The 144,179-nt window shown below is 43.2% G+C and overlaps 2 protein-coding genes across 8 annotated transcripts in view; one reads left to right on the top strand and one right to left on the bottom strand.

The window, feature by feature from the left end:
* Nucleotides 1-14,151: 14,151 nt before the first annotated feature.
* Nucleotides 14,152-64,771, top strand: PCBP2 (poly(rC) binding protein 2). Of its 6 annotated transcripts, none has more exons than XM_075851855.1 (13): nucleotides 14,154-14,864; nucleotides 36,371-36,514; nucleotides 38,883-38,939; nucleotides 45,496-45,612; nucleotides 46,473-46,604; nucleotides 46,756-46,884; nucleotides 47,915-47,989; nucleotides 51,071-51,172; nucleotides 52,004-52,045; nucleotides 52,371-52,446; nucleotides 55,582-55,637; nucleotides 57,797-57,966; nucleotides 62,345-62,994. In XM_075851855.1, exons 2-13 carry the CDS (start codon nucleotides 36,446-36,448, stop codon nucleotides 62,709-62,711), a joined length of 1,392 nt encoding a protein of 463 aa, XP_075707970.1. In that variant the 5' UTR covers nucleotides 14,154-14,864; nucleotides 36,371-36,445; the 3' UTR covers nucleotides 62,712-62,994. The 6 variants fall into 6 exon arrangements, with proteins under 6 accessions (XP_075707972.1, XP_075707973.1, XP_075707970.1 ...); XM_075851859.1 differs by lacking the exon at nucleotides 62,345-62,994 and adding an exon at nucleotides 64,351-64,771 and having other exon boundaries at nucleotides 14,162-14,864; XM_075851856.1 differs by lacking the exon at nucleotides 14,154-14,864 and adding an exon at nucleotides 30,776-30,797.
* A 53,049-nt stretch (nucleotides 64,772-117,820) lies between these two features.
* The window catches only part of MAP3K12 (mitogen-activated protein kinase kinase kinase 12), a 110,212-nt gene continuing 83,853 nt past the window's right edge, over nucleotides 117,821-144,179 (bottom strand). For both annotated transcript variants that reach the window (XM_075851861.1, XM_075851862.1), the window contains exons 6-14: nucleotides 138,663-138,821; nucleotides 138,158-138,266; nucleotides 134,660-134,769; nucleotides 134,082-134,198; nucleotides 127,062-127,187; nucleotides 126,513-126,945; nucleotides 124,407-124,477; nucleotides 123,373-123,646; nucleotides 117,821-119,336 (exon numbers count right to left, since the gene is read on the bottom strand). In XM_075851861.1, coding sequence (XP_075707976.1) covers nucleotides 119,262-119,336; nucleotides 123,373-123,646; nucleotides 124,407-124,477; nucleotides 126,513-126,945; nucleotides 127,062-127,187; nucleotides 134,082-134,198; nucleotides 134,660-134,769; nucleotides 138,158-138,266; nucleotides 138,663-138,821 — 1,474 coding nt within the window. In that variant the 3' untranslated portion in view covers nucleotides 117,821-119,261. The remainder of the gene's footprint in view (nucleotides 119,337-123,372; nucleotides 123,647-124,406; nucleotides 124,478-126,512; nucleotides 126,946-127,061; nucleotides 127,188-134,081; nucleotides 134,199-134,659; nucleotides 134,770-138,157; nucleotides 138,267-138,662; nucleotides 138,822-144,179) is intronic.

The following is a 144,179-nucleotide window of genomic DNA, read 5'->3' on the forward strand; positions in this document are numbered from 1 at the left end:
CCTCTGATCACATCTGCCTTTTCCCCTTTCAGTCCTGGGGTCCGGTATTAGCGCTGCACTCTGCAGTACTATTCTTTTTTTTTTTTTATCATTCTTTATTTTTATTTTCCATTTGAAAATTGAACAGCAAACAAGGTGCACATGACATGTATACATAATAACAGCACAAATATATTTTTTCCCGGACAAACCACGCAAGGCACTGTCAGGAAACACAACAACAAACAAAGAAACATCATAACTGACGTCTTATTCAAAATGTGATACAATATAGTATAATATTAGCATTCAGAAATACAAGCCCAACAGGACTACATTGTACTGTAGGACATCTCTATAATGGAATAGAAAAGGATGGGGTAAGAAGGGACGGGAGGGGGGAGGTAAATAAGGGTGCAAAAGATAAAGGAACATGATGGATAGGGATGAGGGGTAGGGAGGGGGGGGGGGTAAGGCAAGAAGTAGCAATGACTAATGATAGGATCCAAGTCTCCACGCCAGTCAGATTTCCTAAGCCAGCTAAGCGATAAACCTCTTCTTGAGAATATAAAAGAAGGCGGTGACTATATAACAAATAGATGCGGGGGAAGAGGCTTGAAACTGCACCCAAGGCGACCATACGCTAATAAATTTGTCATGGGTTCTGTTGGCCCAACTAGATAGTTCTTCAAACCTGTAGATTTGAGCCAAGTTTGCACAGAGGGCGGGTGTGTCTGCAGCCAATAGAGAGGGATTAAGGTTTTGGCTGTAGCAGTTAAATGTGTGGTCAGGTTGTTTTTGGACGGTGTAAAGGACTTGGAATGTTTGGAAAGAGCAATCATATCAAAAGACAAATCCAAAACCATGTTAGTGATCTGTCTAATCATGTGACCCACTTGGGTCCAAAAATGAGAGATACCCGGACAGGACCACCAAATGTGTGTGTACGTGCCTGTGGCGGAGTTACATCTCCAGCAAACTTTAGCATCAGACATGTTAGGAGTAAATAAGAACTCAGGATTTCTGTACCACCTAGAGAGAAGTTTATGGCTATGTTCACACGGGGTCTTTTGCCGAGTTTTTTGACGCGGAAACCGCGTCGCAAAACTCGGCAGAAACGGCCCGAGAACGCCTCCCATTGATTTCAATGGGAGGCGTCGGCGTCTTTTTCCCGCGAGCAGTAAAACTGCCTCGCGGGAAAAAGAAGCGACATGCCCTATCTTCGGGCGCTTCCGCCTCCGACCTCCCATTGACTTCAATGGGAGGCAGGAGAAAGCGTGTTTTATGCCCGCGGCGCTCAATGGCCGCGGGCGAAAAACGGCGCGATAATTGCTATTCACACGGAGTATTTTGGGGGAGGAATATCTGCCTCAAAATTCCGTTTGGAGCTTTGAGGCAGATATTCCTCCCCCAAAATACTCCGTGTGAACATAGCCTATAATGGTTTTCCCGGAGACGTACACAGGTAGAGAAGCCATGTGAATGTTTGAGAATGAATTTTGATTCAAATTCTGAAAAAGACACGCCCATTTCACTTTCCAATGCGGAAAGAAAGCCTGGCTTGAGAGATGAGGATCCCACCATAAAATTACCATATAAATACGAAATCTTCCTTGTGGTAGGGTTCTTAGCCAACAACACCCTCTCTAAGGCCTCATGCACACGAACGTATTTTTGACCTCCCGTAAATACTGGCGTAAATACGGGTCCTTGGTCACACGTATTCGACCCGTATTGCACCAGTATTTACGGACCCGTGCCCGTAAATACGGGTCCAGTGTCACCCGTATTCCACCCGTATTTACGGGCACGTTTTCACTGAAAAATTACACTGCAGTAATCGGCAGCCCTTCTCTCTATCAGTGCAGGATAGAGAAGGTACAGCCCTTTCCGCAGAAAAAGTAAAAGAAATTCATACTTACCCGGCCGTTGTCTTGGTGACGCGTCCTTCTCTTGACATCTAGTCCGACCTCCGTGGATGACGCGGCAGTCCATGTGACCGCTGCAGCCTGTGATTGGCCTGTGATTGGCTGCAGCGGTCACATGGGCTGAAACGTCATCCCAGGAGGCCGGACTGGAGGAAGAAGCAGGGAGTTCTGGGTAAGTATGAACGTCTTTTTTTTTTTTACAGGTTGCTCTATATTGTGATCGGAAGTCACTGTCCAGGGTGCTGAAACAGTTACTGCCGATCATTTAACTCTTTCAGCACCCTGGACAGTGACTATCCACTGACGTCGCCTAGCAACGCTCCCGTAATTACGGGTGCACACAGGTAGTCACCCGTAATTACGGGAGCCCCATAGACTTCTATGGGCCTGCCCGTGCTGTAATTACGGCCTGAAATAGGACATGTTCTATATTTTTCAACGGCACGGGCACCTTCCCGTAAGCATACGGGGAGGTACCCGTGGCCAATAGAAGTCCATGGGCCCATAAAAACGTGCCGTAATTACGGCCGTTTTTACGTTCGTGTGCATGGGGCCTCAGTCAGTTATCTCCCTAACAGACGGATAAATCCTAAAATACTGGGAGCAAACCCTTTTAAATTGGATATAGTGCAGGAATGTGAGGGAGAGCCCTGGCAAGAGGTTACGAAAATTAAGTTCATCAGGGACCAAGTGAGTATGTAGAACAGAGTATAAATTGAGAGCATCCCATATGTCCGGGTACTCCTTTGTGTCCATGCCTAAGAGTTCAGGAAGGAGTCCCAGTGGGAGATATAGGGAGGGAAAGGGCATTAAGATAGGGCCCAAGGAATGACAGACTTCACAAAGTCCCCTTGACATGGGGTCAAAAGAAGGATTCCTGAATATTTTCAGGTCATGTAACCACAGTATCTCATGAAAGGAATTGACTCAAAAGGACTTCGCAATATTTGTTGCGAGTGGATCTCTACAGGGCCTGACCAAATCCAACCATCTATTGACCTGGATAGCCTTACAATACAAGGACATTTCCGGTAAGCCTAAGACGCCTGACGTTTTTCGTTTCATCAAAAGAAAGTGTGAAAGTCAGGACTTCCTGTGACACCATATAAACAAATCCCTCGTAGTGATTTAAAAAGGATTTGGAGAGGCCTATGGGAACCATTTGTAACAGATACAGAACCTTGGGGACCACATACGTTTTAAGCAAAGCAATCCTCCCCATCCAAGACATAAGTGGAATATCATATTCCTTAAGTCATTTAGTAATATTGGAAAGTAGGGGTGCATAATTGAGATTGAATAATTCTGAGCATTTATTTGACAGGCGGATACCTACATACTTAATGTTGTTTCTTGACCGTAGAAACGGGGATGTGGATTGCAGCATGGACAAAACATTTTGGGGGAGGGTTATATTTAACACCTTAAATTGAGCCCCATCAGAGTGTTAGTGTAAAGGATCTGCCAGACACAACTTCTGTGTCGACGCCCATAGTTAATCAGTCTGCACCTGCTTCTATGTCTGTGAGACTGACTCCATCTTCCACCACCCAGGATGGCAGGCTTAGGAGTGGGAGAGCCTATCACAGCCTGGCCAGACGGAGCTAGCTCCCGCCCTCTGTCTATTTATACCTGCCTTTCCTGTTCCTCCTTGCTTGTGATTCTTCTCTGTTGGTTTCCTGGCCCTGCTGCAGCTTCTTGAACTACTGATCCTCTGCTTGTGATTGACCTTGGCTTTACTGACCACTCTTCTGCTCTGCGTTTTTGTACCTCGCTCATCTCCTGGTTTGACTCGGCTCGTTCACTTCGCTTGTTGCTCAGGGTGTCCCCGTGGGCAGCTTCCCCATTTCCCTGGCTTCTTTGTACCCTTGTCTGTTTGTCTGTCGTGCACCTATTGAGTGTAGGGACTGCCGCCCAGTTGTACCCCGTCGCCTAGGGCGGGTCGTTGCAAGTAGGCAGGAACTGAGTGGCGGGTAGATTAGGGCTCACCTGTCTGTCTCCCTACCCCGACATTACATAATCACAAGCCCATATACCTAGTCTACCCTGGTCCCTGACACTACTATGGACCCCCTTGAGACCCTGGCTCAGCAAATGCAGGGCCTCTACCTACAGGTTCAGGCCCTGGCTCAGAGGGACAACCAGCCTGATGCTACCCTGGTAGTGCCCCTCATCTCACCTCTTGAACCCCACCTCAAGTTGCCCGACCGGTTCTCAGGGGACCGGAAGACCTTTTTCTCCTTTCGGGAAAGTTGTAGGCGCTCTATTTTCGCTTAAAGCCCCACTCCTCTTGTTCTGAGAGCCAGCGGGTGGGTATAATTATGTCCCGGCTCCAGGACGGTCCCCAAGAATGGGCCTTCTCCTTGGCTCCTGATGCCCCTGAACTTTCCTCCGTTGATCTTTTCTTTTCTGCTCTCGGGCTCATTTATGACGAGACTGACAAGACTGCCTTTGCCGAGAGTCAGCTGGTGACCTGTTGAGGAGTATTGTTCTGACTTTAGGAAGTGGTGCGTAGCTTCTGGGTGGAATGACCCTGCCTTAAGGTGCCAGTTTAGATTGGGTCTGTCGAACGCCCTGAAAGACCTGCTAGTTAGCTATCCCTCTTCTGACTCCCTAGATCAGGTTATGGCTTTAGCGGTACGACTTGACCGACGTCTCAGGGAACGACAACTTGAACGTGTTTGTGTTTTCTCCTCTGACTCCCCCATGATGCCTCCCGAGGTTCCGTTACTTCATTCTTCCACGGAAGACTTGGAGGTACCTATGCAACTCGGGGCCTCCGTGTCCCCCCAACAACGTAGAGAGTTCCGCAGGAAGAATGGTCTCTGCTTCTACTGTGGGGATGACAAGCATCAAGTGAACAACTGTCCTAGGTGTAAGAAGAAGCAGCCGGAAGGACTTCCGCGCCTAAGTGACCATCGGGGAGGTCACTTGGGGGCACAGGTATTTCCCGTAAATATGAAACGTAATAAAATCTTGCTTCCCTTTCAGGTCTCTTTTGGTGGTAGGTCTGCTACCGGCAGTGCCTTCGTGGATTCAGGGTCTTCCGCTAATATTAGGTCTGTGGAATTTGCTATGTCTCTAGCTATGCCATTAATTGATTTGCCTAAACCTGTCCCGGTAGTGTGTATCGACTCCACTCCTCTTGCTAATGGTTATTTTACATAGCATACCCGTTTTTGAACTCCTTGTTGGCTCCATGCATTTGGAGCAGTGCTCTGTACTGGTGATGCAGGGATTATCGTCCGATTTGGTTTCAGGCCTTCCCTGGTTGCAGTTGCATAATCCCACGTTTGACTGGAATACTGGGGATCTTACCAAATGGGGTAATGAATGCATGACGTCATGTTTTTCTGTTAATTCTATTTCTCTCCCTGAGGAGGTGAACACTCTACCTGAGTTTGTTCAGGACTTCGCTGATGTTTTCTCTAAAGAGGCCTCCGAAGTGTTACCACCTCATAGAGAATACGATTGTGCAATTGATTTGGTACCAGGAGCTAAGCTCCCTAAGGGTAGGATATTTAATCTCTCGTGTCCCGAACGTGAAGCCATGAGAGTGTATATCCAGGAATGCCTGGCCAAGGGTTACATTCGCCCCTCTACTTCTCCGGTAGGTGCTGGCTTCTTCTTCGTAGGGAAGAAGGATGGTGGTCTTAGGCCATGCATTGACTACCGAAACTTGAATAAGGTTACTGTAAGGAACCAGTATCCCCTTCCTTTGATTCCTGATTTCTTCAATCAGGTTCAGGGGGCCCAATGGTTCTCTAAGTTTGATCTACGGGGGGCTTATAACCTTATCCGCATCAAAGAGGGGGATGAGTGGAAGACTGCGTTTAACACGCCCGAAGGTCATTTCGAATACCTCGTCATGCCCTTTGGGTTGTGTAATGCTCCCGCGGTCTTCCAGAATTATGAGATTTTAAGAGACTACCTGGGGGTATTTCTTGTAGTGTACCTTGATGACATACTTGTGTTTTCCAAGGACTGGTCCTCCCACATTGAGCATGCCAGGAAGTTGCTCCAGGCCCTTCGGGAAAACAAACTGTTTGCTAAGACCGAAAAATGTGTGTTTGGGGTGCAGGAGATACCGTTTTTGGGTCAAATCCTCACTCCTCATGAATTCCGCATGGACCCAGCCAAGGTCCAGGCTGTGGCGGAATGGGTCCAACCTGCCTCCCTGAAGGCGTTACAGTGCTTCCTGGGGTTCGCGAATTATTACAGGAGATTTATTGCTAACTTCTCGGTCATCGCTAAGCCTCTTACGGATCTCACTCGCAAAGGTGCTGATCTCCTCCACTGGCCTCCTGAGGCTGTCCAGGCTTTTGAGGTCCTTAAGAAGTGCTTTATCTCGGCCCCAGTGCTGGTTCAGCCCAACCAAATGGAGCCATTTATCGTGGAGGTTGACGCGTCCGAGGTGGGAGTGGGGGCTGTCTTGTCCCAGGGTACCAGGTCCCTCACCCATCTCCGCCCCTGTGCCTACTTCTCCAGGAAGTTTTCGCCCACTGAGAGTAACTATGATATTGGCAACCGCGAACTCTTAGCCATTAAATGGGCATTTGAAGAGTGGCGCCACTTCCTGGAGGGGGCTAGGCACCTGGTAACGGTCCTTACCGACCACAAGAATCTGGTTTTCCTAGAATCTGCCCGGAGGCTAAACCCGAGACAAGCTCGATGGACGTTATTTTTTACCAGATTCAACTTTTTGGTCATCTATAGGGCTGGGTCTAAAAATATTAAGGCTCATGCACTGTCGCGTAGCTTCATGGCCAGCCCTCCTTCGGAGGAAGATCCTGCTTGTGTTTTGCCTCCAGGTATAATAGTTTCCTCTATTGATTCTGATTTAGTCTCTGAAATTGCGGCTGATCAAGGTTCAGCTCCCGGGAACCTTCCTGAGAACAAGCTGTTTGTTCCCCTGCAATTCCGGCTAAGGGTACTTAGGGAAAATCATGATTCTGCACTATCTGGCCATCCAGGCATCCTGGGTACCAAGCAACTCATTGCCAGAAACTATTGGTGGCCTGCGTTGCTCAAAGACGTTAAGGCCTACGTCGCCGCTTGTGAAGTTTGTGCTAGGTCCAAGACTCCCAGGTCCCGACCAGCGGGCTTACTATGTTCTTTGCCCATTCCCCAGAGACCTTGGACCCATATCTCCATGGATTTCATCACCGATTTGCCTCCATCTCAAGGCAAGTCGGTGGTGTGGGTTGTAGTAGACCGCTTCAGTAAGATGTGCCACTTTGTGCCCCTCAAGAAACTACCCAATGCTAAGACGTTAGCTACCTTGTTTGTCAAACACATCCTGCGTCTCCATGGGGTCCCTGTCAATATTGTTTCTGACAGAGGGGTACAATTTGTTTTTGTTTTGGAGAGCCTTCTGTAAAAAGTTGGAGATTGATCTGTCCTTCTCCTCTGCCTTCCATCCTGAAACTAATGGCCAAACTGAGAGGACTAACCAGTCTCTAGAACAATATTTAAGGTGTTTTATCTCTGACTGTCAATATGATTGGGTCTCATTCATTCCCCTCGCCGAATTTTCCCTTAATAACCGGGTCAGTAACTCGTCAGGGGTCTCCCCCTTTTTCTGTAATTTTGGGTTTAATCCACGGTTCTCCTCCGTTTCACCTGGTAGTTCCAACAATCCCGAGGTAGATGTCGTTCATCGGGAACTGTGCACAGTCTGGGCCCAGGTTCAGAAGAACCTAGAGGCGTCCCAGAGCATACAAAAGACTCAGGCAGATAGAAGACGTTCTGCTAACCCCTTGTTTGTGGTCGGGGATCTGGTGTGGCTATCGTCAAAAAATTTGTGCCTTAAAGTCCCGTCCAAGAAGTTTGCTCCCCGGTTTATAGGGCCATACAAGGTCATTGAAGTCTTTAACCCTGTCTCCTTCCGACTGGAGTTGCCCCCGTCTTTTCGAGTACACAACGTGTTTCATGCCTCCCTCCTTAAACACTGCTCCCCGTCCTTGGCTCCCTCGAGGAAACCTCCGGTCCCTGTTCTCACCCCTGAGGGGGTAGAATTCGAGGTGGCCAAGATTGTGGACAGCAGGATGGTCCAAGGCTCCCTCCAGTACCTGGTCCATTGGAGGGGATACGGGCCTGAGGAGAGGACTTGGGTACCTGCACGGGATGTTCACGCTGGGGTATTGCCCAGGAGGATCCACCTTCGTTTCCCCAATAAAACAGGTCCACCTAGAAAGGGTCCGGTGGCCCCTCATAAAAGGGGGGGTACTGTAAAGGATCTGCCAGACACAACTGTGTCGACGCCCATAGTTAATCAGTCTGCACCTGCTTCTATGTCTGTGAGACTGACTCCATCTTCCACCACCCAGGATGGCAGGCTTAAGAGTGGAGAGCCTATCACAGCCTGGCCAGACGGAGCTAGCTCCCGCCCTCTGTCTATTTATATCTGCCTTGCCTGTTCCTCCTTTGCTTGTGATTCTTCTCTGCTGGTTTCCTGACCCTTCTGCAGCTTCTTGAACTACTGATCCTCTACTTGTGATTGACCTTGGCTTTACTGACCACTCTTCTGCTCTGCGTTTTTGTACCTCGCTCATCTCCTGGTTTGACTCGGCTCATTCACTTCGCTTGTTGCTCACGGTGTCCCCGTGGGCAGCTTCCCCATTTCCCTGGCTTCTTTGTACCCTTGTCTGTTTGTCTGTCGTGCACCTATTGAGTGTAGGGACCGTCGCCCAGTTGTACCCCGTCGCCTAGGGCGGGTCGTTGCAAGTAGGCAGGGACTGAGTGGCGGGTAGATTAGGGCTCACCTGTCTGTCTCCCTACCCCGACATTATAGTTAGTGACCAGGAAGAGAAGATCGTCAGCAAAGGCTGTGACTTGTAGTGTCGCCGTGCCCATTGACATACCCTCCACCTCTGGGTCCTGTCTCACAGCTTGGAGAAGCGTCTCAACCACTAAAACAAACAGGGAGGATGTTAGGGGGCACCCCTGTCTCGTCTCATTTGAGATCTCAAACACTGTCCGTTAACCTTTAGTCGTGGATGTGTCTGCGCATGGCGGATCATGACCGCCTCAACAAAGACCAATGGTATGTTATATTTAACCAAAGTGGCTCTCATGAATGACCAATCAACTCTATCAAAGGCCTTTTCGGCATCAATACTTAATAGGATTAGAGGTGTGTTTGTCATATGCGCGTTTTGAAATCTCGGAAGATCTTAATGGTGTTATCCTTTCCCTCTCGGCCAGGAACAAACCCCGACTGCTCACTATTGAGAAGATGAGGCATCAACGGCCTTAACCTAGCGGCCAGAAATTTGGCCCATATTTTAAGGTCAAGATTGAACAGCGAAATCGGCCTGTAGCCGCCACAGAGCGGAGAATCTTTTCCTTCTTTGGCAATGAGTACCACATGTGCTTCCTGTGTCTGTCTAGGCAATCTACCTCCCTGCAATAAAGTATTGCACATCTGTTTAAGGTGGGGCAGAAGAACATCTTGAAACTTCTTATAATATAGCAGCGGAAGGCTGTTAGGACCTGGACTTTTACCAGGGGGAAACTAGCCAGCACATCTTGTAATTCTTGCAACGAGACAGGTGCCACCAGTAATGCATCGGATTCAGTCTATGGACAGGAGGTCAAGAGGGGAGAGAAAGAGTTTGGTCGCTTCAGAGTCTTTCAAGTTGTAAAGTTTAGAATAAAAACTCTGAAATAACCGAGCAATATGCTTGGTGGCGGAGTGAATGGTGCTGTGCTCATCTTTAATGGAGACAATATGAGATCTCTCTTTTTTAATCAAACAGGACATAAATTTGCCACCCTTGTTACCATGCGAATATAGTTTATGTCGGAAGTATAAGTAATTCTTTGCTGCTTTAGCATCCAAGAACTCCCTCAGAGAGGTTCTCAACCTAGAGAGGTCACCTTGGATCAGGAGGGACGCAGATTGCTTATGATACGTTCCAATGAGGCAATTTGTGCCAAAATGGAATCTATCTCCAATTGCTTGTCCTTCCTACATTTAGGATACCCCTAATGTAGGACTTGTGTGCTTCCAATATCATAGGGTGGTTAGTGTTACCTATAGAGTTGATTTCAAAGAAGGTCTGAAGGTGTTGTGTGAGGTGAGCACAATCACTTTCCTTATATAGAAGAGTCTCATTTAGTCTCCACCTCCACTCTCTCGAGGGAAACGACAACAGCGACACAGTGACTGAGGAAGGAGCATGATCAGATATCGTTATACTCCCTATCATAGCATTCTTAGTACATGGCAGCAGGTGAGAAGACACAAAAAGATAGTCCAGTCTCTGGTGCGAGAGATGGCGAGGGGAGTAAAAGGTAAAGTCTTTTGTGTCAGGAAAGTGGGATCTCCACACATCGTGTAGGCCCAGGTCTTGGAGCCTGGCATGTAATCTACTGAGATCCCTTTGTGCGATGCTTGACTTCCTGGAGGAGGAATCAAGAAAGGGATTCAAAACAACATTAAAATCACCCCCCAGGATAATCTGACCCTCAGCAAAAAGCTTCAGATCATCTAGAACCTTAAGGAGCCAGGGTACCTGATGAGAATTCGGGGCCTATATGTTTGCCAAAGTCTAGGTGCTGGAGGCAATCTAAAAAGAGGACTCTACCTTCCGCGTCAGTGTGTCGCTGTCGAAGCTGAAAGGGAAAAGACTCATGAATCACAGTTGCATCTCCTTTAGAAGCCGAGGTTGGGTGACAGCTATGATACCACTGGACCGAGTGGCGACCGGGGATCCGGGGAACTTTATCCAGTTTAAAGTGCATTTCTTACAGGAAAGAAATCTGGGAGTGCAATTGTTTCAAAAGTAGGAAAATATGATGCCGTTTATAAATTGCAACATCCGCCATAAGAGCAACAGAGGAGGGAAAGGAAAAGAAAGAAAAAAGTAGGATAGGGGGGGTGGGGTGGGGACTAAAAGAGGTAGGAAAAGCAAGTAGGGGGAAGGTTACAGCGTACAATGAACCCTGAATAAGACTGTAAAAGCGAAGGGGGACTATAGTATTATTCACTGAACGTGTAGCCACGTAAAAGAAGACTTTACACAAAACTACAGTGGTAGCAAAAGACAGTCAGCAGCACGTGTGACTGTTGGTGTGGAAAAAAACAAAAAAAGTGGGGGGTTAGATGTGTATCCTGATCGGGAACGCACGTGCTTTGCAACCCTAACCAATCGGTATACACCAAGATTAATCTCCTATATAAAGGTCATAGTGCATATTGCAACAAAGGTACATATACTCTAGGAAGACTTACATGAAGCAAAATACTTAAACATAATAAGAAACGAGGATCACAATATTCAGACTAACTGCCGAGTCAGAGTAGTTACCTGTAGAGATAGCCCCCATGCTCTAACCATCAATAAAACACTCAAATCACAACTTGGTGAGAGAGCAAAAGGTACCAAATACAAGGTAAAAAGCAATAGACAGTGAGCAGAAGAAAAACAGGGCACCCCTTCAACTCACGACTCAGCAGGTCCTAAATGTCCGAAGGCGGAACGGTCTAGTCCCATCAAGGAAAAGAGTAGCTCAACCGCCATTCAATGAGCCTCCGTAGGAACTTTAACCGGGGTCTTCTTCCCATTCGGCGATCTGGGTTTCATTGCCAACTGCCATGGTGAAGAGGCACGCAGAGAAGGTAAGAAGTCCTTCATCTGGGACGGCATCCATGACGGGACCTCACTGAGTTGTAAATCCAGAAGGGGCCAGGCCCTTTCAAGATTTACAGGCGTGTGTATGTGGAGCCGTTTACCTTCCTTTAACACCGCTATGCCAAAGGGATACAGCCAGGAATATTGCAGATCATGCGACCTAAGGAGGTCCAGTAAGGGTCTCATGTGACGTCTTTTGGCTAAGGTAGAGGGTGCGATATCTTGAAAGAAGGCGAAAACTGCATCGCCATATCTCACCTCACCCCGTTCTCTGGCCGCTTGTAAAATCTGTGCCGTGTCCACAAATGAGAGGAGACCGCAGATGACATCTCGAGGCGGCTCGTTGTTTCTGGGTTTGGGTCTGAGGGTTCTATGAATCCATTCCACTACAATGACAGCTGCCCTACCCGGATTAAGAAAGTCAACAAAAATCTCACCCGCCACTTTCCTAAGGGCATCAGGTGCCCAGGATTCCGGCAAACCTTTGATGCGAATGTTGCGTCTGCGGCTTCTGTTTTCCTGATCTTTAATGAGAACCAGGGCTTTGTTCATCTCCTCAGTATGTTGTTCCACTTGGACGGCTAGAGCTCTTGAAAATTGGATCACCTCCAAGCACGAGGATTCCAGGTCCTCGACCCTGTGTCCTATCTGTTTAACCTCGGTTTTTATATCTGCAAGTTCTGTCTGCACCGCAGCGCCTGCATCAACGTCTTCCGAAGGAAAGACTTAGTGATCTGAGCTGACGAGGTCTCGCTGTGATCTGCTGTGCTGCCCACATCGGAGTCCTCTGCAGTGTCTGTATTTCCAGCGGCCTCCGCCGCCATCTTAAGCTCTCTGGCGGGAGAATGTGCATTCCTCTTGTTCCAATATTTTGGTAAGTCCGACTGTTTTTTTCCTAATTTGGGAGTGCCAGGCTGGTCACTCCCTCTGTCTTTGCCAGTTTTAACCATCTTGGTCCGCAAAAAATCAGCTAAAAGGGCTACAAGAAGCACAGCTACGACGGAGCTACAGGCTCAAGCGTCCATTTCACTCAGCGGTCAGGCTCCGCTCCTGCAGTACTATTGCTGACATGAAAAAAAAACTGGTACTCCAACAGAAACCAGATGGACCATTTTAGGTTATATTCACGTGGCAGATTTCTTGTAGAAATTTCTGCGACTAAAAAAAACATTTTATACATGTGCAGCTTAGGACTGGATTTCTGCTAGCTCTATTCAGTTGACATTTCAACAACAGATCTGCCGCGTGCGAATATGTCCTTATAAGGCTCTGTTCACATCTGCGTTGGGGTCCTGTTCGGACGTTCCGTCGGATGTTTCCATCAGATCGGGATCCTGAGCAGACAAACTGAGGTTTCCGTCTCAATCACCATTGATTTCAATGGTGACTGAGCCTTTACCCATGATTTCCGTTTGCCACTTTTGTGCACCGGACCCAACGTTTTTCCGGATGCAATAGCGTAGTCGACTAGATAGTGCCACACACAGGTCTCCGTAGATAGTGCCACACACATACTTGTAGTGAGTAACAAACATCCCGCTTGTAGATAGTGCCAAACTCCTTCGTTTGTAGATCACAGCCCCCCTGAAGATAGAACCCAGGTGCCACCCAAACAAATAAAAAAACCTTATACTCACGTAGCCCCGTTCCCGTGAAGAACAGAGCTCCACAGCCTATGAGGTATGACAGTATTCTTGCTTAGGCTGGCGCCATCCAGTCATTGCGCCAACCTGCACAGGGATCCTGCCCCTGCGTCTTATAGGCTGCAGGCCTATAGCGAGCTCCCTACTCTGCCATAGTATTCAATTGTATCGGAGTCCTGAGGACGCAGATACAATTCAATATGGCAGTTGCTAGTTACAGGGACACGTCCAGGACAGTAATTTGACGGGATTGTCTCTGTAAATTGGGGACAGTCCCAGCAAATTCGGGATTGTTGGAAACGATTAAATTCTGGTATCGGGTCAACCATAGTAGGGACACAACCTATTGAAAAGGGGAATAGTATCATCTGGTTGTTGATTCATTCATACATTTCTAGGAGGAACAACAGAGTAATAAAGTAGAATTCCACGAAAAGATGCTCCGGCAGTGTTATTTCACGTAGTCACTAAAACAGACATGTAGGCTGCATAATGTTAAAACATTTTTTTGTAAATCACGGTTTAAATTCCACATGGTTCTCTGGTTCCCCCGCCACATCTTGTTGATGGACATGTTGTGAACGGGATGGTCAGGTCAGGGACAAGTAGGCCATATTGACATCTCCACAGCAAAATTCATGTGTTACCACATATGTGATCCCAGTACTGGCGTCATAAGAACCGCACAGAATTTAAATGGTTAATATATTACAAATGGCCCCTATTGTAATGAATCAGAAGAAAGTTCTTCTCTGTCTTGATTGAATGTAAAGTCTTCTGTGGTCAGACACTGGCAGGAACTACATAATGTAATGTGACAGACAAGAGGTAAGCACGCAGAACAGACCACAATGAGAACTCAACTGTCATCACGAGGTAAAGCGCAACCCCTTAATGCGGCGGCCATCTTGGACCGTTCGCTACCACGCCCACTTGGACGCCGGAAATGCCCTCTCAGCCATTTTATCTCCGTCTCATCTGTGCCCAGGCACAGCCATCTTAGGCATCCATTGAATCAAAACAAAATAACACAACCGTTGGATTATTACTCACTAAAACCGCTGAGCTATACGCGTCACCACTCCAAAAAAAACTAGCCGTTTCCATGAGCGGCAGCATGTGACAACTAATTTAATAAGACGTCATGCGACGGCTCCATATTAGTACTCGCCGAAAAGGGGTGTACCAGTATGGCGCCAACGGGCCCTCCCTACTTATAGCAGTAAGAAAAGACGTGGCCAACGGCATGTTTGAACCAAGGCGGCAGTGAAGACGCGCAATCACATTCCAAATCCCGGAAACCGTAGTAGCCGAGATTTAGTCATTTACTCTCGTCAACGCCCCCTGGCGGCCATTACTGACAGGCGCTTTTTCCGGCTTCCGGTGAGGGCGGGTTGATAGCTGCCCGCGCCTCCTCTCCCCCTCCCAGACCAGCAGAGGCAGCAGCAGAAGCCGCAGCTCCCGCCAGCCCCTCCCGCCGTCGCCATTCCTCGCCCGCCCGGCTCTCTCCTTCCCTCCCTCCCCGGGGCCCCTCGCCTCCGGATCGTTCCTTCCTCCCCATTCCTCCCTTGTTTTTCCTCCCTTGTTTTTCCTCCCCCCTCTCTTCCCTTCCCCGTTCTCTGTCCCGCACATCCCGTCTTCTCGGCGGTTACCTCTCGTCGTGTGTAACTCGGAAGGTAAGCACAACTGCGGGGTGAGTGCTTGGGCTTTGTTATTGAGCTGACTAGGCCGTGACTTATTGTAGTTGCCGCACCATGTGAGGCGGCCGCACTTATCATGGCCGTCTCCTATTAACCCCCTCTCTCCCAGTAACATGTGACTGGCCTGCTCCTGTATCTCCATATGGTCGGCAGGGCCGTAGTGACATGCACCATTCATCCAGCGTCATAGACATGAGCAGCATGCACGCCACTACTGCCGTCATCCCCCTCATGCCCCCCATGTCTTGTGTAGGCCTGGTCCTCCTGGTGTCTCCTGCTGTGCAGTGTCGCAGCTCGGTATCGTGGCTTGTGTATAACACAATGATAGGGATTCTGTACAGTAAGTCATGGACGCTGCTGTATCTATTTTTTTTTTTTTTCTGTAGAAATGTTTGGGGGTGTGACTTTTTTTTTTTTTTTTTATAGCCGTGCCATATTCCCCAATGGGTGAGCAGTATGTGTGGGGATATAGTGCATGCTGGCCTGGCATTACACACTGGCAGTGCTGCTTTCACACTGTAAGCGGTGTGCAGTTTTCTAAAGTCAGGTGTGCTGTGCCAGGTCGGTACTTTCGCCAATGCCACACTAATTCAGAATTTGTTTTCAGTCACATCCAGAATGTCGTCTTAATTTGACCTCCAGTGTGTCAATGATGCTGTCTGCAGCTTTCACTATAAGTAGGCTTACTTATCCTGGTAGACCTGCCCTAGATATGCCAGTCTGGTTGGCGCAGGCCACTTGGGGGCTGTGACGGTGCTGCTTGTGCTTGACACTGCTGTGAGTGAAAGAGCAGAAAACATGAATAAATGGGCTGCATTTGGAGACTTCATCCCTTTAGTGATAAGTCATCTGGAGGACTTCCCAATTAGCATAATGACATTAGTAAATCTCTTAATTCGTGCCGTCCTGTGAGGCATTTGTGTAAACTGCAGCGCTGCAATGTGGATAAAATGTAAAAATCAATATTGGATATTTCAAGAACTTCACGTGGACTCTTATTGTTGTGGATTGCAGCTTTTCAGTCGTAACCTTTATAGTGACCTACATAAGTCAGCGTGGAAGCCGTTGTGCAAGGCATTGACAGAGGTGACTGGTTTCTACAATACTTTAGAGGCTGTCACCACATTATAAGTGCGCGATCTCCTGATCCTGTAAAGTAGAGAACAGTGGTTTTTATTTTGAAAAATTATAATTTTTGAGCAAGTTATGAAACATTTTCGCTTTATGCTAATTCGTTTCTTAGTCGACCTCTGGGCGTTTAACTTTGGTCAGCGTCCTACAGTCCTCATTACAACGCCCACTTGGTCAATCAGCCTCATACACTTCTCTCCATTCATGTCCATCTGTATTCACAGCACAGCGTGATCTCGTGAGATTACGCTGTGAGTAAGTCCCACAGAAACTTTACCGAAGTGTCGGAGTGTGAATAGTCGTCGCGTCCTGGCTGGAGGTGATGTCTATTCACTCAAGACACGTCTGTAAAGTTAATGTGGGTATATGTGACAGCACAGCGTGATCTCGCGAGATCACGCTGTGCTGGGCATACAAATGGAGAGAAGTGTATGGGGCTGATTGGTCAGCGTCATACACTCCTCTTTACAACGCCCACTTGGTCAAAAGTTAAATAACGCCCAGTCGGGCATTAAGAAACTAATTAGCAGAAATCTAAAATTGTTCGTAACTCGCTCAAATTTGTTTTTAAAAATAAAAACCACTCATCTACATTACAGCGCTGATCAGATTATGTAGGAGATAGGGCACTTATAATCTGGTGTCAGAGCCTCTTTAAAATGACCATCTTCTGTGTTTGAACATCTTCACAAATGCAAAGATCTGTCTCCAGAGACCTCCTTGAGAACAGGTGCTGAAGTGTCGTGTGCCATATGTTTAGGTGTCTTGGGGCATGGACTAGTTGGGCTGCAGCCATTTCTTCTCCATGCACCTGGCAGGCATCCAGTGTTCACTTGTCGTCCTATATCTGGCCCTTGTTCTATACTGGATACATAAAGGCTGGAATGCATTACTGACATGGTAAATTTGTGCTTCCAGTGAAGTTGTTTTTGTGCAGACTTGGCATAGTGAAGTTTATAGCTTGTCTTGCAATGAGGTATGGAGGGCAGCTGCTTGTTGGCAGCTGAAATTTTCTGCATGTGTTTCTAATGTGGCGGATTATTTGCAATAAATTCAAGACTATTCGTGAATCTTGACAGCTGAAATATACTAACTGCCAAAGTACATGAGCCATGAATGGTTGTTTGCTCCTTTTGACCTTAGGTAGGTCTTAAACTGTCCATAGACATTAGTGGACTACTGTTCAGCTACAGACATTTCTAACAAGTATCACCCTGAAACACCAAGTAATCCAGCACGATTGATCGAACTTCAAATAGATTGTCGTGTGGTATTTTGGACTAAAGAACGTGACCAGTCCATCGCTAATGGTTGGACAGATGAAGGCCTGGGCTACACTTGAGACTTTTTATAGCGCAACTGATTTTAATTATTGAGCAGTGCAAAGGAACACCTAGCTGCATACAGTCTTGTCAACCATATCTGTCACTCAATAGTTAAAATCAATCAGTAGCACTACAGTCCAGGCCGCCTGCCACAATGAAAATGCAATTTGTCCTTTTTATCTGGGTCAATCTATTGATTCTAAATAGACAATAGATCTGATTGATATCTGGAATATAAATATGCATTTCCTTGTTAGAATTTTTCATCTGACATCTAGCTGTGATAGTCACAAGTGGGGGGGGGGGGGGGGGTCTTTTGCCTGACTACTTTTTTTGTTTTAAGGAATCTTTGATTTAGCCAAGGTGGGAACATAATTTATTTATTTTTCACTTTAAGGCTGGGTTCACAGTTTTTTTCTACGCAGAAACCACGCCGCAAAACTCACCAGAAACCGCCCAAAAATGCCTCCCATTGATTTCAATGGGAGGCGGAGGCGGTTTTCTCCCGCGAGCCGTAAAACTGGTTCGCCGGAGAAAGGGACATGTGCTATCTTTGCGCGGTTAATCCTCTGACCTCCCAATGGGAGGCAGAGAAAGCTTGTTTTGCGGCGCTCAATGGCCGCGGGTGAAAAACACAGCGAATATCGGCGTGCAGGCAGAGGAAAATCTGCCTCAAACTTCCAAACTGAATTTTGAGGCAGATTTTCCACCTGCAAAAAAACTGTGTGAACCCAGCCTAAGGCCTCATGCACACGACCGTGTTTTTGCGTCCGCAATTCAACCGCAAATCCACGGGTTAATTGCGGACTCATTCATTTCTATGTGGCCATACCCACTATCCGTGTTTTCACGGCTCTCCGCATGTCCGCAAATCCGTGCCGCAGAAACTCCGGACATGTCTTATTATGGGCCGCAAATGCGGTGCGGACATGCCAATAGAAGTCAATGGGCCCGTGGAAATTGCGGATACACCTCCGTGTGTCATCCGCAGTTTTGCGGAAGTGTTGCTAGGCGACGACCGGGAATGAGTTCTGTCGTCATCATGTTTTACCTAGGCTTTTTTTTTTTCATCCGCATTTTGCGGATTACATACGGATGAACTGCGGAGGACATACGGATGAACTGCGGATGACATTTCACGGAACACGGTCCTGGAATTTGCGGACCAGAAAAACACTACGGTCGTGTGCATGAGGCCTAAATGTGTTGAAACCCTCATTCAAACTATAGCATGCATTTGGTGCTTTTCCGTCCACATAAAAAACATCTTGAAATGTTTTAGTTTTTACACAACCACTACAGCAGTCGCCATAAGCGATTTTCTGCACACTTGTTAACGTTGCTGTATATACAGGCGCAAGATGAAAAAGATCATTAGATGTGGGGGAGATAATGACAACTCTATTGTATTACTGGAAGCCTAGGTAAGGTAGGCTAGTAACACTATACACACAGATAAGGGTCGGTTCACATCAGCGTTCGCTTTCCGTTCAGGGGTTCCGTCAGAGCTTTCAGTCGACAGCGCTATTGATTCAGTCGAAAAAAAGGGATACCTCCCGGAACGGTGACAAACGGAAAACATTAGCAAGTTTTCTGTTACCATTGATGCCAATGGTGATGCAAACAGAAGCTAAGGTTTCCGTTTGACTTTCCGTTGCGGGGTTCCACAATGGAAACCTGTGATGGAACCCCTGAACAGAAAGCGTACGCTGATGTGAACCGGCCCTAATATGCATGTCCCCTGGGGAAGGGGCCATACTCAATCATTTTGTGGCTAGTGTAAAAAATCAGATTTGTCAGTTGACTTCCATTCATTTCACCTGCCATAAAGCGCACACCACTTGCTGTACCAACAACAACCATACAGGACAGAAGTGTCTCCAATATGGCTGCCCCAGGAAAGGTTTTATAAAGAAATGGCTACAACATTAAGAAAACACCATTTATCTGTGTGTAAATCGAATGAAACTAAAATTAACCCCTTCGGGGCTAAGCCATTTTTTTATTTTTCGTTTTTCACTCCCTGCATTCCAAGAGACATAACTTTATTTATTTTTCCATCAATAGTGGTGTGAGGGCTTATTTTTTGCAGGAGGAGTTTTAGTTTCTTTTGGTACCATTTATAGTTCTATATAATGTACTGGGGAACTGAGAAAATTATTTGCGTTCTGAAGTTGGATCAAACTGCGATTCCTCAATGGTTTTTTGGGTTTCGTATTTACGGCTTTCATCGTGCGTTCAAAACGACATCTTATCTTTATTCTGTGGCTCAATACGATCTCTAGCTACTTTTAATTAAAAAACAAGTTGTCGCCACATTCTGAGAGCCATAACTTTATTTTTTCATCGACTGAGCGGTGTGAGGGCTTATTTTTTGTGGGGCGAGCTGTAATTTTTTGGTACGTGGAACTATTTGATCGCTTTTTATGATTTTTTTTTTTTTTTGAGAGCTAAGTTGACCAATAAACAGCGGTTTACATTTTTTATGGCGTTCATCGTGCGTATTAATGCTATATTGTTATAGTTCAGACTTTTATGGACGCAATGATACCAGTTTTGTTTACTTATTTATTTTTTACATCACTTTAGGGGGAAAATGGGAAGGTTTTTTTTTAATTTTTATTACTAGAACTTTTTTTTAACAGGCAGTGTGAAGGCATCCCTGGGGGCCTTCATTAGGCCGCTGGGCTGCCATAAGTAGTCCCGTCCCCCCATCTCCCGTCCCCCCCCCCCTCATCTGGGTGCGCGAAGTGGTTAAGTGTTGGGGGTTGGTTTGTTTTTTGCCCCCCTCACTTGTAAATGTAATATAGTGACTTTCCGTTGCTGTATTTCACAGGTTGCCGTTTCGGCCCGATGAGGTCTTTTTTTTTTTTTTTTTTTTTTTAACTCCCTATATCCTACAGTGTCTGCTGTAGGGACTAGAAGTCAGGCTCTAAGTGGAAGTCTCTGAAAGCCTTGATGTGAGTCTCCTACATTTGCATTGAGACCGACCTACGGTTTCTACAGTAGGCGCCGTAGGATTTGATCAGTACAGATCACACGACTTGTGAAAAATGGAGTGCCTATAAATCTGTATTATGTATTGTTTTCTGATCAGACTCGCTGTCCAGATGTAGTAGAAATCTGCAGCAAAATTGACATTCGTTACGTGGGAATTTTTGCTGCGGATTTCACCCTATCTTTTCCACACAAGAATGAGCATGATATCGATTTGGAAATGCGTATCATGATCTGATTTTCCTGCAGATTTTTTGTGCCTTTGATGTGGATTTGAGTACTCCCTCCACCTGTAAAGTACTGAGAACTGCTGCTGCTGTGCAGTGCAGAATCCTTGCTGAAAAGCTGCTGTGTGGACTCTGCCTAAGTGTTTTCGTATAGTAACCATGCGTCTGTTTCCTCCATGTTGACTTTGCGCTTGTTCAGTGTAATCGTTTTCGTGGACGTTAATTCAGCAGAACAGGTGGTATACAACAACTTGCGTATAGTGACAGGTCTAGTGTCTGAGGTTTCCCACGGCCCTGGCAGATATCATTGGAATGCTCCCAGTGTTAAAGGAGAACTCTAACCATTACATAAATAGCAATTCAAAATGTTCTCATAATGGTATTCACAATGGCTCCCGAAATAGAGCTTTGTATTAAACTATGTATAAGAGTGCTGTCAGTATGTGTTAGGTTTTCTCAGTCGAGGGGGACACGTACATGGTCCAGGAAGATCCCATGGGTCTAGTAGCCAATATGCTTCGAGCTTTGCTGCTGGTACCTACATTGTTTTCATGAATAAAGACACTTAAGAGTACATTATCAGTCTGTCATAGTCTTGTTGTATTAGGCGCTTATAGGAAAGGACTTAGACTGTGTACTCATGGGGTTTATGCTCTAGTTTGTATATTTATTTTCACTGATTTGCTAGCAAAATCCGTGATATGGGAACGTTTTGGGTTCTGTAAAGTTCACAGGGTATTTTCTTATCCTGTGTGTTGACCTGGCAGTGTATAGGTCAGTAGTCTGCAGCTGGCTTGAGTGGAGTAAACTACTTCTGTTCCTGACAGGGCCACATTACATACAGTAGTCACCATGTAACTGTTACTGAATCAAAGAAGTTACAGCTCTAGTTTATACACAAAGCTCTATCTTTATCAGGTTTCATAGAGCTTTTTGTTCATTTACCCCATTACTGTACGGCTGTGCAGAGAACAAAGCTGCTACTGTTTTTTCATAGTCAGCAGCATTTTCAGAGAATTTAATCTGCTACTGCATAGTCTGAACATTCTGACCTCAGAATTCTGTTTTGTAGTTCCGGCATTGTGCTTTCATAAGACTCATTCATTATGTAACGGTATGAGATGTCTACTGATGGTAGGGAGCTCCTCGTTCCCTTACATTTCAGTCTGGTACTTGCCGGCTGTTGTGCCAGTCTACTTTTACAAGCACTTTGGTTGCTTCTCTTTCATATTTGGTTGAAATATAAAAATATTTTGCTTGTGCACTTTTGTATGTGTTCTGATCACAAAATGCATAGCATAGACCTAGTCCTTTCCATCCCAGGAGGAGCTTGCCTTGTGTACCCATGTTGAGTTTTGTTGGATGCACGCTCAGCTCTTTCGTTGCAAAGTTTTAGGACAATATTCACACTTTTGACATGTACAAATAAAACCTAAATTAAAAATACCTCTACCATCCTTTCACAAATTTTGAAAAATTAAAATCCCACCCAGCACTCAACACACATGGGTACCTTCATGCAATTTTGCAAAAAAGGTACGTTTCGTAACCGATGCATAAAAATTCTTCATTGCTAAAGGTCTAACACAAGCAGAAACTTGGCTGAACACAACCTAAAAATGAATTGATGCTGCCCAGAGTTCATACATGCTGCCGGTCTACATGCGCATATGTTCAGTCATTAACTGAAGAGACCGCTATTCTCTGCATTCTAGTTGCCAGTAAATGTTTGCGTTGACAAGTGTTTTGATTAGGTGCATGGAGTGATTAACCCATTAGTGACTGCCAATACACCTTTTCGCGGCCCCTAACAGGCTTCTGATGGATATGCCTTTTCACAGCGCTCAATCCGAATAAAACCACGACGTCGGGAGCAGTAAAAGCTCTCCACTATCGGAGGTAGCAGAGAGCTTGGAGCAGCGCTGCTCGAGCAGGTGCATCAGTCTGCCCATTTAACCCCTTAGATGCGGGCCCCCCCATCAGCGCGCACACCCACTATGCAATCAAAGATGGTTTCTTTGGCAGCCGGTGGGCCTAACTAATTTTTTTTTAAAAACTCCAAGCACTCCTTTTAGATGAAATATGCAAAAGGTGATATATTTGAATAAGGTAATATTTTGAGAAAAATAAAGTAACATTTCGGCCACAGTCCAGTCTATCAAACTATTGCCGCTGGCAAAAAATACAACTTGTCTTGCAAAAAACAAGCCATTATACAGCTATGTCGACGCAAAGCTAAGTTATAGCTCTTTGAATGCGACTATGGAAAAACGTAAAAAATAGCTTGCTCATTAAGGCCTAAAATAGGCACACAAGGGGTTAATGTGCAACTGCCCATTTCATCCCTTCAGTAGAAGCAAATCAGCCCATCGTGACCATTGGAGAGCACGTCCTCTGGTTGACAAGTGGGTGATGGCATGAACAAAGTTCTTGTATCACACAGTAATACAGTGACCCCTGGCATCATAAAGGGGGAGGGATGACCATAAGGCTGGCCATACACTTTAGGTTGCGGTTGACTGAATGATCTGTATTAGTAAAGTTTCTGAAGCTGTTTAAGAGAACTCAATGGTGGGATTTATCAACCTTCCTATGACAGTTTTCTAGTGTACAAAAGCAAGTTGAAAATGTTCACTTTTGGGCAATTTACACTGCCTTCGCTACATTTAGGAAAAGGGCGTTGCAAAAGTCTCGTGCTGACGCATTCCGACCAATTTTTATTTATGACAGAAGATTGCCGTGAATTATAGTTCTGGGATCGATTTCAATGTGGGGTGTAACAAGGTGGTAGTGGCCTTGAATGCCCCCCCCCCCCTTTGCAATCGTACAAAAAAAATAAAATACTAAAAGGATCATCGCTCTTCTCCTGTCAGTCAGGCTGCAACTCATCCAATGTACTGATGCCGGACAGGCCTTGTGATCACCGAATGTGCTGCTTCACATCGTGTCCTAATGCTGCCAGGCATCAGTACCTGAGAGCTTGAGGGGATCTAGTGGGGAGAAGCGGTAAGGAGAGTATATTTTTTACATTATTTAATATCTATTGGAGCAGTGGCAGGTGCACGGCCCGCTGAAAGATGGCACATTTATTAAGAGGCATTCACCTTTTAATGTCTTACTCCAGTGGAGCAGAAAGTTAAGACTGGCATATGAAATGCCAGTATTAGAAAATCTACCCCATCGTGTTTAATTTTGAGCTGATTTTCGACCGGAATGGCTGCTGCCGAATGCAGTTGTGAAAGTCCATCCTACTCTCCTGTGGCATCGCCATAGCGATACGTCCCGGTTCCTCATGTCCGGTCTCCATGCAGCTGGATACCTGTGATGCTCTGTCCCTTGTGATCGCTGCAGCAGTAACATGGGATGCAGCAATTAGGGCTTGTCTAAACTGTTAAAGGGAATGTCGCTAGAATTTTTTTTAGATAAAGTTAGTATATAAATGATTACACATTGTTCTAATTTTTTCACAAGTCAGGAAATATTATAAATTAAATTCTAATTTATAACATTTCCATGTGCTGGTCACTAGAGGGAGCAATTCCCAAAATTGCAGCATTGGCATGTGGTAAAGCAACCTCATTGCTTTATGCTGCAAAATTGGAGAAGACACACTCGCTCTAGCGTCCTCAAACAATCCCCCCTCCTTTATCCTGGCTAGTGCCAGGAGAAAGGAAGGGGTTTAATGTTGAAACCTCCTATACTGTTTGCCGCTATTTTTTGAGCAAATGCACAGTGTAGGAGGATTAGATGGTGGTAATCATGCAGTATAAGACGAACATACACACACCACATACACAAACATAACTTACCTGCTCCTGCCGTCGCCTCCGGCTGCTGCCTCCTCTCCTAGTCTGAACATATGGCCGGGAGCCGCGACCGGAAGTAGTCGCCTTACTGTCCGGCCGCGGCTTCCGGTCCACATGAAAATGGCGCCGGATGTCGCTCTGCCGAAGACCTTCATTTTGGTCTGTGGGAGCGGCGCATGCGCCGTTCCCACACAGACGGCGTCGTACGCTGTAGTAAATGGAACGGCTGGCGTTCGCATTCTCTATGGGGATGTATGTGCCGTATTCCATCTCTGTATGTGTCGTTAATCGACACATACAGAGATGGAAAAAAATGGCAGCCCCCATAGAGAAGTAAAAAGAGAAAATAAAAAAGTACAACACAAAAAACACATAAATAAAATTTATTTTAATGACATATAAAAAAAAAAAATTTCGTGACACATTCCCTTTAAGGAAACCTTTTATGAATAAGACACTGCTATATTAACCACTATTACTAGCATGACCTGCCAATGAAAAAAGGTACCACTAAGGCACCATGCGCACGACCGTGCTCGTAATTACGAGAATGGCCGGCCACGTGCAGCCGGCCGTTATTCCGAGCCGTGATCCCATTATAAAGCAGAGTAGCACGGCCCGTAAAAGAAAAAAATAGAACATGTTCTAACTTTTTCAACGGCACGGGCACCTTCCCGTGAGAAAACGGGAAGGTACCCGTGGCCAACAGAAGTCTATGGGTCCGTTATTTCGGGTCGTAATTACGACCTGTAATAACGGGTGTTTTTACGGTCGTGTTCATGAGGCCTAAAAAAAGTCATTGCTTAACCCCTTAATGACCGCCGATTAGCCTTTTCACAGCGGTCATTAGTGGGCTTTATTCTGATGCAATAGCCGTTTCACGGCGCTGCATCAGGATAAATAAACAGAGCAGGGAGCCGTTAAATCTCCCTGCTCACCCGTTTAACCCCTCAGATGCGGCGCTAAATAGCGTGCGCCGCATCTGATTGGTTTTGGAGAGGGAGGGAGCTCCCTCTCACCCCACTGACACTCGGCGATAAGATCGTCGAGTGTCTGTCTTCTATGGCAGCCGGGGGGCCTTATAAAGGCCCCCAGGTCTGTCTGTAGTGAATGCCAGCTTGGTCATGCCGGAGGCATGTCCTAGCAGATGCCTGTCCGTTTTAAACGGACAGGCAGTAATACACTGCAATACAAAAGTATTGCAGTGTATTATAAAAGCGATTTGGAGGATCGCATAGTGAAGTTCCCAGAGTAGGACAAGTAAAAAAAGAAAAACCCACTTTTTCCCCTTACAAAATGCATTACTATTAAAAAAATACAAAATAAAGCAAAGTTAAACATATTTAGTATCGCCACGTCTGTAACGACCCCCGACTAAAGCGATTACATTATTTAACCCACATGGTGAACGCTGTAAAAAATAATATAAAAAAACATCTAAAAATTGCTGTTTTCTGTGAATCCTGAAAAGTGATAGTGATCAAATAGTCGCATCTACTCCAAAATGGTACCAATAAAAACTACAAGTCCCGCTAAAAACAAGCCCTCATACAACTGCATCGGTGGAACAATAAAAAAAAGTTATGGGTCTTCAAGTATGGAGACACAAAAACAAATAATTGTTTTAAAGTGTTTTTACGGTGTAAGTAGTAAAACATACAATCTATACAAATTTGGTATCGTTGCAATCGTAACAACCAACTGAATAAAGTTATTGTGTTATTTATACCACATGGTACACGGCGTAGATTTAGGACGCAAAAAAGAGGGGAGAAATTTCAGGTCCCCCCCCCCCCCCGAGAAAGTTAATCAATAAATTCTATGTACCCCAAAAAAAATGCAACTTGTCCCGCAAAAAATAAGACCTTTATACAGCTCCGTCAACGCAAAAATAAAAAAGTTATAGCTCTTCGAATGTGACGATGGAAAACGTAAAAAATAGCTTGGTCATTAGAGCCCAGAATGCAGGCAGGGGGAAGGGGTTAAAGGACCAGTGTCACGGAATATATATTTTTTTAGATCAATTTGACTTTAGTGTGTGTTTAAACATTTTTTTTATTTATTTGTGTGTTTGTGTTTTACTTTGTTTTATTTTTTCACTTTTTCTTCCCTATGGGGGCTGCCATTTTTTTTCCCATTTCTGTATGTGTCGATTAACGACACATACAGACATGGAATACGGCACATACAGTCCCATAGTGAATGCGAACGAGGCCCGTTCCATCCACTATGCTGTACGCCATCTGTGTGGGAACGGCGCATGCGCCGCTCCCACACAGTCAAAGTTGAACTGTGCGACGTCCGGCGCCATTTTCCTGTGGACCGGAAGTCGCGGCCGGACAGTAAGATTACTACTTCCGGTCGCGGCTTCCGGACTTGTGCACTTGGAGCGGCGGTAGCGGACGGAGCGGCGGCAGGAGCAGGTAAGTTATTTCTATGTATGTTTTAGTGTGTGTTTACTAGTGTATGTTAACCTACTACACTGTGTGTTGGCTCAAAAATGGCGACACACCGTGTAGGAGGTTTGACCGTTCAATCCCCTCGTTTCTCCTGGCACTAGCCAGGATAAAGGAGGGGGGGATTCTGAGAGCTCACTAGAGTTTTCGCAAATTTTGCCGCATAAAGCAATTGGTTGCTTTACCACATGCAATGCTGCAATTTTGGGAATTGCTCCCTCTAGTGACCAGCGTCTCGTGAAAAAAATAAATAAAATTAGAACAATGTCTAATCACCACCTATACACTAACTGTTTAACTAAAAAAAAAAAAAATGATGTTTTTCTAGCGACACATTACCTTTAATTGACCTTTCTTCTTTGCCTTAAAGAGGCTCTGTCACCAGATTTTGCAGCCCCTATCTGCTATTGCATGTGATCGGCGCTGCAATGTAGATTACAGTAACGTTTTTATTTTTTAAAAACGAGCATTTTTGGCCAAGTTATGATCATTTTTGTAGTTATGCAACTGAGGCTTGCAAAAGTCCAAGTGGGCGTGTATTATGTGCGTACATCGGGGCGTTTTTAATACTTTTACTAGCTGGCCGTTCTGATGAGAAGTATCATCCACTTCTCTTCAGAACGCCCAGCTTCTGGCAGTGCAGACACAGCGTGTTCTCGAGAGATCACGCTGTGTCGTCACTCACAGGTCCTGCATCGTGTCAGACGAGCTGGGACACATCGGCACCAGAGGCTACAGATGATTCTGCAACAGCATCGGCGTTTGCAGGTAAGTAGCTACATCGACTTACCTGCTAACGCCGATGCTGCTGCAGAATCAACTGAAGCCTCTGGTGCCGATGTGTCCGACACGATGCAGGACCTGTGAGTGACGTCACAGATCTGCACTGCCAGAAGCTGGGCGTTCTGAAGAGAAGTGGATGATACTTCTCGTCAGAGCGCCCAGCTAGTAAAAGTATTAAAAACGCCCAGATGTACGCACATAATACACGCCCAGATGTACGCACATAATACACGCCCAGATGTACGCACATAATACACGCCCACTTGGACTTATACTTTTAAACACACCCACTTGGACTTTTGCAAGCCTCATTTGCATAACTACAAAAATGGTCATAACTTGGCCAAAAATGCTCGTTTTTTAAAAATAAAAACGTTACTCTTATCTACATTGCAGCGCCGATCTGCTGCAATAGCAGATAGGGGCTGCAAAATCTGGTGACAGAGCCTCTTTAAATATGCCTTTAAAGAGGCTCTGTCACCAGATTTTGCAGCCCCTATCTGCTATTGCAGCAGATCGGCGCTGCAATGTAGATTACAGTAACGTTTTTATTTTTAAAAAACGAGCATTTTTGGCCAAGTTATGACCATTTTCGTATTTATGCAAATGAGGCTTGCAAAAGTACAACTGGGCGTGTTGAAAAGTAAAAGTACAACTGGGCGTGTATTATGTGCGTACATCGGGGCGTGTTTACGACTTTTACTAGCTGGGCGTTGTGTATAGAAGTGTCATCCACTTCTCTTCACAACGCCCAGCTTCTGGCAGTGCAGATCTGTGACGTCACTCACAGGTCCTGCATCGTGTCGGCACCAGAGGCTACAGATGATTCTGCAGCAGCATCGGCGTTTGCAGGTAAGTCGATGTAGCTACTTACCTGCAAATGCTGATGCTGCTGCAGAATCAAGTGTAGCCTCTGGTGCCGACACGATGCAGGACCTGTGAGTGACGTCACAGTGCTGCACTGCCAGAAGCTGGGCGTTGTGAAGAGAAGCGGATGACACTTCTATACACAACGCCCAGCTAGTAAAAGTAGTAAACACGCCCCGATGTACGCACATAATACACGCCCAGTTGTACTTTTACTTTTCAACACGCCCAGTTGTACTTTTGCAAGCCTCATTTGCATAAATACGAAAATGGCCATAACTTGGCCAAAAATGCTCGTTTTTTAAAAATAAAAACGTTACTGTAATCTACATTGCAGCGCCTATCTGCTGCAATAGCAGATAGGGGCTGCAAAATCTGGTGACAGAGCCTCTTTAATGGAAATGTGTGTTTAATTTTTTGCAAATTAACCCCTTCCCCCTGCTGGCATTCTGGGCCCTAATGTCCAAGCCATTTTTTAGATTTTTCCATTGTCGCATTCGAAGAGCTGTAACTTTTTTATTTTTGCGTCGGCATAGCTGTATAAGGTCTTGTTTTTTGCGGGACGACTTGCAGTTTTTATTGGTACCATTTGAGAGTAGATGCGACTTTTTGATCACTTTCTATCACATTTTTTTTAAGTCAGGATTAACAGAAAACAGCAATTTTTCCATTGTTTTCAATTTTATTTTTTACGGCGTTCACCGTGCAGGTTAAATAACGTAACAGCTTTATAGTCGGGGTCGTTACGGATGCGGCGATACCAAATATGTGTAACTTTTTTGCTTTATTGTATTTTTTTTTAATAGTAAAGCATTTTGTAAGGGGAAAAGCTGGGTTTTTAATTTTTTTTTTTTTTCACTTTTTTTTTTAATTAACTTTATTAAACTTTTTTTACTAGTCCCACTAGGGGACTTCACTATCCTCCGATCGCTATTATAATACACTGCAATACTTTTGTATTGCAGTGTATTACTGCCTGTCCGTTTAAAACGGACAGGCATCTGCTAGGTCATGCCTGCGGCATGATCTAGCAGGCATTCGCTGCAGGCAGACCTGGGGGTCTTTATTAGACCCCCCGACTGCCATAGAAGACACAGACACTCGGCGATTTTATCGCCGGGTGTCAGTGAGATGAGGGAGCTCCCTCCCTCTCTCCAAAACCATTCAGATGCGGTGCTCGCTATTGTGCACCGCATCTGAGGGGTTAAACAGGTGAGATCGATACTAATATCGATCTCACCCGGCAGAGCAGGGACGCTCCCAGCCCTCAGCTGCTTCTGGCAGCGGAGAGCAGGGAGATTTCACGGCTCCCTGCTCTGTTTACTTTATTCTACAGCAGCGACGTAGTTTGGCGGCGCTCTAGAATAAAGCCCACTAATGACCGCCGTAAAAAGACGTATCGGCGGTCATTAAGGGGTTAAACCATATAGTGAAACATTGTTTTTCTTATCTGTTTTCTGACTTGTAGGTTATTTTATTGTTTTCCTATTTTCTGTACATGATTATGGAGATCAATCTTACCGTATCAGCTACTCTACTCCGTTAACTGCCTCCAGCAATTTACAGCGGCCACATGGACCATAGGAACCAATAGTTTGGAGCTGATCAATTTAATTTCTATAAAAGTGTTCTAGACATGCTCTGTGACCTGTGGCTAGTGCCAGTAGAAGGAGGGGGTTGAATCTTCAAACCTCCTACACTGTGTGCCGCCATTTTCTGAGCGAATGCACGGTGTAGGAGGATTAGATACAGTTCTAATCAGACCGTATAACACGAACATAATACACCTCACATACACAAACATAACTTACCTGCTCTTGCCGCCTCCGCTCCTATTCCTTGCGTCTTCTCTTCCTTGAACATATGGCTGGAAGCCGCGGCCGGAAGTCGTCATCTGACTGTCCGGCAGCAGATTCCGGTCCACATGAAAATGGCGCCCGATTTCGCTATAACTTCGTTTTGGTCTGTGTGGGAGCATGTGCCGTTCCCACACAGACGGCGTACACTGCAGTGAATGGAACGGCTCCCATTCGCATTCTCTATGGGGTTGTATGTGCCGTATTACATCTCTGTGTGTCGTTAATCGACACATACAGAGATGGGGGAAAAAAATGGCAGCCCTCATAGAGAAGTAAGAGAAAAAAAAAAAGTAGAACACTAATAAATAAAATTTATTTTAATATCACACTAAAAGCAATATTATAAAAAAAAAAAAACAAAAAAAAAAATCATTACACCTTCCCTTTCAGAAGTGATCTCTACAGAACAGGGAGTCTTTTGTGAGGCTCAGTGGCCAGAGGGAAAACTTCAAGGATAGGTAATGACCTAAACAATGGGGTCACCAAAAATTCTTAATGTGTAACATAGAAACTTGGTTTTGTCACATTTCCTCTTTAACCCCTTCCCGACATGCGCCGTACATGTACGGCGCTGTCGGGAGGTGCTTCCCGCAAAGCGCCGTACATGTACGGCGCAGTGATTGTGCGGGCTCAGAAGCAGAGCCGGCACCATCACCGCGGGGTGACAGCTGTATTATACAGCTGGCACCCTCCTGTAACTGCCAGCACCGGAGCTACTCTCCGATCCGGCAGATTAACCCCTCAGATGCTGCGCTCAATAGAGGGGTTTTCACCCGATCGGCAACCCAGTGATGCAATCGCTGGGTTGCTGTGGCAATCGGACGCCAGAAAATGGCGTCCGAGTCTGCCTTGTACGGGAGCAGATGAGGACCCGCCTTCGGCGTGTCCTCATAGGCTTGCTGTCAGTGAATAACTGACAGCGCTAATACACTGCACTACGTATGTAGTGCAGTGTATTAGAATAGCGATCGGGGCATCAGGCCCTCATGTCCCCTAGTGGGACAAGTCAGAAAAGTAAAAAAAAGTTAATAAAAATGTGGTAAAACAATAAAAACACACACATTTCAAATAAAAATAAAGCTAAACTGACTTTTTTCCCATAGTAAGTCTTTTATTATGGGAAAAACCGTAAAAATTAAAAAAACTATACATAATTGGTATCGCCGCGTCCGTAACGACCCAAACTACAAAACTATTATGTAATTTATCCCGCACGGTAAACGCCGTAAAAAAAAAACATGAAAAACAACGCCAGAATCTTTGTTTTTAGGTCACGTCTCCTTCCAAAAAATGCTATAAAAAGTGATCAAAAAGTCACATTTACTCCAAAATTGTACCAATAAAAACGGCAATGCGTCCCGCAAAAAATAATCCCTGACAGCGCTTTGTGCACGCAAAAATAATAACGTTATGTGTCTTAGAATATGGCGACACAGAAAACAAATGATTTTATAAAAAAAGTGATTTTATTGTGCAAAAGCCGCAATACATAAAAAAAACTATATAAATTTGGTATCGCCGTAATCGTATCGACCCGCAGAATAAAGCTAACATGTAATTTAGGGCGCACTGTGGATGCCGATAAAAAAAACCAATAAAAAACGATTCCAGAATTGCTTGTTTTTGGTAATTTCCTTTACCAAAAAATGAAATAAAAAGTGATCAAAAAGTCGTATGTGTTCTAAAATGGTACCAATAAAATCTACAGCCCGTCTCGCAAAAAACAAGCCCGCACACCGCTCAATCTACTGAAAAATAAAAAAGGTACGGCACTAGTAATGCGGTGATGAAAAACATCTCAATGCGCAGGCCGGAGGGGAACATTCCTTCAGTTTCAGGTCCCTAGTATTTAGGAACTAGGAAAGGGAAGGGACATCGCACATCCGCTGGAAGCGAGGGTGCCCGTATTATACCAGCGCAAAACTTTCCCAGTAATATTTCCCAAACTACGAAGGAGAAAGTCCCCAAAAGGTGCAGAGCGTTACAGAAGGGGGATAAGAAAGAAAACCGTTTATCAGTGTGACGCCGGCCTGCGCATAACGGATCGCTTCACATCGTAACACACATCTATGGATAATTGTATTATTTACCCCATTATTATACCCTCTTATTATGCCCTGATGTACCCGCACAGATTACATATACCCTGATGTTCTCCGCACAGATTACATATACCCTGATGTTCTCCGCACAGATTACATATACCCTGATGTTCTCCGCACAGATTACATATACCCTGATGTACTCCGCACAGATTACATATACTCTCATGTACTCCGCACAGATTACATATACTCTGATGTACTCCGCACAGATTACATATACCCTGATGTACTCCACACAGATTACGTATGCCACCACATTATAAACGGAAATACCAGCAAAACTCAAACAAAACTACCAAGCAAAATCCATGCTCAAAATGGCGGTCTATTCCTTCTTAGCCCTACAGTGTGCCCAAACAGCAATTTATGGCCACAAGTAAGGCATTACCATACCCGGGAGAACCCGCTTAACAATTTATGGGGTAACATTCTCCAGGGGCACAACATCTTGTGTGGTGAATGGGCAGATCAGTGGAAAAATTGCAATTTTCACTTTGCACCATCCACTGCGTATTCATTTCTGAAAAACACCTGTGGAGTCTAAATTCTCACTACATCCCTTGATAAATGCCTTTAGGGGTGTAGTTTCTAAAACGGGGTCACTTTTGTTTGGTACATCAGGGGTTTTGCAAATGCAACATGGCGTCCGCAAACCATTCCAGCAAAATCTACGCTCCAAACGATAAATACCGCTCCTTTTCTTCTGAATGCTCCCATATATGTCAACAGCTGATTATAACCACATATGGGGTGTTACCGTACTCGGGAGAAATTACTTTACAAATGTTGGGGTGCTTTTTCTTCTCTATTCCTTGTAAAAATGAAAAATGTTGATCTAAAACGACATCTTGTTGGAAAAAAAAATTATTTTTCATTTTCATGGCTTAATTCAGCAAAAAACCTTTGGGATCAAAATTTTCACTATACCCCTAGATGATTCCTCAGGGGGTGCAGTTTCCCAAATGGAGTCAATTTTGGGGTGTTTCCACTGTACTAGTACTACAGGGGCTCAGCAAATGTGACATGGCGCCCAGACACTATCCAAAATCCAAATGGTGCTAGTTCCATTCTGAGCCCTACCGTGTGTCCAAACAGCCGTTTATGACCACATGTGGGGTATTGTTTTACTCGGGAGAAGTTGCTTTACTAATTTTATGGTGCTTTTTCTCCTTCAGTCCTTGTGGAAATGAAAAGAAAATACCTAAACCTACATTTTCTTTGAAAAAATGTAGATTTTCATTTTTACGGCCTACTTCCAATAAGTTCTGTAAAACACCTGTGGGGTCAAACTGCTCACTGTACTCCTAGATAATTTCCTCATGGGGTGTAGTTTCCAAAATGGGGTCACTTGTTGGGGGTTTCCACTGTTTTGTCCCCTCAGGGGCTTTGTAAATGCGACATGGCCTCCGCAAACCATTCCTGCTAAATTTGAGTTCCAAAAGCCAAATGGCGCTCTTTCCCTTCTCAGCCTCGCCGTGTGTCCAAACAGCCTTTTATTACTACATGTGGGGTATTGTTTTACTCGGGAGAAATTTCTTTACAAATTTTATGGTGCTTTTTCTCCTTTAGTCCTTGTGGAAATGAAAAAAAATTAGCTAAACCTACATTTTATTTGTAAAAATTTAGATTTTCATTTTCATGGCCTAGTTCCAAACATTTTTGCAAAAAAACTGGCCGGTCAAAATGCTTGCTACACCCCTATATAAATTCCTCGAGGGGTGTAGTTTCCCAAATGGGGTCACTTTTGGGGGGTTTCCACTGTTTTAGTTCCACAAGACCTGTTCAAAGCTGACATGGTGCCTAAAATATATTCTAATAAAAAGGAGACCCAAAATCCACCAGGTGCTCCTTTGCTTCTGAGGCCGGTGCTTCAGTCCAGTAGCACACTAGAGCCACATGTGGGATATTTCCTAAAACTGCAGAACCTGGGCAATAAATATTGAGTTGCATTTCTTGGGTAAAACATTCTGTGGTACAAAAAAAATGGATTCAAAATGAATTTCTGGAAAAAAATAATGAACTTTGTAAATTTCACCTCTACGTTGCCTTAATTCCTGCGCAATGTCTAAAGGGTTAAGAAACTTTCTAAATGCTGTTTTGAATACTTTGAGGGGTGCATTTTTTAAAATGGGGTGACTTATTGGGTTTTTCTAATATCTAAGGACCTCAAACCCACTTCACAACTGAACTGGCCCCTGTAAAAATAGCATTTTGAAATTTTCTTGAAAATGTGAGAAATTGCTGCTAAAGTTCTAAGCCTTGTAACGTCCTTGAAAAATAAAATGATGTTCAAAAAACGATGCAAACCTAAAGTAGACATATGGGGGATGTTAGTTAGCAACATTTTTGTGTGATATAACTGCATGTCTTACAAGCAGATACATTTAAATTGAGAAAAATGCAAATTTTTGCAATTTTTCGCTGAATTTTGGTGTTTTTCACAATTAAATACTGAATGTATCGGGCAAATTTTGCCAGTAACATAAAGTCCAATGTGTCACGAGAAAACAATCTCAGAATCACTTGGATAGGTAAAAGCATCTCGGAGTTATTACCACATAAAGTGAAACATGTCAGATTTGAAAAATGAGGCTCTGTCAGGAAGGTCAAAAGCGGCCAAAGAGGGAAGGGGTTAAAAGGGTTTACTATTTGTTTTGTGTTTTTGTAACTTTACGCTAGATTGACAGGTGAATATGAATTGCATAAGCTGGGGCTGCAATCAAGGTTTATAGAAGTCCTCTCTGATTTTAATGGAGTGGACTGTGCGTCTGCCACGACCTCTCGAATGAAATCGGTGGTACTGCAGATCTGAAGCATTTCTGTAGCATTGGCCTCTATTATAGTCCAGATTTGTCTGCCCTTAGCTTGAAAGCCATCTGTGTACTGTGGGCAGGTTAGCGATCAGTAAGTGTGGGGAAGAAGGATTTGCTATTAAAGAGGCTCTGTCACCAGATTATAAGTGCCCCATCTCCTAGAATAATCTGATCAGCGCTGTAATGTAGATAACAGTGTTTTTTATTTAGAAAAATATCATTTTTGAGCAATTTTTTATATTTATGTTAATTAGTTTCTTAATAGACGACTTGGCGTGCTCTTACTTTTTTACCAACTGGGCATTGTAAAGAGAAGTGTATGATGCTGACCAATCAGTGACCAATCTCCTACACTTCTCTCCATTCATTTTTAGCGGTACTCGCAACACAGCGTGATCTTGCGAGATCACGCTGTGCAATCACGTACTCCCACATTATTCACTCAAGACACTTCACTAAAGTTAGACATTGCCTCCAGCCAGGACGCGATGTCTATTCACACTCCCGACACTTCGGTAAAGTTTCTGTGAATGACAGCACAGCGTGATCTCGCGAGATCGTGCTGTATGAGTAAGTCCCCAAGAAACTTTACCGAAGTGTCTGGAGTGATGAATAGACATCGCGTCCTGGCTGAAGGAAATGTCTATTCACTCTCAAGACACTTCGGTAAAGTTAATGTGGGAGTTTGTGACTGCACAGTGTGATCTCGTGAGATCACGCTGTGTTGCGAGTACTGATAAAATGAATCGATAGAAGTGTGTGACACTGATTGGTCAGCGTCATACACTTCTCTTCACAACGCCCAGTTGGTAAAGTAAAAACACGCCCAGTTGTCTATTAAGAAACTAATAAGCATAAATCTAAAATTGTGCACAACTTGCTCAAAATTGAAAGTTTTTCAAAATAAAAACCACTTATCTACATTTCAGTGCCAATCAGATTATGTAGGAGATAGGGCATTTATAATCTGCTGACCGTCTCTTTAAGCTTATTACAGGTGAATGCTCAAATCAGTTTATATTAATCTATGTTTTCTCCGGCACTCCTCCCCCCATATTGTATAGATCGATGGAGAAGTTTGCGTTAATAAAAGCTCTCCCTTTTTCTTTTTAGTCTTGTCTTCTCCTGTGACCAAAGACTACATTATTCATCTGGCTGTTGCCGTGATCTAACAGAAATTGTCTTATCATGGACACGGGTGTTATTGAAGGAGGCTTGAATGTTACCCTCACAATCAGACTGCTGATGCATGGCAAGGTATGTATGTTATTTTGAAACTGGGTATTTTAACCAATGTAGTCTTGTGTTAGATGCCTATATCACAAATATAATTGTTAAAGGAGTGTTGTTTCAACTAGCTTTTCCTTCTGCTCTCGCAATAGTCTAGTCTCTGGTCCAAATCCTGATACCTGCTCTGGCTAATAGAGGGATGCCAAGCGAAGGAAATCACCTATGATGTCTATATGGTCTGGGTTTGTCCAGTTGGGGCAACCCCTATTTAAAAAAAAAAAAAAATCTTTCATACTGCAGCTTATAAAAGCACAAATGCTGCCTTTATTGATGCCCATGCTGAGAACACCTAGTTCAGCAGTATCCTAATGCAGGCATTTATATTTACCCATTACTATCAATGTGCCAGTTTAATGTTATGAAATGTTTTACTGTCCTGCTATACTATACATTCGAACATCATTGAGAGGTAAAGTGTTAGTCTGCTTGACTAAAACCAAGATGGTGGTTTAGAACCGGCCTGAACAAAGCTCATTCAGTTCTGGGAGCAAGCGCTAAAAGATGTGAGCCTTCTATGACAGGTTGCAGGGCCGGGTTCAGACAACTTAGTTCAGGTGCAATTTGGTTTTAATAATTCAGTAAATGCACCCTTTGCTCTCCTTGTAATGATGGCAGATCACTCCAGTAGGCGCCCACCCCTTCCACTTGTGGTCACAGTAGAGCGGATTCCCCTGGGCTGTCTCTTAGACTAGAGCGATTTAGGCTAGGTTCCCACAGATCGGATGTGCTGCATAAAAACAGCGCAGCATATCTGACCTGGAACCCACATCACCTTCTGTTCGAAAAACCGCACCACTGGTGTTTTTCGAACTGAATTTCCACTGCGTAATGCAGCGCTGGGAAAAAAGTAAACCCTTCACACTTACCCCCCCTCCCTCTCCTCTGCACGTACTCCGGCCTCCTAAGATGAAGTTGCAGGCCATGTGACGCTGCAACGGTTACATGGGATGAAACATTGTCCTAGCAGGCCGGACTGCAGGAAGGAGAGAGTTCTGGGTAAGTGTTTTGTTTTTTTTCTTCCCTCAGTTGTGATTTTTGCGGCTGAATCGCTGCCATTCCGGTGCAAAAGTCGCTTTCTGATACGTGTTTCGCATTTTCCCATTGACTAAAATTTGGATAATCTACAACAGATAATCAATGAAAACGCAGCATAAACTGGCATGCTCCGGATCGAAATTTCTCACTGTAGGTCAATTTACCGCTTACGCTGCGGTTTTTTTCCTGAAGCGTGGGGCTTGAGCCTTTCTAAATCTAATCCACTTCGCTGCTACTGTAAATGCTGGGGAACTTGCGCACAGAATTCCGTTGCAGAACTTCCACAGTGTTTACGTGGGAAGGCTACATTCACACGAACATGGCCAGCCGTTGGTTTTCCACGTCCGAAGTGCACCCGTGCAGGATGTGATCACGCATCCCCCCATAGACAAGAATCTGGAGAGATACGTGAAGCGCAAAAAATAGGACATGTCCTATTTTTTCAGGGACACTTCACACGCTATGTTGAAACGGTCGTGTGAACAGCCCTATTGAAACACAAGTCTGTGTGGTGGCCGTTTTAATGGCCATCACACGGACGTGATCCATGCTCCTCTGAATGAGCCTTTAGGCCTTATTCACACGACCGTATTTGGTCCCGGATATATGGACCGCATGTCGGACGAATTTCCGGAACTGGACACAGTTCGGGGAGCGGGTTCCTAGCCTCATAGTTTGGTATGATGCCTCCCCCTGGGAATACGTTCCCGTACTGAATGAGCCCTTGGGGTGCAGTCACATGCGGCAGGTATTGTTGCATAAATTTCTGTGACTGAAAACTTTCAGCTCTTCATCTGAATGGGGCTGTTTCCTCAGCAGGTGCATGGAATTCTGAGGTTTTTTTCAGATGAGCTGATTTTCACCTGAAGATATTTCTGCAACATAATTTGCCACTGGGTGAAAATGCCAATTCTTGAAGGGCAGGGAGTAAAACTTGGTACCCAGGGCTGAATTTTCTAGTCCCCACCGTATGTCCTGCTCTCATTTAGAAATTCCTCAAGGTGTAGCTCCAGTTGTAATCTCCTGCCTGAACTGACATCCGCTGTGGAGAGACGCTACTGCATGCAAGGCTGTACAGTTTACCCGCCCAGGCAACCGTACAATGCCCGGAATGTCCACACAGGTCCAGTTTAAATTATTAGGACCCACGCACGACACTCCCTGGGTGTCGTATGATTGCCACGGCAAATGTACCATCCATCATGCAGGAGAGTTTAGGATGGTGTCCATTTGGGTGGGAGTGTTGCTTAGGCTCAGTTTGTTTTTTGGTTTTTATTTCATTTTTGTTTGTTTTTTCCAGGAAGTTGGTAGCATCATTGGAAAGAAAGGAGAGTCTGTGAAAAAGATGCGTGAGGAGGTAAGTTCCTCTTGAATTCATAATATAGTTGGTCTTTATTGGCAGGAGAAAAATTGTGCATTTGGTGTGGTACGTGATTTAACTATTTTATACGTATTGTTTGGGCGCATTCCCCTCTGCAAAATAAATGGCACAAAGCGCAAAAAATGGTTTTGATCTGCCCACTGACAATAGGAGAAAATCTGCCTTTATCTTGCCCCATAACATTACAAATTAAAACACTGCCCAGTACCTAGTATCTCTTGCAAATCCAGAATGTCCGACTGTTGGCAAATGATCTAATATAGCTTTGCCCAGCTTTACGGTGGTGTAATGTTTTCTGTATGACACGGTCCAATCTGCATCATACAGTTCTCTGCCCAGCATCACAGTTTGATCATATAGTATACAGCTTCCATTCCAAACTGCTTTTAACTAGTGATGCCTGATAACTGAGATCCTGGTGTCCTATGAAAGATTAGAATCTCATCCTTCATATGCCAACAGAACCACTGTTCTAGCCGGAGATAGTTATTTGAAGTGATCCCCCTTCCCTCCAGCCTTTGTCTCTCATACTGTGTGAAGCTGCTTTCATGTTGATTGGACAGAGGCTGTGAGGTAGCTGTACCTCAGGAGAATTGCTGGTGTTGACACCAATTTGTCAATTATAGGCTCGTTTGCATATTTAGTAAAAAGCTCATAAGTTTTAAAATCTTTTCAGGACACAATTTTCACTAGCATTTAGTGTGGCAACGTCTATTAGATTAGCTAGGCGATTGGGCATTACTAAACTAGTGACAGATCCTCTTTAAGGGACTGGACAACACTTCAAGGTTAATGTTGATGGCCTATGCTCAGGATAGGACATAAATATCAGTCGGGGTCTGACTCCTGGGACCACTGCCAATCAACTGTTATAAAGGAGCGCTTCTTCCCATTCATTCCTGTCACTGCTCATACGGTGAGTCACCGACACGCTTGTAGCGGTGTTTCATACTATTACAGCCTTCTCCCATTGAAGTGAATGGAAGAAGGCTGTAGTACTGTGAACCGTTTCTACAAGCGTCGGCTATTCAGGGTGAGCAGTAAAGGGAATGAATGGGAAGAATCGGTCATATGAGCTCCTCATTCCCTTCAAAGCCGCTGATTGGCGGGGGTCCCAGGAGTCAACCCTGGCCGACAAGATATTGATGGCCTATCTTGAGGATATCCCATCAATTTTTAGGGACTTGACAACCCCTTTAACAAATAATGGTTCTAACTTGGGGGCATTACTACACAGTAACATTACTGAATACAACAGATGTAATGGATAAAGAGGACGGGTCACTAGGTCATAAGTTTGAACTGTTTCTTACCTGAAGAGCGCGGTCTCCCTGATTCCAGCGCATTCGTTCGATCCTGTGTATCAGACGCAGGGCCCGCTCTCAGCCAAGCGGTCCATTCAGCGGAACTGACAATCTGTTGAGCGAGAGCGATACTGCTTCTATATAAAGATTCATAAATGCTTTATTGTAAAAAAACATTTTTAATCAAAGATCACTAGAAAATTTCTTTAACACAACCTTGATTTAATTAAAAAAAATAAATAAATTGTACATGGCCTTTAACCCCTTAAGGACACGGCCAATTTTGGCCTTGAGGACAGAGCAATTTTTTTTACATTTCCCTATTTGCATCCCGACACTCATAACGCGTTTATTTTTTTGTACGACGTAGTTGTATGAGACTTTGTTTTTTGCGAGTTGTACTTTACGTACCATTTTTTGGTAGTTTATTTATTATAAAAAATGTGTTTCTGTGTATTTTATTTACTTATTTATTTACCATTATATTTTTTTTTACATTCATTTAACTTTTTTTTTTAATCCCATAATGGAATTTATCATTTTGATTTTGTAACTGTAATGTACTGGCATAGATCTATATGCCAGTACATTAGCCTGTTACTGATTGTACACAGGCAGTTGTTAGGACATACCTCAGTATGCCCTAACAGGAAATATGTTCAGACAGCCCTGGGGTCCTTCACTGGACCCTGGGCTGTCTGGCCATATGAGTTGTGGGCTTTGATCGCGTCAGTTATTTTCTGTGACTCGATCAATGTGCAGTCCCCCCTCTTTGAACGCCGCGATCAGCTGTCATCGCGGCGTTCAAAGGTTTAACAGCGGAGAGAAGATGTTTCTCTCCTCTCCGCTGTCAGAGTGTGGCTGTGTATTACAGCCGTTGCCCCGCTCTCGATCGCGCGCACAGACGGCAGAGACTGCTGTCACACAGGACGAGTATGCTTGTCCTAATGCGCGAAGTGCTCGCCGCTCAGGACGAGCATACTCGTCCTGTGTCGGCAACCAGTTAAGGGTGATTTTCCTGTGTCTACAGCAATGAATAACTAGTCTGAATCCATACTTGCTGTCATACCAGTAGCTTATCTATCCGGGACTGCAGCAGTGTTGGCCGCCAGGATTCTGGAGTGAGCGGAATGTCACATTCCTGCTCTTTTCCACAAGGCACATTCCAGGTGTCTACAACTGGGTCGTGTACTTTCTTCTCACTTTCTAATGCATTGACCTAGGGGAGTAGTCTCTCCATCTGTAGGTTTTCAACCAGATTTGCTCCGTGCTGCGCTCACAATCCCAAGGCTTGGGTGGTGGATGCCCTGGTAGAATCTGGCTAAGTCTGATCTTTCCCGCCTCTCCAGACTTCATCCTCTTGGCACCAGATTGGCCTCTCTTCTGTTTGTACAGACATGACCTTGCTGTCTGACGTTCCCTGTCACCTCCACCTTTGGCGTTATCTGCTCTCAGGGTCCACTCTACCACCAGTGTTTAAAGAGGTTAAAGGAACAGTGTCATCACAAATTTATTTTTCATATGTTAAAGATGTTAGTGCTTTATTAAAAACGTTTATATTTGTTTGTGTTTTACTTTTTCTTATTTTTACACTTTTTCTTCCCTATGGGGGCTGCCATTTTTTGTTCCATTTCTGTATGTGTCGATTAACGACACATACAGACATGGAATACGGCAGCCACAGTCCCATAGGGACTGCGAACGGCTCCCGTCCCATCCACTTGTGTACGCCGTCTGTGTGGGAACTGCGCATGCGCCGCTCCCACACAGTCCAATTTGAAATTGGCGCCGTCCGGCGCCATTTTCCTGTGGACCGGAAGTCACGGCCGGACAGTAAGATTACTACTTCCGGTCGCGGCTTCCGGACTTGTGCACTTGGACCAGCGGCAGCGGACGGGCCGGAGGGAGCCGCGGCGGCAGGAGCAGGTAAGAGATTTCAATGTATGTTCGTGTTTGTGTACGTTTACTACTGTATGTTAACCTTCTACACTGTGTGTTAGCTCAAAAAATGGCGACACACAGTGTAGGAGGTTAGACCGTTCAAACCCCTCGTTTATCCCGGCACTAGCCAGGATAAAGGAGGGGGGGATGCTGAGAGCTCACTAGAGCGAGGGCTTTTTACCCAATTTTGCAATGCTGCAATTTTGGGAATAGCTCCATCTAGTGACCAGCAATGGGAAATATTATAAATTAGAATCTAATTTATAATATTTCCTGACTCGTGAAAAAAATTTGAACAATGTTTAATCACCTACACACTAAATGTTTAATTAAAAAAAACAAAACATGTTTTTCTGGCAACACATTCCCTTTAAGGCAAGGCTGTTAAAGCCACCATTCATAGAGCTTGTTGCTTGTTGAAATCCAAACTATGGTGAAGGCAGAATTCCTTTCTCCGGCTGCATTTACCACCGTACTTAGTCTTGCTTCCAATGGTATGAGACTGGCCTTTTGCCATTTTTTTTTTCATCTCTGTATGTGTCGATTAACGACACATTAAGATGCTATTCACCACATACAATCCCATGGAGAATGCGAACGGGAGCCGTTCCATTCTCAGGAGTGTGCGCCGTCTGTGTGGGAACTGTGCGTGCGCAGTACCCACACAGACAAGAACGAAGCTCGTTCATAGAGCGAAATCCGGCGCCATTTTCATGTGGAACGGAAGCCGCTGCCGGACAGTAAGATGACTACTTCCGGCCATATGTTCAACGAAGCGAAGACGCAAGGTAGAGTAACGTAGGCGGCAAGACCTTATGTGTGTGGCTGTGTCCGCGGCGTATGAGCTGAGTGTCTGTGCGCGGCGTATGCACGGGCGCCTCCCCCCAACCCCCCCCCCCCGCCCCAAACATGCAAAATCAAGCGGTTTTTGGCACGTAAAATGCGCAAAGTGTCCAATACACGCCGTGTGAACCTTTTTTTTCTCGGCAGTTTTCCAAAAACTGCATGTAAAAAGACACCCGCCAGAAAGTGCAGATCACTTCTTGGGCTGTTTTTGGAGCCGTTTTTCATTGACTCTATAGAAATACAGCTCCAAAAACGGCCGTAAACGTTAGTTTGATTTAAAAAATAGCTGAAAATCTGGAGCGGTTTTCCCTTTTAGTAAGCGTGTGAACATACCCTTAGCCTTTTGGTGTGTCCTATAGCTTCTGCCAGCTGGATTTGTACAATCACACCCGAAATGGCAGCCGGACACTGCTTAGCAATTTGAAGACACCTTTTCCTGGCTTGTGGGAGGGGGGGGGGGGGGGTGAGATTCTCTCCCATACTTACGGCAGCTGTGAGTAAGGTTGCTTTGCCTTATTCACCTTGCTGTAATTCTGGGAAGTTCTCCCTCTGGTGGTCAACATAGGAAAACATGTCAAATTATTATTTAATTTTTAATGCTTTCTACCATGTGGAAGAAAAAAAAACGGCAACAAAACGTAAAAAATCTAATAGAAATAAGTAACTTACTTAAAAAAAAAAAAAAAAAGCCTTAATTCGCGACATTCCCTTTAAGGCCTCATGCACACGACCGCAGCCATGTGCACGGCCGTGATTTTCGGGTCGGCCGTGGTTGGAGTCACCCGAAAGTCGTCTGTGCATCGCGGGCCTAGACCGCAGAACACGGCCGTAATAAGACTTGCCCGGTTTTTTCTGTGATCTGGGCCATGCACGGACCGTGGAAACCATGGACGTGTGCATGGCCCCATAGGAATGAATCGGGCCGCAATTCTCCCGTGGATTTTCGGGGGAATTGCGGCCGCAAAAGCATGTTAGTGTGCATTGGGCCTAAGGGTCTGCTTTTCAATCACTGCTGGCTTTGAGACAGGACCTTTCTTTTTGTTCCCACCCATGGGAACTGCTTTAGAATGTCCCACGGTATTAGTGTCCCCAATGATGCGAAGAAGGGTATTTTTTGAGTACTTGCCATAAAATCCTTCTCCAGTTCATTGGGGACACCGCTCCCACCCAATTGATTCTATATTTTGCTTCAGTTGGCTAAGGTTCTTCTTTGGTTTCTGATGTTCCTTTGCTACTGCTTACCTACATACTGAATTCGTGTCTATAGGTGGACTTTATCCTGTAGGAGGAGATAAAGAGCATCTCCGATTTATAATTTGGTAATTTCATAACGTTTAGTCGTTTTTAAAATTTACAGGTTACACTTGCAGCAGTAGTACGATATTCACACCTCCGCTCCAGACAAGGACGCATCCCGATTACTGTGCATTGAAGGAAATGTGTCAATTAGCAGCTGGAGAGCTTGAAGGACTTAGCAGGGAGCACAGAATGACTATTGGATGGCAGCAAAACTATAAACCTATGTTCTATAGCAGCTCAACCTATGACTGCTGTACATAATGTCTCACTCCCCTCACTGTAAAGCTGCGGTCACACTTGTGTTTTTTTTTGCCAAAAACACATTTAAGTATTTTTAGTTTCATGCATTTATTTTTTGGCGGTTTGCAAAAACTTCTACCTCCTGGGTTTTGTTTTTCTTCTGAAAAGCTTCCACAGAGCTCCATAGCTTAGTTTCACCATCTTTTTCTATGTGAAAAACACCACAGCCAGACCTGCTGCGATTTTGGCAAAGCGCCACTGATCCAAAACATAAAAAAATGGTTCTCCATTGACTTCAAGATAACATCTGGCTCCATAATTTTTGGCCACTAAACAATTGTTTTTCATAAAAATGCTGTATAATCTACTTTCACTGTCCTTAGACCATCAAAGAGAATAGGACTGTGCTGTTTAACAGAGAAATTGAAAGAGGAAAGCAGACAGAAGAGTAACAGAATGTAATTCTACAATGACTATTTCTAATAAAGGCCACTATAGTGTGTGACATAATGCATTATATATTAAATCTAACGTAACATGTGGATACATCCATGTCAACTGTCGTATACATGCAGAACATGTGTAGTGGGTTAACAGCATGCCTTGGCCAAGCCTCTGCTATAGGACATTCTGAGAGTCGTGATTTCATGTTTGCAGTATTGCTTCAGCTTTCCCATATTTAAAAAAAAACTGTTGGCCCTATAGACGAATGGCTATGGCAGCCCTGGGGTTATTGTTACGCCCCTGACTGCCATGGCAACCAATGAGCTCACTGAAATCACGTTAGATGCCACTGGGGTGAAAGAGGGAGCGCCCTCCCTTTGTAGCCGCTTCAATGCTACAGTTGTTATATTAGTAATGCACTAACGTCCTCACCTATTTATTTATTTTTCACTTTACAGAGTGGGGCTCGGATAAATATCTCAGAAGGCAACTGCCCTGAACGTATTATCACCTTAGCAGGCCCAACAAATGCCATCTTCAAAGCTTTCTCAATGATTATTGATAAACTGGAAGAGGTAAGACTGGGCTGCAGAACTGGACGCTGAGTCGCGTTTCCTTTTAAAGGGAAGGTGTCATGAATTTTTTTTTATCATATTGCTTTATATGATAACGTACATTTTATTTATGTGTTCTCATGTTCTACTTTTTACTGTGTTCTTACTTTTACTTTATGGGGGCTGCCATTTTTTTTTCATCTCTGTCGATTAACGATACATAGATGAAATACACCACATACAACCGCATAGAGAATGCGAACGGGAGTCGTTCCATTCTCAGAAGCGCACGCCGTCTGTGTGGGAACGGCGCATTCGCCGCTCCCACACAGACCAAGACGAAGCTCGTTCGCAGAGCGAAATCCGGTGCCATTTTCATGTGGACCGGAAGCCGCTGCCGGACAGTAAGATGACTACTTCCGGCCATATGTTCAGGCACAAGGAATAGGAGCATAGACCGGCGGCGGCAGGTAATTTATGTTCGTTTATATGATGTGTGTATTATGTTCGTGTGATACTGTCTGCTGAGCCCTGTATCTAATCCTCCTACACTGTGCAGTCGCTCAGAAAATGGCGGCGCACAGCGTAGAAGATTTGAAGATTCAAACCCTTCCTTCTGGCACTAGCCAGAAGGGAGGGGGGACTGTGTGAGGACACTAGAGTCTACCCCAAATTTGCAGCATAAATCAATGAGGTTGCTTTACCACATTGACCATGCTACAATTTTGGGAACTGAAAAAATTAAAACCATGTGTAATCACTTAAATAATTTAACTGAAAAAAAATAATAATTCTAGCGACACTTTCCCTTAAGGACGTTTTTTTTTTGTTCTATGGAAGACTTGTATTAGGAAACTAATTTGCATAATACATTTGCCTAGGATATCAGCAGCTCCATGACTAACAGCACTGCATCCAGCAAACCACCAGTTACTCTGCGTCTGGTAGTTCCTGCGAGCCAGTGTGGATCCCTAATTGGAAAAGGAGGCTGTAAAATAAAGGAAATCAGAGAGGTGAGTCTGGATTCATATGATCAACAGACCATTAGTCTCTAATCCACTACATTATGTTATATGACTGGCTTTTCTTAGCCCTATCATGTTACTGAATTCCAACTCTAGGATGCTTTATGCAAGTTTTTGATTTTTCATTTTAAATATTTAGAGTACAGGAGCTCAGGTTCAAGTTGCAGGAGATATGCTGCCTAATTCTACAGAGCGTGCGATCACTATTGCTGGTATTCCTCAGTCCATCATAGAGTGTGTGAAGCAGATCTGTGTGGTAATGCTAGAGGTGAGTAGGAACCTGTACAGAGGTCTTGATAATGATTTTCCTTTTTGCCTATTGTACTTTGCAGGCATGAGAATCCTACAAATCCAGGACTTTTCTGTGTTGCTGTGTCCGTTAATACTTTATTTGTGGCCCACTTGTAATCTGTGGGGCAACCTGACTACAAGGTTTTTAACTCTGCTGTACCACCGCAGGAATAGTACAGCTTTTGGCCAGATTCATAGATGTACTTTTTGGAGCCAGACAGCGTTTCATTTGGTGCATATTTTCAGCAGGCTTTTTGTCGCTTTTAGGCCCCATGCACATCACAGTAAGGCTGGATTCACACGGGGTCTTTACGTCCGTAATTGACGGATGTATTTCGGCCGCAAGTCCCGGACCGAACACAGTGCAGGGAGCCGGGCTCCTAGCATCATACTAATGTACGACGCCAGGAGTCCCTTCCTCTCTGTGGAACTACTGTCCCGTACTGAAAACATGATTACAGTACAGGACAGTTGTCCGGCAGGGACTCCTAGCGTCGTACATAACTATGATGCTAGGAGCCCGGCTCCCTGCACTTTGTTCGGTCCGGGACTTGCGGCCGAAATACGTTCCGTTCTTTACGGACGTAATGACCCCGTGTGAATCCCGCCTAAAACGGTGTACTGTACCATGGTCCGCGGTTTTACAGACCCATTGGGTTCTATTGGTTGCTGACACCTTCCCGTAGCGCTATATATATATATATATATATATATATATATATATATATATATATATATATAATTTATACTTAGTACATAGATGCGTTAAGTCCTCCAGAGTGAGGCCCTTTAGTTAATCTCTACCCTTGCTAATGGATGAAAGGCCTGACTGGGTGACCCAGTCTATTAAATGGACTTCCTTAATCTGTATTTTAAAAACTGATTTTTAATACCAGACCAGCCAGTGTTCACAGCATTTTTGATGCAGGGTCTAAAATTCTCTCCAACTGCGATTTGGATCCAAAATAAATCAATGTATTTCTTCTTTGTTGTATTATAATTTCTAGTCTCCTCCGAAGGGGGTCACCATCCCATACCGACCCAAGCCCTCCAGTTCGCCTGTGATTTTTGCTGGTGGTCAGGTAAGTCACTGAAGATTTTTAAACCTTCCACTTTCAAAATTTTATGGGATGCTCTCATAGCTTCTGTCCCCAATAGTGGGCTTGCACATGATCTGTGACCAAAGCCTTCCTTGTGCTTCCTATGTTGGTAGTGGGGGGAAAAAAATAGTTTTCCTTGATTTGGTTATTTTTTAATCTAAAGATTGTTTTTAGAATGCATGCATTATCCAGATTTCCAGTTAATATACAACAAAGAGGATCTAGCCGCACGTAGCAGATTATATTTTAGGGTTTGTTTCTTTAGCTCTAACTATTTCTGGAATAGTCGCAAAAACAAAGTGAATTTTAGGGCAATGCTTATAGGCATTGTGCTACGGTTTGCTCCATAAGTTGCCATTTTCTCCCACAGAAACAATGCTACTTGGAGAGAACCTCCTCGAATATGGTTTAACCCGTTAGTGACCGGCCCATCGTGTTTCTATGTCGGTCACTAACGGGCCTTATTCCGATGCCATAGACTTTTTACGTCGTGGCATCGGAATAAGTAAACAGAGCAGGGAGCTGTCAGATCTCCCTGCTCTCAGCTGCTAGAGGCAGCTGAGGGCTGGGGGCGTCCCTGCTCTGCCGTGTGAGATCGATATTAGTATCGATCTCACACGTTTAACCCCTCAGATGCGGTGCTCAATAGCGAGCACCGCATCTGAGTGGTTTTGGAGAGTGAGCTCCCTCTCTCTCCCACCGACACCCGGCGATACGATCGCCGAGTGTCTGTGTCTCTAATGGCAGCCGGGGGTCTAATAAAGGCCCCCAGGTCTGCCTGGAGTGAATGCCTGCTAGATCATGCCGGAGGCATGACCTAGCAGATGCCTGTCCGTGTTAAACGGCTAGGCAGTAATACACTGCAATACAGAAGTATTGCAGTGTATTATAAATGCGATCGCAGAATCTCTTATTATAGTCCCCTAGTGGGACTAGTAAAAAAGTTTAATAAAGTTAATTTTAAAAAAAAATGAAAAACCCAGCTTTTCCCCTTACAAACTGCTTTACTATTAAAAAAAATAAAGTTAAAAAGTTACACATATTTGGTATCGCCGCGTCCGTAACGACCCCGACTATAAATCTATTACATTATTTAACCCGCACGGTGAACGCCGTAAAAAAATAATATAAAACTATGGAAAAATTGCTGTTTTCTGTGAATACTGACTTTAAAAAAATGTGATAAAAAGTGATCAAAAAGTCGCATCTACTCCAAAATGGTACCAATAAAAACTACAAGTCCCGCAAAAAAAAACCCCTCATACAACCGCATCGGTGAAAAAATAAAAACATTACGGCTCTTCAAACATGGAGACACAAACAAATAATTTAGAATAAAAAGCGTTTTTACTGTGTAAAAGTAGTAAAACATACAAAAACTATACAAATTTGGTATCGTTGCAATCGTAACAACCCACTGAATAAAGTTATTGTGTTATTTATACCACACGGTAAACGGTGTAGATTTAGGATGCAAAAAAGTGGTGAAATTTCAGATTTTTTTTCTATTCCCAATACCCCCCCCCAAAAAAAGTTACTAAAAGTTAATCAATAAATAATGTCCCCCAAAATGGTGCTATTAAATACAACTCGTCCCGCAAAAAACAAGACCTTATACAGCGATGTCGACGCAAAAATAAAAACGTTATAGCTCTTGGAATGCGACGATTGAAAAACGTAAAAAATAGCTTGGTCATTAAGGTCCAAAATAGGCTGGTCATTAAGGGGTTAAGGTACACATGGGCCCCTAGCAGTCTATACCAGTGTTCTATACAATTTGGTTGTGCACATGAGGCCTGATACACATAAAAATTCACAGCAGTTTACATGTATGTAAAAGTCCTTGACTAAACCAATTCTACAAAAATAAGGAACCAAGCATACAAACTTATAGCATATGTATATTGTCCATAAGATCTGTGCAAACAGTCTGGCACAAATTACACCAGTAATTTCTTTGCATAGAGTAAATAAAACACACCAAGTTCATATGCGCATTGTTCAATCTGAGTTCTACGTTTTGTAAGGTTTTTTTTCGTTGAAGCCAGTCTGAGCTGTGAACCACCATGGCATAGTAGATATGAGGATGTTTCACACACTTGTCTACTTAGTTACTATAAAAAAATATATATTTACTTCAGCCTTCATTTGGCTACCAAAATATGACTTGATTCACAGGATTTCAGCTTGATAAAGTTCTGCAGTTAGGTAGTCAGCGTATTTAAAGAAATGCGCGTGCCAAGCTGATGCATCACCTTTTTGAACAAAGTGTAAGTGTCTCTGATAGAAGTGCCTGCCTGATAAAGTCTTCATTTTCAGTTTGTTCCCCCCCCCCTTTCTGGGTTGTAACGATGGATCCAAAATGACTCTTTGGTTTGTCTGCTTTGTAAAGTAGAGGAAGTTGCAATGATTGATAAATATAGTTGATGGCAAATGGTTTATATTGCTCAAACTCCCTGTGCCATGTACGATGCAATAAATACACTGTACACTGCCAAGGCACATGCAATGCTTTTTGGTAGGATCAGGATTTGTATTGTCGCTTATTTAGTGTAATATGAATCTATTGAGAATATACAGACTCCCTCCCCCCACCCCCTATTAAGTTCCTCATGTTGCATCCCTGTATCTAAATGTGAAGTTTAGTGTATTTGGCATTAGTGAAGCAGCAGTAACGGCCCCCTTACTATCGGTCTGCATGAGATCAGGCCTTAGGACAAAACCAGTCACTTTATTATTCGCTAAACCGTACTGTAATCTGTTAGAGGAATAACTTGCTTTTATTTTCCAGAGATCCTAGCATAAAGCAATCTTGTGTTTGAAATGCTGGAATGTACTTGTGCATGGCCAGGCTTTTACAAGTGCCTGCTGTTCATTGTACGTTCCTCCAGTGAAATGTTAGTGAGTGAAATGAGTAGAAGAGCGTAAGATTGTGGCCTCATTTTGGATCCATGACCCAACTTGCTCATGTCGTAGGTGTAGTGGTTGGGTTATCAAGTCTGAGGACTGAGGCTGTGACTTTTATCAGAGATGACTGAACCCCATTTTCGCTTTGTTCAACAGGTGTCGCGCCAGGCCGGAGGGCACGCATGTGAGACTGACCTGTGGGAGGGGCGGAGGTCCCACACAGGGGGAGTCTCCCTAGATGCTGTGGATCTCCATGGGGTAGGTCCTGATCTTTTATCACTTTTCCTAATGTAACACTGTTTCCCTCGGGCCTTTTTATGTAGATTATAAACTTATTTGCAGCAGCACGCTAAACATTGAAGTTGAAAATTCAATTTGTGGGCCTATGCCTTTATCACAGATCATGTGCAGCCTCAACTGTTGTATGAAGATTAGATCATGACCTGTTGTAAAATGACTTCACTACAGACGGCCATTCTCATTTGCTATCAATCGACAGATTTCTGCCGATTCCATCATTTAAAGGGGTTGTCCAGTCCCCAAATATTGATGGCCTAGCCTCAGGATAGGCCATTAATGTGATCAGTTGGGGGCTGACCCCCGCAGCAGTATTTGGCTAAGAAAAACGTGATTCTTTGCTTATGCAGCTGCGTTGAGTCCTGTTAAAAGATTGGTTTATGTGGTAACATGTTTGAAAAGTTACAAATGTGTATGGCAAAACCACTGTTAGAACCGACTATAGCAGTGTTGATGGGCACATGGTCGTCCTCTCCAGCAGATGCAATGCTTACTGGCTTTAACAACTGTGCTATTTGACCACTGCTTGGATAATTGTATGCATCCAGATAAGAGAAGCAACACTGTCAATTGTGTGATGAGAATTAACTTATTATGGTGTCGCGTGTGGTCACGCTAAAGCGTGGAATCTTGTACATTTTCTATAAGCGCCATCAATGCTGACCATTATATCCTGCTTATCCCAGTTTGTCTCCAGCTGTGGTCTGTCTTTGCTATCACTTGCCTTCACACCTTTAGGTCTTTCTGGCTGTCACAAGGGTTTAATAGGACTCCTTTTACTCCTTTTTATAGGCCTACACCATTCAAGGACAGTATGCCATTCCTCAGCCTGATGTAAGTGTGCTTTTGCTTTTTATTCTAGTCTTGCTGGGGTTGTGGCTGACTTATGATTCACACTAGACTGTTCCTTCGCTCTCTCCTGCTATGCTTATTTAACTAAAATGAAAGGTGTGACCCAACCATATGCCTCTTTAACGTGCACTACTTCTGCTCAGACAGTTTTGCACTGTTAAGTGTTTGCTTTTTAATTGCTAATACTTCACCAGTCTCTTACCTAGCTCACGTGAAAGCTATGCTATGCACCGTGTTCACTTTACCAGCCATCTTATCATTCAATTGTCTTGCACCTATGTAGAACTGCTTTATTTTTCTTCCTTAGCTGACCAAGTTACACCAACTGGCAATGCAGCAATCTCACTTCCCTATGTCCCATAGTGGCAACACCGGATTCAGTGGTAAGGAATCTCTGCTTGCCTTTTTTTCTGTATTGTTAGCCACTCTGCTCACTTGCTATCTTTGCAATATCCTACACATGTTGCTAGTTCTGTATGCCCTAAACGATTGCAATTTTACTTGTGACATTACAAGTAAAGGGTTTCTGTACTGATCGGTTACTGCTTTGTAACATGCGTTGTTCTAAGATTTGTCCAGTCAGGCCCTGAGTGTGGGGGCGGGGCTAAGGAAGCTATTACTGTATGTGTAGGCTTAGTGCGAAAGTCTTCAATAGAACTGTATGGAAGCAGCAGCTTGTAAGGTTATGCCTGTATCTGCTCTTACAGCACCCCCCCCCCCCATTTATTCTAGAGGTGTTCTCGTCAGAAAAAGTATTAACGCAATGTGTATTACAAAGTGTTACTCAGTGTTTTGAATATTGGTATTATACATTGACTAGTACTGAAACCTTTTCAAAATGTCTTGCTGCCTCTTCTGCTTGCATGATGCTGGATAGAATTGTAACCTGTTTGTTTTTTTTTTAATATATAAAACCATTCAATTGTCCCTCGCGTTTTTCCCGGTGTAGGGTCTCCTTACTGTCTTGTCTTGATGCAAAGAAAAAAAATGTGGGATAAGAATATCCCCTTAATATGTAGCTTATCTGCAATAAACTGACAGTGTGTTTACCCAGGATCTGTGGGCCTTGTGTAAGACTTAGGCCTCATGCACACGACCGTAGTGTTTTTCTGGTCCGCAAATTCCAGGACAGTGTTCCGTGAAATGTCATCCGCAGTTCATCCGTATGTAATCCGCAGTTCATCCGTATGTAATCCGCAAAATGCGGATGAAAAAAAAAAAGCCTAGGTAAAACAGGATGACGACAGAACTCATTCCCGGTCGTCGCCTAGCAACATTTCCGCAAACTGCGGATGACACACGGAGGTGTATCCGCAATTTCCACGGGCCCATTGACTTCTATTGGCATGTCCGCATCGAATTTGCGGCCCGTAATAAGACATGTCCTGAGTTTCTGCGGCACGGATTTGCGGACATGCGGAGACCCGTGAAAACACGGATAGTGTGTATGGGCCCATAGAAATGAATGGGTCCGCAATTCTCCCGTGGATTTGCGGGGGAATTGCGGACGCAAAAACACGGTCGTGTGCATGGGGCCTTAGTCCTTTTTAAAATGTAATTTGTGCTGCAAAATTTTTGCCATTCCATGCAGACTTCATTTAAAGAGGCTCTGTCACCAGATTTTGCAACCCCTATCTCCTATTGCAGCAGATCGGCGCTGCAATGTAGATTACAGTAACGTTTTTATTTTTAAAAACGAGCATTTTTGGCCAAGTTATGACCATTTTTGTATTTATGCAAATGAGGCTTGCAAAAGTCCCAAGTGGGCGTGTATTATCTGTGTACATCGGGGCGTTTTTACTAGCTGGACGTTCTGACGAGAAGTATCATCCACTTCTCTTCAGAACGCCCAGCTTCTGGCAGTGCAGACAGAGCGTGTTCTCGAGAGATCACGCTGTGACGTCACTCACTTCCTGCCCCAGGTCCTGCATCGTTTCGGCACCAGAGGCTACAGTTGATTCTGCATCAGCGTTTGCAGGTAAGTCGATGTAGCTACTTACCTGCAAACGCCGATGCTGCTGCAGAATCAACTGGTGCCGATGTGTCCTCGCTCGTCCGACACGATGCAGGACCTGTGAGTGACGACACAGCGTGATCTCTATAGAACACGCTGTGTCTGTGCACTGCCAGAAGCTGGGCGTTCTGAAGAGAAGTGGATGATACTTCTCGTCAGAACGCCCAGCTAGTAAAAGTAGTAAACACGCCCCGATGTACACACATAATACACGCCCAGTTGGACTTTTGCAAGCCTCATTTGCATAAATACAAAAATGGTCATAACTTGGCCAAAAATGCTCGTTTTTTAAAAATAAAAACGTTACTGTAATCTACATTGCAGCGCTGATCTGCTGCAATAGCAGATAGGGGTTGCAAAATCTGGTGACAGAGCCTCTTTAAGGTAATGGTGAAATATATGCAAGTGAGAGCTGACTCCAAAGCAGAAATGCTATGTATCCACAGCACCTGTCTGTGTCCATGTAACCAGGACTGTTTTTATTTATCCACTAAGTAAAGCATGAACTACTACTAAATGACAGCAAGCAGAGGTCTTAAAGAGACTGTCACCACATATCTCCTACATAAGGAGATGGGCGCTGTAATGTAGGTGACAGTAATGCTTTTTATTTAGAAAAACAATCTATTTTTACCACTGAGCTATTTTTAGCTTTATGCTAATGAGTTTCTTAATGCCCAAGTGGGCGTGTTTTTACTTTAGATCAAGTGGGCGTTGTACAGAGGAGTGCATGACGCTGACCAATCAGCATCATACACTTCTCTCCATTTACACTGCACTGGCGATATAGCAATATCGTTATGTGCAGCTACATACACACACACTAACATTACTGTAGTGTCCTGATAATGAATATACATTACCTCCAGCAAGGACGTGATGTGTATTCAGAATCCTGACACGTCTGAATCTTTTCTGTGAGATTTCCAGCAAGGCAAACGTAATCTCCAGAGTTTACGTTGTAAACAGTCATTTAAAACGAGATTGCGTTTGCCTTGCTGGAAATCTCACAGAAAAGATTCAGAAGTGACAGGGTTCTGAATACACATCACGTCCTGGCTGGTAGTGATGTATATTCATTATCAGGACACTGCAGTAATGTTATAGTGTGTGTATGTAGCTGTACATAGCGATATAACTATCGCTAGTGCAGTGTAAATGAATGGAGAGGAGTGCATGATGCTGATTGGTCAGCATCATACACTCCTCTGTACAACGCCCACTTGGTCTAAATTAAAAACACGCCCACTTGGGCATAAAGAAACCTTAGCCTAAAGCTAAAAATCGTTTTTATAAATAAATAGCATTACTGTCACCTACATTACAGTGCCCCTCTCCTTATGTATGTTATGTGGTGACAGAGCCTCTTTAATCCACAAGGAATTAATACTGTATATTGGAAAATTGTGTAACTTTTTAATGCAATAAAAGATGTATTTGCTGAAATCGGAGTCACTTTTTTTTATATATTTTTTTTTTCTTCCCTGTATGTTTTGTATCTTAGGAGGTATTGATGCTTCAGCTCAGACGACCTCCCACGAACTCACCATTCCAAACGATGTAAGTAAAGCTCTAAGATACAGCATTTTACATCCCATTCCCAACTATCATACATTCGTTAAGAAACCACTCCATTTTATCAGACTTGCTTAGGAAAGGGGCCTTTATCACACGCCAGGCTTTTGGTCAGTATTTTGCATCAGTAGCTGGAAGCCAACAGGAGTGATACCTACCTCTTCTATGTTATGGACCCACTACTGATTTTGACCTCCAAATACAGAAGCAAAATACTGCCATGAAAAATGACCTTATACTGTATTCTACTAAACTTGTGTATTTTGCTATAGATTACATAGGAGTTGTCTTGTACAGAATATAGTAAGTTCAGCGCATAAATGATTGAAACTGACATGCGACCTGTGACATTACAGATATTGGGATCCCACTGTATGTACCGGTGTACAGAGATTGTGTAGATTATCTATACACACTTCCAATTTTCCAGTATGGACTATGCTGCAATTGTCAATCGAATCACTAAATGGACAGGAGTGTAAAGAATTGTGCACACAGATCCATAGTGATTCCTGCATTGCTTCCGTGGATTTATTTTTTATTTTTTTTAAAGCACTTAATATGTTTAAATGCAGTGGAAAAATATGGCACGACATACGCAGGCAGATTTTGCTATGGGCTTTATCGAAAGGGGTGATCTGTCTAGAAACTGCAGTATGGCTAGTACTGTGTTCCGCAGCGCTGTCGCAAGTCCATGCGGAATATCCAACATGTTCATGTAGCCTTAAAGGGAATGTGTTGCTAGCAAAAAATGTGTTTTATTTTTTTTTAGTTAAACAATTAGTGTGTAGGTGATTAAACATTGTTCTAATTTTTTTCAAGGGTCAGGAAATATTATAAATTAGATTCTAATTTATAATATTTCCCAGCACTGGTCACTAGATGGAGCAATTCCCAAAATTGCAGCATTGCATGTGGTAAAGCAACCACATTGCTTTATGCTGCAAAATTGGAAAAAAATCCCTCGCTCTAGTGAGCTCTCAGAATACCCCCCTCCTTTATCCTGGCGAGTGCCGGGAGAAACGAGGGGATTGAACGGTCTAACCTCCTACACTGTGTCGCCATTTTTTGAGCTAACACACAGTGTAGTAGGTTTACATACACTAGTAAACACACACACTGAAACACGAACCTACATAGAAATCACTTACCTGCTCCTGCAGCCGCCGCTCCCTCCGGTCCGCCCGCTCCGTCTGCTACCGCCGCTCCAAGTCCGGAAGCCGCGACCGGAAGTAGTAATCTTACTGTCCGGCCGCGACTTCCGGTCTACAGGAAAATGGCGCCGGACGGCGCTCAGTTCAACTTGGACTGTGTGGGAGCGGCGCATGCGCCGTTCCCACACACACGGCGTACACCATAGTGGATGGAACGGGCCCCGTTCGCATTCACTATGGGACTGTAGCTGCCGTATTCCATGTCTGTATGTGTCGTTAATCGACACATACAGAAATGGAAAAAAAAATGGCAGCCCCCATAGGGAAGAAAAAGTAAAAAAAAGTAACACACAAATAAATACAAAAATTTTTAATAAAACACTAACATCAAACTGATATAAAAAAAATTTTTTGGGTGACACTGTTCCTTTAATGTTATACGACAAATTTTCTTCTATGTTTGTCCCTATAGGGGGGTGCATAAATGATGCAAGCACAGGTGCTTGTACCTAAGTTTTCAAATAGACAGGTGGGGAATTTTACACACTAAGGCCTCATGCACACGACCGTTAAAACACCCGTTATTACGGGTCGTAATTACGACCCGAAATAACGGGCCCATAGACTTCTGTTGGCCACGGGTACCTTCCCCGTTTTCTCACGGGAAGGTGCCGTTAAAAAGATAGAACATGTTCTATTTTTTTATTTTACGGGCCCTGATACTATATTTTATAATGGGAGCACGGCTCGGAAAAACAGCCGGCTGCCCGTGGCCGGCCGTGCTCGTAATTACGAGTCGTAATTATGAGCATGGTCGTGTGCATGAGGCCTTACTATAACAAAGGGCCACAATGCAGTAATGTAAAGGAAAAAAAATATATATTTTTGTTTGCCTGTTTAACTATGGTTAATCTGTTCTAGTGAATACCTTGGTAAATGGATATGCCAGCTTGAAGTATTTAGGTCAACAGTATGTCTTTGTTTTTTCAGCTGATCGGCTGTATCATTGGCCGTCAGGGAGCTAAAATAAATGAGATCCGCCAGATGTCTGGAGCACAGATTAAGATCGCTAACCCGGTTGAAGGTTCCACTGATCGTCAGGTTACAATTACTGGATCAACAGCCAGCATTAGCTTGGCCCAATACCTTATCAATGTCAGGTAAGACATTTTGGGTACAAAATCTTTATATAAAGTTTTGTAGTGGAACTTGAAAATCTGCCCCTGTAATTATGCATGTGAATTTCTGCCACTTCTTCTTTTTAGATCAATCTGGCTTGAAATGTCACTTTATTTTCTTGAAATACACAATGAAGGGCAGTTTTAAGCTGTAGTCTGTATAAACACTAGGAAAGCAAGGTTTTTTTTGTTTCTAATGGATATAGATCATTTTCTATCTTAAAGTTCTTACTTTTTTTTTTTTTTTACGTTTTGGGCAACCACATGTCAGTTGTGGCTGCTCTAAGGGTAATTAAAGAGGCTCTGTCACCAGATTATCAAACCCCTATCTCCTATTGCATGTGATCGGCGCTGCAATGTAGATAACAGCAACGTGTTTTGGTTTTTTTTAAAACGATCATTTTGAGTAATTTTATATTTATGCAAATTAGCCTTTCTAATGGACAACTGGGCGTGTTTTCTCTTATTTACAACTGGGCGTGTATTGTGATTTTAGCAACTGGGCGTGTTTACTTTCACTGCACAATCCCACTGTGCTGTGGATCATGCTGGGCTGGAACAATGAGAAGTGCAGGACACTGATTAGTCACTGATTGGTCAGCGTCATACACTCCTCTGTACAACACCCAGTTGGTAAAAAGTAAAAACACGCCCAGTTGTCCATTGAGAAACTCATTAGCATAAATCTATACTAGCTCATAACTTGCTCAAAAATGATCGTTTTTCAAAATAAAAACCACTGTTCTCTACATTAGTGCCAATGAGATTATGTAGGAGAGAGGGCACTTATAATCTGGTGACAGCCTCTTTAAATTGTTTAGAATAATATAACACCTTTACAATATATAATAAAAAGGGCTACGGTTTGCATTAAAGGCTATGTACTGTACACCTTTTGAGGGGCTTTTTATTTCTATACAATATAAGAAGCTTAGTCAGCTTTAGTGTAACTTTCGAATTTAGTTTTTTGAGAAATAGCCGCTCTATACAGAGCAGCTGTATCGTTCACGATTACCTGAATCGGTCAGTCCCGCGGACCTGGCGGGTTCTGTGTATCTGCAATGCAGGATACACCTGTAATGTATCACATCTAACATGTGGATCCTGCGTGTCTGACATGCAGGACCCGCTTTCACTGAACCAGTCAGTCCCGCAGTCTAATAAAGACTAAAAAGATATACCAAACACGCTGACACCTGTTATATAAAAAAAAAAATCTATAAAAAATGCCTATCAAAGGTTTACATAGCCTTTAAGTTTATTATATAGGTCATAAGCTTATGTTAATACTTTGACATCGGCATGGTCACTAGGCTCGTAGACCCCAGACTTTTAGCAAGCTTAGAACCCTTGACTGATCACAATTAGTCCCTGTTCACATCACGTTTTTGCCCTTCGTTTGGTGTCAGTAAAGCTCATGATGTACATGGTAAACGTGTCGATTTGGCTCCTTTAGCCTGGCGGAGGCAAATAGTGTTTCTTTTGAAGGATGTTCTAGTGCAGTAGACTATACTTTTCAATCGCACCAGATCCTGTGACAAATGCCACTGCATGACATGTCCGTTATGTTTAACGTATAAGTCATGGGCTTAACAACTTTTTCTGACTTCTACGTTATACCTAATGGTGACATGCCACTGTTGGGCATCAGTCACCGCCTTTGTTCAATGTATACGTCCGGAGCTTTTGCCTGACGTATACGTCGGACGTAGGCAAAAAGCATGATGTGAACATAGCCTAACAAGTAACTAATTGTTAATAATGTTTTGACAGTCGAAGGCTATATTTAACTGGTTTGACTGCCCACTGTATATTTACAGAAGGCAGTTGTAGTCCTTAAAGCCCACTTCTGTCATCTCTGATTTTTACATACACCGCTCAATGGTTACATGATCGGCAGAATGCCATTAGTGGGAGTAACTAGACTTAGCACAGTCCTGAGAGTAACAGTGGTCCCTATATATAATAAAGCCGGTTTCCCATGTAACTATGGCTGCCATGCAGATCCAGTTGTCAAAAATTTTTAGAAAAATAAAATCTCTTCTGACTTTTTTAAGGGACAGACCATAAGTAAAAAAAATAATAATTAAATACCTCAGATGTAAAAAAAAAAATCCCGCCAAACAGTCATAACACTATCCCTGACCCAATTATATATAAATAGACCTGTAATATAAAACCTTTACTGTAGAAAATGATCTATTTTAGGGTTATACTATATTACCAGAAAAAAATGGCTAAAAAAATTTTGGGGAATTTTTCAAACAAGCCTAAATTCTGAAGAAGCAGAAATTATTCATAAAAATAAGATAAGAAACCTGCATTGCTCATAAAAAATGAAGCAAAAATCCATGTGCCTGGCCCAACAAACTAAGTTTCATAGGCTTTTAATTGACACGTGCTAAAAATCTCTGCACGTGTCTGGTCCTGAAGGCTCAAAATATCCTGGACCTGAACTGGTAAATAAACATACGCAACAATAGTTGCAAATGATTGCCAACCGATTGTAATGTGTATCAGTCCTAGAATATTTACAATGGACTTCATCATTATTTATTTTTTTTTTATTACGGATTTAAAATGTCATGGCATTAGACCAATTGCTGCAAATGAAGTTATTGTAGTGAGTCCAAAGCCTTTAATGGCTAAATTTCCTGTTGTCACTTTTGTGCTAACGCAAAAGGAAGACTCAACAAAATGTATAAAAGCCTGAGTGAAGGGAACTGCTCAAGGACTTGAGGGCAGATTTACCAAGACTGGCGTTTTGTATGCCAGTCTAAGCATTCTGCTTTGCTGGCATCAGACTTATTAAGAAGCGCCCAGGACTCTACTATGCCCCACAGTGTGAAATTACACGCTAGGAGCTGGCGTGGATTTCCACTGATTTACGGCACACTTTTGGCGTAAACTATAATTTTGTCGGCCCGCAGTGGCCCTGAGCCCTTTTTGTGCCACGGGCACTATTCACAAACTAGGGAATTTCACGCCACTCATGCCCAAAGTTGCAATTTTTAACAGATTGTGACTATTGGGCCTTTTTTGCAACTTTTCTATGTTTTGGCGTAGTTAATAAACTCTCTCCCCTTAGTTTCTTTTGTTTGGTTATTTATTGACCTTTGTATGGATCGTTCAAAACTAGATGCTGTATTCTAACCCCCTCCCTGATTTGTCAACTTAGTCAGTAGATATGAATACATTAGATGTTACAAAAATGATTGCAATTCTATAAAGTTAATTTGGTACCAACCGCAGCTCCGACCCTCATTTTATCCAAAAATGATTCAAAGATCAACTGGAACACAAACAGCCTATATATCTATCTTCTGCAACTAGCAAATTGACTAGCTATTGGTACATTTTTTTATTTTATATATTTTTATAAATATAAGTGTGCTACAGTGACTGCTTTACTTCCGTGTTAACTGGGGGGGGGGGGGGTCATGTTTTGGTTAGCTTCAGAACCAAAATGCACTTGTCATGGGACCAGGGTCCTTTGAATGGGCTTTATTTCAAGATGACTAAATTATGTACATATTGAAAAGAGGCTCCGTCCCCAGATTTCACAGTACATACTGCATACATTATTGAATAGATCTTAGACCTGATAAAGCTGGTGTACTTACTTTGAAAATCTGTCTGGTTGTAGAATCCTTTCAAATGAAGTACATCCGGTCTAAGATCTATTCAATAATTGTATGTAATTTGTGTTATGAAATCTGGGGACAGACTCTCTAAACTAGCTGGTGCAGTGTTGGGCTCATTCTCTGTTTTTGGTTCCTGGGGAATTGGCATCCTTGTGAAATCAGTGATGCTGATCCATCATGAGCATCAGACTGATGGCTTGTTGACTAAAGCGGTGTACGTGGCACCTTAGTTTAACCCTTTCAATGGTGACAAGTGCACTTTGGGAGTTTGCTGCAACATCCACCATAGGTCAATGTTTTTTTGTAGTCGTACATATTTGAATATTAAAACTTGCATTGAGTTTTGCCTTGTGCAGGGCCTGATGTGGCGTGATGCATGACAGTGCTTGTTCTTTGATAGTCTTTAATCCCTGTGTCATGCATTGCCCCCCTCAGACTCTGCGCTAGGTTGAACAATATGAACTATTTCTGGAGTCTTCCTTTACAACTAAAGATGAAATGTAGTTAAGTTTGCTTTATTTAGAAACTGAGCAAAAGCGATCGCATATTTGGTGAGCATATTGCATTATATCAATGCAGAGAAGATCTGGGTTTCACTATAGTGTTTAGCTTGCTCTCAACTTCCATTGTTAACCTCCTGTACTCCTCCGTTTGTTCCTGTTCTCCCACCCACCCGTTTAGTTTTGTTCCCTTTTTTCTTTTTTCCTCTGTTTCAGTCTAGAAACTGCTAAACCCTCCTCCTCCCAGAGCGTCACGACCCCTGACCTTCTCAGCATCTCTCAACCCTCCACCCCTTCCTCTTCCAATGCTGCCCCCTCTCTGGTGAACGCATCCACGGCCGGGGGTGGCGAACCCTCCTCAGCCTCCACCTCCTCTTCCTCTTCCTCGGAAACACCTTCCAGCCTCCCTAATCCCTCGACTGCCCCTTGTGTCTCCAATCTGCTTGACATGAAACCTGTCCCGCTCCTGGCTCTAAATGTCGTGTCCACAGCCTCCTCTACCTCATCCTCCGCTGCTCCTGCCTCTGCCGCCCAGCAATACTCTAAAGTGAAATCGGACAAGCAGCGCTTCTCTCCCTACTGAGTAGCCTGTGGTTTGAGTTGTCCTAGAAACTGAACATATATGTAAAACTTTAATTTAATTGTCTTTATTATGTTAAACCTGCTGTAACCCCTTTATGCTACAAATGTAGCCATCTAGATGGTGGTTAGTGTGCAACATCTGGGTTCTCATGATTACTAATTTGAAAGGTAGTTTCCTGCCTCTTTGTGCATCTTTTAACTTACCAATAATAGTGTTAGCTGTTTTATGGCTTTGATCAGAATTCACTGTATTTCAATAAAACAGCCAATGGTTTGATGACAAACCCTAGTTTGAGTTATTTATGAGCAGACTGCATGATCTACACATACATTTTTATCTAGGTGCATGAAAATAGCTTGTTTAAATGTCGGGGTTTTTAATTTAACACAAAATGAATAAAGAGAATAGTCCTTAAAACTAATGTTCATGATTTCACTTTTTTTTTTATATAAGACATGTTTGAACATAGCTATGTCCCAGAGATTTATCAGCAGATCAGTTTTTCAAGGCTGGCTGCTGGCGGTCAGTTCTTATTTCATATCTAGCCAAATATCTACTCCAATCATAAGTATCAGATACCTGCACATAATTCCTGGGGCTTCCTTGCCTTACGGCCAGTACTTGATAGCGACCTTTAGGGTATGTTCACACGCATTGTTTTCAGACGTAATTCGGGCATTTTACGCCCTGAATTACGCCTGAAAAAACTGCTCCATTACGCCTACAAAAATCTGCCCATTGCTTTCAATGGGTTTTACAATTTTCTGTTCCCACGAGGTGTAATTTTACGCGTTGCTGTCAAAAGACGGCGCGTAAAAAGACGCCCGCGTCAAAGGTGCATGTCACTTCTTGGGATGTTTTTGGAGCAGTTTTTCATTGACTCCATTGAAAAACAGCTCCAATAACGTCCGTAAAATATGCCGCGAAATGCGCGAGTAGTTACAAAAACGTCTGACAATCGGGAGCTGTTTTCGACCTGAATACAGCTCCGTAATTTCAGACTTATTTTGCTAAGCCGTGTGAACATACCCTTAGTCTGTATGTGGATAGCTACAGAATTCTATTTCTAGCTGTTGAGTTGCAAGATAACATATTTTCCATAAATTCACGTGCATACACATTGTGAAAGTGATTTCTACATACCTGGCAAGCAGAGCAAGGTAGGAATTTGTTTACACATGATATCTAGGAATATACTAGCTGCTGAATGTTTCATGTTACAGACGTAGTGTGCTTCGTGATCACAGATGGAGTACCCCTTACATCTTTGCAGGGTTCATACGCTTATGGAATGAACACTTGCCTCGTATAAAATGGCTCTATCCTAGATGATGGTTTTACAAAAGTCTAAGTTGTCCTCGTTAAAATGCACGCTTTTTATTGTGCTAGCGAGAAATTTATCTTTCTATTGCGAACACTAAGAAAGCAAGACTTAGTCTGTCGAGCTAGATCTAGGCTGCATTTGCAACATAGGATGTGTAATGCAACAGAAGTCTTTTGAGGCAATATGTATTTTAGTGCAGGTACAGCTAGTAGTTGCAATTTGTTCTAGAAGCATAAATGTATATGGAGCACTTGTGGTGCTTATTGGTTTTACATTAAAACTATTCTGTTTTTGTTTTGTTTTTTGTTTGTTTAGGCTTTCTTCAGAAGCCGGTGGCATGGGAAGCAGTTAAACATCTTCCAACATCTCTTCCTCCCTGTTTAGCTCATGTCAGTCTGCATAGCCCTGCAAACAGCTTTTTTTTTTTTTTTTCCCTCCAGGTTTTAACTAGTTTGCAAATTTTCAGTTTCATCGTGCTTTTCCTCATCCACTCGTCAACTTTTTTTTTTTCTTTTTTTTTTTATAATTGACAGCATTTTAACTCAATTTTGTTTCTCCTTTTTTGCCGCTGTTAAAACCTGCTGATACAGATTTTAGTTTTATAAAAGTTTGTCCTGTTACCTATAATTTTTTTTTTTATTTAAGTCACAATGTAAAGAGTGGGGTATTAAAGGCATTTCAATTTAGTTCTGTAACGTCAGGAATTTTTCAGAAAACAAATAAAGATGGACTGAAATTTTGTGTGGGATTTTCGTTTGTAATGGCTGCTCCAGGCTCATTGTTTGCAGGAGCTTTTATTTTACTGCATTAAGTAGTGTGACCAATGTAAATGACTTGTATGATGCAATAAAAAGGTAAGTAAATACAGGACTGGCATTAGTTTGTGGGCACTTATGACACCAACCTTCAAGAGATGTGACTTAATTTCAAAATAAAATAAAAATCCACTGAAGTGCTTGTTTTCTAATAAGCTTTTCTTTGTAGTCTAGCAGCAAATGTACATCCTCACTCTAAGGTTTCATGCACACGATCGTATTTTTGTCCTCCCGTAAATACGGGTCCTTGGTCACACGTATTTGACCCGTATTGCACCCGTATTTACGGGCACGTTTTCACTGCAAAATTGCACTGCAGTAATCGGCAGCCCTTCTCTCGATCAGTGCAGGATAAAGAGAAAGGGCAGCCATTTCCGTAATAAAAGTGAAAAAAATTCATACTTACCCGGCCGTTGTCTTGGTGACGTGTCCCTCTCGACATCCAGTCCGACCTCCCTGGATGATGCGGCAGTCCATGTGACCATTGCAGCCAGTGATTGGCTGCAGCGGTCACATGGGCTGTCATCCCAGGAGGCCGGACTGGAGGAAGAAGCAGGGAGTTCTGGGTAAGTATGAACGTTTTTGTTTAACACGATCTATAGTGTGATCGGTAGCACAGTCCAGGGTGCTGAAAGTTACTGCCAATCGTTTAACTCTTTCAGCACCCTGGACAGTGACTATCCACTGACGTCGCCTAGCAACGCTCCCGTAATTACGGGTGCACATGTAGTCACCCGTAATTACGGGAGCCTCATAGACTTCTATGGGCCTGCCCGTGCCGTAATTACGGCCTAAAATAGGACATGGTCCATATTTTTCCAACTGCCCGGGCACCTTCCCGTAAGCATACAGGGAGGTACCCGTGGCCACTAGGAGTCTATGGGCCCGTAATTACGGCCCGTGTTTCACGGGCGTTTTTACGTTCGTGTGCATGGGGCCTAACAAGTATGGCCAGCTTTGCATTCAAGATTAATACTATGTGTGCACATTTGTATGCCTTAACATATTGAACTGGCGTATCAGCACCCACCCCACCCCCTACTCATGAAACAAAATGCTCTTGAGCAAAGTGTGGAAACTTATCGGCTAATCATGCCATACAGAAACAACGGCTGAGAAAACTCTGCATAACTGATCATCTTTTCTGCTGATGTCTGTTATGGCCAACGACAAACATTCACTTAATTTTCATGTGTTCAGACAGGAAAGGGCTTTCCACAAACTTGGGTGAAGTGGGTTCAGCTTCTAAACTGCACCATACATCGACTAAATTACAGCGGTCATCTTAGTAGTTAGATTCCCATCAGTTCCCCACGATGTTATGGTGCAGATTTTGTGTTTTATGACAGCCGGATTTACAGCGTAATCTCGCGAGACTACACTTGCTGTGCTCTAGTGTCGGGATTGTGTTAGCGAAGTGTCAGGATTGTGAATAGACATCACGTCCTGGCAGGTAGTGATGTCTATTCATTGTCGGGACACTTGAGTAACGTGTGTGTGTGTGTGTGTGTGTGTGTGTGTGTGTGTGTGTGTGTGTGTGTATCGCTGCACATAGTGATCTAGTAAGAACACTGCTGTGTAAATGAATGGAGAGCAGTGTATGACTCTGGTCAGCGTCATACACTTCTCTCCAAAAAGTAAAACACGCCCAGTTGGGCATTAAACTCATTAGCATAAAGCTAAAATAGGTCATAACTCCATCAAAAATGATAGTTTTTCTAAATAAAAATCACTGCTGTAATCTACATTACAGCGCCAATCACATTATGTACAAGATAGAGGCTCTGTCACCACATTATAAATGCCTTCCGTCCCATAGAACTGAATGGTAGTTCCAGAAACCCTGTAGCTGTGAGCTACGCGGTTTGCATAATTCATGGTCGAATGGCACACTTCAGCTACAACTGAGCAGAACAAGGTTTAGGGGGCCCCGTTGTAGAGATAGATGTGGGACCCGCATCTGACTTGACATATCCTGTGGATATGTCATAAGTGTCTCTGATGGGAAAACTCTTAATACCAGTCCCAACTTGTCATCAAAAAGAGGGGTTTTACAGCCTGGAATCCGAATGTTCTCTCTTTAAAAGTAAGGGGTTTTCTGTGAAAGGTGGTTGAATTGTACTTCTTGGGCCTTATTTAAACGACCATGTAATATGTCTGTGTGACGGATGGACGTAATTCAATGGGCCGTTTAAATGGACCATAGGAAGGGTCTGTTAAAAAAATGAAACGTGCCCTAATTTTTTGTACTTCATGCATCCCTCCATAGACTAGTCTATGGGGGATGTGTGATAATTCATCTCGAACTTCAGAAACAGCAGTTTTTCACGGCCGAGGTTGCATTTACTCATGTGAATCTAACCTTAAAGGGAACCTGTCACCAGCATTTTAGCTATAAAGCCAGCAATACCTGGTGAAAGTGGGTGAAAAATCATTGTCATCTAAGCTATAAATATGTTCTAAGTAAGCTCTGTACCTTTAGTATTCCGTTTTTCAGTGGTCCCGAGCTGTATGCAAATGAGCATAAAAGTCAAATCTTCATCTGCAAAGTCAGATTTTCATTCCTCCAGCGTCTCGGAGTGGACTCCACCTCCTTCTTTTTGATTGACAGCTCCTTAGCCAGACAGGTGACGGCGGTGGGCGGGGTTAAGAAACTGCGTCCCAGAGGGAAAACTAATTACCATAAAAGGTGGGAAGAGTTTAAACGACTACATTTACTGACAGCGGAGGACTTCAGGAAAGAAGAGAACAGGAACGAACTCTGGAAAGCTACGTCCTTTGAGGGGTCAGGCGAGTTTGACAGGTAAGATGTTGATGACAGGATCCCTTTAATCGTAAAAAAATAACTTCAATAATCTACCCTAGAACATGGAAAAATATTCTGACAGTCTCCAAGGACAAATGTGATTACTCCACCATTCCAGATATCACTCTTGTGGTTACATTTTTTTTTGCAGGCTGCTTTAGATTAAGGGATGAAACTCAGCACTCAAGTGCTCATTCAGAGGAGCGTAAAACTAGTCTGTGTGCTGTGCGTGGAAATCACGCAGCGCGTGTGCCCATTGATATCAATGGGGCTGTTAACACATGCATGGTTTTTACGCAGCGTGAGTGTTGCGCAAAACTCACAGCATATCCTACGTTGGTGTGTATTTATGCATTGCAGTCGCCCATTGACTTCAACGGGTTTGTGAAAACAACGCACAGCACACTTGCAACACGTGTGGGCTGTGTGTTTTTCACGCACTGTAGCAAAGGGTATTGGGTAATTGATTTTTTTTTTTAAAAATGCAGGAAGTGTTTGAAGAGCAACACCCAGACAGTCCTGTTCGCAGCCAGACATGTCTCGGGCTCTAAATGTGGAGAGGGTTATCACCTTGGTGCAGGAGAGGCTGGAATTGTGGGACACGAGGTCGGAGGCCGACCAAGATCGTCACGACAATAATCGGGAGGCCATAGCAATAGCTATGTTCTCAAATGAGTGGAGTAGATCAATGCCTGCTGACAGCCAAATTTGGTAAGTGCAAGCGTAGTATAGCCTGCATCATTGTGTATATGTTCAAGTTTTTGAGCAACTTTTGAAGTAACTTATGCCATGTGCCCCTGAGAGACAGTGTCTCTGTTACTGCCCCTATATAGATGCCTTGTGTCTATATTAATAAAGTTTTTGTGCAACTTTTGAAGTAATTTAAGACTTTGCCCTGATAGACATGGTGTCATTGCTAAAATGAACAATTAATTTCATGTTGGACTCTTACTACCTGTTTAGTATACTTGCCATAATGTTCTATATCCTGAAGTCCATATTTGAGCTTTAACCCCTTAATGACCGGGCCATTTTGCACGTTAATGACCAAGGATTATTTTTTGTTTTTTCACGGTCGCATTCCAAGAGTCGTAACTCTTTTTTTATTCCGTCGACATAGCCGTATAAGGGCTTGTTTTTTCCGGGACGAGTTGTATTTTGTAATTGTACCATTTTTAGATGCTTATAACATATTGATTAACTTTTATTAACTTTATTTTAGGAGAGAATTGAAAATAAGCAGCTATTCCAGCATTAATTTTCACGTTATAAATTTACGCCGTTTACTATGCAGCGTAAATAACATGTTAACTTTATTCTATGGGTCGGCACGATTACAGGGATACCAAATGTGTAAAGGTTTTATATGTTTTTTCTACGTTTGCACAATAAAAACCCTTTTAGAAAAAAATTACTTGTTTTTGCATCGCCGCGTTCCAAGAGCCGTCATTTTTTTATTTTTCCGTCGATGTGGCCGTACGTGGGCTTGATTTTTGCGGGACAATGTGTAGTTTTCATTAGTACTATTTTGGGGTACATAGGACTTATAGATGAACTTTTATTTTATTTTTTATGGGGGGAATGGGAGAAAAGAGAGAATTTTGCCGTTGTTTTTTGCGTTTTCTTTGGACGCCGTTCATCCGGCGGTTTAATTAATGTGTTCATTTTATTGGTCAAGTTGTTACGATCGCGGGGATACCATATATGTGTATGTGTGATTTGTTTTGACCGTTTTATTAAATAAAACCACTTTTTGGGGCAAAAAAGTAGTTTTATTTGACTTTGACTGTAATTTTTTTTATTTTTTTTTCCACAAACTTTATTTAACGGTTTTACTTTTTTTTTTTTAGTCCCACCAGGGGACTTCACTATGCGATGTGCCGATCGCATATATAATGCTTTGGTATACTTCGTATACCAAAGCATTATTGCCTGTCAGTGTAAAACTGACAGGCAACCTGTTAGGTCATGCCTCTGGCATCGCCTAACAGGCAGATGCTGAAGACAGACCTGGGGGTCTTTGTTAGACCCCCGGCTGTCATGGAAACCCGACGGCGACCCGCGATTTGTTTGCGGGGGCGCCGATCGGGAGACAGAGGGAGTTCCCCCTTCTGTCAAACACATTAAATGCCGCTGTCACTGTTGACAGCGGCATTTAATGGGTTAAACTGCCGGAATCGGCGCGTGCTTCGATTCCGGCAGTTGCAGCAGGAGCCAGGCTGTGTATAACAGCCGTGCTCCTGCCGCTGATCGCGTGGGTAAACTGTCAGTACCCGCGCGATCACAGGACGGATATATCCGTCCTCCTGCGCGAACTAGCAGCTGCTGAGGACGGATATATCCGTCCTTCGGCGTTAAGGGGTTAAAGAGGCTCTGTTACCAGATTTTGCAACCCCTATCTGCTATTGCAGCAGATAGGCGCTGCAATGTAGATTACAGTAACGTTTTTATTTTTTTTAAAACGAGCATTTTTGGCCAAGTTATGACCATTTTTGTATTTATGCAAATGAGGCTTGCAAAAGTACAACTGGGCGTGTTGAAAAGTAAAAGTCCAACTGGGCGTGTATTATGTGCGTACATCGGGGCGTTTTTACTACTTTTACTAGCTGGGCGTTCTGACGAGAAGTATGATCCACTTCTCTTCAGAACGCCCAGCTTCTGGCAGTGCAGAGACAGCCGTGTTCTCGAGAGATCACGCTGTGACGTCACTCACAGGTCCTGCATCGTGTCGGACGAGCGGGGACACATCGGCACCAGAGGCTACATTTGATTCTGCAGCAGCATCAGCGTTTGCAGGTAAGTCGATGTAGCTACTTACCTGCAAACGCTGATGCTGCTGCAGAATCAACTGTAGCCTCTGGTGCCGATGTGGCCGACACGATGCAGGACCTGTGAGTGACGACACAGCGTGATCTGTTGAGAACACGGCTGTGTCTGCACTGCCAGAAGCTGGGCGTTCTGAAGACAAGTGGATGATACTTCTCGTCAGAACGCCCAGCTAGTAAAAGTAGTAAAAACGCCCCGATGTACGCACATAATACACGCCCACTTGGACTTTTGCAAGCCTCATTTGCATAAATACAAAAATGGTCATAACTTTGCCAAAAATGCTTGTTTTTTAAAAATAAAAATGTTATTGTAATCTACATTGCAGCGCCTATCTGCTGCAATAGCAGATAGGGGTTGCAAAATCTGGTGACAGAGCCTCTTCATATATTTTTTTTTTAATACTTAAAGTAAATGTTCTAGTGTTTTTTTTTTCATGGAAATTTATGATCTCTCCACAAGATATAGTAAAAATGTAATTTTTGGGTATAGCCCTAATTTCTATGATGCAATATACATGTGATATATACTAATGTTAATTTTTTTTTTTTAAATCCAAATTTAGCTCTGAAGACAACCTGGAGGCGAATGTGAAGGAAGAGGAGAGTAGACTGGTGGAGAGAGTAGAGCAACATGACACTGCTATTCCAACCCCAGAAGTGGATCATGGTACCTCTTCTGGACCCAGTCCATGCAGTGCTACCCCTCTGCAAATGGTTTTCTCTTGGGGGGGGGGGGGGGGAGAGAGAATGTACCCTCACTGGCTAGCCAGGTGGACACTCTGGTTGATTTTTATTCAAATATTCAAGAACATGAGAATGAGGTGGAAACTTTTAACCCGAAGCCTGGGTCTGTATTTGTGGATGGCACCATCAGAGCTTCGCCTACGCACCCAATCAAATATGCTGATTTTCTGCAAGCTGCTACACCACCTCACGAACCAAGGGCGTGCTTTACATCACTTGTGCTTGTTTGGGCACATTATGCCTCAAGCATCACTGAGCTTTAGCAATCCACCTCCAGTATTGCCTGAGGCAAATGCCTCACGACCACCCAAGTCCTTAGAGGGGGGCTTACGACAGTCCGCAGGAGCCTTATTATGCCAATTTGCCGCCATGGCAAACTTCCTCCCGATCTTCCTCTGAGAGAATGGAATCAACTGCAATGCCCCACCATCATCTCTGGATTTCCTTAGTCTATAAGTTTATTTTAATTACGTTTTATGTTTGAGTTATGTAAAGCCTCAGTTCTACAGGTTTTATGCACTGATGTGTTTCGAATGTTTTTGCTAAAAAAGTTTTGTATAAAAACGTTTCAATACTTTATTTCTCATTTGGTGGTGGGTGGGCATGAATGTGTCATGTACAAAAACACACTACAGGTCACAATTTTATCATAACATTTTATTTAAAAAAAATATAGATGCTTACCAAGAAAACAAAAATGAGATATTAGTTTATATTCTGGTCAAAATATTAATGTTACTTTTCTGTGTAATTATAAAAAAAGTATTTTGGGGTGTGGCCTAGCAGCGTATCTGAGAGGAAGCAGGTTCCAGAGCTCCCACTACCAGTATCCTGAGAATATATACTTACTTTGCAATTTGGCGTATTCCCTGTACTTGAAGAAGGAGGTGAAGCCGTGGGCACCCTGTGGATGAGATTTTGGGATCTCTGGTGGTGACCTGACCCGGTCTAAAGTGGCGGAGGGAGGTGATAAGGAGACACAAGATGGTGCCGACACGCTTGCCTTCTCGGAGAGGTCAGAGGGATGGTGGCATCCAGAATGGAGGGCTTTGCGCACCAAACACCCACCAAAGAAGGTACTGCATGAAGTTCAGCAGCAGAGAGAGCTGACTTGATCAGTGGATTGGGATCCCGGTTTGAGCCGTTGAGAGCTCACAAGGATTCTGATGAGGAGACGGGAGCTGATACTCCGGAACTCCTAGGGGTTAATATGGCGGAAGGCCCGCCGGACAAGGAGCAGCCTGGACCCACACTGGCAGATGTAGTCTTGGTGGTAAGCCAGTGTAATCTTACCCATGCTAAACTTACCTGCCAGGTGGGAGGGATAAAGAAGGATATTTCCATTATAAGGCATGATCTTCAAAAAGTGGCTGAACGTACAACGGCGGTGGAAGGGTGCATTTAGCTTGAGAGATTTTAACGTCACGGCTGTGGATGTTACCCATCTATTGGTTACAACGGATGGTTTGGAGAATCGTTTACATCGCAATAATGTGCGGATGGTGGGGATACCTGAGAAGGTGGAGGGGGTCTAACCCGGACTCTTATATTGAGAAATGGCTGTTGGAGGTGTTTGGCAAAGATACCTTGACTCCTTTATTTTTGGTAGAAAGAGCCCACAGAGTGCCTACTTGACCTGGTCTGCCTGGTCGACTCCCGAGGCCTGTCCTGGTGAAACTTCTACATTATATAGACAGGGATTTAATTCTTCGACATGCTTGGGAGAGGCAGGACATATGCATTAATGGAGTGAAAGTTTCCTTTTATCTTGACTTTTCTGCTGAGGTTAAAAAAAAACGGATGCAATTTTTGGATAGTAAAAAGCGCTTGAAGACTCATCGTGTTCAATATTCTATGCCATACCCTGCAAAGTTACGTGTCGTGGGCTGTCCAATTTTTTGAGAATGCTTTAAGATGGTTGGACAGTCATGAGATTCGGATTCGTCATGTTCAAGCTGAGGACGCAGCGTGATCCTTGGAAAGGTGGTTCCAATGGGGACTGTGTTAATAGGGGAGGATGATGTCATGTGAGGGAGATAACAGGAAATGTTATAGCAGCCCCTATTTCTTGTTCTGCTGCAGTTTCTCTATATGTTATACTGTGGGGTTGATAGGAGCTAACATTTGTACACCGTTGTTTATATGCTGCAAAGTAGGTATTGTGCATACTTTATGGAGGGGGCGGGAGGATTCGGTCATGGAAGGTTACATTGTGTAAGATGGTTGGGTGGATACTGCTTGTCATGGCCGCGGGCTGTCATGCTCACTCACCTCCTGACGCCCGCAGCCATGGATCTGCGAGCGCTGGCCCCAGTCTCCTCAGGAGATGCCAGCGCTCACTGCCGCTCACGTAGGCCGTGCCCCTTTAAGAGCGGGCACGCGCACCAGACTTCTATGGTTAATTAGCCCATAGCACCCTGGACTATAAGAAGGGCTCAGCCCCTTCCACGCCTGAGCCTTGTTGTCGTACCCTAAGTTTGTCTATGCAAATGGTTACCTAGTGTTTCCCATTGTTCCCTGCGCCTACCTGCTGCTCTTTCCCAGGCAACGGTTGTGACACTCGGGGCCCCACTGGAGAACCTCTCCAGAGTTCCAGTCCAGGACTGGGGCATGTAATCGGAGCCAAGGCAGGCCCAGCAGTACGGGGTTAACGGCCTTGGACAAGACAAAGAATGATAACAGCTCGGAGTGGAGAGCTCCCACTTGGAGCCTCAGCGGCTTGGTCACCGCAATAACTGGATCTGGCAGAGGTAGTCCATTCACAGATGCAACCATCAATGACCTCTCCAGAGGGGTAGTGAGTAATTGAAGAAGATCCACCAGATCTCTACAAATGAAATTAGCAGCGGATCCATAGTCCAGATATGCAGAGACCTAATGCGTTCTCTCACATAGTTCACACTATGGTCACTGGTATGGACAATTTAGACGGAAGTCCTTTCTTACCCAAGGTTGTCTCTCCTAGCAACCCTAGGCTTTGGGATTTTTGGGGACACGGACGCACAAGATGACCACCGAGGCCGCAATATAGACAGAGTCCCGAAGTGCGTCTGCGTTGTCTCTCTTGGGTGGATAGCTTACACTGGTCCATCATCACAGACTCCTTAGGAGGATCGATGTCTGAGGACAGCAGGGGTTGCTGCAAAGTAGGAGACTAGGAAGGCCTACCTCCTGATGAACCTCTTGGAGGCGTTCTCGGATCCGCATATCAATCCGGGCGGACAGAAGGATGAGGTCATCCAGGGTAGATGGCAGATCTCGGGCGGCAAGTTTGTCTTTAATTTTCGGAGACAGTCCATGCCAGAATGCAGCCACCAGGGCCTCATTGTTCCACAACAGTTCTCCTGCCAGGGTGCGGAAGTGGATAGCGTACTCAATCACGGAGGTGCCTCCTTGGCGTATGTTAATCAAGGAAGCCGCTGCAGATGAGACCCGTCCAGGCTCCTCAAACACCATGCGAAAAGTCCGGAGGAAGCCCTGGAAGTCATGGGTCTCTGGTCCTTGTCTCTCCCAGATAGGGATTGCCCATGCAAGAGCCTTTCCAGTGAGGAGAGAGATGATTAAAGTGACCCTTGCGCAATCAGACGAAAATTTGCTAGTATACAGGCTGAAGTGGATCTGGCACTGGTTCAAAAATCCACGACAGGTACCTGCATCTCCATCATAGCGGTCAGGAAGTGGCAAAGAAAAACATGTGTCAACAATGCCAGCAGGTGTAGTCTGAGGATCAACACTGCCAGGAGGTGTAGTAGGTGGAACGGCAGCCTGTGCCTCCTGCCCACGTGCAAGAATGTTCAAGGCCTGGAGAAGTTGGTCCTGTCGAGACCGGATCTCCAGCATATCCACCCGCATCTCCTGTGACATCGTCATGGTCTTGAATCGACCAGCGGGGTCCATGGCCTGAGCGTACTGTCACGTTGGGTACGTGGACCCACTGGGCCGTACCACCTTGGTGGTATGGCAGCTAACCAACAAGGCGCAGGTTAAAGTCTATAGTACATATAGGGTACCTGTGGCAGCTCGGACAGTAGCAAGGCAGGCTCGGCTGGGACTAGGCAGCAGGCAGACGTCAGGTGAGGTATACAGGACCAGGATAGCACGGATACAGGTAACAAGATCAGGAACACACTAGGAGACCATTGCATAGACAAACATAGGGTACGACAACAATGCTCAGGTATAGAAGCAAGGGGCTGAACCCCTCTTACAGTCCAGGGCACTCATGGGCTGATGGTTCATTAAAGTCCGGTGCTCGCGCTGCACCCTACAGGATCGGGCCGAGGTGAGTGGAAGCGAGCGCTGGCGTCTCCTGAGAAGGAGACTGGGGCCAGCACTCGCCAACCCATGGCTGCGGCGATCAGGGGGGAAGTGAACCTGACCGCCCGCAGCCACGGACATGACAAGAACTAACTAAAATAACTTCACACATGTCATTTCTATCGTATAGCGTCCTGCTGCTAGGGCGCTGCTCCCTCAGAACTGACAAAAAAATCTGCATATAATTCACGGATTCTGAGTCCAGATTTTACTGGTTTTCCTTGCGGTGTCTCGTCCAAAGTCAAGGCTTCAGTGGTCATGTCATGTTCCATCTCACCATCACCTGCATAATCGTGCATCCTGGTGAAGTTGTGCAGGATGACACAGGCCTTGATTACGTAGTTGACATTGTCTGCATCCATCTGGATTGTAGACATGAACACCCTCCATTTATTTGCCTGTATCCCAAAGGCGCACCCGACATACCAACGAGCCCGTGTAAGCCGATAATTGTAAATGCGCCTCCGGTTGTCCAAACCACGTCTAGGAAAGGGGCGCTTAACATGGGTGGAGAGTCCAAAGGCCTCATCTGCCACTATCACAAATGATGCGGGGGGGGGGGGGGCAGTAGATCTGGCAGTAGACTGGGTTCAGGGAGAGCTAGCTGGTTGTTTAGAAGCCGCTGACCCATTTTGGAAGCCCTGAAGATGCCAGCATCTGCAGTGCTACCATAGGAACCGATGTCTACAATTACAAACCGGTATTGACTGTCAGCCCAGGCCAACCGCACTACTGAGAAATACTGTTTGTAATTGTAGAATCGGGACCCTGACTGTGGCAGCTTCTCTTCACCTGGATATGTTTTCCATCCAGCGCTCCAATGCAATTAGGAAATTGTGTGATGTCCATGAACCCATCTGCTATACTCATCCACTGTTCTGTTGTGTGTTGAGGCTTCACGGTGTCTTTCAGTTTATGCCAGATGAGCTCAGAGGTGGACCTGATTGTCCCGGAAATGGTTGACATCCCCAATAGGAATTTAAAATGAAGAGGCGCAAACTAATTTCCAGTTGCAAGGAATCTGAAAGTGTAAAAAATAGATGAATAACACAGACTATACTATTTCAGGTTATCAAGTGTGCAATTTCAAATACAAATTACATTAATATTTATTTGAATTACAGAGCAAATTCTTGTTAAATACACTTACCTCAGGGTGACAATGAGCCCCTCGGCAGCACAATACAAATGGGTTAGGACAGAAGAAAAAAAACACAAGTGGTTAATCAATTAATCAGTACACTTAACCAGCATAGCTAGGGTATATAGGAAGGGCTGAGCCACTAATCACTTGTGTGTTTTTTTTCCTCTGTCCTACAGGACACTGTTTTTTATTTGTTACATCAGTAATACCTTCTGTTTCCCGAATTTTAAGCGTGCGCTTAATTAAGCCAAGGTTTATCACCTACGGATACTCTGAGGGTGTTCTTCTTATTTATCCTAGTGTGTTGAAGGCGTCTGCCCGGCCCGTAGGCCGATTCCCTGTGGATCCGTCCTCCATGCTGCAATACGCTGTGTTCCTGCCTTAGCTCCCATGCCTGGCAGTCAGTCCATTTTGGGGTGGAGTCTCGTCTCCCTATGTTTCTATTGGCTATACGGGTATGACGAGCAGCTTGCTCTATCCAATGACGTGAAGGCCGTTCTGAGCATGCACACGATTTGTGAAGTCTCGCGTTACCTTCCTGGATAAAAGGGCATCAGTGTGAGATGTCAGTGCTGCACATTGCCGGGCAGCCGCAATTTAAAGCAGTTAAGGTAAGCGGTTTCTACCCTAGAGCTCTGACTGATGCGCTCTTCTATTCTCCAGCTGCACTCCTCCAGTGGATCCCTCCTTGGGCTCAGAAGCCAAATAATTTTTTTAATGGTTTAAAACCAATTTATCTCAAGCCTTCCAGGAAGTAACTTTTTCACATAAAAATAGAGGTTCTCAGAGAGTAACAAGGAGAATTTCCTCTTCAGACGAGTCCCCTGGACCATCTGTCCCAAGGTCTGAGGGAGTATTTTTCATAAAGATAGGGTTAGTTCTCTGGTAAAGTTGGTGAAAAAGACCATAGAAACAGATGATCTCAGAAAATTCAGTATAAAGAAGGAGAGGCTCTTCTATTTTCCTAAAAAGAAAGCATGGGTACTCCCTCAACATCCCATTTTTGATAATCTCTTAAAAGAGACTGGAAGAAACCAGAGAAAAGTGCAGGTCCAGGGGCTAGGTTTAAATCTGTCTATTTATTAGACCCAAGTATATCTCAGGAATGGCAGGATCCTCCTAAAGTGTATTTAGCTGTTGCCCGCTTATCAATGAGATCTATTTTTCCTTCTGACCAGTCATCACTTTTGAAGAATCAAATGGATCGGAAAGCAGATGCTCTCCTTAAAAAGTCTTATATAGCCTCCTCCTCAGTCGGTAAAGCCTCCCTGGCTTCGGTCTCAGTTCCTAGAACCTTACGTGTTCTACTTACCCAACTTACTAAAGACCTCAAAGAAGGGGTCCCTAGGGACGAAATTTTACAGTCTATTCCTGAGATGAAGCTAATGTCCGATTTTCTTTTGTGATTTCCCTGTTGATGCCCTTAAATTGGCATCTAAAAACCTAGCCCTCCCCAACGCAACTAGGAGAGCACTCTGGCTGAAACAATGGTCGGGTGACATACCGTCCAAAAATAATTTTTGTTTGGGCCGCAACTAAATAAAATTTTTGAATCTCTAACTGAAGATAAGGGTGTCTTTTTTTCCTCAAGTTAAGACAACCAAACAGAGTAATTTTCACCCCCAAAGGAGATCTTCTCCTAAGTTCAGAAGGAACTATAGACCCTTTGACAGGCAAAGAAGATTCCAATCTAAACCAGGATATAGAGACCCTGGTTTCAGGAGGAAGAACGTCAATGATTCCTCCAAAAATCCTCAATTATGACGCCATAATTCAACCTCCTCAAGTGGGTGCAATGCTTTTAAAATTTGCCAGAGTCTGGGAAAAAATTACTTCAGACTCTTGGGTGCTTTCCTGTGTCCAAAGAGGATATTCTCTAGAATTAATCTCCCCTCCTCCAGACAGGTTTCTACTGAATTCTCCAAAAGATCTAACGGTTCTCCACCTTTTGCAGGAATTCATCATGAGGAGCTCTAGAAGAGGTTCCTATTCATCAAAGAGGCCTATGGGTATATTCAAGGGTGTTTACTGTTCCGAAGCCAAATCATCAGTGGAGGTTTATTATAGACCTTACCTATCTAAACAAATTTCTTCTAAAGAGAAAATTAAAGATGGACTCCATAAAGTCAGTCATCAATATTTTACAGCAAGGGGACTTTCTAGCATCAATCAACCTCGAGGATGAATACCTATACATTCATATTTGTCCAGCTCACAGGAAATTTCTGAGACTAGCAGTAAAAAGAGGGAAGGACATAATTCACCTACAGGTCAAATGTCTTCCATTTGGCATTTCAACTGCTCCCAGGGTCTTCACCAAGATCATCGTAGTCCTAGCAGCAGTTCTCAGAATGCAGGGCATCTACATGGTCCAATACCTAGACGATTGGCTACTAAGAGCTCCAACTGCACATCTTCTTTCTGTCCATTTAGCCACCAATCTCTCATGTCTAAGTCAGCACGGGTTCCTAATCAACAGAAGGAAATTTCAGCTTCTTCCTTCTCAAAGGTTAAAGGACAGGTGTCGCGGAAAAAATTTTTTTTATATAAATTTTACTTTTAGTGTATTATTAAAATACATTTTATTTATTTGTGTGTTTGTGTTTTACTTTTCTCTTTTTTCTAACTTTTACTTCACTGTGGGGGCTGCCATTTTTTTTAACGACACATACAGAAATGGAATACGGCACATACATCCCCATAGAGAATGCGAATGGGAGCCGTTCCATTCACTATGGTGTACGCCGTCTGTGTGAGAACAGGTCTTCGGCCGAGCGACATCCGTCGCCATTTTCATGTGGACCGGAAGCCGCGGCCGGACAGTAAGATGACTACTTCCGGTCGCGGCTTCCGGACATGTGTTCAGAAGCAAGGACTAAGAGCGGAGGGAGCAAACGGAGCGGAGGCGGCAGGAGCAAGTAAGTTATGTTTGTGTATGTTCGTGTTTTACTGTGTGATTACCACTGTATGTAAGCCTACTACACTGTGCATTCGCTCAAAAAATGGCGGCACATTCAACCCCCTCCTTTCTCCTGGCACTAGCCAGGATAAAGGAGGGGGATTAATTGAGCACACTAGAGCGAGTGAGTTTTCTCCAGTTTTGCAGCATAAAGCAATGAGGTTGCTTTACCTCATGCCAATCCTGCATTTTGGGGATTTGCTCCCTCTAGTGACCAGCACATGGAAATGTTATAAATTAGAATCTAAATTAAAAAAATTAGAAAAATGTCTAATCATGTATATACTAACTGTTTAACTAAAAAAAAAAAAAAATTTCTTGCGACACATTCCCTTTAAAGGAACAGTGTCATCACAAATTATTTTTTTATATGTTAAAGATGTTAGTGCTTTATTAAAAACGTTTATATTCATTTGTGTGTTTGTGTTCTACTTTTTCTTATTTTTACACTTTTTCTTCCCTATGGGGGCTGCCATTTTTTGTTCCATTTCTGTCTGTGTCGATTAACGACACATACAGACATGGAATACGGCAGCCACAGTCCCATAGGGACTGCGAACGGCTCCCGTCCCATTGACTTCAGTGTACGGCGTCTGTGTGGGAACTGCGCATGCGCCGCTCCCACACAGTCCAATTCGAAATTGGCGCCGTCCGGCGCCATTTTCCTGTGGACCGGAAGTCGCGGCCGGACAGTAATATTACTACTTCCGGTCGTGGCTTCCGGATTTGTGCACTTGGACCAGCGGCAGCAAACGGAGCGGACGGGCCGGAGGGAGCCGCGGCGGCAGGAGCAGGTAAGAGATTTCAATGTATGTTCGTGTTTGTGTGTGTTTACTACTGTATGTAAACCTACTACACTGTGTGTTAGCTCAAAAAATGGCGACACACAGCGTAGGAGGTTACACCGTTCAAACCCCTCGTTTATCCCGGCACTAGCCAGGATAAAGGAGGGGGGGATGCTGAGAGCTCACTAGAGCGAGGGCTTTTAACCCATTGTTGCAATGCTGCAATTTTGGGAATAGCTCCATCTAGTGACCAAAAATGGGTAGTATTATAAATTAGAATTAATTTATAATATTTCCTGACTATTCCCTGACTCGTGAAAAAAATAAAAAAAATTTGAACAATGTTTAATCACCCACACACTAAATGTTTAATTTTTTAAAAAAAAACATGTTTTTCTGGCAACACATTCCCTTTAACCCCTTAACGCTCCAGGACATACTATTATGTCATGGTAAGTGCATCGTTCGCGCTCCATGACATAATAGTATGTCATGGAGTAAACACGGCGCCGTTCGCGCGGGGCGCGTGCATGAGCTGTGATAGCTGCTGTTTCCGACAGCAGACTATCACTGCTCAATGTGCCGGGACCGATCGCGGTGGTCCCCGCAGATTTAACCCCTCAGAAGCCGCGTTCAATAGCGATCGCGGCTTCTTAGGGGTTAATCCGCCATCGCCGGCCTGCTACACGATAGCGGCCGGCGATGGTGACTATGGCAACCGGACACCAAAAAATGGCGTCCGGCTATGCCATAGACGGAAGCCTAGTGGGTCCTGACAGAGTCAGGACCCACTATGCTTGCTGTCAGTGAGTAGCTGACAGTTCTAATACACTGCACTACGCATGTAGTGCAGTGTATTAGAATAGCGATCAGGGCCTCCTGCCCTCAAGTCCCCTAATGGGACAAAGTAAAAAAGTTAAAAAAAAGTTAAAAAAAGTTGTGTAAAAATAAGAAAATAAAAGTTTTAAAAGTAATAAAAGTAAAAATCCCCCTTTTTCCCTTGTCAGTCTTTATTATTAAAATAAATAAATAAATAAACAAATAAACTATACATAATTGGTATCGCCGCGTCCGTAACGGCCTGAACTACAAAATTATTTCGTTATTTATCCCGCGCGGTGAACGCCGTAAAAAAAATAAATAATAAACCGCACCACAATCACAATTGTTTGGTCACTTCACCTCCCAAAAAATGGAATAAAAAGAGATCAAAAAGTCGCATGTACCGAAAAATGGTACTGATCGAAACTACAGTTCGTTACGCAAAAAATAAGTCCTCGCACGGCTTTTTTGAAGGAAAAATAAAAACGTTCTGGCTCTTACAACATGGTAACACAAAAAGTGAATGATTGTTTACAAAACGTATTTTATTGTGCAAACGCCATAAGACATAAAAAAACTATAAACATCTGGTATCGCCGTAATCGTATCGCCCCGCAGAATGAAGTGAATGTGTCATTTATAGCGCACGGTGAACGCTGTGAAAAAAATAGAACAAAAAAACAATAGTAGAATTGCGTTTTTTTAGTCACCGCGCCACATAAAAATAGAATAAAGACTGATCAAAAAGTTGCATGCATGACATGAAAACTGCAATGGATTCCTCAAGGTCTCTAGTTTCCAAATTGGGGTCACTTTTGGGGGTTTTCCACTGTTTTGGCACCACAAGACCTCTTCAAACCGGACATGGTGCCTAATAAAAAAGAGGGCTCAAAATCCACTAGGTGTTCTTTTGCTTCGGAGGCCGGTGCTTCAGTCCATTACCGGCCCGAGGGCCACGTGTGGGATATTTCTCTAAACTGCAGAATCTGGGCAATACGTATTAAGTTGCGTTTCTCTGATAAATCCTTTTGTGTTATAAAAAAAATGGTATAAAGAGGATTTTCTGACAAAAAAAAAAAAGTAAATGTCACCTCTACTTTGCTCTAAATTTCTGTGAAACACCTAAAGGGTTCATAAACTTTCTATATGCTGTTGTGAATACTTTGAGGGGTCTAGTTTCTAAAATGGGGTGTTTGATAGGGGTTTCTAATATATGGGCCCCTCAAAGCCACTTCAGAACTGAACTGGAACCTAAAAAAATAAATAAATGAGGCAATACTTCGCTTCTCACATTATACTGATAATGAGTCGTGCCCACCCCGAGATGACCCCATTTTGACCGTTTGTATAAACGGAGACCCCTATTAGACCGTTCCAGTGCCCGGTTTTCCCAAGCATACACCCCCGAGAAGTGTATTTCTATTGATGAGTCCCTGGTACATTTTAAAGCGAGGGTTCAATTCCGCGAGTACCTGCCGGGTAAGAGGGCAAGGTATGGCGTGAAGATGTATAAGCTGTGCGAGAGTGCATCAGGGTATACCTACAGGTTTAGGATATATGAAGGAAAGGACACCCCCAAACCAGACTGCATCCTGGACTACAATAGGTACATGGGAGGGAAGGACTTGTCAAATCAAGTCCTGAAGCCCTACAGCGCCATGCGGTGTGGTATAAGAAGCTGGCCGGGCACATCATACAGATAGCTTTGTACAATGCGTACGTGCTACGTCGATGTGCAGGCCAGAGGGGAACTTTCCTGGAATTTCAAGATCTAATCTTTAGGGACCAGGAAGGGGGGGCACCCAGTACTTCTGGAAGCGAGGCCACACGCATCGTACCAGGGCAACACTTTCCAAGAGAAGTTCCCCAAACCGGTGGAAAGGGAAAGAGTCAAAAGAGGTGCAGAGTCTGCTATAAGAGGGGGATAAGGAAGAACACAATATACCAATGTGACACGTGTCCCGAAAAAACAGGGCTCTGTATAAAAGATTGTTTTAAAATGTATCATACATCCCTTGATTTTTAATTTACCCTGATGCACTCCGCACAGCTTACCCCCCTCATCTTTCCCTTCTGAGCCCTGCTGTGTGCCCAGGCAGCTGATAACAGCCACATGTAGGGTATTGCCGTACCCAGGAGAACACACACTACAATTTAAGGGGTGTATATCTCCGGTGGCGCATGCTGGGCACACTATATCGGACACTGACATGCCATATATATATATATATATATAAAATTGCAAATCTCACTCTGCACCATCTGCTGCGCATTATCTTTTACACAGTACCTGTGGGGTCAAAATGCTCACTACACCTCTAGATGAATGTCTTAAGAGGTGTAGTTTTTAAAATGGGGTCACTTCTCGGGGGTTTCAACTCTACTGGTACCTCAGGGGCTTCTGCATACATGACTTAGCACCAGAAAAGCTCCAGTAGGCCAAATGGTGGTCCTTTCCTTCTGAGCCCGCCCATGGGCCCAAACGGCAGTTTATCACCACAAATGGGGTATTGCCGCACTAAGGACAAATTGGGCAACAAAATGGGGTATGTTGTTCCTTGTGAAAATAAGAAATTTTGATCAAAAATTACATCTTATTGGAAAAAATATCATTTTTTTCATTTCACAGCCCAATTCAAATAGGTGCTGTGAAAAAACTGTGCGGTCAAAATGATAACAAAAACCATAAATGAATTCCTTGAGGGGTGTAGTTTCCAAAATGGGGTCACTTCTGGTGGGTTTCCATTGCTTTGATACCTCTGGGGCTCTGCAAATGCGACATGGCACCCGAAAACCAATCCAGAAAAATCTGGACTCCAACAAACACATAGCGCTCCTTTCCTTCTGAGCCCTCCCATGGGCCCAAACGGCAGTTTATCACCACAAATGGGGTATTGCCGCACTAAGGACAAATTGGGCAACAAAATGGGGTATGTTGTTCCCTGTGAAAATAAGAAATTTTGATCAAAAATTACATCTTATTGGAAAAAATATCTTTTTTTTCATTTCACAGCCCAATTCAAATAGGTGCTGTGAAAAAACTGTGCGGTCAAAATGATAACAAAAACCATAAATGAATTCCTTGAGGGGTGTAGTTTCCAAAATGGGGTCACTTCTGGTGGGTTTCCATTGCTTTGATACCTCTGGGGCTCTGCAAATGCGACATGGCACCCGAAAACCAATCCAGCAAAATCTGGACTCCAACAAACACATAGCGCTCCTTTCCTTCTGAGCCCTCCCATGGGCCCAAACGGCAGTTTATCACCACAAATGGGGTATTGCCGCACTAAGGACAAATTGGGCAACAAAATGGGGTATGTTTTTCCCTGTGAAAATAAGAAATTTTGATCAAAAATTACATCTTATTGGAAAAAATATCTTTTTTTTCATTTCACAGCCCAATTCAAATAGGTGCTGTGAAAAAACTGTGCGGTCAAAATGATAACAAAAACCATAAATGAATTCCTTGAGGGGTGTAGTTTCCAAAATGGGGTCACTTCTGGTGGGTTTCCATTGTTTTGATACCTCAACACCTCTTCAAACCTGGCATGCTGCCTAAAATATATTCTAATAAAAAAGAGGCCTTAAAATGCACTAGGTGCTTCTTTGCTTCTAGGGCTTGTGTTTTAGTCCACGAGCGCAGTAGGGCCACATGTGGGACATTTATAAAAACTGCAGAATTTGGACAATACATATTTAGTAGTATTTCTCTGGTAAAACCTTCTGTGTTACAGAAAAAAAATTAATAAATTTGAAATTCAGCAGAAAAAATGAAATTTGCAAATTTCATTTCCACTTTGCTTTAATTCCTGTGAAATGCCTGAAGGGTTAAAAAACTTTCTATATGCTGTTTTGAATACTTTGAGGGGTCTAGTTTTTAAAATGGGGTGTTTTATGGGGGTTTCTAATACATAGGCCCCTCAAATCCACTTCAGAACTGAACCGGTACCTTCAAAAAAAGGCTTTTGAAATTTTCTTAAGAATATGAGAAATTGCTGTTTATGTTCTAAGCCTTGCAACGTCCAAGAATTATAAAATAATGTTCAAAAAACGATGCCAATCTTAAGTAGACATATGGGAAATGTGAACTAGTAACTATTTTGGGTGGTATAACCGTCTGTTTTTCAAGCAGATGCATTTAAATTCTGAAAAATGCTATTTTTTGTAAATTTTCTCTAAATTTTGCAATTTTTCACAAATAAAGACTGAATATATCGACCAAATTTTACCACGAACATGAAGCCCAAAGGGTCACGAGAAAACAATCTCAGAATCGCTTGGATAGGTTTAAGCATTCCGACGTTATTACCACATAAAGTGAAATATGTCAGATTTGAAAAATGGGCTCTGAGCCTTAAGGCCCAAACTAGGCTGCGTCCTTAAGGGGTTAAGTTTATTGCTACATATTTACACAAGTGGTTAGTGGCTCTGCCCTTACTATATACCTTAGCTATGCTGGTTAAGTCTACTGATTAATTGATTAACCACTCATGTGTTTTTTTTTTCTTCTGTCCTAGTGGCCAGGAGGCATGACTAACCCGTTTGTATTGCGCTGCCTTCGGATTCAAGGAAAGGAAAATTACGGGTCAGACAATTTTAGCTTTCCTCTGGTGAAATGCAGCGTCGCAGGTTTGTGTTGCGTAAAGCTAGTCCGTAACGAAGCTCCTCCAGCAGCCGATAAAAAATGTTGCGACTGACATCCGACAGAAGGAATGACATTTCCCCGAATGCAGACGCAGGTCCTCATAAAGGGTGTGGAAGTGCCCTTTGGAAGCACTTTGGGAGACAATGAGATGAACCCAAAGCCTCATTCTGCTCCTCGGTTCTTCCTCCAGCATCTGCTGTCGAGCTCCATATATGTAAAAATTTTGGCCAATACTCCAGCAGGACCATACGCTAGGCAAATTGTTACCATCTGTCCCTTCCATTACATTTAGGAGAGCCCAAAACCTGAAGGATCTTTTAGTACATAGTTACCACCGGGGCTCACAACCCCAATATGCTTTTGGATCTAAAGGTCCAAAATGGGGTTGCTTTAAATGCGGACGCTGTGTAGCTTGTCCAAACATCGAACAGGCAACTACATTTTTTGATTTTGACCATACACACGAATTCAAGATTACCCATCACATTGACTGTACCACTATGGGTGTCATCTACTTTGCCATCTGTCCTTGTGACAAAATTTATGTAGGAATGACGACTAGACAACTCCGTAGGAGAGTACGAGAGCATGTGTTGGGCATTCAAGCGGCTATGGGAATTGAAGATGTATCACAACTTAATACGATCCCTCGTCATTTCAGGTTATTTCACAACTGTGACGCATCACTTTTGAAAGTGAGAGCTATCGATCGCGTACTGATTGGTCCAAGGGGTGGTAATTGGAAGAAGGCCTTGGGACAGAAAGAAACTACCTGGATTATGAGGTTGGGATCCTTACATCCATATGGTCTTAATGAGTACAACAGCTTCGCACCATTTCTTTGAAATCGCCATAGTTAAGTCATGGTTACTTTCTTTGGTTTGAGCATTGCCACTCTCCTATTGGTGTCCACCAATATTTTATCCCTGTTCTTTTTAACTTGTTGTCATTGTTTTTATCTTTTTAATTTTATGTTTATGTGTTTGTACATTGGGTTTTCTACTTGCCATTCCCCTTATGCCCTGTTCTTCTATCTAGACATACGTGGATATTGATCTTTATTTTTGAGGTCAACTATTATCCCAGTTGTTCACAACTTGATAAGAAATTATTATCTTGTTATAAGATCTCTGTTGTTTTACAGCATGATTCCTGCCATACTATTCAGCATGAAGTTTTTGGATCCAGTTCAAATCCCCGTGATGACCCCGCTATGAATTTAGAGTGACATCCGGCAGATTCGTCCTGTGGCCATTGGTGGGCCAAATTTTCGGATTTTCTGATCACTTGTGTATATATATTTACAGTCAAATCCTTTTCACATCGACCCTTTAACATTTGATCATTGTTACATTGGTTTTTGGTTTACGATCAAGTCTGTACTTTTGGCTTTTTCGTCATAGGTACTTTTGCACAGATTGACACAATAAATTGTATTGAGTTAGTCAGGCTCTCAGCCTTTTTTTTATTTTCTTGTTTATTACAGTCACCATGTATTATTTAACCTAGTAATTGAGGTTTTGTTTTACTAAATGTTTATAGCAGTAGTCACTGTCACGTTCAGTCATTTGGTAGTTTTAATCATCTTCCCATCACTAAATTTTCTTGGTCACTCATTGTAATATAATTTGTGTTTGTCCACATCCCTCTTCCCTTTCCCCCTTTTCCTTCCCCTCTCCTCCCCCCTTCCTCATTCTCTCCTTCCCTATTTCCCTATTTCCCTATTTCCCCCCCCCCTTTTTGTTTCCCCCTCCATTTTTCTTGCCTCACCTATCACGTTTAATATTACTGACATCAATTGTGTGGTTGGCAACTATAGTCTTAGCACATACTTGTGCACTTTGCTCATATTCCTGCACTACTGGATTAAAATTAATTAGATTTATGTATATTTTTATGTATACTAATTTTGGATATAAAGAAATTGTCATTTGACTCACCTTTGGTTTTATTTACCGCATATTCAAAATTTTCGGGCTAGATGTACGGTTTGTTGTGCTGCATTAATACTAATTATATTGTTCTGTTCCTCTTCAGCATTAATCAATATACACTTGTTGTGTTATTCTACTTTCTAATCATTTTTGTTGATATTTTTTCACGTTTCTTCACTTCTCTCACATTCACAACCGCTCACTGTGATCATATGTATTTTGTGTATATGTTGGTACATATGTGTGTGTATATATGTGTATGTATATATATATATATATATGTGTGTTCATGTATGTGTGTGTAGGTATATGTAGGTATATCCTCGGTCACTTTTACTTTCTTTCCTCTTTTCATTTTTTACTTTTCACAGCATTACTGGTTAGTTCCGGTACTGTGTTTCAGCTCTGAAGTGTGATATGGACTTGGATAGTCAGCTTCAGCACCTTGGACAGTGACTGCTCTAACTCTCTCGGTTATTTAGCTTTGACGGCTGTGCTGAGCATTTCAGCACGTTGGACAGCGACCTCGGCTCTTAATGCTTTGCTATGCTCTCCAGCGTGTTTAACAGCAACTGCTGCTCTCACGCTGGACTGTCACCTAGCAACGGGACGCCTTGTCCCGCTGCTGCTGTTTAATGAGATCGGCTGGGCCCTTTTTTTAACCTTTTTTAACCTATTTTTTCACCTTAATGATCAGGATAGATAGTTCTACCTTGGGCCAAAACTGGATTGCCACTAAACTTCTAATTTCATTCCTCTTTATATCCCTGCTTCTGACCTTCGGTGATTCCACATCGAGCCGGCGGGCTGATTTCATTCCCCCGCCGGCCTGGTGTGGTTATGCCGATGGAGGCGGTTCTGGGAGGAGGACTGTTTTGACATAAGACTACACGATAGGACGCTATCGTGGGTGGGCGGGATGTATCGCCGTCTGTCATTGGTGACCGACACTGAACACCTAACCACCCGATAGGAAACAGCTGTGATTTTACCGGTAAAACATCATTGAGGAAGGTATATCATGGGGTAACTGGGGCATTTGGACATCAACCCCTGACGAAGCACCAGCGAAACGCGCGTTGGGTTAAGCAGAGGTCCCCCTCCTGGTCTTGATCTCCTATTTATCCTCTTATACGCAGGTGTAGGTATACTACTTTGCATGTCGTTTTTACTTAGATTGTACCTTATATATATTCTCTATACTTATTTATGTGTTCATCTGTGCAAAGCGTACCATGCCTAGTACCTGCTTATCAATATGTACTTATGCACTTTAGCCATATATAGGTTGTGTCAGACCATTTTTACATCTGGGGGGCTACTCTGCTTTTACGTTCGGATTCCGTTTGTGTTCGAGGGTCCATGGCATTTTATTATGTCTAAGTGTTATATGTTGTCTCCATGTGTCTAATTGACTTTAATAAAGATTATTTGTATTTTTTCAAACACCTGGTCGTGACTTGTTTCTTGTTCTGGTTTAGTTTTAATTAGTCACTAGGACCACTAGTATCATTCGGGGCATTATTCGGTTTGTCCATATATGTGAGATATCAGCCACATCATAAGAACATGGTCCATGGCTTTTGATGTCATCTTCCAAACCAAAAAAGTAGTCAAAATCCAAGTCAAATAGCAGAGGATTCAGACAAAGCTCTCTACGCTCAAAAAGCAATAGAACATGTCTTTTTGCGACCATGTGTCAGCCCTCTGGGTAATCCTAGAGGGTTGGCATAAGAATTGTGACAAAAGTCCTCATTCCGTTTTTTTTTGTGCGCGTATTAAACGCGTGACATACACATGACATACGTGCGTATAAAAGTGACATACGGAAACACAACTGAGACACTTGCGTGTACAATGCTGCGTTTTTCACGCACGTAAATCTGATACGCTCGTGTGAATGTGGCCTTAGGGTAGGAGCACACATAACGTATTCAGTGCGGATACGCTGCATTAAGCTGTACAGCGTATCCGTCCTGAACACCACAGGGAATGCCATCCGTAAAATGGCACCACATTGTGATGTGTTTTTCCAGCACAATTTCCGCTGCGAAGGGGTGCCGGAAAAATAAAAAAAACTTTCATACTTACCCCCTCCCTCTTCTCGGCGCGTAGTCCAGCCTCCTTGGTTGACGTTGCAGGTCATGTGATTGGCTGCAGCGGTCACATGGCCTGCAACGTCATCCAGGGAGACCGGACTGGAGAAGAAACAGGGAACTCTGTGTAAGTATAACTTTATTTAATTTTTTTCTTACTTTTGATTCTGCCGCAAATATCGCAACACACACTGCTTTGTTGCGGATTTAAGCACCCCATTGAATTCAATGGGTGAACAGAAGAGTTGCGTATCCACAGAATTAATTGACATGCTGCGGTTGAAGTAACCGCACCGCAGGTCAATTTATGTGCGTTTTTTTGGGGCGGATATTTACCGCAGTGTGGGGACGAGATTTGTTGAAATCTCACCCACACTGCTGCTACTGTAATACGCTGTGGATATTCCATAATTAATCCGTTGCGGAAAATCCGCAATGTTTACGCTGTGTGTGTTCCCACTCTAAGGGCAGATTTAGACGAACGTTGCGTTTTTGCGCGAGCAAAAACCATTTGACAGCTGCGTGTGTCATCCGTGTATGATGCGCTGCTGCGTGATTTTCGCGCAGCCGCCATCATAGAGATGAGGCTAGTCGACGCCCGTCACTGTCCAAGGTGCTGAAAGAGCTAACTGATCGGCAGTAACTCTTTCAGCACCCTCGACAGTGAATGGCGAACACAATATCGAGAAACCTGTTAAAAAAAAAGAAAAAGTTCGTATTTACCGAGAACTTCCCTCCCGGCCGTTGCCTTGGTGACGCGTCCTTGGTGACGCGCCTCTCTTGACATCGGGCCCCACCTCCCTGGATGACGCGGCAGTCCATGTGACCGCTGCAGCCTGTGCTTGGCCTGTGATTGGCTGGAGCTGTCACTTGGACTGAATTGTCATCCCGGGAGGTCAGACTGGAGGAAGAAGCCGGGAGTTATCGGTAAGTCAGAACTTCGTTTTTTTTACAGGTTCATGTTTATTGGGATCGGTAGTCACTGTCCATGGTGCTGAAACAGTTTAACTCTTTCAGCACCCTGGACAGTGACTATCTCCTGACGTCGCGTACCGGAAATTTTTTTGCCGGGTTCGGCCAAAACGAGTTCGGCCGAACCCGGTGAAGTTCGGTTCGATTGTCCGGGTTCGCTCATCTCAAAGACACTCCATTTGGATGTTTGGAAACAGAAAAGCACGTGGTGCTTTTCTGTTTACATTCATCCTTTTGACAGCTGGTGCGCTGTTTCAGTCGGTTCGCACGGAAGTGCTTCCGTGCGACCTGCGTGGTTTTCACGCACCCATTGACTTCAATGGGTGCGTGATGCGCGAAATACGCGGAGATATTGAACATGTCGCGCTTTTTGCACAGCTGACAAACGCTGCGCAAAAAGCACGGACTGTCTGTACTGCCCCATAGACTTGTATTGGTCTGTGGGTGGCGCGTGAAAACCACGCGGCCCGCACGGACCGAATACACGTTCGTGTGAATCACCCCTAAAAGTTCACGTGGCTGCTCTCAGTGGTTTTTATAGACGCTAAACTAGCTGATCTCCCTTTGGTGAAAAGATTTGTAAAAGGAGCTTCAAGACTCCGGCCGGCTGTACATATTTTGGTACTATGTGTACTTACCAGTTCTCCTTTTGAGCCCATTGAAGACGTCCCAATAAGGCACCTTTAAAGCAACTTTCTTACTAGGGACAGAAGTCCTCCCCAGCGCTGTAATATGTGTTGGGAAAAACAGAAGGTGGATCCAGCGCTGAGACAGAAGTAATGGTTAAAAAGGAAAGTTTTATTCCATGACTTTGTTTAAAATCTACAGAATAATTTGAGAATAAGCCATGAGTAAGGACACAGTTGGTGTCTGAAACGTGTAGGCACCGCCTATATCCCCAACCACCTTTTTGTACCTGGAACATTTTCTGTCGATTTTAAACAAAATCATGGAATAAAACTTGGAAGAAGTTTCCTTTTTAGCCATTACTTCTGTCTCAGCGCTGGATCCACCTTCTGTTTTTCCCTTCTGTATCGATGCAGTGTGCCGACACGGGGACCCGAGCGCTACAAGCGGTGTGAATCTGCATCAAGGTGAGCTGGAGGATTCCTCCTATTTTCCCTACTGTAATATATGTTGTCGGCTATGTTCTCCCTTTAAAGCCTTTCGTTTTATGCCGAAATAAAGGAACCTTTTGTACTATCTGGGTCAGTGCTGCATTTTCTACTTCCATTACTGTGCAACTTTCTTACTAGCCATAACTATGGGACGGGATAATCTTAAAGCACCATCCATCCTTCTTACCGAAAATTGTGTCAAAATTCCACTGTCATCAGGAAATGTCTTCCATCTTTTTGTCAAAACCCAGCTAATACGAAGGAAGATGTGTGTTCGCTTATCTACCAAGAACACAGGAATTTTGAAAATCGGACCATCTACTTCAGTTCCAGGGGAAAAATAAAGATTGTAAGATCACTATTGCGCAATGGATAAAAATGTCCATTTCAACTTATCAAAATAGAAATGTTCCTGAGGGACTGAAAGCCCCTTTCACTAGGGCAATGGCAGCATCCTGGGCTGTGGAGGGCTCAGCCTCTCTGGAACAAATTTGTGAAGCAGCAACTCGGGCAAATCCATCCACCTTCTTTCGCCACTATAAACTAGATGTTGGTGCCAACAGTGAACTTGCCATCAGACGTAAAGTGCTGCCTGCTGCTAATGTCTTCTCTGTTAATCCTCCTGTCAGTGCCGCTGTGGAGGTGTTAGGGAAAGATAATAATTACTCTTGCCGGTAATTTGACTTCCCGTTAACCTCCACAGCGGTACTGGATCCCCCCCCCCCCCACTCTTTATGATTTGTTGCCTAGTTGGCACTATAACAGTTTTTCTTTGCATGAAGATAAATGCATGATATGTCTATCTTAATAAATTGTGTTTGCATTCAATAAGGTTCTTTGTTATTAAATGAAGCAGGTAAGAGGAGGGACCGTTTATTGGAAAAACTCAGTTGTTTCCTGTCTCTGGGGGTGGGGGAACCCTCCTGTCAGTGCCGCTGTGGAGGTTAACAGGAAATCAAATTACCGGTAAGAGTAATTATCATCTTTATGGGCACATTGCCTCCCCAAAAAGTAAAAGGTCATAGCTATTCCAAATAGTTACCTATAAAAACTACAGCTTGTCCCACAAAAAACAAGCCCTCACACAGCTCCGTTGACGGATAAGTAGTTATGACTCTTACTAAATAAAAATGTTTCTGTTGCCATATTCTAAAGGTAGTAAAATAAACTATAAATTTGGTCTCGCTGTCATGTTGAGCTGTAGAATAAAGTTATTGCACCTTGAATGCCATAAAAAAAATATGGCAGATATGTTTGTTTTTTTTTGTTTTTTTTTAGGCAATACCGAAGGTATTTTAAACCTTAACCCCTTCCTGCTTTTGGGTGTGACTGTACGTCCAAATTCAAAGTGCTTTCCCGCACTCGGGCGTACAATCACGCCCTGTAGATGAAGCCGGCACAGGAGCTGTGTGTGCTTCATCTTCAGCGGCTGTCAGTTGTCATACACAGCTGACATCCCGCTGCAATGGCTGTGATGGCAGTTACCGCCGATCGCAGCCATTTAACCCCTTCAATGCGGCTGTCAATGGCATCCGCCGCAGTGAAGTGGTTGACAGAGGCAGGGAGCTTTTTTTTTTTCTAAATTGTTTGCTTTTGTGTCGTCATATTTTAAGAGCCATAACTTTTTTATTTTTTAACCGATGCAGCTGTATGAGGGCTTTTTTTTTTGAAGGACGACTTATAGTTTTTATTGGTACCATTTTGGAGTAGATGCGATGGTTTGATCACTTTTTATAAAATTCTTTTGAAGGCAGGATGAACAGAAAACAGCAATTCTGGCGTTGTTTTTTTATTATATTTTTTACGGCGTTCACCGTGCAGGTTATATAATATAATCGTTTGATAGTTGGGTTCGTTACGGACGCGGCGATACCAAATATGTGCAACTTCCTTTTTTTCCTAATAAAGTATTTTTTTATTTTTTTTACTTGGGACATTTATTTATTTATTTCAAACTTTATTTAACTTTTTTTTACTTTCTTTTTAGTCCCACTAGGGGACTTTACTGTGCAAACTTTTGATCGCTATTATAATTCACTGCAATACTTCTGTATTTCAGTGTATTATTGCCTGCAGTGTAAAACTGACAAGCATCTGTTAGGCCATTACTAAATGCAGACCTGGGGGCCTTTGTAAGGGTATGTGCACACGTAGTGACCAAAAACGTCTGAAAATACGGAGCTGTTTTCAAGGGAAAACAGCCCCTGTTTTTCAGAAGTTTTTTGAGCAACTCACGTTTTTCGCTGCGTTTTTCACGTCCGTTTTTGGAGCTGTTTTCATTGGATTCTATGAGAAAACGGCTCCAAAAACGTCCAAAGAAGTGCCCTGCACTTCTTTTGCCGAGGCTGTATTTTTACGCGTCGTCGTTTGACAGCTGTCAAACGACGACGCGTAAATGACAGGTCGTCGGCACAGTACGTCGGCAAACCCATTCAAATGAATGGGCAGATGTTTGCCGACGTATTGTAGCCCTATATTCAGACGTAAAACGAGGCATAATATGCCTCGTTTACGTCTGAAAATAGGTCGTGTGAACCCAGCCTTAGGCCCCCAGCCTGCCATAGAAACCATTGGCACCCTGCGATGCACGCGGGGATGCCAGTGGGTTGAGAGATGGAGCCCCCTCCCTATAAAATCACCCAGATGCGGCGCTTGCTATTACTGTTACTAATAGCCCGGGCTTCAGCAGCACCCCGCACGATGCGGGAAAAGTCCTTCTGAAGTGCCGACGTGAAAAGGCGGCGCTTCAGAAGAACTACCCAGAAACGGCTGACGTAAAAAGACTATACGCCGGTTGTTAAGTGCTTAAACAGTTGTATGTAGCCCAATATAATACCAATAAATTACAACTCATCCAGCCATAAAACCAGCCCTAAAACCAGGGCTACGATGACGGAAATGGATGTTTAACAATTACCATATGCCTACTTTATAAGGGCTTGTCCACACGTAATGGAATTGCGGATGGAAAATATGCAGCAGAATACAGTAGCAGCAAAGTGGGTGAGAGTTAACAAATCTCATCCACACGCTGCGGAAAAACTACCGTGCAGAAATTCACCTGTGGTGCGTATTTTTCGTACCGCAGCATTTCAATTCCTGCAGCGGAAAGTGGATTGAATTGCTGCGTTTTTCAGAGGAGATGTCACCATCTCCTGGCATTGAAGAAAACGCAGCAAATTCCGCACCATTTTCTGCAGTAAAAACCACAGGAATTTCTAGGTGGTATCGAGTTCCCGCTGCCCTGCATAAATGGTACCTGTCTGTACCTGACGAGTGTTGGCGGTGTGGGGCGTTGGGGGCTTCCATGTCTCACATTTGGTGGAGTTGCCCTAATTTGCAGAGTTTTTAGGCGGCGGCTCTTAAAATTATATTGGAAGTTGCTGAGGTTTCGGTCCCTAATTCTCCTGAGGCGGTCCTTTTATTCATGTTCCCTATGCCGCTACCTATTTACAAATGTTCCTTAATTAGACATCTCCTCCAAACCGCCAAGCCGGTTGTCCCTCGTAGGTGGAAAACGGCAGTCCCTCCACTGTTGGATGAGTGGTTCCAGGATGTCGCTTTGATACAGCAAATGGAGCACCTTCTGGCTCATTCCCCGCCCACTTCTATACGGTACAAGGATACTTGGTCTTACTGGCTTATGTTCCTCTATTCTTCCACCTATCGCAATGCAATGACCTGAGATAATCACCCTTTCCCATGAGACTTCATCACCGTAGGGACTACAGGCCGGTGTATTAGGGTTTGTTTGTTCCAACCACATCTCTGACAAGCGGATGGCTGCTTCTTTTCATTTTATCTATGATGTTCCGGTGCTGGAGTCCAGGTCCGCCACGACCTCCCTTTCTTTTTCCTCTACCCGTGTTTGTTTCCCATTCTATCTTTTCCTTCCCTTATTGTGTCTATTGCGAGTGGTCATTACATGCTATTGCCATTGCATTTTAGGATGTCTGGTTGGCTGGATTGTTGTATTCTCTTTTCTTTTTGTTACAATGCTCACTTCCTTTCAGCTTCCTCAGACTGCTGTGATTGTATTTTGCGCTTGTTATGGCTTGTGATGTTCACTCTCCTGTTTGGACTGTGCCCTTATTGTTATGTTCTTTTTATTATGGGGACAACATTTTTCCCGATTGTGTGTGTACCTCTTTGTATTAAAATCAATAAAAATTTTGAATATGAAAAAAAAACAAAACACAGGAAATGGTGCGGTTTTTCCGCAGCGGAATTTCTGCTATTTTCTACGGAATTGCTGCAGCAATCCTGTTACAAAATTCGCCGTTTTCAAAATTTTTATTTAAGCCAGTATTTTGCATTAATGTTTGTAAGTCACAACCAGGAGTGAAACATACACTTGGAAAAGGTTCAAGTTTTTCCATTATACACTGCTCCAAAAAATTAAGGAAACATTTAAATCACAGATAACAGCAGGGACCGCGCATGTGCGTTACAACAGAACAGCCCATACACGACTCATCACAAGTGATGTATTGAAGATTAACACAGCGGCCAGAGAGTGACGTCACCCGTCAAGTTCCCCACGGCAGGATCTGGAAACGGGGCGAAATTTGGAAAATGTAAGTATATTACAAATGTATTTACATTAATAAATTACAAGCATTAACACATAGTCATTTTATCTCGGACAATCCCTTTAAGTGTTACCTTAATATTTTGGAGTAGTGTAGTTTTTCTTGGTCCACTCTTCATTTTGGTTATAAATACTGATGGCAAATAACTCTGTATGAATTAGGCCTTAGGCTTCGTTCACATCTGCGTCAGGGCACTGTTCCGTCAGAGCTTTCCGTCAGAATGGAACCCTGACTGACACAAACGGAAACCATATTGCATCACCATTGATTTCCGGTGACGGATACGGTACCAATGGTTTTCATTTGTCTCCGTTGTGCAAGGGTTCCGTCGTTTTGATGGAATCAATACCGTAGTCGACTGGCTAGGATGGATACTGATAAAGTTTGCTACCACTACAATAATTTTCAAAATATACTGAAAAGCTACTGGAGGAGAGTAAATTCTATAAGTCTCGTTACGCCCACTCCCCCGGACAAGTAGCATTTAATTTTTTTTATGTTGATACGCTTTTGTTAGAGATTTAATAGATCTCTTTATTCTATTTATTATGTGGTCTATGATAAATTATTTACATTTTAATAAACTCCAAAATATTAGTTTCTCATTCCCTACCCTAGAGTACATGGGTCATTGACTTTAAAGAGGCTCTGTCACCAGATTTTGCAACCCCTATCTGCTATTGCAGCAGATAGGCGCTGCAATGTAGATTACAGTAACGTTTTTATTTTTAAAAAACGAGCATTTTTGGCCAAGTTATGACCATTTTCGTATTTATGCAAATGAGGCTTGCAAAAGTACAACTGGGCGTGTTGAAAAGTAAAAGTACAACTGGGCGTGTATTATGTGCGTACATCGGGGCGTGTTTACTACTTTTACTAGCTGGGCGTTGTGTATAGAAGTATCATCCACTTCTCTTCACAACGCCCAGCTTCTGGCAGTGCAGACACAGCGTGTTCTCGAGAGATCACGCTGTGTCGTCACTCACAGGTCCTGCATCGTGTCAGACGAGCGAGGACACATCGGCACCAGAGGCTACAGATGATTCTGCAGCAGCATCGGCGTTTGCAGGTAAGTCGATGTAGCTACTTACCTACAAATGCTGATGCTGCTGCAGAATCAACTGTAGCCTCTGGTGCCGACACATGCAGGACCTGTGAGTGACGTCACAGATCTGCACTGCCAGAAGCTGGGCGTTCTGAAGAGAAGAGGATGTTACTTCTCATCAGAACGCCCAGCTAGTAAAAGAAGTAAACACGCCCCGATGTACGCACATAATACACGCCCAGTTGTACTTTTACTTTTCAACACGCCCAGTTGTACTTTTGCAAGCCTCATTTGCATAAATACGAAAATGGTCATAACTTGGCCAAAAATGCTCGTTTTTTAAAAATAAAAACGTTACTGTAATCTACATTGCAGCGCCTATGTTCTGCAATAGCAGATAGGGGTTGCAAAATCTGGTGACAGAGCCTCTTTAACTACTTACTGCCTCAGCCAGTTTTTATTGTCAACTTTTCCACCCGATATTCCAGAGCCATACCTTTTTTTTATATTTCAGTCAATGGATCTATGTGATGGCTTGTTTATTGCGGGGGATCACTTTTTATTCTATTTCTTTTGGGAGACAAGGTAACCAATAAACGGCAAATTCTGTATTTTTCTTTTTTTCCCCAGTACACTATATTTTAAGAATAGTTCCGACTTTCTGGACGTGGCTATTAACAAATATTATTATTTTTATTTTTTTATTGTACTTTTACTGCTCTCCTATTAAGGAGGACAAATATTGCAGACATGGGGTACTTCAGGCTGCCATGACAACCGTTTGCACTCGTCAGAGGTGAGAGGGGATCGAAAGGGTGACAGACAGTGCCCCCTCTTACTCTGTCTAACAGCTTTTATGCCAAAATATCAGGAAGTTTTATACAGGTTATTTATTTATTTTTTCTTTGTAAATATATTTAATGATCCGGCCTGAAAAGATCTTAATGACCAGCTACATTTTTCAGTTTTTGCCTCTCTCCATTTCAGCAGCCTTAACTTTTTAAATTTTTTCATTCACGAGGCATTGTTTTATGCGGGAGAAATAGTATTTTTTTTCTATCCAGTTTGGAGGTAGAAAAACAATCATTGTTTAAACCACTGCCTGACCAGGAGCTTTACCCCCCCCCCCCTTTCCTGACCAGGCCCATTGTCAAGTTTTAGCCATGTGCCAATTTAAAAGCAGATTGTTCTTATATTACTCTTCCAATCTACATGTATTTGGTCTTGTTTTTTTCAGAACATATTGGGCTTCCATATTGTGTAAAAAAATTATAGATATATTTTACTTTTTTTAAAAATATGGAAGAAAAAATGGAAAATAAAGTTGAAAAAAATGTGAATGTGTGATTTTAGATGATGTTTTTTATTACATCTGGTGCATGCCACTGGGTAAACACACCTGAATACATATTTGGCAACTTCTACCGACTTCAACTATACCAAATATGTGTGTATGTCTTACACGCTGGGCGCAAGGTGGCGATTACAAAGAATGGTGCGCAAACTGGGTCTTAGGCCTTATTCACACGAACGTGTTATACGTCCTTAAATCACGCGCGTCGCATGGACCTATGTTAGTGAATGGGGCCGTTCAGACTGTCAGTGATTTTCACGCAGCGTATGTGCGCTGCGTAAAACTCACGACATGTCCTATACTTGTCCGTGTTTCAAGCAGCACGAACACATTGAAGTCAATGGGTGCGTGCAAATCGCGCACGGCACACGGAAGCACTTCCGGGTGACGTGCGTGATTCGCGCTACAGCTGGTAAAGAAGAGAAGGGAAACATAAAATCCCCTCCTTCTTTACAGGGTCGTCACATAAAAAGGGAGTGCCATAATGATGCCGGCTGTGCGAAAATCACGCAGCCACGCACCATATACACATGTCACGCAGAACTTTTGCGCGCGCAAAACGCAGCGTTTTTTGCACGTGTAAAACGGAAACGTTCGTGCGAATAAGGCCTAAGAGAAAAAATTTCCAAAGCTGGTTTGCTGACACCATACGACCATTACAGATGTTGTGACAAAAACTGATGGCCTATCATCAGGATAGGCCATCAATATCTGATCGGTCAGGGATCGACACCCGGCACCCCCGTCGATCGGCTGTTTTGAAGGGACCACAGTGCTTATACGAGCGCTGCTTCCCCTTCATCTCCTTTACTGCTCACACTGTGAAACGCGGACATACTTGTAGCGGCAGTTCACAGTATTACAGCCTTCTACCATTCAAGAGTATACTGTAATACTGTGAACCGCCGCTACAAGTGTGTCAGCGATTCACAGTCTTTTATTAGATGCAATGTAGGCTACGGGACATAGCGATCTTTGGCTGGTCGACCTGTGTCGTGCATGGCCAAAGTCGCCGTGTTGCAGATAGACAAATTTATTTCTAGAGAAAAATTTTATTGGAAAAAAAAAAAAAGTGTGTGTGTGCTTTTTTTTTTTTTACATTACATTATTCTTCTCCTCTCTGGTAGTTTGCCAGAGAGGGAGAAGATTCAACTGGTGATCGCTGTGAGAGGCTGTCACAGCGATCACCTGACCAGAGACCGCTCTGGAACTTGGTGATACAGCTGTCTAGACAGCTGTATCATGGAGCTCCTTACCGTCGGCATGGATGTGATCGCTGTGACAAGCTGTCACAACGTTCACATAGCTGAGCGCCTTACCGCCGGGGCACAAGCGCTGCTAGGAGGAGCAATGTGATCGCTATGACACGCTGTCACAGCGATCACATGACTGGAGACCACACTGAGTGGTCTCCGGGTGAAAGCTCCATGATATCAGCTGTCTCTAGACAGCTGTATCACGGAGCTCCTCACAGTCGGCGCATAAGCGCTGCTGTTCGGAGCAATGTGATCATTGTAACAGGTTGTCACAACGATCACATGACCAGAGACCTCACTGAGTGGTCTCTGGTTAAAGTTCCATGATACCGCTGTCTAGAGACAGCTGTATCACAGAGCTAAAGGCCGCTGGGGAGCGGCAAACAAGCTTACTCTGCAGGACGTTCTGGAACGGCCCTGCAGAGTTAATTGCGGACCGCCCGGACGTTTATAGTTCAGAAAGTTTTCCGATCCCAGCTGTGTTCAGAAGATTGCTCAAAGTTCAGGAGCTGTAACTTACAGCTCCCGTTTAGAGGATGAGCGCTCACAGGAGCGCTCATCAATCTCTTCTACAGCGACGCCAAAAGACGTCGCTGTAGACGAAGTACCTGCACCGCCTTCTGTCAAAAGACGGTGGGCGGTCGTTAAGGGGTTAACATATATTAAAACAATTAGCCCACAATTCTGTAACCGTAGATTAGAGACTGTGATCTGATATATGAGCTGCTCCTTCCAGGAATGTCTCTTCTGCATTTCCTGGTAACCAGGATGACTCATGCAGCGCAGACCACCACTGTTTTCTGATTTATTATTCCTAGCTTTAGAATATGAAAACCACTTCAGCAATTGAGGTCAATGTGTCATGAGTTTTTAAAGCAGTGTAGGTTACTTGGTGAGCAAAAGGAAAATTGTAAACATGTATGCGAACCTGGACTGAAAGGCTATGTTCACATCTGCATTGGGGGCTCTGTCGCAGATTGTTTATGCTGATGGGAACAACGGCACTGCATGCCGTTAACACAATGGAGTTTTGTAGTCTGTGGGAATTTTTTGCCCATTCATCTAGAAGAGCATTTGTAGGGTCAGACACTGATGTTGGAGGAGAGGGCCTGGCTCGCAATCTCCATTCTAGTTCATCCAAAAAAAAGTCTTCTAAGGAGTTGAGGTCAGGGCTCTGTGCAGACCAGTCAAGCTCTTCCACACCAAACTCACCCAACTGCAGCAGCGATCAGAAGAAGGCAGGAGTCTTTCGGCGGTGTTCTCACTGGGATCGATGCCGGCCCGGGAGTGGACCAGCCAGTCACCTGACCTCTCACCTGACCTGTCATCTCACCAGTCAGGTGACTGGATTGGTCTACTCCCGGGCTGGCATCGACACTAGTGAGAACGCCGCTGCAAGACTCCTGCCTTCTTCTGACGGTGAGTGAAAGCAGAGTGCATGTGAGGAGGAGGGTCTTTTTTTGCTCCCTGTAGGAGTCGGAATCCCCAATCCCCAGCCGGGGATTGGGGATTCCGCTACAGGAGAAGTGAGTGACTACACTGTCCATATATGGACACAGCGACGTCACTCACTTCTGAAGCAGAATCCCCGACCCTATGGCCGGGGATTCCGCTACAGGAGAAGTGAGTGACTACACGGTCCATATATGGATACAGTGATGTCACTCACTTCTGAAGCGGAATCCCCGACCCTGTGTCCGGGGATTCCGCTACAGCAGAAGTGAATGACCAAACTTGTCCATATATGGACACAGTGACGTCACTCACTTCTGAAGCGGAATCCCCGACCCTGTGGCCAGGAATTCCTCTCCAGGAGAAGTCAGTGACTACACTTTCCATATATGGACATTGAAGTCAGTGACTTCTCCTGGAAGGGGGGTATGGGTGCAACCTACAGGGGGCTGTGTGGCATTACCTACAGGGGACTTGATGGCATTACATACAGGGAGCTGGGTGGCATTACCTACAGGGGGCTGGGTGGCATTACCTGCAGGGGGCTGGGTGGCATTACCTGCAGGGGGCTGGGTGGCATTACCTGCAGGGGGCTGGGTGGCATTACCTACAGGGGGCTGGGTGGCATTACCTGCTGGGGGCTGGGTGGCATTACCTGAAGAGGGCTGGGTGGCATTACCTGCAGAGGGCTGGGTGGCATTACATACAGGGGGCTGGGTGGCATTACCTGCAGGGGGCTGGGTGGCATTACCTGCAGGGGGCTGGGTGGCATTACCTGCAGGGGGCTGGGTGGCATTACCTGCAGGGGGCTGGGTGGCATTACCTTCAGGGGGCTGGTTGGCATTACCTTCAGGGGGCTGGGTGGCATTACATACAGGATGCTGGGTGGCATTACCTGCAGGGGGCTGGGTGGCATTACCTACTGGGGGCTGGGTGGCATTACTTACCAGGGGGGCTGTGGCATTATCTACAGAGGGAAGTGTTTGGCAACAAATTTAAATGAAATTCATCAGATTTTAAAACGGACAGGGAAAAAAACGGATGCAAAACGGGTCAAAATCAGCCATAAAAAATGGCAACACGGCCCGGAACGGAATCGGAACAGATGCAAAACGGCCGGGAAAAACGGCCCAAAACGGCCTTTTTTATCGGCCGACACTCGGACTCTGTCGTGTGAATAACGCCTAAGGGGCTGTGTGTTTCGCTACCTACAGGGGGGCTGTGTCTGGAGCTATCTACAATGGGGCTGTATTTGGTGCTATCTACAGGGGGGCTGTGTGTGGAGCTATCTACAGGGTGGCTGTGTGTGGAGCTATCTACAGGGTGGCTGTGTGTGGAGCTATCTACAGGGGGGCTGTGTCTGGAGCTATTTACAGGGGGTCTGTGTCTGGAGCTATCTACAGGGGGGCTGTGTGGGGAGCTATCTACTGGGGGGCTGTATCTGGTGCTATGTACAGGGGGGCTGTGTGTGGAATTGTCTACAGGGGGGCTGTGTGTAGAGCTATCTACAGGGGGGCTGTATCTGGAGCTATCTACAGGGGGGCTGTATCTGGAGCTATCTACAGGGGGGCTGTATCTGGAGCTATCTACAGGGGGGCTGTATCTGGAACTATCTACAGAGGGGCTGTGTGTGGAGCTATCTACAGGGGGGCTGCGTGTGGAGCTATCTACAGGGGGGCTGTATCTGGTGCTATGTACAGGGGGGCTGTGTGTGGAGCTATCTACAGGGGGGCTGTGTGTAGAGCTATCTACAGGGGGGCTGTATCTGGAGCTATCTACAGGGGGGCTGTATCTGGCGCTATCTAAAGGGGGGCTGTGTGTGGAGCTATCTACAGAGGAGCTGTGTCTGGTGCTATCTACAGGGGGGCTGTGTGTGGAGCTATCTACAGGGGGGCTGTATCTGGAGCTATCCACAGGGGGGGCTATGTGTGGAGTTATCTACAGGGGGGCTGTGTCTGGAGCTATCTACAGGGGGCTGTATCTGGAACTATCTACAGGGGGGCTGTGTGTGGAGCTATCTACAGGGGGGGATATGTGTGGAGTTATCTACAGGGGGGCTGTGTCTGGAGCTATCTACAGGGGGCTGTATCTGGAACTATCTACAGGGGGACTGTGTCTGGCGCTATGTACAGGGGGGCTGTGTCTGGAGCTATCTACAGGGGGTTGTGTCTGGAGCTATCTACAGGGCGGCTGTATCTGGAGCTATCTACAGGGGGGCTGTGTCTGGCGCTATGTACAGGGGGGCTGTGTCTGGCACTATATACAGGGGGGCTGTGTCTGGCGCTATCTACAGGGGGGCTGTGTCTGGCACTATCTACAGGGGGGCTGTGGGTAGAGCTATCTACAGGGCGGCTGTGTGTGGAGCTATCTACAGGGGGGCTGTATCTGGAGCTATCCACAGGGGGGCTGTGTCTGGAGCTATCTACAGGGGGGCTGTATCTGGAACTATCTACAGGGGGGCTGTGGGTGGAGCTATCTACAGGGGGGCTATGTGTGGAGTTATCTACAGGGGGGGCTATGTGTGGAGTTATCTAAAGGGGGGCTGTGTCTGGAGCTATCTACAGGGGGCTGTATCTGGAACTATCTACAGGGGGACTGTGTCTGGCGCTATGTACAGGGGGGCTTTGTCTGGAGCTATCTACAGGGGGGCTGTCTGGAGCTATCTACAGGGGGTTGTGTCTGGAGCTATCTACAGGGCGGCTGTATCTGGCACTATATACAGGGGGGCTGTGTCTGGCGCTATCTACAGGGGGGCTGTGTCTGGCACTATCTACAGGGGGGCTGTGGGTAGAGCTATCTACAGGGCGGCTGTATCTGGAGCTATCTACAGGGGGGCTGTATCTGGTGCTATCTACAGGGGGGCTGTATCTGGTGCTATCTACAGGGGGGCTGTGTGTGGAGCTATCTACAGGGGGTCTGTGTCTGGAGCTATCTACTGGGGGGCTATATCTGGTGCTATGTACAGGGGGGCTGTGTGTGGAATTGTTTACAGGGGGGCTGTGTGTAGAGCTATCTACGGGGGGCTGTATCTGGAGCTATCTACAGGGGGGCTGTATCTGGAACTATCTACAGGGGGGCTGTGTGTGGAGCTATCTACAGGGGGGCTGTACAGGGGCTATGTACAGGTGCTATGTACAGGGGGGCTGTGTGTAGAGCTATCTACAGGGGGGCTGTGTGTGGAGCTATCTACAGAGGAGCTGTGTCTGGCGCTATCTACAGGGGGGCTGTGTGTGGAGCTATCTACAGGGGGGCTGTATCTGGAGCTATCCACAGGGGGGCTGTGTCTGGAGCTATCTACAGGGGGGCTGTATCTGGAACTATCTACAGGGGGCTGTGGGTGGAGCTATCTACAGGGGGGCTGTGTGTGGAGCTATCTACAGGGGGGGCTATGTGTGGAGTTATCTACAGGGGGGCTGTGTCTGGAGCTATCTACAGGGGGCTGTATCTGGAACTATCTACAGGGGGACTGTGTCTGGCGCTATGTACAGGGGGGCTGTGTGGGGAGCTATCTACAGGGGGGCTGTCTGGAGCTATCTACAGGGGGGCTGTCTGGAGCTATCTACAGGGCGGCTGTATCTGGAGCTATCTACAGGGGGGCTGTGTCTGGCGCTATGTACAGGGGGGCTGTGTCTGGCACTATATACAGGGGGGCTGTGTCTGGCGCTATCTACAGGGGGGCTGTGTGTGGAGCTATCTACAGGGGGCTGTGTGTGGAGCTATCTACAGGGGGGGCTGTCTCTGGAGCGATCTACAGGGGGGCTGTATCTGGAGCTATCTACAGGGGGGCTGTGTCTGGCGCTATGTACAGGGGGGCTGTGTGTGGAGCGATTTACAGGGGGGCTCTGGTGGATGATTTTTCCATTGACCGGTAGCAGATTTACACAACTGGAAAAAAAAAATCCCCATCATGTAACTCTGCTACCTGTCAATTGAAAAGTCATCCACCACAGGGTCTCCCTCTTGACTTTCATTGTTCTCAGCCTTTTGGTTTGTCCTGCAGCTGCTGCCGCCGTGATGAGCAAATGTTATACCCAAGATAGGAAAAGTAACACAAAGACAATATAACCGGATCCATAATATCTGTGATTTTCAGACAGTCCAGAGATCCGCAGTGAGAATGTGCGCATGTTATTTGCAGAAGGATCTGGCCGCGATTTGATGTGTTTATGCTGGATATTGGGCGTGGTTAGGGGGCGTGACTTAAAATGCCCCTCTTTTCCCGAATTCAAAAGTTGGGAGGTATGGCCTAGGCCAACCCCTGAAAAACAGCCCCATAGCATTATCCCTCCTCCACCAAACTTTACAGTTGGCACAATGCAGTCAGGCAGGTAACGTTCTCCTGGCATTTGCCAAACCCAGACTCGTCCATCAGACTGACAGATAGTGAAGGGTGATTCATCACTCCACAGAACACGTCCTCACTGCTCCAGAGTCCAGTGGCGGCGGCTTTACACCACTCCATCCAACGCTTGGCATTGTGCTTTGTGATGTAAGGCTTGCATGCAGCTGCCTGGCAGATATTAATGGCAACCGCATTGAAAAACGCTTGTGGTTATCTAATGCGGTTTTTCAATGCGGTTCTAACCACACCTCAACCACGGCATGTGAATGGACCCTGTCGCTGCAGAATTTACATTGTTTATTAACGTTGGGCATTATCTGCATTTGTCTATAAGTTCCAAATTATTGAATACTCTCTCACAGATACATTTTTAAAATATCTTAGACAACCCTTAATGAGGGTGCTTTCACATGTGTTGTTTTGATGACCCATGGACAGTTTTTAATACCAAAACTAGACACTCATGGCTGAGTTGTTTTTTAGATTATTAAAATAGCGACCACAAATATATAGCAATCAATTAATAATTCGTAAAAGTAAAGTCCCTTACGCCCCACTCACAAGTTGCGGTTGAGTGGCGGTTAGAACCACATTAAAAAAACGCATCAAAAAACTGCATGCGTTTTTACCGTGATTTGGTGTGTTTTCAATGTAGTTTGTTTTTTAACCGCAACCGCATGGAAAAATGCCCATATCGTGGTTAAAAACACATGTGCTTTTTGGATGCTCTCGACCACAACGTGTGAAAGGGTTTTCCGGGATTACTTCCTTATTTTTATTTCAGAGGTACAGCCATATATCCCCATCATGATTCCCCTCCGCTGCTATGTACATGCAGGCACAGTTGCTCTAAGCAAGACACAAGACGGTTACATGACTCGATGGACGTGACATCCGTAGTGCGTCATGTCATGCCACAGCTGGTGTTTCCACTGCGTAGGCCCTGTGAACAGCAGCCAGGAAAGTAGAATTGTGACAGAGGTTATATGAGTAAATAGCTTACTTTTTTTACGGTCTAATTAAAAGAGGTTTTCCAATATTAGAAATATAGTGCTGCTTTCTTGCAAAAACAGCACCTGTCATGTCCATGGGTTGTGTAGCTCTGCTCCATTCACTGCAATACCGCACACAACCCATGGACAGGTGTTGCGCTGTTTTTGAAAGAAAGCAGACATGTTTTTGAATTTTGGACAAACCCTTCAAAGAGTCTGAAGGGGCGGTGCATGACTTTGACATCATCTTTGGTTTTCTTTGTCTAGCACTGCCCCTCCGGCCAGCACTGGGCATTACACAGTGCATATTTTTTTCTGAAGTTTTTCTTTAAAATGTCATCTCTCATGTATGTAACCAGAACTGGCTGAAGCTATCAATCCCACCAATGAACAAAAAAACACAGGAGCCTTTATTATTTTAAATACAAAATGCTTGATTTTTAATAGGTAATGTGCAGGGACAACTGCTGGCAGCATCAGGGTCCTGCCGTCATCATAATACATACACACTAAGATGTACCAGTCTGGTATGGAGTAGCACTGTGGGTGTAACATGTCAAAGGCTTCAGCCTCATGGGGCATGTGTCAAAATCTCCTAAAATATGTTATTATGTCGTCTTTTAACTCTAAGAAGCAAAACATGTCAGAATAGTACGAGACGGGGTGCAGTCAGCAGAAAGGATGCACGTGTAGGAGCAGACTTGGACATCCTTGTCCCCTGCTCTGCAGTTGGGGTTGTTTTATATAAGATCTTCTCGACCGAATTGTAAATGCTGCACCAGGCTACAAAAATGGTCCTGTCACCTCAACGCAACGGAGACAACCATATTGTGGGCTTCACCAGTATTCACGTTGCAGCCTATGAGTACTTTCAGAACTAGATTCCTCAGGAATTAGGCTGGCGAGATGCCTATAGCCCAGAAACGTGCCATGGATCCAGCTGTGACAACCAACTGCATCTATATCTCATTATACTGCGCCATTCATGACCGTGCACCACAAATCCACCATACAACACCTGGCTTCAGCATACAACATCTGTATTGTAGCCGTGTTTAACTGTCTGTATACCAGATGTAACACAATCCAAATAAGGCCTTTGTGATATACCTTGTCATTTATTCAGGAATATTGTTGGTTTAGCCCATAAAATGGCTGCCTCCGTTGCATCTAGTCTTTAATCACCTTTTAGTGCAGGGGTCCCCAATCTGTGGCTCTCCACCTGTTACAAAACTACAACTTCCATAATACCCTGACAGTCTACAACTGTCAGGACATGCTGGGAGTTGTAGTTTTTCAACAGCCAGAGATCCACAGGTTGGAGGCCACTGTTTTAGTGTAACAGAATGGTTACTAACATATTACAATCCACACAAGCACCTTTGATAGTGAATGAATAAACATTTTCTGTGAGCTAAGAGATGAATACCTCTGTATATCGTCTTTCTATCATTTAAACCTCCATTTTATTAATATAGATATTAAGTGACCTCATGCACCTGCAGACCAGGATTCATGCCCTGTCAATCTACACTCCATCCATACACATAGAACATCAGATCCTTAAACATTTTATAAGCATTTGCTATGACATGCTGTAATTCGGAATTCACACTATGCCTTGTCTTCTCTCTTATATATCTCCTCTTTGGTCTGTATAATAAATACATTCTTTAACACATTAGGATCTAGTGATAACCACATTCTAGTTGAAATGTCTTGTCTACTTCGTTCTAAATATATTTCCTTTCAACCATAATATTCCATGCAAACAGCATCTTTCCCAGGTTCCCATGTTGGAATGTCAATATGTCCCTTTAGCGGCTACGTATGGATTTCTGTATAGTTAGCTCTTATTTACATTGTAGCCTGCAATCTGCATATCATACTACCTAGACATTGTGACGCTGCACTTTTTGTAGCAAACTATTTAGCACTTGTGATAATATATTGTGGGTCAAATTAAAGGGGTTGTCTGGTTTAGAAAACCCATTTTGAAATACCCTATTAGGGCATTAAAAGATAATACAGGGGAGTCCCTTATTCAGGACCTCCATCAATTAACTGCAGCACAGAACGGCTAGAAAGAGCATCTCTCCCTCTCTCTCTCTCTCTCTCTCTCAACATGTTTATGCATTACACAGACAATTAATTGATTTAAATGAAAGCAGTGTAAAGCTTAATCTCTCCTGTGGGGGTGCTGCAGGGAAATGAAACACTTGCTGCTCCGCTGCGGATTACAGCTGATCATTGGGGGTTTCAGCAGCGAGAGACTCTGATCAGCTTACTTTCGGGGACTCTTCTAATAGAAAAGGATTATCTAAAGTGGACAACGCCTTTGAGGTTAAAATGCAACACAAATTAGTAAATCAAATGAATAAAATGTAATTTGTAATACATATTTAAACATATAAATACAATTTGTAGCCACTTTAAAAACTGATATGGCGTTCCATGTGTCCCATTGCATTCTGTAAATTTTGATATGTCTGGCTAGTGTTACCTTGACTAGAGCATCCTTGAAATCTATCCGTAAATCTCATCAGAAATCAATCTTAACATATTCAACAAAGGCTTATTCTGAATTTCAAGAAATTCTCCAACATTCCTTCATTGAATGCATTAAATTGAATTCATTGCCTAGATCTAGTCTCATTTTAATTCTATTTAAGGACCTATAGAATGAAGAAATAGAAAGGGTAATACAAAGCCCACAAACTACAATTGTTTTATATGCTGTATCACTAAGTCTGATCACATCAAGCAATAATAGCTGCATGGAAATATCCTATAGAGCAGGGCTTCTCAAGTTTTCCATACTGGGACCTCTCCAGCCAGAACGTGGTGATGCCTGGACCTTAATGTATAAGTATATAATCACTTTTGTCAAAACTGCCTCAACCACTGGGGGGGCGCCTCAGAAGGTGACTAATAATCCAGGTAACTACTATAGCTGCCAATCCTAAATCCTATAATACAATTTTCCGGATCTCTGTGCTGCTGGTAGATGGTGGAACTTTGATTTAGACTGATTATTGGCAACAATGGAAATAACATATACAGTGAAGGAAATAAGTATTTGATCCCTTGCTGATTTTGTAAGTTTGCCCACTGTCAAAGACATGAACAGTCTAGAATTTTATAGGCTAGGTTAATTTTACCAGTGAGAGATAGATTATATAAAAAAAAAAAAGAAAATCACATTGTCAAAATGATATATATTTATTTGCATTGTGCACAGAGAAATAAGTATTTGATCCCTTTGGCAAACAAGACTTAATACTTGGTGGCAAAACCCTTGTTGGCAAGCACAGCAGTCAGACGTTTTTTTGTAGTTGATGATGAGGTTTGCACACATGTTAGATGGAATTTTGGCCCACTCCTCTTTGCAGATCATCTGTAAATCATTAAAATTTCGAGGCTGTCACTTGGCAACTCGGATCTTCAGCTCCCTCCATAAGTTTTCGATGGGATTAAGGTCTGGAGACTGGCTAGTCCACTCCATGACCTTAATGTGCTTCTTTTTGAGCCACTCCTTTGTTGCCTTGGCTGTATGTTTCGGGTCATTGTCGTGCTGGAAGACCCAGCCATGAGCCATTTTTAATGTCCTGGTGGAGGGAAGGAGGTTGTCACTCAGGATTTGACGGTACATGGCTCCATCCATTCTCCCATTGATGCGGTGAAGTAGTCCTGTGCCCTTAGCAGAGAAACACCCCCAAAACATAATGTTTCCACCTCCATGCTTGACAGTGGGGACGGTGTTCTTTGGGTCATAGGCAGCATTTCTCTTCCTCCAAACACGGCGAGTTGAGTTAATGCCAAAGAGCTCAATTTTAGTCTCATCTGACCACAGCACCTTTTCCCAATCACTCTCAGAATCATCCAGATGTTCATTTGCAAACTTCAGACGGGCCTGTACATGTGCCTCCTTGAGCAGGGGGACCTTGCGGGCACTGCAGGATTTTAATCCATTACGGCGTAATGTGTTACCAATGGTTTTCTTGGTGACTGTGGTCCCAGCTGCCTTGAGATCATTAACAAGTTCCCCCCGTGTAGTTTTCGGTTGAGCTCTCACCTTCCTCAGGATCAAGGATACCCCACGAGGTGAGATTTTTCATGGAGCCCCAGATCGATGTCGATTGACAGTCATTTTGTATGTCTTCCATTTTCTTACTATTGCACAAACAGTTGTCTCCTTCTCACCCAGCGTCTTACTTATGGTTTTGTAGCCCATTCCAGCCTTGTGCAGGTCTATGATCTTGTCCCTGACATCCTTAGAAAGCTCTTTGGTCTTGCCCATGTTGTAGAGGTTAGAGTCAGACTGATTAATTGAGTCTGTGGACAGGAGTCTATTATACAGGTGACCATTTAGGACAGCTGTCTTTAATGCAGGCACCAAGTTGATTTGGAGCGTGTAACTGGTCTGGAGGAGGCTGAACTCTTAATGGTTGGTAGGGGATCAAATACTTATTTCTCTGTGCACAATGCAAATAAATATATATAATTTTGACTATGTGATTTTATTTTTTATTTTTTTATATAATCTATCTCTCACTGGTAAAATTAACCTAGCCTAAAAATTCTAGATTGTTCATGACTTTGACAGTGGGCAAACTTTCAAAATCAGCAAGGGATCAAATACTTATTTCCTTCACTGTATGTGTGAGCTAAAGAATATGACCTACTGTCCACATAGAATACGTAACCTTGTAATTTTTCCCAAAAGGCATATTAGGGACTGCTCCATATGGTGCTATTTTAGGACTTGCTGCTTGCATTTAATGGTGTGGAGTTAGTCCATTGAGCAACTGTGTTATAAATCATATATATTGATACAGTGCAGTCTCTTATATTTCAGTTTAAGGGCCAATTCGACATGGAGACTGCATTATAAAGTTTATGCACTCTCTGTGCTGAGGTCAATTAGCCTTAGGTCTGTACCATAGAGCTATAAAAGCGATGTGTGCCACCGTATGGTGCGTCTGTGTGGCACAGTATTACGCAGGTGTTCTCATCCTAGAAGGTAGAGTACCTCCATAATATGACTTTGGAAGGAGCCTTCTACGATTTTAGTGCACATGAATAAACCTCCGTATATCTATGTATGAAACTGGAGGCATACAGATTTGGGCTAAGTTCACACATAGTGTAAATACTGCAGAATTTCCATGCAGCAATTCTGCATTGTGTTACAGTAGCAGCAAAGAGAATGAGATTTCTACAAATCATCCACACGCTGCGTAAAAAAATAAGCAGAAAAGTGCAGAAATTAACCTGCGGTGCGCATTCTCAATCCACAGCATGTCAATTTCGCTTTCGAAAATGCTGCAGAAATTCCGCAATGAAAAACTGAACGGAAATTCTGCAGTGTTTAGCCTACGTGTGAATGTACCCTAAGGCCTTATTCACACAAACTTGTTTCACGTCCGTGATATGCGCGTGAAAATCACGCGCGTCGCACGGTCCTATGTAACTCAATGGGGCCGTTCAGACAGTCCGTGATTTTCACGCAGCGTGTGTCCGCTGCGTAAAACTCACGACATGTCCTGAACGTGAGCGTGTTTTGTGCATCACGCACCCATTGATGTCAATGAGTGCGTGAAAATCACCCGCAGCACGAGGATGCACTTCCGCGTGCTGCACGTGATTCGCGCAACAGTAGATCAAGAAATGAAGGGAAAAATAAAACCACTTCCTTCATTTCTTTTTCCAAAAATCAAAACCGCCTGTCATAAGGATGGCATATGTGTGAAAATCACACAGCCACGCACCAAACACTTATGACACACGAAACTGCAACGCGCGCAAAACGCACACGTTCGTGTGAATAAGGCCTAATAGTGTGGGACTTTAGATTTTTATGGGTTCCATATTACAGCTTTATACAACACGGAACTTGTACGGACCTGTGATAAGTTGTGTTTATAATATTATTGATAATAGATCTGTTGCATCTACAAATAATGATCCTGGCCTAATATTTCTCCATTTTACGCTCCTGTGTTTTTATGACCACAGAAGCACTGTACTAACTTCTCCTAACTTCTGTGGGTGTTCTAGCTGTCTCCTGGTTGGATATGGTGTACATTTTTCAGTTCCAGTGGAGAAAACTATCATTAAGGCCTTAGTCACACGAACGTGTATTACGTCCGTGCTACCCTCGAATCACGAATCAATGACTTCAATGGGTGCGTGATGCACGAAAAATACCCAAGTATAGGACATGTCATGAGTTTTATGCAGCGGATACACATGTCTGAACGGCCCCATTGACTAACATAGGTCCGTGCGACGCACGTGATTTTCACACGCGTATCACGGACATTAAACACGTTCGTGTGAATAAGGCCTTAGGGTATGTTCACACGCAGTGACCAAAAACGTCTAATTTTCGCGTTTTTCACTGCGTATTTTACGGACGTCATTGGAGCTGTTTTTCAATGGAGTCAATGAAAAAGGGCTCCAAAAAACGTCCCAAGAAGTGACATGCACTTCTTTTTCACTGGTGTCTTTTTACGCTCGGCGGATTTTGACAGCGACGCGTAAAGTTAAGGCTCGTGGGAACAGAACATCGTAAAACCCATTGAAAGCAATGGGCAGATGTTTGTTGGCGTAATGGAGCCGTTTTTTCAGGCGTAATTCGAGGCGTAAAACGCCCGAATTACATCTGAAAACACTGCATGTCAACATACCCTCAATCTGCAAGTAAAACCGCTGTGGAAAAACCGCAGAGTTACGCAGCAATATGCGCTGCAAAAAATGCACCTTTTGCTGTGGATTTCTGAGACTGAATTACTTACGCCTTTTTTAGATTCGCCGCAGATTTTCTGTTGCAGAAATTCCGCAGCGTACCCTGCGTGTGGGAACATAACCTAACGGTGCTTTCACACGTGGTGTATGTGCATTGTATTTCCGCAGTGTTTAAAAACGACAATGTATGTCTACGGTAAAAATATTCAATTGTTCTTGCGTTGTGGAATATTTTTCCCATAGGCAAACATTGTAAAGTTTTGCGCAGTGTATGTTTATGCTGTAGAAATACAAGGAAAGTACGCGCACCCTAAATCTTCACTTTAGAGCCTATTAATAAAAATAATCAAATAAAGGAATAGCACAAGGTGAGGGATTGTACATCCATATATTCATAAGATTCTTAATAAAATGATCTAGTCATAAATATGCATGTTTAGGAGTTATTATATTGATGGTAGAGGCCCCCATGGGGTCCGGGTCCTGGTAGTAGATGATGATGCTTGACATTTTTCATTGCAATGTATCCAAGTGCTACCTTCGGCTGTGAATACAAATCAGGACTTGCCTATTGCCCACATACAATATATACCTGAGGCATAACACCTTGCATGTCTCTGCTTCCTCTAGCACCCTTTGCAGAATTTTGCTCTGTAACCAAGTACCTGCATTAAAGCCTCACGGAGCAAATAAAGCGTCTTGCAAATTATACCCAGAAGTACACACATGAGGGGTTAAAATGAAAAAAATATAATTACAATTAAGTCGTTTGCAGAGTATAGTGTTCGAATGAAACGTTCTGGATATGAAAGGTCCAACTGTGCAAATTTTTCCAATGGTCTAAAAAACCAAACAAAAAAACAAACCAAAATAAAACCCCACACCCAATGATTCCCACAGGCAAAACTGGGAAGTAGATCTGCACCTTGAAGTGCTCAGAGTAGGACATGGGCAAAAAATGATGTGGTGTAATAAGCAATTTGCACAATGTAATTGACCTCCAGTTATTGTACTTTAGCCATTTCTCAGAGTCCCACAGGTACATAGAAGAAAACAGGCATTTGTGTACGCTGAAACAATATTCATTACATTGTATTTATGATCAGGAATTTTGGTCCAGTCCACAAAAAATGTCTCTTTCCAATGGACTGCAGTGTATATATTCATGAAAAAAAATGCTTCTGGATCTCAGATAAGAATTTAATGCAAGGCTGGTTGACAGAGCATAGCACCAATGAGAATATGTTACAAGATGCCTATTGTACAGAGTGGATTGCAAGACATTTTAAAGGACCAATGAGACATTAAGTCCATTGCTATTATTATAAAAGTCATGCTTGTAACAATCACAGATTTAACTATATCAGCACAAAATAAATCCAAGGCAGTGATTTGTGGAGGAAGCTCTTTCTGCCTATAAATCTATAGTAGGAAATAGTAGGGAGCCACTTTTGGTTAAAGAACAGTATCCATGCATAAATACAGAACTAGGGTCATTGAAGATCACCTCTAACATCTTTTTCTTTGTCAAACATCTGTTATCTTGGACAGGTCTTCTAGGGGAGTTCCTAGACTTTGTAACCTTTTTTGGTGTAAGACTTCCCCTATAAGGCCAATACCTGAGCATTGGAATTCCTCTTTAGTGATGAATAAGCAAAACTTTGGTCCTTTCGCTCTAAGTAAAATACCAGTAGATGGCCTGACCAGTAATATTCGTAAGAGACCACCTGAAATGAGTAGACTTTTACTCTGAGGTCTCTGAGTATTTATCTGAAACAGCCCTTATCATGAGTATATTTATCATATAAACTCTATAAAAAAAATTGCAGAGAAATTAGAGTATTTTTTTTTTAGTGTCCTTTTTATGGTTTGGTTTTCTAACCACCTAGTGTTACCATAGCAAACTGCAGTGGCATAGATAGGATTTCCCTCACCTGGAGCCACGATGCAGCTCGCTGGCTTGGCCCTGTACCTAATATACAAGCCAAGGTAGAGTGGCTTTTTGGTGCCTTTACCAAGGCTCCCAGCACACGTGCCCTGCCAGCCCATCCTCCACAAGATATCCTGCAAAATGGAGAATAGGACGGTAGGTAATGATACAAAAGCATGTGTGAATTGTTATGTGATGATGTCACAGCGTTATCACCTCTTGCTTTGGTAAAGGTGGTCGGACGATGACACATAGGCTTGTGTTATGATAGCATTCTACAAATTCAGGTGGATAGATAAAGTGGGCAGATCATGCAACAAGACTTCCACAATAGCAATGAGGTTTACTTGACAAAGAAGCATTCTATTTTAAAGGGATTCTGTACCATAAATTCATAGACGAAGCCCTTTTTATGTAACTTTTCATAAAACAGCCACCAATTCATTAGGAGGACTGAATCTCAGCGATCACTAATTCTGAATCACTAGTCTAGACTGTGGAGAATATGGGATAAGCACACAATAGGCAGACCCCCACTTTATGCAGGAGGTATGCAAACTTTAAGGAACCTTAAAATTAAGATTAACATCTACTGGAATAAAGAGAAATATTTAGCAATGACTACATGCCATACCTAACATAGTCACATTATCTCCAGGTTGTATTTCCTCCCAACAGAAGAAGTGATCTACAGTTTAAATCAATGTCATGTTATCTATAGTTATTCAGTATCTTAGATTAGATAAAACCGAGTGACTGTTACAAGAAGCTTTTTCGTTGTTGATCCACATGCATTGAAATTCTAGGACTTTCAAAGTAGTAGTAACTCCCTTATATCGATCTCTTGTTGAATCTCATTGGAATGTCTACCTAGAAGAAGGAGTGATATGAAAAGTACATGTCATGCTGATGAGCCCTTCCGGAAATGGCTCACAACATAGAAGCTTAGTTACTAAAGGTCAAATTTGCACAGTCAAAATTGAATTACCCAGTGCCTACTTCTAATACATACTATTAAATAAACCATTTGCACCTTATATTGTCACTGTGCATATTGCACCCAAATTTGTTTTTTGTTTTTTTATCTGAATAGTTTCAAAATTCCATGCTGATTACTTATTTTTAACAAATATTAGCATAGCTCGGTTTTTCTGATATAGAGCACCACCTCTCAAAAGACATACAGAAAATTATGGATGCTTGCAGCTGTCACCAGGGGGAGCTTAGTAGCTTACTGCATACTGTTTATACAATAAACTTGCTCCCTCTAGTGGTGACTGCAGGTAATCTGAAATTTATTATTTAACGTTATGTCTGTGCTGGGTATTTGGAGCTCTGTATCACAAAAAACGAGTTCTGACATATAAACATATATTAAAGAAATGAATCAGTACAAAATACTGGACCTAAAAACTTGTTGTTAAAAAGGGAGTCAATCACTTTTAGGCTGGATTCACACGAGCATGTTCGGTCCGTAAAGGACGGAACGTATTTCGGCCGCAAGTCCCGGACCGAACACGCTGCAGGGAGCCGGGCTCCTAGCATTTTAGTTATGTACGATGCTAGGAGTCCCTGCCTCTCCGTGGAACTACGGTCCCGTACTGAAAACATGATTACAGTACGGGACAGTTGTCCGGCAACGAGGCAGGAACTCCTAGAGTCGTACATAACTATGATGCTAGGAGCCCGGCTCCCTGCACTGTGTTCGGTCCGGTACTTGCGGCTGAAATACATTCCGTCCTTTACGGACCGAACATGCTCGTGTGAACCCAGCCTAAAGGTGATGTGAAATGTACTGCAAATAATAAAGTCCACTAGTAAAAACAGAAATAGAAATACACTACAAACTGAGAGCACTTCAAAAATGTAACCCTCCCTTCTCCAAAATTGTATAGTAAATGTACATCACAATAAAAATTCTGTTTTGCACAGTGACTCAATTTGCCTTTAGTAACAAAGCTCCAATGATTACATTTGATACCTAGACTCCATTAAATTACAATGCATTTTGACTGTTGAAAACAAAATTCTAGGATACTGTCCACCCCTTGAGACCCTGAAACTCTGAAGACTATACCATACAGTGATACGTCTCAGCATTTAATATACAGCCTTCAATCCATAAACCAGAAATTCAAAAGACAGCGAATCCTAAAATACAGGTAACCTTCTAATAAAAATTCTCCAATAACATTCACAAATCCACATGTCCAAAAACTCAACAAGGAAGAAAATGTTGCTGTGTGCAGTGTCCAACTGGAGTTTATTGGATATTATTCTGAGGGCCACATATAGTTATCAGTAAGGTCTAATATGTTTTTGTGAACCAACCCATAAGAAATAGACCCTAGTTGTCTTCTGCTGGACCTCTGATATGTTGATAGATTTTTTGCTAATTTGTCTAGGTAACTAACTAGTAAAAATATGTGATAATTATTTAAAGGGTTATAAAGTGATAGCATATTGCAAGGATATGCCATCACTTTATGATCGATGGTAGTCTGACCTCTTGAATCCTCATTGATCCTGAGAATAAAGGGGCTGCAGCACTGATTTAGCGGTGCGTCCCATTCTAAGTTTTCCCTGCACATCGGCGCTCCTGGCCACCTGGCTGTGCAGGGTACTGCAGCCGGCTCCATTCACTTGAATGGGGCCATACTGCAGTTCCTTGCAAATCGGGTGGCTGGGGCGCCGCTGTGCAGGGAAAAACAATGAAGAGGACGCATCGCTGTAATGTTTATATATGGTACTACTAGTTCTTAACTAGTGGTTCTCTACTACTATCTAGATATCAATTTGCTTTACATGATGGAACCACCAGAAACATATGCAGATATGTATGGAAATCTTGTCAGAATGGGAGATATTGGTGATAATCTGGGTACCAGGAGGGATTTTTTATTAATATGCAAAGAAAACAAAATTAGCTCCAAAAGATAAAGTCCAAATTCTGGGGGCCACAACAGAGATCCATTATCATAGTTTCAATAGAAAATGGGGACATGTGGTTCCGAATCTCAAAAACAATGTCTAAACAATTTGTGAATGTTACAAGATGACATCTCATCTGGATTACCTTGTATTTTAGGTGTAGTGGTACTTTAAACCAAGTTACACAGCGATTGAACCACCTCAGCTGGCACAGCGACGTTCTAAAGACCTGACATGTGGTTCAATGAGTACTGGAGGTAATTTGTGAGATTATACCACACCGCCCCCTACAGGTGCTTGCAGAAAGGAGGCAATTACTTCATTCTGTGCCCTTTAACTTCTCAGCTGCCAGTGCAAAGCAGACTATAGTAGTCTCTCTCTGCTTTGGTGTGCAGGCTTATATTTCCAGTGCATCCAAACCTTGATCTCCTGCTAAGTGAGTGGAGACTGTGTGTGTTGTCATTGGGTGTGAGGGGTCGGGAGGTGTAGGTCTGAGGATGTGGCTCAGTCTATTCGCATAATATGTATTATATTTATAGATTATATTTATATAAATATTTCCTCTATATACAGTCAGGAGGTATCTTTACTCTGGCATCATGAAGTCGTCGCAGCAAGCGAATGGTCGAGTTCGGTGCTGTCACAGTCGGAGTCATCGTACAGACCAACATTCTGTAGATAGAAAAATAAGTATTTTTTTTCCACTGAAAAACTTCCCATTGTTTAGTAAGTAGAAGTTCCATAACTTTATATTCAATGCATGTGATATGTGTTGTTAAAGGGCCCTTTATATAAAGGTCAACTGATTATTCATGCCTAATAAAAAGCTAAACAGCATCAACTTGACTCCTTATTGAACCATTATAACAAGTACTCTCCAGTGGTTTTCCATTGTTGTGGAAAATCATTCTAGTGCTATGTTCGCATTTAAGTACATATATTTTCATTTCACTATATACTACATTTGACTAGGGTTGCACGATGCATCTAAACTTCGATACTGCTCCTATGCCGTGCACCCTCAAATGGTTCAATACTGATATTTCATGTATTTCGATACTAAGCTCTGCGGCTGCACAGCTTAGCATTGTAACACACAAATGTATGAGAGCGGAGCTGTAGGTGTGTGATACAGCCATTGTCCCGCTCCTGAGTCCTGACAAGTGCACGTGGTCAGCATGATGTGATGCGGCCGGCACTGAAGACCCAACATGGCGGCCGCGCTACAAGACACCCTCATGTTCTGTCTTCAGTGCCTGCGCTCACTAGTGCAGCGCCGGCCGCATCACATCATGCTGACGGCGCACGCACTTGTTGTCAGGAGCGGGGCAATGGCTGTATTACACAGCATCAGCCCCGCTCTAACGGCGGAGATCAGAGAAACCTCTACTCTCTGCCGTTATTCCCCTGAATGCTGCGATCAAAGCTGACCAAAGCATTCAATGAGAAGGGGGATGACCTTTGGATCGAGTCACGGGGAATCCCTGTGACGCGATCAAGGGACATACCATATATGGCCAGACAGCCCAGGGTCCATTGAAGGACCCCAGGGCTGTCTTACCATATTTCCTGTTGTTAGGTCATACTTCGGTATATCCTAACAACTGCCTGTGTACGATCAGTACACAGGCTAATGTACCGGCATATAGATATGTTCCAGTACATTGAAGTTTAAAAAAAAAAAAAAAGTAAAAAAAAAATAGGTAATGTTAAATAAAAAAACAATAAATTTTTTACAATAAACATAGTTTCAATACATAACATATACACATATTCGGTATCGTTGCGATTGTAATAACACATTTATAACATCATTCATGTTTACGCTGTTATAAAATAAAAAACTGCTTTCGCTCACTTATTAATGTGAGGCACGAGGTATTATGAATTTTGAATCTCCATGTGCCTCACATTAATAGTAATTAACCCCATCATGTACAGTGAAGGAAATAAGTATTTGATCCCTTGCTGATTTTGTAAGTTTGCCCACTGTCAAAGACATGAACAGTCTAGAATTTTTAGGCTAGGTTAATTTTACCAGTGAGAGATAGATTATATAAAAAAACAAAACAGAAAATCACATTGTCAAAATTATATATATTTATTTGCATTGTGCACAGAGAAATAAGTATTTGATCCCTTTGGCAAACAAGACTTAATACTTGGTGGCAAAACCCTTGTTGGCAAGCACAGCAGTCAGACGTTTTTTGTAGTTGATGATGAGGTTTGCACACATGTTAGATGGAATTTTGGCCCACTCCTCTTTGCAGATCATCTGTAAATCATTAAGATTTCGAGGCTGTCGCTTGGCAACTCGGATCTTCAGCTCCCTCCATAAGTTTTCGATGGGATTAAGGTCTGGAGACTGGCTAGGCCTCTCCATGACCTTAATGTGCTTCTTTTTGAGCCACTTTTTTGTTGTCTTGGCTGTATGTTTCGGGTCATTGTCGTGCTGGAAGACCCAGCCACGAGCCATTTTTAATGTCCTGGTGGAGGGAAGGAGGTTGTCACTCAGGATTTGACGGTACATGGCTCCATCCATTCTCCCATTGATGCGGTGAAGTAGTCCTGTGCCCTTAGCAGAGAAACACCCCCAAAACATAATGTTTCCACCTCCATGCTTGACAGTGGGGACGGTGTTCTTTGGGTCATAGGCAGCATTTCTCTTCCTCCAAACACGGCGAGTTGAGTTAATGCCAAAGAGCTCAATTTTAGTCTCATCTGACCACAGCACCTTCTCCCAATCACTCTCAGAATCATCCAGATGTTCATTTGCAAACTTCAGACGGGCCTGTACATGTGCCTTCTTGAGCAGGGGGACCTTGCGGGCACTGCAGGATTTTAATCCATTACGGCGTAATGTGTTACCAATGGTTTTCTTGGTGACTGTAGTCCCAGCTGCCTTGAGATCATTAACAAGTTCCCCCCGTGTAGTTTTCGGCTGAGCTCTCACCTTCCTCAGGATCAAGGATACCCCACGAGGTGAGATTTTGTATGGATCCCCAGATCGATGTCGATTGACAGTCATTTTGTATGTCTTCCATTTTCTTACTATTGCACCAACAGTTGTCTCCTTCTCACCCAGCGTCTTACTTATGGTTTTGTAGCCCATTCCAGCCTTGTGCAGGTATATGATCTTGTCCCTGACATCCTTAGAAAGCTCTTTGGTCTTGCCCATGTTGTATAGGTTAGAGTCAGACTGATTAATTGAGTCTGTGGACAGGAGTCTTTTATACAGGTGACCATCTAAGACAGCTGTCTTTAATGCAGGCACCAAGTTGATTTGGAGCGTGTAACTGGTCTGGAGGAGGCTGAACTCTTAATGGTTGGTAGGGGATCAAATACTTATTTCTCTGTGCACAATGCAAATAAATATATATAATTTTGACTATGTGATTTTCTTTTTTTTTTATATAATCTATCTCTCACTGGTAAAATTAACCTAGCCTAAAAATTCTAGACTGTTCATGACTTTGACAGTGGGCAAACTTACAAAATCAGCAAGGGATCAAATACTTATTTCCTTCACTGTACCTCACACATTAACCCAATGTTGTCCATTATGACTGAGGAACACGATTAATGTGAGGCATGTGGAAGTTCAAAATTAATCACACCACGTGCCGCACATCAGAAAATGGAAGAACTTTTTTTAAATTATTATTGTTGGCAAAGTATCGTTTTGGTATCGAGTATCGCAATACTACACAAAGTATCGGTATCAAAGTCCAAATTCTGGTATCATGACAACCCTACATTTGACATCAGAGAGCAGAGGAACCATTAGACTGAACTGTCCTTAGTTCACACAGGACACATCTGTCATCCCTGATAAAGCGGGCACACGAGGAGGTAATTGTGACCATAACACTATTATTAAATTATACATGGAGCTATTATTTGGTGACTGTATGTTGGTATTATCTGAGCACTGTATGGTGGTATTTACTTAGGCATTGTGTGGTACTGCTGCCTAGGCACTGACGTTATATTATTTTTGTAGAGTGTGGCACTGTATAGTATTGTTATTTAAGCAACTGTATGGAAGTTTTATTTTGCCAACACATTGCACTAAATGGTGCTTTTAATTGCACATTGTTTGCTTTGGTTATTTGTACAATATATGGGAGAGGGGGATGGAAACAGAAGGTACGGCAAAGAGCACAAGTCAAAGTAAGGCCGGAGGTGTCATTGGAAACAGACTTTCTTTTACCTATATTGCCAAATTTTTGGAAGGATCAGAACACAAAATCTATGAAAAAAATTAACCCTAATGCCCTGGTTTGCAAGGTCATTTGTACCAATATACAAAATGGGAATGAAGAGATCCACATCCAAACAGTATAATGTGATGCAAAGCTTCATGGTTCCAAGTTTTTGGACTTTGAAAAAGGTATTTAAGCCAAAGTTGCTATTAAATAATATTTAAAGAATTATGCATTTAAAATTATATTGAGGTGGAAATGTTCTTTAACCGTCCTCCAGCGCTTGGTGGCAACACTAAACAATGAAGTACATTGCCATGCATACTGAAAGGGCTATGCCCTAAGCTAAAGCTGGCTATGGACATATCCTCAATGTATACATCAGTAATCACTTGACGGCATAGTCAAAGAGGGGCATGGTGTTTGTTTACTTATATCTTGTCTATAAGGAAAGAACAAGTACAAACGTGATATGAGCACGTAAAAGGTGAATCACATCTCACCTCTCCTGCTGTTTGTTCATTGCTGAGCTGGGATTTCACCTTCTGGACAACAGCCTCTTTCTCAGAGAGCCCATCGGACTGGGTCAGAAGATCCAGTGGAGGTTCAGAGCTTTGAGACACAAGGTCTTCAGAGCGCTCATCCGGGCGCTCATCTGTATTAGTGCTAAGCACATCTGGAGTGACGCTGTGGGAGAGATCTGTGGTGTTCCCTTCTTCACCATCTGACAAGTTTTCTGAGCTGGGAGATTGATGTTGAGACATCTCAGTCTGCCACCTGCATAGGAAGTCAACATAAAATCAACGAGTGTTTACTGGATATGTACAGTTGAAGATAAAGGGGTTGTTCTGGACATTTAATTGATGGTCTATCTAGGATAGGTCATCAATGTATGAGAGGCAGGGGGCCCAGGGGTTAGAACGAAAGGGGCCAGACCTTCATAGTATAACCAAGCAGAGCACCATACATACAGGTAAGGCTGTGCCTGGCACTGCCGATCAGCCACACTCAGCACCGATCACTTGAGTTGGCTGAGCTACAGTACCAGACACAGCCACACCCATATGTGCGGCGCTGTGCCTGGATACACAATTCACTGCTGATTTTGGGGGTGGACCCCGACGATCATCCATTGACAATCATCCATATCAATTAAAAGTCCCAGACAATTTCTTTAACAAATGTTCCAGTGGCATTGCTATATATTAATAATATATTTACCATCAATTTAAAAGATTATTTAGTCTTATTTTCAGAACGCATATAATGTATCACAAAGAAAAACACTCCCTCCTAATTTTGTTAAAGTAAACAATTTCCTATTATAGTATTATCAGAATTTCCCCCCTTTCTGGCTGGAAGAAACCATTCATAGTCCTGCAGGACTGAAAACGATTTCAAATGCTCCACTGCTAGCCCTTTTGGTAGAAATTAGGAGCCATTTATGGCGCCTGTATTTTGTGAATAGCTTCTCGCAGAGGTTGTTGCAATGAATGTCACCATCTAAACATGGACCATCGACAGGCGATAAACTTACCTTTGTCTCTTCTCCAGCTCCAGTTCACTATCCACCTCTCCCTCTTCCTCCTCTGAGGATACACCTCGTTTCTAAGGGCAAATAGACCAATAAGTCATATGTCATACATTACAATAACACTAAATGTTGTAAAATATGTGAGAAGGATACTTAATGATATTAGGAAAACAAGACTTTTAATTTAATTCCTTTAAAATATTGACTACAGTCAGAGTAATTGGGGGCTGTCATTACTATATTACTAAGACTTCTTTTACACACTGCGATTAGCAAAATCGAGTACCAGTTTCCGCCAATTTTCAATATGTCAGGTTAACATAAACTCCAATGGCAGTGATTACCATCAATAGGAATGGCTTGCTATGGGTCATTTAAATCCCAAGTGTGGTTGTAGTAAATCAAATTGTGAGCAAAAAGTGTAACCCACCCTACACGTCTTTGTTCCATTCATCTATGTTGATTCATTTGTATACCAGCCTTTTCTTTTTAAACTTGTGCTTATTTCTGATTGGCTGGTGTTTAATTATTCGAATATTGACAATTTTTGTAATTAAGTCTTTGAGACGTACTATGACTAAGGGCTGTTAAGTTCAAAACACGTAAGTGTCTGTTCTGATGTTATATTTGATAACACGAAGAACTAAATATATTTTTTTACGGTATTATGCAAGACTGGACCTTTAAGTATGTCAAGGAACCAAATCCATGTTGTCTTACTTTGGATAGCGCCATTTATATCATCCCTCTCCACAACCACCAAAAGAACTTCATTTTAAATATCTTTCGTTTTTGTGAACTCCTGAGATATGTATGTTCAGATTTAATAAAGTCATCGATAGCTCATTTAGATAAGCCAATTTTAAATCAGGTTTATTTCAGTTTTAGAGGTCATTGAAGAAAGATCCAAACACTCACACTACCTCCAAAAATAACTAGTAAATTAAATTCACATTTTTATTTATTTTTTATGGTTAAAATGTAACTGCATTTGTACTTTGTTTGGAAAATAATTCTCATAGTCTTCCAAGTGCAAGACTTGACTTCCAAGTCCAAGTACTTGACCCAAAAAGTCTGATAGGCCTTGCCTATAAAACAGGCCATACTTTAGAGATTTTGGGTGGCCAAGAGGCTGATTTAGACCATTTTTTGTCGACTGACAGCACTTTTTTGACACAAATTAACATGTCAAACACTGATCGAAGGCAGATGTCCTTAGAAAAGTTTATCTGCTGTGTTGGATTTTCTTGGTCGTTGATGGTTGCAGTCTTTGGAAAATCTTAAACGCCAAACGAAAGATCTGCATTTCATCGAAAGAAACCCAGACCAAGCTACAGCTCAAAGCTGAGATCGATCACAGATTTGTCATTTTAACCTTAAGGGGTTGGAAATGAATGTTCTTTTTGTAGAATTAAAATTTGTACAATTTTCCAATATACTTTCTGCATAAATACCTATGATTTTCAAGACCTCAGCTTGCTGTTATTCAGTAGGAACATTCATTGTTAAGTTCCAGTGAATAAAATTCTGTTCATGGTTATGTGATGGACACACAGGTGTTGGGATCATTAGAAGACACAGCTCTGATACACATACTGTAACTGTATCGAGCCACGCACCTGTGTGACAATCACATGACCATGGACAGAATTTTATCCAATGGAAGTAAACAATAAATATTCTTACTGAATAACAACAAGCAGAGATCTTGAAAACCACCAGGAATTAATACAGAAAGTATATTTGAAAATTGTCTAACTTTTGATTACACAAAAAAATAACAATAATTTGCTGAGACCAGACAACCGCTTTAAGGCCTTGTCATCCAAAAATAAAACCTTTATAGACAAATCATGAATGACAAGTTGTTTAGAAAATGGACGTCTGAAATCATTAGTATTATAAGCAGCTTTAACATACACCATAGTTTTCATAGCCCTGCATGGAGGACAAGTGTGCTGCTTCCCAAATTTCTCCTTAAACATAAAGTTTACATTCAAAATATCAATTCTTCTTTCAAAATTTTTCATCTCTTTCTATTTCACTAGTGTAGGGAACTATTCACTTAATGCATTTAACAAATTTATAGTATCTCCAGTTTTTTTTTACCTGGCTTCTAGTGACAGCTGCTCTGTATAGCATTGCTGCTGGCGTCAGGTGTTGTCCCCCTCTTCCTGATCTACCCCCAGTTGCCCTCCCTGATGGGGATTCTGGGCTTGGCGGCCCAGGTAATGAACGAACTGGAGAGCATTCTGCACTCTGGCTCTCCCTACGAGCCTCTGCCTCCAGAGGGGTACATAGCAGGTCTGGACTGGAAGAAGATAAAGGATGTGGATCACGTGGAGGTGGTTGGCTCTGAGGAGTTGGCTCAGGTGTCACAGCGGCCCTGAAGTTGACCAATTCTTTTGCTTTTCGGTAACGCGCCTTTCCCCGGCGACCACGTCCTGGAGAAGGAGGCAATTTCTGGCAGCCAGTTGGAGTTGATGGAGACAAGACAGAGTCCACTTTAGGTAAAAGGGCTTCAGATTTCAAGATGTCTGGTCTGTAATCAAGAAACCATTTTCAGGTTATGAACGCAATATATAAAGCAGGTATGCACTGAAAATATTCCTATTCTCATAGCAGCAATTTATCTGACATGTCTAATTGATGCGTTACCTCTTTCCATGTGGAGATAGTTTCTGTGGCACATTTCTTTTTTTAATAAGTTTTTCCACAGTGCTTGATGGCCGAGGCTGTTGACGGAGAATGGTCGGATATTTCTTCTCAAGGTTTTGTTCCCGTCTGCAAATAGACAAACTTGAAAGATGCTTGATGCGAAAAAACAAACATTTAAAATGTATTCTTATTGCTATTCATTACGAAGCTAGGCTTCTTTCACACTACCATTAGTATACGTTTACCTCTCTTCCGTCAGAGGAAGAGAGGATCGGAAGATTAAACGGAAGCTACGGTTCCGTTAGAATTACCATTGATTTCAATGGTAATTATTTTGTTTCAATTGCTCTCCGTTTGCTAGGTTTCAGTTTTTTTCACGGAAACAAAAGTTCTGCAGACTGCACTTTTGCTTCAGTCAGAAAAACAAAAACCTAGCGAACAGAGACAAATGGAAAGCAACTGAAACAAAAGAATTCTAACAGAACTGTTGCTTTCCGTTTAATCTTACGATCCTCTCTTCCTCTGATGGAAGAGAAGTAAACGTATACTAACGCTAGTGTGAACTTACTAAAATATCATTAAAACCACACAGCAACAGCTACACTGAACCCTCTCTCTCCCTGTCTCCTCCTGCAGTCCCTGTGTTAACCCTTACTGTCCCTAAGTTAACCCTTGCTTCCCTGTTAACCCTTACTTCCCTGAGTAACCCTTGGTGCCCCTGAGTCCCTGTGTTAACCCTTGCTGCCCTGAGTTAACCCTTGCTGTCCCAGAGTAACCCTTGGTGCCCTTGCAGTCCCTGAAGCTAACCCTTGCTGTCCCTGAAGTTGACCCTTGCTGTCCCTGAAGTTGACCCTTGCTGTCCCTGAGTTAACTCCTTGCTGACAACCCTTCTGACTGTTAATCCTTTACCTGATTAACCCTTAGCGTACAGGATAAGTAACTTATGTGTATTGTGCTGTAAGGTAACTTCTATGTATGTTTAGGTAAGCGGGTGGCGGTATAATTAGAATTGTGATACCGTGTTTATACTGTACTGTGATTAGTTGCTGTATTTTATATATGAGACTGATTACTGTATGTTAATAAATATTACCTTTATTTACTATACGGTCTTATTCCCTTGAGTAGCAGCAAAACCAAATAGATCGACGTTAGTATAAGGAAAAGGTAGGGGAACTAGGCATAACCCTAGTGACCCTGAATATAAAGGAGGTAGTAATGGTGGGTGACACAAGTAGGTGAAACCCGCTATTACCCCACCCCCTTTAACATTGGCAAGCCAGCCAGCCGACTATATATATATATATATATATATATATATATACATATATATATATATATATATAAATATAAATGTAGAAAACAGCAGCACTCACAGAAAAGACTATTGCACGGGTGCCCAGCAAAGCGTCCTGATCCAGGGACGAAATATCACGTATTGGAAGAGAAAATTTGCAGCACTCCAGTGTGAAGAAAATGGTGGTTTATTCAGCCAAACAAAAAGCTCCATAGAGGAAAGTTATATGAGGTTGGAAATCGTGGTGCAAGCTAGTAGAATCCGAATATAGAAAAGTAGAAAACAGCAGCACTCACAGAAAAGACTATTGCACGGGTGCCCAGCAAAGCGTCCTGATCCAGGGACGAAATATCATGTATGGGAAGAGAAAATTTGCAGCACTCCAGTGTAAAGAAAATGGTGGTTTATTCAGCCAAACAAAAAGCTCCATATAACTTTCCTCTATGGAGCTTTTTGTTTGGCTGAATAAACCACCATTTTCTTCACACTGGAGTGCTGCAAATTCTCTCTTCCTATATATATATGTAACTTCTTTAACATTGGCAAGCCAAGACCCAAACTGTTGTAAATTTATTTCTTTATTTTTGTACAATAAAATTGTGTTAAAACGTGAACTGAAGATAGGCGGGGAGGCGTGGACAGTAAACGTACGTACACGGTGAAGTGTCGTGTTATACTTTGTGCCTAGACCTTGAAGTTTGGACGAGTAACACAATTTTATTTAAGGCTTAATACAGGTTACAATTGAGATCAGCGAACCTATTGTTTTTTCTTTTCTTTTCCGAGGTATTAACGTCTTTTATTTTGCTTTGCGGTGTGCTGTTCTACGGCGACGAACCATCGGGCGATCGAGCAACACAAGAGTTTCAGAGGTATCGACGTTGGTGTCCTTCACGTGAAGTTCAGCTGGTCGGGAAAAGGCTTTTCCGGAGAAAAGGACCGTTTTCAGGCAGCAAGGGGACAAGGAGGACAACGCAGACTGAAAGGACTTCTGGAACAGTGAGTATGGATTTCTCCATACTTAAACACCTCGCTAAAAACACTACATTTCATCCAGTAACAACCAACAACATAAAAGTCAGCAGAAATGCCGTGGTCCACACTGTTGGATGAGGCTTATTCACATGATAAGTTGTGTATTAGCAAGAGGAGTGTTCTTAACAAAACCTCCAAACGTCTCCACTTGCTCGCTAAACTAATCTGTGTGTATGCCCAATGTAGAGATAAGTAAATTTACATGCTGGAATCGCAGGTGATAGATTTTAAAAATCGTGGTGATGATATTGATGCACAGCTGACTGGGTCTTATGCTGTGATCAATGCATTTAAGGATAAGGCGGCATGTACGGATGCGATCATTGCCAAGTTGAATGATGAGCTTGCTACTAAGTCACAATTAATTGCCAGTATGCAAAACATCATAAAAGATTTCTCAAAAATTTTACCGGCCTTGTCTTTTTCAAGGCATGATTCTGCTGTAAGTTTGCCCTCTACAGGGCAAAAAGGGGGGAGTAGTAAGAGTGATGGACCAGATGTCTCAAATCGTGATCCCATCCGGAATCCTGAAGGTAACACTGTTACGAAAGTGTTACGCAAATGTAAGCGTACTATATTTAGAAGTGCGTCCCTAGCCATGCAGAACTTTAAGAGATCATGCACTGTTAACTGCCTTAAGTCCAACAGAGCATGTACTATTAAATGTTTTGCATGTGCTGGCTCAGGCCATATTGCGAAGTACTGCGAGTCTTTGAGTACTAAGAAATGTGGTCCTATTAAATGTTTTAAATGTGGTCAAATGGGACATATTGCGAGGAACTGCCACGGCATAAGCAACCGTGGAAAGCCTAGCGAAATGGCAATAGAAAATGACCACGTTACAACAAACGATGGGTTTATACAAAATGGCTGCATAAGAGTCTCCTTACAGTCTTATGTGCTCCGCCATGTACTCCAGGGTCCAAATGACCAACCACAACTGGGGAGGAGTTTAGGAAGTTGGCCATAAATTGCATGTTCAGTCAGGTGTTATGTCTGTAATGTGTGTTTATGGTCTGTTGTGTTTGTCCCCAGTTGTCCGTTTGTTTTCATTTGTTTTTTCATTTTGTGGTTCGTTCACAGATTCTATTGTGGTATATCCCTGGTTATCAGTAATATGTATTTATACAATATGGGTGTTGCCTGTATTTATAATGCATAATTAGATAACCACTCCAGGAAAACAACTGGAGAATCAACCATTGTATAGTGGTGTATTTGCGCCCAATGTTTTAATTGCTTTCTGTTAGGATAACGTTGAAATTTTTATTATACTGTGAACTCAGGTAGCGAGGTGTGGGCAGGTAACGTAAGTACACGGTGTAGTGTTTTATGTTATGCTGTGCACCTAGACCTGGGGGGTTCAGACAGGTAACACAATTTCATCTGAGGTCTAATGCGAGTGCAATTAAATACAGCAAATATAAGTGTGGCTGATTTGTTTTGTGTTTAACTGGAGTGGTCCTTTATGTGGACAGGGGGAGGTAACCATGGCATTACACCCACATCTCGATTTTAAGATAATGTGTTTGGTAAGACAGGGATATAGTTCCACAGATCTGAGAATTGTGAAGAACCACAAAAACAGTGCTTCATCCACAGCTCCCCTCAGATATCCTGACCTACACCAGTGTTGGGATACCGAGGGGTCCTGTGACATGAAGGCTAATCCAATGCTCTCCACAAGTCATGGGTCGAGGATATTGGTGCTGGTATCAAATGCAGAATGCCACGCGACTAACTGCACCGAAAGAGGCATACTCCTCCCAGGAGCACACTGTACCCTTAATCCCGTATTAGGCGTTGATGTGGCGGATCAGAAGGGAAGAACTCCGGTGACTCCTGAAAAGAGGCTCGACATCCGTCCAGATACCCCTGTGAGACTCCAGACGATTCCTCTTGGGTTTCGCATCGAACTAAGATAGTTCCTGCTCGATGTCAATGAGGAAGAGGAGGTCGTGGAGAAACTGAAAGATTCCCAACACCAAGCCACTATTCAGTTGGAACATGACACTAAAAAGATCACAGGAATTGTGAACAACCTTGAGGTGGACTCGGAAGTGTCTTGGTGGGAGAGCTTGTTCAGATATAGTCCCAAGGCCGCTTCCTTCTTCAACTTGCTCATCCACCCAGTGATAATCCTTTGCATACTTGGGCGATTATGTACGTTGGACTGTTCTGTGTGTACCGACGAATGAAAGGACTGGTTGGCCAAATACAACGAGGTCAAGCAGAAAGCCATGAATACATTCGTAGACGGGGGTCTAAGAATATAATGATACAGTCATGCGACCCGGAATTGTTTATTGTGTGTGTATATATATTTGTAAAGTGTAAATCTGAATCAATGGGTCGTACAAAAACTTTCAAGGTGTACATATAGACATTCTAGGTGTTGATATGTGTCCGCAACATAGGCATAGTCAGTGAGGATGTGCCCATCCCACAGTGAGTGAGTGTGTACGTGTAGGCGGGTATATATTTACAGACTGTAGTCACCCCATTTGCATGTGTACCTTGCACGTGTTTATGGAGGGGTAGTGTGAGATGCTGTTTGAGCATGAATCTCTATATGTACATATACCTATGGTTTGTGGGGGAATATTATTGTATGTTTGGTTATTTTTTAGACCTGCTGACGCCTCTCAAGAGGAAGTAATTCCAAGCAAGAAAGAACAAGGAATCTGCGGTTCGTGGACTTTGAGGTTTTCGTATGAGCTTTGTTCGTTTGATGAGCTTTGAGGCTTCGTTCTATGGACTATGAAGGTTTCATTTCAACTTCGTTTGATGAGCTTTGAGGCTTCGTTCTATGGACTGTGAGTTTTATTTCAACTTAGTTCTATGGACTTTGAGGCTTTGTTCTATGGACTAGGAGATTTCATTCCATCTTCATTTTGTGAACTATGACGTTTCGTTTCTTTGGACACTAGACTCCAGAGTCTGAGGACTGGCGGGAAGGTGTCTTTGAAGAGATAGCTGATGTTGAGTATCTAGGTCCAATAGTATACTTCCTTCCATCTCAGACCATTACCAGTAACCAGGGAGGTTGAGGGGGGTAAATAGAACCCACAAACACTTCCCCAAATTGCATTGTCGTGTCCCCGACAACAGGGGGATTGTAAAGGGAAGTGTCCCTATTTATGTATATATATATATATATATATATATATATATATATGTGTGTGTGTGTATGTATATGTATGTGTATATATAATACATATAATGTCTCATGAGCCAGGGCTGTAGAAACACAGCCCTGGTCATGAATACGGTTGTAAACAAAGCAGGACAATTAGCATTGCCCTGCTTTGTTTGGAAACCATGGAGACAGGAGATAGTTTGATCTCCTGTCTCCATTTCAAACCCTTGCTGCCCTGAGTTAACCCTTGCTGCCCTGAGTTAACCCTTGCTGTCCCAGAGTAACCCTTGGTGCCCTTGCAGTCCCTGAAGTTAACCCTTGCTGTCCCGGAAGATAACCCTTGCAGTGCCTGAAGTTAACCCTTGCTGTCCCTGAGTTAACCCCTTGCTGACAACCCTTCTGACTGTTAATCCTTTACCTGATTAACCCTTAGCGTACAGGGACAGTTTTATTAGTAGGGAGTGGGACAGAGATAGTGAGCGTGTGAGAATTACAAGTAACTTATGTGTATTTTTTTGTAATGTAACTTCTATGTATTTTTAGGTAAGTGGGTGGCAGTATAATTAGGATTGTGATACAGTGTTTATACTGTACTGTGATTAGTTACTGCATTTTATATATGAGAGTGATTACTGTATGTTAATAAATATTACCTTTATTTATTATACGGTCTTATTCCCTTGAGTAGCAGCAAAAGCAATTAGATTGACGTTAGTATAAGGAAAAGGTAGGGGAACTAGGCATAACCCTAGTAACCCTGAATATAAAGGAGGTAGTAATGGTGAGTGACACAAGTAGGTGAAACCCGCTATTACCCCACCCCCTTTAACAAGTTCCCATATCATTTTGTGCATCCAATCAGATATTAAGCAATGATTCAAATGTAGTCGGTTATCCCTACTGTTGATGGTTTCTCTGCCTCACACAGGAAATTATCTGCAGATGCTATATATATGATTAGATCCATAAATATGTGAAGTATGACCAAGTTATTGCGATGTGCCACTTTGTCCAATGTCGGCTCTGTTCAGCTTTCTATGGAGGCCACATGGTAGGCCCATTATAGTTAATGGCCAACCATATGGCCTCTATAGAGAAAGCCATGCCAACAGGAGACTTAATTCTAACGATTGGCTGGGTTCATGGGCGTAACTACAACCATAGCAGCCATAGCAGCTGCTGTCGTGCCCAGAGGTTGAGGGAACCCACTCAGGTGCAAGAATGTTGTGACTTTTTGTTGGGAAAAACATGTTGGAGGCTTTCTGTTATCTAACACTACTGTGTGGGTTCTCTAAAATATATGGTGCTATTATCCATACCTTTAATTATTGCTACTTATGCTACTGTTTCAGTTTTCTGTCGCTAGGTGGGGAGGCCATCTCATTTTGCAATGGAGCCCTAGGATTTCTAGTTACGTTCCTGGCTGGGGTCACAGCAGTCTGCCCTTGGAAATTGTACATTCTTGGCATATCCTAACAACATACCATCAATGTGTGTCCTGAGATAACCACTTGAAGTTATCATATAGTCTGTTACGTTATTTACTCACCTTAGCAACTCCCTCTCCTTTAACTCCAGTTGTAGCATGAGTGAATTTAGTTCCACATACAAAGTGTTAGCTCTCTGTAATTTGCGCTCATAGTGTTCTCGAATATCCAGGGCATGTCTGTGAAGAAAATGGACAAGCAAAATTGTCATTGTCCAACCCAATAGTAAGCCTACCAATTTCTTAGATATATTACATTTGTCCTAAAATTTTCTTGGATAGCCTTTAATTTTAGGAGTCTTCTTGGTTGGAAAAAAGTAAAATTATATTAACCTCTACTCAAAACCTGAAAACCAAGCGCAGTTAAGCACAATCCTTGTTGATATCGTTGCACACGCAGGATATATTGTCTATAAAGTCTAATAGGTTATTTGTAATTTGACCAATAAAAAATACTATTGGATTGTCTCCAAAGTCAGCTCCAAATCGGGCTTTCCCTCTATAGATCTTTGGGGCCCTGTTGTATTAGGGACCTTCATTGTGTCAGTGCTTTAACTCACTAGAGGATATTTTGGTTGGCCAGTCTGATCCTGTACGTAGGTCGTTAATTTGGTGCTGTAAGCGGTCGTTTCATGTCTTACCGGAGCTCCTCACGGCGTCGTGATATTAATTCCTCCTCTAGACGTTGTAAACAGGTCCCTTCTGATTTTATTTTCTCAAAATGAAGCCGCACTTCCTCCCGCCACTCCGCCTGAGAGAACAGCAGATGTTTACATGCTACTGACATAAAGTACACTATAACTTTGTCTAAATTGTAATCCTATGTTTTATTATTGAAGCCATAAGGGAAATACATGTTACTGTATTCTGCTTGGGCTGCCATCAGTCATTTTAATAGATCTGTATTTTCACACCTTGCACTCACATCTATGGCCTGTCAATTGTAATTGATCTGGCTTATTTACCTTGTTAAGGTTATGATACATGGAAACTTCATTTTTGCAATGTTTCAAAGAAGTTTAAAGTGTTTGTACGGGATTAGAAACACAGATCTGATTTTTTTCCCCCCTAAAAACAGTGCCACATGTCCTTGGGCTGTGCTTGTTATTGCAGTTCATGTGAATAAGTATGAGCTGCAATACCAGAAACAACCTATGGAAAAGAGTGGTGCTGTTTCTAGGAAAAAAATCTGACTCCTTTCTCTGCTTCTTCCATTAAAAAAGTTGATTGCAGTTGACTACAACGACACAATACCGGCACATGGCACATTCCAATACAAGATAATGTGAATCCTGAATGGCTGCAGCAATCATGTGACTGTACCGCAACATTTATATTAGTCATTTGGCACATTCTGGCGATTACACATATCCTGAAAAGTAGTATTACATGGCGGCCATTGAAATGAATGGATAATCATTGCAGAGTCTAGAGCAAGAGCGGCTCTTTTCAACGGCAGGGTTCCTCTTTGATGTCCATATGCCCTAATAGGCCATATATACATGCATTGTCCTGATGGGAAAGTTACCCATTTAAATATGAATTTCCATTGTCAGTAAAAAAAACTTTAAATTAAGGCCCAGGTTGTAACAATATGGGGTGCAGAGTTTGATACCCTACATGGGCCCTGGTGCCTAAAGGGGCCTAATGTCCTCTCTGCCACAGAAATAGCACATGTTACAGATTTTGTATTAGAGTCCAGGAACTTCACTTTTGCCTCTGTAGAGTCATAAATATTCGGATACCTTTACAAAACAAGATCAATATTTTTTTCCAATTGAGAATATAAAATATATTCAGATTTGTCAGTGAACATAAAAACCACAGCAGTAATTATTTTTCTATTTTGTTATTTAAATATTCCTAAGAATTCCAACAAGAAATAATATTAATGTAAAATATAGAAAATGCATGATCATGTTCTAATTTAAAATTAAGGACTGGATTAGATTGGGATTATGCTCCTGCTAAATCTACAACTAGACACAGAGTAAATTAAGATTTAGAATATGTATGATTAGTAAAACTCTGCTAAAGAGGCTCTGTCACCACATTATAAGTGCCCTATCTCCGACATAATGTGATCGGCGCTGTAATGTAGATTACAGCAGTGTTTTTTATTTAGAAAAACAATCAATTTTGACCAAGTTATGACCTATTTTAGATTTATGCTAATGACTTTCTTAATGCCCAACTGGGCTTTTTTAGCTTTTGACTAAGTGGGCGTTGTAAAGAGAAGTGTATGATGCTGACCAATCAGCATCATACACTTCTGTCCATTCATGTACTCAGCACATAGTGATCTTGCCAGATCACGATGTGTTATCACTTACTCACACATTAACTTTACTGAAGTGTCTTGAGAGTGAATAGACATCGCTTCCAGCCAGGACACGATGTCTATTCACAATCCCGACACTTCGGTAACGTTTGTGTGTCACTTACTCACACAGCACATCGAGATCTCGCTGTGCTGTCATTTACAGCGTGATCTTGCAAGATCACGCTTGCTGTCATTAAGTCCCACACAAACGTTACCGAAGTGTCGGGATTGTGAATAGACATCCCGTCCTGGCTGGAAGCGATGTCTATTCACTCTCAAGGGACTTCAGTAAAGTTAATGTGTGAGTAAGTGACAGCACATCGTGATCTCGCAAGATCACGATGTCTGAGTACCTGAATGGAGAGAAGTGTATGATGCTGATTGGTCACTGATTGGTCAGCGTCATACACTTCCCTTTACAACGCCCACTTGGTCAAAAGCTAAAATAGCCCAGTTGGGCATTAAGAAAGTCATGAGCATAAATCTAAAATAGGTCATAGCATAGAAGTGTATGACGCTGACCAATCAGTGACCAATCAGCGTCATACACTTCTCTCCATTCATGTACTCAGACATCGTGATCTTGCGAGATCACGATGTGCTGTCACTTACTCACACATTAACTTTACTGAAGTCCCTTGAGAGTGAATAGACATCGTGTCCTGGCTGGAAGCGATGTCAATTCACTCTCAAGACACTTCAGTAAAGTTAATGTGTGAGTAAGTGACAGCACATCGTGATCTTGCAAGATCACTATGTGCTGAGTACATGAATGGACAGAAGTGTATGATGCTGATTGGTCAGCATCATACACTTCTCTTTACAACGCCCACTTGGTCAAAAGCTAAAAAATGCTCAGTTGGGCATTAAGAAAGTCATTAACATAAATCTAAAATAGGTCATAACTCGGTCAAAATTGATTGTTTTTCTAAATAAAAACCACTGTTGTTATCTACATTACAGCGCCGATCACATTATGTAGGAGATAGGGCACTTATAAACTGGTGACAGCCTCTTTAAGTGCTGAGCCTTTAACTATGTTAAGGACCAGGTTAGTATCTGTGACAACCACCAGTATTACCTTATTTAATTATTCAGGGGAAAAATGGAAGTCACCTCCTAAAAAATGGGTCCCTGGATCTCAAAGAGGACCGGGAAGTATTTTTTAAATTGCTTTCTTATCCAGACTCTATTACTAGGAAGTGTAATGGTGGTTCTTCAGCTCTTCAGATGCAAGTTAAAAAATGTTTACCTCTAGACGTGGAAGAAAAAATGTATAAAATGTTTAGTAGAGGCCATAATAGTGACTGAAAGACAAGTAGGGACCTTTTTGGGGGTATTTTATACAACTGGGAACATTTTGGTGACTAGTATATAGACCAGTGGTCCCCAACCTTTTGTAGGTCACAAACCACTTTCAAATATGGCGTAGTGATATGGCTTTGTACCCTAGTAATACCTGCCAGTGATATGGTTTTGACCCTAGTACCAAGTTCTAGTAATGTTATGACATCCCTGGTGCCTCTAGTGCAAAAAAGTTTTTAGTGCTGCCACATGCAGGGTGCCCAAGAGCCACATGTGTCATCCGAGCCACTGGTTGGGGATCACTGATATAGACTATATATAAATTCTGGTGGCCATTGAGCTAGTATGCAAAGCAGGGCACTTTGTGGTGACTAGTATACCCCATGTAGTGGTAGAACGCATACAAAGCTTTGCATCTTCCCTGCCTCTCTTCCTATTGTATGTCACCATTGACCTTGAAGATACCCTTGTTCTTACAATGCAATTGGGCCCCTTTGGACTATTTGCTCACCTGTGACTGGAAGTACGTTTCCTGTGGGGTGGATAAAACATCAGCAGACGCAATATCTAGATGCAGCAGAATTTGCCTAAATGAAGGCCGATTCCTTGGTTTGCTGTTCCTAAGAGAGTAGATTGCAAAAGTTAAGCAATTTACGCTTACTTTATGTCAGATATTAAGTACTAACATTGTCCATGCATAATAAGATCCCGAAGCCATGTTAAACAAGATCCACTAAGCTCTAGCTGACCGAATAGATCTCACATACAATCTTTATTCCGTTTGTGGGCATTGTAGTAATTGTTATGAATGCAAAAAACTTAATTCATACTGTGTAACAATTAATGTCCTTGGGTACGGATAATGTTTTATTGATGGCATAGAATTCTCTATGTGAAAAGCTATGTTCCTTAACAATTTATACATTGACAGGACTCATATGTTCATAATAACCTCAGGAACAGTAGATTCTATATGGATATATAAATAAAAGGAATTTTTCAAATCCAGCACTAACCAGCACTGTCGCAGTAGAAGCTTAAATCCATCAGGACAACTTGATGGTACGGGAAGATGCAGACTATTGCTGCCAACACCCCAAATAATAGCTGAGGAATCCACATCTTTATAGGGTATCTCCCCAGTCAGTAGTTCCCAAAGCACCACACCAAAGGACCTAAAAACAAAACAAAGGAAAATAGAAGATTCATGGTCTCCTTAAGGTCGACACTCATGTTAAAGTATGCTACTATTAATATAGACAGAATGGTAATACTGATCCTTACTTACAGGCTTTGTACACCTTTGTAAACTTCTTATATATATATATATATATATATATATATATATATATATATATATATATATATATATATATATGTAAAAATGTTTACCAGTGTGATTGGTGCAACTTTGTAATTACAGTTTATTAAAAAAAAATGTTTCCTTTTTGAGATATAGCTGCTTTGTATCCTGTATACAGAGCAGCTGTATCTTGTGCTGAGACCTGAATCCGTCAACGAAATATTATCGTTGTCGGCAGCCCATCTCCCTGTGTAAACAGGTGGACGTGCTGCCGACATGATGGTAATGTATGGGGATAAGCGATGGGAGTAACGACCGCTCGTCCCCAACCATAGCTCCATGTGACAGGAGCACACGATCGGCGATCAACGATGTTGCGTTGATCGGCATTCGCTGCACCGGCCGATTGTCGGCCAGTGTAAAAGGCCCTTTAGTTTTAAAGGACAATCCAACCAAACATAAAAATGAGAAGATGGTTAGAGCGTGAACATATAAGACATTTTGTAATGTGTATGGTTTATTTAAAAGGAAAGATAAGCAGTGCATCTTTATCGTGTGAGATGCCTTATTGACTAATGCTCATTCTCTATGGAGTCCTGTCAGTACAACATTTTCTGTGCTGTCTGATCAGTTTCCAATAACTTCAAGTACTAAATGACTTATATTTTCACATACTGTTTTCTGTTTTTTTAAGGAATTTTCATTTACCTGTACAGAATGATCACCCTAATTGTATGATAGACAACCATACACAATTTCTTTCTGAGTCTTTAGACAGACAGTGGTTTATCGTCTCTACATCAGTTCTTGTTACAACTTGTAGGAGAAAGTGGTTCAATAAGTCAAGGTTGTGAAATGGATTATCATTTATGATCTCACCAGCGGAGACGCTACAGGGAAAATCCTTGCAGAGCGCTTAGAGTGACTTTGTGTGACATACAACCCATTAGAGTAACAAAGGATATGCGCTCAATGATTCTTCTCTCTCTCTTGTGCAGGGTCAGTAGGACAGGTCTCCCGGGGACGGGGAAGATGCAGCTGCTATATGGATTTATTACTTGCTTTTAATGTTACCCATAACCTCTACCCTAAATGCAGGCAGAAATGTTGGCATGCAAAGTCTGGCATTGAACGTCTCTCTTTCCTTATGCATATAGCAATGACAATATTTGAGATGAGAGATAGACAAAAGTCATTTTAGAGACATTTTACTACAACATTTATGACAACAGTGCGGTTTGTGTATCATGATTTTATGTGTTAACCAAGTGATGATTACAGTACTACTAAAGTGTATAACTATAGATCCCCCAGTCTACTAGTATGTAGAAAAGTATGAGTAATTCTGATCACTGTGTAAAAAACAGGTACAGTAGTTTAGATACCTTACACCGAATATGAATACAGGCCCAGTTATTCAATTTGCTTTGCAATGAGCCTCTTAATATAGCTCTATAGATTGGTCTATATTGATTGTTTAATTGAATGTAACAGGTTTTATTGATCGTATTGATTAATTGTAAAAAATTAATTGACAGCAAGAAATAACAAGAGTAACAAAAAACGTAGAGATGAATGCTTTTATTAAGATGCAGTACTACCTAGGAGCCTGTAGATGGTGCTGTGTGCTTATACTCAATGTCCAGCACAACAGCTGTCCCAGTACAGGCCATCATTATATTTAATGAATCAGCATAAACTCACCCACATTAAAATGATAAGAATATGCATGTAATGTTTTTTTATAAAATATATGTCATCGGCCCTACACATGTTTATACACACGCACATCAAAATTAGAATATCTGAAAGGTTGTTCATGTGGTTTTTAGGTGATTACTGTGTGCATATTTAATTAAAGAAACAGTCCTAGAAAAGGTTCCTACAAGTTGCCTAATGAAAGCAATATCTGCGACACCACGTATAAAATACACATTCATAGTGTGCACAAGACTATTTTTCCTGTTGTGATTTCCCACATTAAGGCCAAAGGGGAAGAATATAGCACAAAAATGGCAGCGGTAGAGAACGGTAAAGCTTAAAAATCAAGTGCAATGGTATAAAACCAGCTCAAAACTGCACATTTAACTAATGTAATGTGTCCAAGGGAGTGCATAAATTCCTATTCACTAACATTGCACATGTGGGTGCTGCGGTAAAATAGTACAGTAGAAAGAAAACGATAAAACTGCCCTGTGGCCTAAAAGGTTTGAGGTTAGCAACCTTCAGCACTCCAGCCGTTGTGAAACTACAATTCCCAGCATGCCCTGACAGCCTTTGGCTGGAATAATAAAGCCTTTGGCTGTCAGGGCATGTTGAGAGTTGTAGTTTGACAACAGTTGGAGTGCCGAAGGTTGCTGACCCCTGCGCTATTCACATGCAATACACTCCTCTGACCAGCTGGACTAAGCTTTTCGAGTTTTCATGGCATGTCTTCTCCCTGCTGTCCGCTACATATCATCTTCCATGAATGCAATGCATTATTATAACTTCTTGCTTACAATTCTGTCTCAAAGACGAGAAATGGAGATTGGACATTCTGGGCCAAACAAATCTTATTTCTTTAAGATTTTTTCTTAAACACGTGCATTTAGACAGATTGAGTATACAGATTTATTTCAGGGCGCTGGGGAAGGAGAAGTCCAGTTCCAGTGCTTGCTTATTTTACCGCTAACAATACGACTCAGCTATATCACTTGGTTTAAGATGTCTCATGGTGCCCCTTGCTAAGGTGTGAGGATTTTCTGTTATAGACAAAATGCAAAATAAGAAGACTCTGTGTTTAAAGGGGTTGTATAGGACTAGAAAAACATGGCTGCTTTCTTCCAAAACCAGTGCCACACTTGTCTACAGGTTGTGTGTGGTGTTGCACTTTAGTTCAATTTACTTTAATAGCACTGAAATGCAATACCAGACACAACCCATGGCCAGGCGTGGAGCTGTTTCTAGAAGAAAGCAGCCATGTTTTTTTTATTTTTTTAATCCTGCTGCGGATTTCCTCTTGACTTTAGTATAGACAATGTTAATTCAATCTGTTCAAATTGTCCAGCATGTCAGATAGTCATATAGTGTCTTAAAAGGGTTTTCTGGGTTTTATAACTGTCTATTAGGGCCTGTTCACATCACCGTTCGCTTTCCGTTCCGGGGTTCCGTCGGAGGTTTCCGTCGGGTGAACCCCGCAACGGAAAGTGAAAGTGACAGCACAGCTTCCGTTTCAGTCGCTAATAGTTTCCGTTCGTCACCATTCCGGCTGGTTTCCGGTTTTTCGACGGAATCAATAGCGTAGTCGACTCCGCTATTGATTCGCAAAGCTGTGCTTTCACTTTCACTTTCCATTGCGGGGTTCACCCGACGGAAACCTCCGATGGAACCTCGGAACGGAAATGAACGGTGATGTGAACAGGCCCTTACAATGACCTAATGTATCCTTGTTCCCACATCATTTCGTATTAACAATCCTACGTGATGAAGTGACATCTATAATGATGTCATGTGACTGTGGCAGCCAATCACTGGCGCTGAGGTGACGGCACTATGAATATCATGTCATTTTGCAGAATTGTCATCAGTGTAGCACCAAGGTGAGGATAATACAAGGTTTAATATTTTTGTATTAGAAGGCTTATAATAAACCTGTGAATCCCCTTTAAATGAACAAGATAAATGTGTATCAGTTAGGCCTCATGCACACGAACGTGCTTTTGCGGCCGCAATTCCCCCGAAAATCCACGGGAGAATTGCGGCCCCATTCATTCCTATGGGGCCATGCACACGACTGTGGTTTTCACGGTCCGTGCAGGGCCCAGGAGCCCGCACCGCAGAAAGAACGGGCATGTCTTTTTACGGCCGTGTTCTGCGGACCGGACTCATTGAAAATAATGACCGCACCCATGTGCACGGCCCGCGTCTTGCGGGTGGCTCGCGGCTGTCACTCCGTGGCTGGCCGACCCAAAAATCACGGCCGTGCACATGGCTACGGTCGTGTGCATGAGGCCTTAGTCAGTGTCTGTTGGCTTTCTTCTCTCATGTCCTCTTTATAACTCAAATGTAAGGGTATGTTCACACGCTGAGTCAAAAACGTCTGAAAATACTGAGCTGTTTTCAAGGGAAAACAGCTCCTGATCTTCAGAAGTTTTTTAAGCCACTTGCGATTTTCGCTGCGTTTTTTACGGCCGTTTTTGGAGCTGTTTTCAATGGAGTCTATGAAAAACTGCTCCAAAAACGTCCCAAGAAGTGACCTGCACTTCCTGTTTTTTTACGCGGCTGTTTTTCAAAACAGCCGTGTAAAAAATGGCACGTCGGAACAGAACGCCATTTTTCCCATTGAAATTAATGGGCAGATTTTTGGAGGAGTTCTGCTTCCGATTTTTTTGCCGTTTTTCGGGCATTTACGGCCCAAAAAATGTCCATGCCGTGTCAACATACCCTAATATTTCTAAAACTGAGCTCTTTGGGTATGTTCACACGGCCTATTTTCAGACGTAATTCAGGCGTTTTACTCCTCGAATTACGCCTGAAAAAACAGCTCGAATACGTCTACAAACGTCTGCCCATTGCTTTCAATGGGTTTTACGATGTTTTGTTCCCACGAGGTGTAATTTTACGCGTCGCTGTCAAAAGACGGTGCGTAAAAAGACGCCCGCGTCAAAGAAGTGTATGTCACTTCTTGGGACGTTTTCGGAGACGTTTTTCATTGACTCCGTTGAAAAACAGCTCCAATAACGTCCGTAAAATACGCAGCGAAAAACGCGAGTAGTTACAAAAATGTCTGAAAATCAGGAGCTGTTTTCAGGTGAAAACAGCTCCGTAATTTCAGACGTATTTTGCTACTGCGTGTGAACATACCCTTACTGTTTGTGCCAATGTCTTCACGACCTAAACTTAATGTTTACATCTCTGTGTGTAACACCACCATCCTCCCTAGACTCCAAACCCGATGTCCTGGAGTAAGGGTATGTTCACACGCAGTGACCAAAAACATCTGAAAATACGGAGTTGTTTTCAGGCGAAAACAGCTCCTGATTTTCAGACGTTTTTGTAGCAACTCGTGTTTTTCGCGGCGTATTCTACGGCAGTTTTTGGAGCTCTTTTTCAATGGAGTCAATGAAAAACTGCTCCAAAAACGTCCCAAGAAGTGACATGCACTTCTTTTTTGCGGGCGTCTTTTTTCACACTGTATTTTGACGCATAAAATAACGCCTCGTGGGAACAGAACACCGTAAAACCCATT

Source organism: Rhinoderma darwinii, chromosome 2 (assembly GCF_050947455.1).
Source record: "Rhinoderma darwinii isolate aRhiDar2 chromosome 2, aRhiDar2.hap1, whole genome shotgun sequence".
NCBI lineage: Eukaryota > Metazoa > Chordata > Amphibia > Anura > Rhinodermatidae > Rhinoderma > Rhinoderma darwinii.

Coding starts and splice junctions, on each gene's coding strand:
- PCBP2 (XM_075851855.1), top strand. CDS start 36,446: ATGGACACGGGTGTTATTGAAGGAGGCTTGAATGTTACCCTCACAATC. Junction 46,885..47,914: donor TCTGTGTGGTAATGCTAGAG/GTGAGTAGGAAC, acceptor TATAATTTCTAG/TCTCCTCCGAAGGGGGTCAC. Junction 51,173..52,003: donor ATGCTGTGGATCTCCATGGG/GTAGGTCCTGAT, acceptor TCCTTTTTATAG/GCCTACACCATTCAAGGACA.